General features: G+C 44.3%; 3 protein-coding genes, 1 long non-coding RNA gene and 2 other non-coding genes across 12 annotated transcripts in view; 2 read left to right on the plus strand and 4 right to left on the minus strand.

Moving 5' to 3' along the window:
* Positions 1-3,077, minus strand: part of HMGB1 (high mobility group box 1) — an 8,838-nt gene extending 5,761 nt beyond the window's left edge. Inside the window, exons 1-2 of the mRNA XM_074959145.1 lie at positions 2,889-3,077; positions 1-88 (exon numbers count right to left, since the gene is read on the minus strand). The exon at positions 1-88 is cut by the window's left edge and continues 75 nt beyond it. Coding sequence (XP_074815246.1) covers positions 1-75 — 75 coding nt within the window. The 5' untranslated portion in view covers positions 76-88; positions 2,889-3,077. The remainder of the gene's footprint in view (positions 89-2,888) is intronic.
* Positions 3,078-4,777: 1,700 nt separating this feature from the next.
* On the minus strand, positions 4,778-57,357 carry LOC141991115 (uncharacterized). 3 transcript variants are annotated; one of them, XR_012640336.1, is made up of 6 exons: positions 57,107-57,357; positions 25,780-25,916; positions 24,385-24,612; positions 22,708-23,617; positions 5,689-5,748; positions 4,778-4,860 (listed from the first exon to the last, which is right to left on the minus strand). It is a non-coding gene; the product is annotated as an uncharacterized LOC141991115 (long non-coding RNA). The 3 variants fall into 3 exon arrangements; XR_012640335.1 differs by lacking the exons at positions 4,778-4,860; positions 5,689-5,748 and having other exon boundaries at positions 22,362-23,617; XR_012640338.1 differs by lacking the exons at positions 4,778-4,860; positions 5,689-5,748; positions 25,780-25,916 and having other exon boundaries at positions 22,362-23,617.
* A 694-nt stretch (positions 57,358-58,051) lies between these two features.
* On the plus strand, positions 58,052-83,966 carry USPL1 (ubiquitin specific peptidase like 1). Of its 5 annotated transcripts, XM_074959174.1 has the most exons (9): positions 58,052-58,077; positions 58,307-58,397; positions 65,868-65,996; positions 67,053-67,707; positions 74,712-74,798; positions 77,068-77,197; positions 78,124-78,249; positions 78,941-79,101; positions 81,982-83,966. In XM_074959174.1, the coding sequence occupies exons 4-9, from the start codon at positions 67,284-67,286 to the stop codon at positions 83,949-83,951; spliced, it is 2,898 nt and encodes a 965-aa protein (XP_074815275.1). In that variant the 5' UTR covers positions 58,052-58,077; positions 58,307-58,397; positions 65,868-65,996; positions 67,053-67,283; the 3' UTR covers positions 83,952-83,966. The 5 variants fall into 5 exon arrangements, with proteins under 5 accessions (XP_074815275.1, XP_074815285.1, XP_074815293.1 ...); XM_074959184.1 differs by lacking the exons at positions 58,052-58,077; positions 58,307-58,397 and adding an exon at positions 58,430-58,524; XM_074959192.1 differs by lacking the exons at positions 58,052-58,077; positions 58,307-58,397 and adding an exon at positions 58,571-58,585.
* Positions 83,967-93,638: 9,672 nt separating this feature from the next.
* On the minus strand, positions 93,639-93,711 carry TRNAV-AAC (transfer RNA valine (anticodon AAC)). Its single transcript has one exon. It is a non-coding gene; the product is annotated as a tRNA-Val (tRNA).
* A 681-nt stretch (positions 93,712-94,392) lies between these two features.
* Positions 94,393-94,466, minus strand: TRNAN-GUU (transfer RNA asparagine (anticodon GUU)). The gene has a single exon. It is a non-coding gene; the product is annotated as a tRNA-Asn (tRNA).
* Positions 94,467-109,688: 15,222 nt separating this feature from the next.
* On the plus strand, positions 109,689-120,600 carry ALOX5AP (arachidonate 5-lipoxygenase activating protein). Its single transcript, XM_074943559.1, has 5 exons — positions 109,689-110,198; positions 114,986-115,085; positions 116,126-116,196; positions 117,457-117,538; positions 119,577-120,600. Exons 1-5 carry the CDS (start codon positions 110,129-110,131, stop codon positions 119,737-119,739), a joined length of 486 nt encoding a protein of 161 aa, XP_074799660.1. The 5' UTR covers positions 109,689-110,128; the 3' UTR covers positions 119,740-120,600.
* Positions 120,601-144,179: the final 23,579 nt, after the last annotated feature.

Consider the following 144,179-nt stretch of genomic DNA (forward strand, 5'->3'; position numbering starts at 1 on the left):
CTCCCGGCAAGTTTGCACAAAGAAGGCATATGAAGACATTTTACCTCTTGGCTTCTTAGGATCACCTTTGCCCATTTTTGCTGATTTTCTGTAACACAAAAGAAAAACAAACTTTTAAAACTACTTTTGGCCCCCACACAATAGCATAGGAATTTGGGAAGAATGAGTATGTTGACTAAGATCTGTAAAAGCAGCTTTCTGAACTTTTATGAGAGGACCTCTCAGACTATATACAAGCTACAGCTCTCTCCTAGAAAACTATATATTACTTGCAAAAAAGACTGCTATTACAGAGGGTTTTTTAGCTCACCTGGTCAATACAAATAACCTGGTCTTCAAGATATTTGGCTATTATCAAAAAAAACTTCCTGTTATATTTAAAGAGTCATCAGCAATCAAGAGTGTCTGTTGCTAGTCCATTTGCAGGCAAGTATTGGCATTAGTCTCAAGGGAAGTTGCTTCCCTCCTGGATTGGTAGAGCACAGCAGCCACATGTCATCTAATTAAGGGCTAGAAAGGCTTAAACAGGAATTATTGTGGGGCAGGGGGAAATATTACAATACTCTATCTGGATCAGCCTGTTGGGTTCTTAAGTATTTACTCTTAAGTTTTTTTTCACTTTCAAAATGCTTTACAAATATCAGTTTGCATGAAAAAAGTACAGAAATAAAGTAAGCCAAGTTACTTTCCACTTTAATTATACTGCAAAATCTATTCTCCCTACAATGCGCAGCTAGAAATAGTGGAATTAAATACAGCACTGAAACATGTTATGTTCCAACCAATGGCTTTAAAAGCATGACACTTATATATGACATATATAAAACTGTGTTCACTGAGCAGACATCCCTGTATCTTTTAAAGGGTTCAGGGGATGGAAAAATATCTTCTCAGCACATTCACACACAAGGTAAATAATTTCTCCATAAGTCTGGGGAAAAAAAACATCTCCAGTCCACTGCGGCATAAACTTTGCTCTTCCAGAGAGGAGTGAAACAAGTGGGTGGTGTGTGCATGTATTGCCACAGAAGCAGCGTTTCCGATCGGTTTGGCGTATGGACAAACAGATTTCTGCTCTGTGACTAAACACATCCGGTTTGAAGTTTCCATTGAGTAAACAAGACTGTAGAACCAGGAGCTATTCCTGCCAGCAATGGAGATGCTTCCAGAGCAACCCCTTCACTCAAGGATAGTTTAGTGACATGTGTGGGATGGGGGGTTCACTTGTTCCTTTTCACAGAAAGAAAGTGTGAGGAAAATAAAGAAAAAATGAAACGGGAATTCATATTCCACAGCACATTTTATTAATATTGTAAATGTCTTTTCACCTTAAACACCCCAATTAAAACCCTGCAACTATCATATTAACTTGCATTTAAAAGCAATCCTCCTGCCATCTTGAACATTAGGGGGTGGAGGAAAACTTAAGTTCCCTTAAAAAGTGATTTTCTTAAAATGCTGCAAAAGAAGGGGGCAAAAAAATCAGCGAAAGGACACAGTAGATGGTGTATGTGTTTGCATCAAAAATCTTCCAGATTTATGCATTCTGGAAAGACATGCAGCAATAACTTCAGAGGAGGAGATTCATTTATTTTCTTAAAACTGAAGGCACAGTTGTGGCTCACTTGTGTAACCAATCCCCACGCAGAAGAATTAAATGCACATAATTTTTTTTAATTGTGTTGTTGTGCGCCGCTCTCGCTGGTGGAGGGGGAAGAGGAAGGTGAAAAAAAAAAGCCTGCGTTTACTAATCATGTCTTCGCAGCTGTAAAGCGTACAGAGGTGACTGCAGGATCTAGACTAAACCCACGGCTGGCGCTGCCACGAGCTCTCAGGCTAAGCTAACCTCACTGCAAAGCCTGCGCGCCTCTGTCGTGCCTAACGGAGAGCGTGTGTCTGATCAGTCTCTAGGCAGAGCTGTGGCGGGTCCCGCTCCTAGGCGAGGGTTTGCAGTGGCGCAGGCTGCTCCTCGGGAAGGGCAGCAGCAGCAGCGCTATTCCTCCCATTTTCTGCGAACAGCCTGACAATGAGAGAAAGTCCCCTTGAAATGTGCGCTGGGGCAGCTCGGGTGCGGCGCGGCGGCCGCGCTTTAAGGAGGGCCCCCGGCTCCCAGTCTACCTACGGCAGCGGCGCGGGTCCCCACTGCTCTCGCCAGATCAGAGCGCGGCTGCCTCCCGGAATGGCCGCTGCTCGCCGCCGCGCAGAGAACATGGCTCCTTCCTGCCTCCCTTTGTGTGCGCGCCCGGCGCACGCTCAGCCATGACAGCGGTGGGGGGGGAGGGGGGCGGCCGCGCGCTCCCAAGCGCGGCCCGAGCCCCCGGCGAGCTGGCCGGGTCCGGCCGCAGCCCCAAAGGGGGCCCCGCATACGGCGGCCGGCCGCTGGCCCCGGTTGGGAAACCCCCTCCGCGGCTCTGGCGGAGGGAGAAAAAGCGGCTGGAAAAGTTCCGCCGAACTGCGCCCCCGCCCTCCCGCGCCTCGCGTCCTCCGCACGGCACTCGTCAGCCATGTTCCAGCGAGCGCAGCTCCGGCTCGCCCGCCGCCGACACGGCCCCGCGCCCCGGCCGCAGCCCCGCTGGGGAGCGCCCGGCCCCCGGCCTTGCGGCGACAGTTGCCGCAGGGCGCCGGGAGCACGCGGCGCCGCCCGCGTCCTCCCCCACCCCTCGCAAGACCGAGCCCGACGGGGAGATTTTCCCTTCTGTTTCCATCCCCTTCCCGCTTCACGAACTCGCCCGCTTCCCCCCGGCCGACTCCCGCCCCGCCCGCCGGCGCCCGCCAACAGCCTGCCTCAGATGCAGCCTAATTCGTCTTTGTGTGGCCGGGGCAGAGCGAGCGCTGCGCTGGCCCCGCAGCCGCCGGAGCGCGCAGCCCGCCCGGCCCGGGATACTCACCGCCTCGCTCGCTCGCAGACTCACTCGCTCGCTCACTCAGCAGCGAGCCACAGGCGCTGAGACACTTGCCCGGCTGCTCGCGCTGGCCCCCAGTGCTGCCTGGTCTCGCTGTAGCCCAATGCACCGCAATGGCTGAGAGCGGGATCGATACGCAGCCTCCTCACGCTCTCAGCGCTGGTAACATTACTCTCAACACAGCCTCGCTCCTATTGGCGGCCGCCAACCCAGCGGCCAACCTGATTGGTGGAGCCCCTTCCATTGTCCTGACCAGAGGGCGCCGCGGATTGGCCGCGGAGCGGGATACGTCACTGAGGTTTGAAAGGGCGCGCAAATATAAAAGTGAGTGGAGGGGTGGCTGGCTGAGGCGGGATGTACAGCTCGGAGAGACTTAGTGCAATGCTGCTGTGCATGAGGAGAGCAGCTCATAGGCAACCACGCACTCCCAGCCTAGCCGAAGGGCGCCTCGCTCCCCCGACCGCACAGCCACTTCTGTCTCCCTAAAGCGTACCTGGAGGCCTACTTTGAGAACCCTTTCCCCACACACCCTACCCCCAGGCTCCTACTGCTACAAGGCAAGGGGACAGCAGGCTATTGTGTTACAGCAGTGGCAAATACTGACCCTTAGTAAATGGTTCATGTTGCTGAGACAGATGCTCCCAGAGCATCCTAATACAGCCACTACATATTTCTATGGTGCCTTCTATCTAAGATATCAGCACACTCTACACACTATGAATTATTTTATGATAAATAACACCATTTTACAGATGAGGAAAGTGAGGCACAGATACATTAGATATCAAGCCATGGCAGGTCTCTAGGAATCAAATCCAGGTCTCCTACCTCCCCACACATCTTATTTAAACCTCTAGGTCACACTTCCCCATACAGTAATGTCTATAGAGTAGTCCAATCTGAAAACATTATATGCCATGTATGTTTTTACCTATATGGATTACTTTATCTGACATAGCTACGTTTCAGGCACAAAGCATGATCTATTCTACAACTTAAAAGTCAAGAGTAGGAGGCAGTAGATCTGGGTTCTATTTACAGCTTTGCAACAGACTTCCTGAAGGCTGGTCCACACTGGGAATTTACATCAGCATATCTACGTCTCTCAAGAGTGTGAAAAATCCAGCCCCCTGAGAGATGTAGCTATCCCGACCTAGCCCCCAGTGTGGACAATATTAGGTCGACAGAAGAATTCCATTGGAAGTCTCTTGCTATAATAAAGCTGTTTTTTGAACCAAGATCTACTGCTCTACCTAGCTACTGCCTCTCAGGGAGATGGCTTGCTATGCCAAAAGGAGAAACCTTGTCTTTGGCATGGGCAGCAACTACACTGAAGCACTACAACGGTGCATAGGCAGCAATGCAGGTGTCCTGCTATACCGTTTTAAGTGTAGACATACCCTTAGTGACTTTGGACCAAAATCCTTAGTCCAGTATTTTCAAAGAACTGTCCACTGATTTTGGATGCCTCGGATGACTTCAATTAGACCTGTGGATGCTCCATATTTCTAAAAATTAGGCCCTATACATCAATTTGGGTGCGCAGAAGCTGAGGCATCCAAAATTAATAAACACTTGAAAAATCTAGGCCTTAACTTTTCTAGGCTTGAATCACCTGGTTTCCCTGCAATTTGTGTAGTCATTTACACCAATGCAAAGTGGGTGTAAAAGGCTACCAAATCAAAATAATAACCTTTAGCATCTACTTTGCACGGGTGCAGGTGACTATACCAGGTTCAGGTTAATGATACGTAAGATAGAAAAAACAACTCCCTTCCTCATAGGGATGTTAGAAGTTTTTTTTATCTTTTGTAAAACACTGAGATCCAGGAATAGAAACCTACACAAGTGTACAAAGAAAAATTTGTTCTTACCTGATCATTTATTTTCTCTAATAACAGGGCTAGCAGTCCTTGGTATCTGGTGATCCATGCAGTCTTCAGAGTTTGGAAGCAGTCTAAAAGATGGAAGGAGGACAAATCTCTAAGTAGCTCCATTCCAAGAACATATGGCCCTAGGAACAGTTCCAAAGCTGTACACTTAGAAAAAGTGAACATCTAAGCATGACAACTAACTAGATATTCAAAGTCAACTATTTACATGTGATAACTCCTGCACAAGAATAATATGAAGTGAAGAAGATAGGCGAAATACCAGTGACCAACTAGGTAAAGTACTGTACTAGGCACTCTGCAGCATAAGTTGTAAACTTATAAAGATGAATTATTTTCCAAATAATAGAATTTTATTCAGTAACAAAACCAGTGAAAAGAAGAATCTGAGCAATTCAAAAGCAAATACATTAAAAACGTAATAAAATTAATGGAACAGAACTTAACAAGGGAAAAAACATTCATGTCAACTTTACCTACACATACAGCAACCATGGCTTTCCCAGGTCAGTGTATGTTAAGCTGTGGTTGTCCTTAGTGTCCTGAGAGGTGGAGTGGCAGGTGTAGGGATGCAGCCACTGATACAATGTGTAATGTGGAGGTGGGGTGCAAGGAGGTGCTAAAATGGAGTTTTCCGTGGACAGCAAAAGGAGATGACCCTGAACGTCCACAAGAGACTGCAGCATTGGTGTTTGCTGCCAGAAAAGGCCCATTATGTCCTGGTGCATTTACTTCTCCTTTTCCTACTGAGCTCCTGAACCTTCCACCTATCCACATTTTCCTCCCTCAGGCTGTCTACAATATTCATCCTCCAGGCCCTTTGCTCATAGTCTGAAACAGCAGAAGATCTCACTGAACAGGTCTTCCCAAGTCATCTTCTTTCTCCTCCTTACCTGGCTCAGGTGTTCCACACATGTAGAGGGGGAACTCCCTCAAGGCTGCAGTGGCAGCGGCTGCAAATAAAACACACAGATGTACCATTGTCAGTACAGTGAAAAGTGTAAATGTAAAGTGTAAAAGTGTAAAAGTGAATGTAAAGTGAAAATTAAGATTCAGAACTCCCTTCCCTTGCTCCCCTAAAGTTTTGAACAAGACAGGCTTATTGACTCTTCTGCTTCAGTGTGCTTATGCACAGCACCACTCTCAGCACCAGCCATAATGAGTATGGCCTGCCAAGGATGAGGGAAATAAGGAGGGAATTGCTCAATTGCATGAAACAATGAGTACAGGGCACTGGCACTGAATACTGGCACCATTTTCCACAGACAATGGTGATTTTAGCCAATATCTCACTCCTGAGGGTAACAAAGCTACCGAGAGCACAGCTGGTGCTGGTATGCCAAAGCCACTTGGGCTCATATGCTAGCCTGTGTACTGCAATGGTACCTGCCCAAGTTATCACCAATCAGCATGGGAAAATATCCTACCACTGAGGAAGAAATAGAGCCGCCATCCCTAGTAACTTTCTGGAGAGGACTACAGAGTACCTCCATAAAAGTTTCATTGAGATCTCTCGGGAGGATTCAAGGGATATCACTGTGTACATAAACAAACTGCTCCGCATGGCCCTCCCATTGCCTAACTCTGCAGGGGAATGAAAAGCAGATAACAACAGTTCCTCCTGCTACCTCTTCTAGGCCAAGTAAATTAATGAAAAGTTGATAGCTGTGTCCTGTTAAGTGGGGACACCATCAGTACATCACTATAATGGGAAATAAATTTACACACTTACCCGGGGTTCCTTTCCCTGCATTGGGCTTGCCTGTGCTCAACAACAGGGACTGAATGGACTGTGGTAGAGTCTCAAATAGGTCCTGGCTCACGGAATAGCTGGACCCCCAGTCACATGTCCCCCATCCCCTTCTTCTTCGTCCACCTCCTCTTTATCCTCACTGTTCATGCCAGGGGCCTGTGACTCAGGTTCCGCAGAGGTATCCATGGTGGTGTGTGGAGGGGTAAGGTGGGATCTCCGCCAAGTATGGTATACAGCTTGTTGTAAAAAAGCAGGGCTGCAGCTTGGCACCAGATCGACTGTTGATCTCTCTGGCCTTCTGACATGCCTGATGTAGTTCCTTCGCTTTTATGTGGCACTGCTGCTGGTCCCTGTTGTACCCATTCTCCTCCATCCCCCATGCAATCTGCTCACAGATTTCCACATTTCTACAGCCGGTCTGTAACTGTACCAGCACAGCCTGTTCTCCCCACAGGCCCAGGAGATACAGTATCTCCTGCCTACTCCAAGCCAGACCATGTAGCTGGCATGGTCAGCTGGGCAACTACGCACAACAATGGAGAGCTGCTAGGTGTGCTCACCAAGCTGGACAATCAGGAAAAAGGCATTTCAAAAATTTGTGGGGCTTTAAAGGGGTGGAGGGCCTTCCAGTCTCCATGTCCCCTGGGCAGTGGAGTTCACAACTGTGACCAGAGCTCAGTGTCAGGCATTGTGGGACAGCTGCTGGAGGCCTGCTAGGGTTGACATAAGTAACACAGTGTCTACACTCATGCTGCATCAATCTCAGTACATCAACCATGGTTCAGTGCCATTCAGGGAGATGGTGTTACTGCATCACTGTAATGGGCACTAAGATCAATGGGAGACAAATTGTAGACACATGAACAACTAGGTTGACACAAGGCAGCTTACATCAACCTAACTATGTAGTGTAGACCAGGACTTAGGCTGTGGTGTATCTAGCACTAGAGCCATCCAACAGCCTTCCGCTTAGCAGGAGAGGAAAATGTGCAGGTGGGCTCTCTGAAGAGCACAGCACCAGTGCATTTGGTCACTGAAACCAGCAATCTATTTTGCAGATGAGGACACACACATATAGACCTATTTGTATCCAAAATAATGCCAGGTGCCCACTGTATTGCACCAGAATGGGCAGGGCAGGAAAATTTCTCATAAATACATCCTTCTTAGAGTGGAATACATACCTCCTGTACGCATTTCCTTTAGGTTTCAGAGTAGCAGTCTGTATCCGCAAAAAGAATAGGAGTACTTGTGGCACCTTAGAGACTAACAAATTTATATTAATTCAAGCTCAGCAGTTTTCATTGGAGTCTGTTTTTGGAGCTTTTCAGTTGCAAAATTGCCACCCTTAAATCTTTTACTGAGTGGCCAGAGAGGTTGAAGTGTTCTCCTACCGGTTTTTGAATGTTATGATTCCTGATGTCAGATTTGGACACAAATCCATTAAATCCATTTGTGTCTATTAAATGGACACAAATCTGACATCAGGAATCATAACATTCAAAAACCGGTAGGAGAACACTTCAACCTCTCTGGCCACTCAGTAAAAGATTTAAGGGTGGCAATTTTGCAACCGAAAAGCTCCAAAAGCAGACTCCAACGAGAAACTGCTGAGCTTGAATTAATATGCAAACTAGATACCATTAACTTGGGTTTGAATAGAGACTGGGAGTGGCTGGGTCATTACACATATTGAATCTATATCCTTAAGTTAAGTATCCTCACACCTTCTTGTCAACTTTCTAAATGGGACATCTTGATTATCACTACAAAAGTTTTTTTTCTCCTGCTGATAATAGCTCATCTTAACTAATTAGCCTCTAACAGTTTGTAGGGTAACTTCCAACTTATCTGTATGTATATATTTATATATATTTTACTATATGTTCCATTCTATGCATCCGATGAAGTGGGCTGTAGCCCATGAAAACTTATGCTCTAATAAATTTGTTAGTCTCTAAGGTGCCACAAGTACTCCTGTTCTTTTTGCATTTCCTTTAATAATCCTCATCCCCAGAGCAAGAGGAAGGATCAAAAGGAACAAGGCAAATGTCAACTTAATAGCTACCATGTGGGAATGTCAACAGTGCATCTCAGAACTGATTAAATTCTATTTCAAACCCTGCTTGTAGTTAGAATATCATAATCATACTTCAAAAAGTTCTGAATAGAGCTGGCAGGAGAATGGAACTTCTGTTCACAAAGGATTCTGAGATTTCAAAAGCTGACTTCATTTCAAATTGAAATGAAACCCCAAAATTTCAAAATTCTTAAAGGAAAAATCCTGGGAAAAATATTTTTTTAATTTTATATTACAAAATTTTAAAAGATTCAAAACAAAGTCACTTCAAATCAAAAAATCAAAATGTTTCATTCCAAAAATGTCAAAACAAGACATTTTGACTTTTTTAGGAGTTTTCGTTTTGTTTTTTCTCCACAATTTTGGGAAAAATTGACACCATTTTACACAGCATTTCAATTGATGCAACTGCATTTCTTGATGGAAAATCGTTCCATCAAAGTTTTTCTGACCAGTTCTAGTTCTGAACCATATTTATAGTACAGCCTATTTTACTACACTACCTATGCAAACAGTACTTGTACAATAAGGATTGCACATGACCCAGAGAGAAGCATGAAAGGAGAAAGGAGTATAAGGTTTTCTAGAAAACTACCAGTGAGACATCTGATTCTCTGCACCATCCACATGACCAAGGTAAAGTATCAACAAAAACTTGGCCTATTCAATGACACAGCACGAGAACAAAAAAAAGGTGTAATCCAAATCCAATCCTAGAGTCTAGCAGCAAAAATAGAGACTAGCTTGCAATTCTTGATATTGCTATTCTGGCAACATTTTGGGTAGACAGCTCACAAACACAGTAAACATCGCATGACTGGGAAGGAAACTACAAAGGGAGCTGGGAGCAACTCTTATATTTAAGTTGCCTAATATTTCCCATTATAAGAGATATTTGCAATTATTCTTCTTATTATTTTTGGTGAAGCTCTAGCATCTAGCATTGTTTGCAAAAGGCCTCCATTCAGCAGGGAGAAAGCCAGATGCCAGAGAAGAGCCTTTTATTTGTCTCATGAACTTCTGTTCAGGTTTGGCTGAGAAATTTTTGAAAACTGTCATTTCCCTTCTGTTGCTTGCATTGGCATCAAATTTTGGCAACATGCCAAACTAACTGACCATGTACACTAATGTAAGGCTGGTCTATGGAGCAGCACACACTGCACTGGAAACCCCAGGAATAGATACCTCTTAGTGGGAGGGGGAGCGGTGAGCAAGAGAAGCCAGTCCGGGCTTCACCATGACTACTTCCCAGACCTAGAACATGCCCTGACAGCACTCAACACTCCTCCAGCAAGATACTGTCTCTGAGAGATAACCTTACTGCTAGCTACAACAATTAGCCCTATAACTTAAGCTGTGCTCAGGGTTCAGGGGCAAAACTCTACCAACAATGCATGAGGGGGAGAGTGTTGCAACTGCAAAATAGAAGTTGTTTTTACCTTTCCTTTAAAAAAAAAATCATAAAAATACATATAACACTTCCCTCCCAACAACATTAAAAACAATGTTATTTAGGTTGCAAAGTCAAGCACTCAGAAGTTGGGAATTGCCATAATTAAGTCTGGCTGTGCAACCCTAGTGTGGCCCCCTGTACATATGCATTATTATGCAGTCTTTTTCCACAGGACCCCTGCCTCATTTAGTACAAAGGATGGATGGTACTCAGGAAATGAATCATGGCTATGTAATGAATCAGGTTATTTGTAGGTTCCCTGACTCATTTACTCTAGAACTTGGAAGGTGCGTAGAGAATGAGGCAGAGCACTGCAAGAAGAGAAAGGATGGCCATGTGGTTAAGGTAGTTGAATTGCACACCGGAAAACTCAGTATTGTCCCTGCTTTTTCCAGAGAGTTCTTATGAGCAAGTCACTTAAACCAACATTTTGGCAGATGGTAATCAACTAGGTGTCCAAGCTGAGGCACTTGGGGCCCAATATGATGAAGTGCTGAGAACTCACAACTGCAATGGAAGTTAATGGGAACAGTAAGGCAATGTGATCTGGAGGAATAAACAGCATTCCAAGTCAGAAGGCCCCAGAATTTAATGCTGGTTCTACCACTGATTCACTGTGTAGCCTCAGACAAGTGTCTATGTCTTAATTTCTTCAGCTGTAAAATGGGACTAATAATGCTCTTATTTCTAGAGGAAATATGGAGTTACATTAACTAAATATATGTGAGGATCTCAGATACTAATGTGATAGGTATCCTAGGAAAGACTGTGAAGAAACCAAATAATTCTGCACTATCATTGCAGACTAGATAGGTTCAATCTAATCTTATTTTAAATTATTCTGATCATTTTGGAGATCATTTCACCTGTTCAATGTGATCTTTAGAAATGTATGAAATTTGAATATAGCTGGAATGAATGCAGTTTCCTTTCAAAATATATTTTTAATTTTGTGATGAAATTTTCCTCCCTTCCTATTGGCACCATAGCTATTTGATTTAGTACTCAAAAAAATTATAAAGGGCCTCAAACTCAGTAGTTCAGAGACCAGCACTTGTAAACAAAAAGCAAGATATTTTGTGGTTTAGTAAAACAAAAATATTTTCACTCTCAGCCAGGTAATGCAGCATGTATACATCTCCACAAAAAACAGAAAAGCAACAAGTATGCACTGAAAGCTAGCAAATCTCAGTGTCTTATTGTATTTATTTTATTTGGTGTACAACATAGTCTATCATCATACTGGAAGCTTTTAGTAATAATAGACCACAGAAAATAGTACACCATAAAAAGTCCAAAATATAAAAGATGAACTCCATGTACAAAGTATATAAAAACAAATCTACAAACACCCTTATATACGGCATGAGCTAAACAGCTGTACTGATATGGTTACTGTGACTTCAAATCGCAGCTATTAAAAACATAGTAGTCATCTGCCGTATCTCAGGTAAGAAGTAGTTAAGCATGACCACACTAACACAATAATCACAGTGTTCAAAAGTATCTGGCAACTTAGACAAATCAAATATTTTAACCACAAGTATCCAGAATAAATGACTGAAGATATCAGGGAGTATACAGTATAGTGATTATACTAAAGTAGAAGGAGTGGCTAAGATTCATCAGGGCAATGTTGTTTTACAAGATAACCTTGATGGTTTAGGCAAACAGACTTAGAGATGAAACATAACATTTAGTCCCAAATTCTGCACTCAGATCTGCCTAGTAGACTCGTGTGCTTATTTGGAGTCCTATTAATTTGGTTGGGCTCTACATGGGTACAAGGGTCCACTTGCACAGACTCAACGACAGGATTGGGACCTAAATATGTAAATGCAAAAGATGCAGTTGGATAGAAATAATGGTCAAGTATAGATTAAGTGACACCAAACTAATTTATAACAAAGGAAAAGAATGTGGGTTCATTGGCAGTTGCAATATTTGTATTCTTGGTCCAGTGTGCTGCAGCAATAAAGAAGAACATGTCTTATCAAGATACTGTAGTTATAGTATACTAACTGATAGTAGTATAACCCCCTTCAAACAAACATGACTACTAGTTTTAGCACCTGTAGTACATTTGCTCACTTTCTATGTGCTCTAGCTTTTTAACATTGAGATATATTTATGATTTAAAGTGTCAGAAAGTGATATAATAAAAACAATTAATTCTTGTGTCCATTTAAAAGTTATGGGTGTTCTATATTGCAGTGTGCAGGATGAATTCACTTTCTTTGTACTAATGTTTTGCCAGTAACTAATAATAGTAGCCCATGATCAAACACACCCGAGCCTAGTGGAACATGCAGCTGCCAATGAGAAAATATACTGTTTTAGACAGCAGCATGTAACATTGCAATCAAAACAATTTTTGTAATCACCTGCGCCATAAATATATTCATGAACATTTTCTTGGATAAAAGTCTGATAAATAGAATCAGTGACCTCAGATTATTGTTACTTTTCCATACTGGAGGCCTCCAACCCAACAGGACCTTTTCATGAAAGAAATTTGTTTTTTAAAATTGTTACTCCAATTCACACACAAGGGCACCTGAACATCTGAAATCCAATACAAACAGATGATGACTTTTTGTATATCTGATCAAAAGTCAAATTTGAAATCCAGAATTTTTTTCTGTGTGAAAGAAGCTTATGAGTGAATGTACTACACTTCATTTTCAGTTCAAGACAAACATAGACGTTAAGGCCCCCGTTCTGTTAACACTGAAACTGGTGTCAGTGGGACTACCTATATACGAGAGTATTGACTAAAATATCATGTAAGAAAGAAGAAGTGGTCTCTAAAATTTTTAAAAGAACTTTAACTCAGAATTTCTAGTATTTTTAGTGTTTGTGTTAGTTCAGAATGGGTATCAGCTGCCTTATCTCCATGTTAATGGAGTTTTTTTATACTGGAATATTAGCTATATCTCAGAACATTGTGCACTGAACCTGTTAGACCACGTTTGGTGTATAGTGTCCAGTTTTGGTCACCTTATTTGAAGATATATGTCAGCATAAATTCTGGCTGCCCCTGAATAGGAATGTTTGGTGGGAAAAGACGGCAGCTCAGGGGGCCTCTCTCCATCAAGTCCGAACATACGCAGAGGTTACAGGCATAATGCTGACCGAGCACTTGTAGGAAAGAAGCATGGCCAGGGCCTCATCCCCTGCATGGCTGTAAGTATCTGGCAGCGAGTATTTGGGCAGCATAGTGTAAGAGTGCTATACAATGTGCTTCCTAAGGAATTCTGCATGTGACTGCCCTCCTTGGCTATTGCAGTTCTGTCCCTGAACAACCTGAAATTATTGAACGGCAATAAATATGGAACCCCTTGGAGGTCATTTTCAAAGAGTCACATTCCAGAGAAGAAAACCACTTTCATATTGGTCATGGAATTTTAAACTTTGATCCCTTGTGCATCTGTATTATGAATCTGCAGGGCCGGCTCTAGGTTTTTTGCAGCCCCATGCAAAAAAATTTGCCCCTCCAAGCTCCGAGAGCACAACTGCCCAAGCAAAAAAAAAAAAAAAAAAAAGGATGGCCGGAACGCCGCCCTAGAAATTGTGCCACCCCAAGCACATGCTTGCTTTGCTGGTGCCTAGAACCGGTCCTGTGAATCTGTCTAATTACACAATCAAATTATTTCTCAGTGTAACATAATAGAATATATCCACAACCATAAATGCACATGTATTTCATAACTTTTTTTGGTTATTCTTGGACACTCAATTTCTCAGTCCTATGGTCCAGTATATCTTCTGAAAAACTTTTGATATAAGCTCTCTTCTCTATAATGGTACTAGGAATTTTACTATTTCAACCTTTGCATATGTACTATAAATTTAAACAGAATTTTTTCACTTTCTTATGATTATTTATTATGAACAAAATTTATATTTGCATACTAGTGATTTGAAAGTTATGAATATTTATTTTAACACTAGTTGTACAAAGCAAATAGAAAACTCTTCTTTTCAGGTTATGATTCCCTGATTTTCAAGTTGCCTCAGCCCCATATCATGTTAAAGAAGCCCAGAGACTGTTCTAACTTATACCAGCTGGCTATGGTCCCCCCAAGGAACCGTATGCCATGGGTGGATTGCAGGCACATTTCTCCTGGCTTGACAGATTTCCCCTCAACCCAGATATGGCCCCTATGCCAGAGTGGAGGAACTGTTCTCATAAGGACATGCTAGCCGAGAGCTCCCCCATGTTGGGGGAATTCCCAGCTGATCAGTTAGGACCAGAATGAGCAAGAGAATTGCATCAATGAAGTATTATGGAGTATGACTTAGTTATTAGAAGAGTTGACTTTGTAATTTAATTATAAACACACGTTGGTATGTAGCGCTCTTCACTACTGCTGTAAATTGACCAAAAACAGCAGCAAAATACAAGAGCCCCTTCTACAACTTAGCCTTTCTCACTGTGACACCACAAACTAAACAAACTAATCAATAAAAGAGTAAAACAAGTCCAGTCTCCAATGACTGGAGAGAAAAAAGAGCAACATATCTTTGAATATATTTTATAATTTTGGAAGGCACTCACATGCTAGGATGTGTAATAGATCAGATAATTACACTTCAGTATAGTTCTTTAAATATGGTTTTCTATGTACTTTTCATATAAATGACTAATAAACTGTGACATATACAAAGTTGTGCACAATACAAGATGCCATATACACATGGTTGTAAAACTATTCTATTATTTGAGAAACAGTATGTGATCTTGTAATTATATTATCATTATTCACCTGTACAAGGAGATGCAACTGTATCTGTGCATTCAGCCTTAACTCTGTCACCTCCCGACACACTTAACTGTGTAACCAAAAGTTACATTATAGACAGTTTTTTGTATTTATTTTCCTAGGTTTTTTTTTAAAGGAAGGCTTCTGCTGGCCTTTGTCTGTGCTTATTTGTATGCAGACTTTTTAGATTGTAATCTCGTTTTAGACTATTATTCTTACATGTCAGTCAAGCACCTAGTACAGTTTTGGGCACTGTATAAATTAGGAGGTTACACACTTTGTTGCTTTTTTAGGCTGACCTCACTCCCCACATTCCCCTTCCCCTGCATATCACGGTTACCCAGTCTCCACCCTGCCTGGGGTTCTCTACAATCCCCTCTTTTCCTCTTCCCCATACAAGGGTCCTCCATTCTCCCCACCATGTCATGGGGCTGTATGTGCCTCCTTTCTCCCACCTTCTTATTTCTCTTTGTTCTGCATGGGAGCCAGGTCTTTGATCTATAGACAACTGCAGAGGTGGTTGAAGCCCTGGTTCTGCTAAACAGGTGGCAAGGTATCACATTACATTCAGACATCCAGACAGACAGAAAGTAATCCCATCAAGTTGAATGCAGGGACTCAGAAGCTTAGCCAATAATTTTGCATACTTTTGGAGGTGGTTACCAACTGGCATATTTGTGGTAGCTTTGCTTTGCAGGGCACTACCCTAAGGAGAAGCTGTATTTAAAGATGAGAGATTTAAAAAAAAGTAATTTGTGACAATCCAATGTGACACAGAATTAAATTAAAGAAACTCATTGCTGATTTTTAACTTTTGATATTTTTAATCAAATAATGATACAATAAACCCTGATTAAATAATAACAGCTAGAAAATAATTTGTAGCAGAACATTCAATGGAGAATCAAAAATCAATATTGGAATTTTCCCAACCTATGTTAAGTCCCAATATTTTAATAAAAATCTCTAAGTGGAAGCAGTCTCCTGTGTGGCAGGAGTACTCCAACACTGCTTAAAACTCATTACACAGTTATTAGTCAATTTAGGCCAGCTACTTTGCAATAGACCTGGGCTTATAATTTGCCAGAAACTGGGAATGAGCGACAGGGAATGGATCACTTGATGATTACCTGTTCTGTTCATCCCTCTGGGGCACCTGGCATTGGCCACTGTCAGAAGATAGGATACTGGGCTAGATGGACCTTTGATCTGACCCAGTATGGCTGTTCTTGCATACTTACAGAGGTGGTAACCAGCTGGCATATGTTCTTATAACATGGCTTCTTGTGCCTTGCTCCCTAAACTAACAGGAGCTGGGAAAGTTGTGGAGGAGGCAAAACACCCATTTCACCCACATGCAGATGGCCATTCCAAGGCCTATCCACCACATCAGCCTTCTTGCTAGGCACCATTAAACACCATTTAAATGTTGCCTAGCAAGAGGGCTTAAGTGGGACTTCATTGGTGCATAACACCTTGTGCTGACCCGCTGCACAATGGTGAATTTCATCCTCTGTCCCTAGAAGGGAATGAGTTGCTTATGTCAACTCACAGGAACAGCCCTAATTGGCTCCAAAGAGAATTGCATCTAGCCCTTCTCACAAGGGAAGCTGGTATGAAAAGAGCCTTGTGCAATGCAGGGAAAAACACAGAGAATCTTCAGGGGCCCCCAACCAGCATGGAGAGGACCCTGGTGAGGAATAACTAACAAAATAACACGAGGGAAAGCGGACATATGCAGCGTTCTTCACATGCACACACACGCACACAGAGAGGAGAGAGACACAAATAACAGGGATTGCAAGAAATCCAAGTTGCTCGTCAATAGCTAAGAGGCCGTATGCCACCAAAGAAAAGCTGAACATGGCTTCAGTACTTTTCAATATCCCTAGAACAGCAAAGGTAGGGGTGGGGAGAACTCAGGCCATAATCTCAGAGAGATTTGAGATTTCTGCAAAAGTGACCAGCAGTTTAATAGTTCATGCTGACATTTTCATTGCTACTAAGCTTCAGTTAGTAACCCGTTAAAATTAACTGGGGAGGAGGGGGTCAGTTTCCACCTCTCTTAGGATTGTTCTTTCAATCTGTATCTGCAGACTCAAGAAAACAGCACTACATATATTCACATTTTGAAGCTTATCTTTTCATCAATAAGAGCTAGAATTTTTTTTTTTAAATGAAAGGTTAAAACCTCTGGGGCCACCACAGAAGTGCCAGTACAGCATGCCACTGAGTTCTGGCTCACTTCAAAATCTACTATATCCAGAAGGGAATTCCCTTCTTTGTAATAAACCCAGTAAGACAAGAGCATGGAGAGGAAGCTACTGTGTGGGTTTCCCAATTAAATAAAAGTCTATAAACTTATTTTCATTATATTTAATTAATTGGCCAAGCTTGCATGCCTTACATTCATCCTGATGGCATTTCTCTGTGTGGATGCAACACAGTAACTTCTGAACGCCACAATTTCAACATTTCAGAGAGCGTTCTAGGCATCAATGGGTAGAACCTTATTGATTATGGGGGGACAATGGTATGGGAGGAGGGTAACTTGGGGGACCCTGGCACCTGGCAAAGGGAGAAATGGGGGGCCCAGAGAGCCCTGGCATGGACGGAAAGGTGGGGAATGAGGAGACACAGAACTTCTGGCATAGGAGAAGGGCATGGGGGGGGGGCAAGGAATAAACAATTATTTACTGAGAATATTGGGGAGATTCCTACCTCGAGCCTGATCTTTCCTAATAAAGATGAGATACTCTCAGAAACTGAACTAGTAGTGCTGGAGCAACCTGCTAGCCCAGGATCCTGTCTTCAAACAGTGGCCAATGTCAGGTGCTTCAGAAGGAATGAACAGAACAGGGAATCACCAACTGATCCATTCCATTGCCCATTCCCAGCTTCTGGCAAACAGAGGCTGGGGACGCCATCCCTGCCCATCCTGTCTGTCATAAATATAAAGGGAAGGCTAACCACCTTTAAATCCTTCCTGGCCAGAGGAAAAACCCTTTCACCTGTAAAGGGTTAAGAAGCTAAGATAACCTTGCTGGCACCTGACCAAAATGACAAATGAGGAGGCAAGATACTTTCAAAGCTGGAGGGGAGGGGGGGGGGGAAACAAAGGGTCCTCTCTCTGTGTCTGATGCTTTTGCCAGGACCAGAACAGGAATGCAGGTCAGAACTCCTGTAAAGAGTTAGTAAGCAATCTAGTTAGATATGCATTAGATTCTGTTTTGTTTAAATGGCTGATACAATAAGTTGTGCTGAATGGAATGTATATTCCTGTTTTTGTGTCTTTTTGTAAGTAGAGGGATTCTCTATGTTTTGAATCTGATTACCCTGGAAGGTATTTACCATCCTGATTTTACAGAGGTGATTCTTTTACTTTTTCTTTAATTAAAATTCTTCTTTTAAGAACCTGATTGCTTTTTCGTTGTTCTTAAGATCCAAGGGTTTGGGTCTGTGTTCACCTATGCAAATTGGTGAGGATTTTTATCAAGCCTTTCCCAGAAAAGGCGGTGTAGTGCTTGGGGGGATATTTTTGGGGGGGAGACGTTTCCAGGTGGGCACTTCCCCTGTTATTTTTGTTCGACTCTTTGGTGGTGGCAGCACAAAGGTTCAAGGACAAAAGGTAAAAGTTTGTACCTTGGGGAAGTTTTAACCTAAGCTGGTAACAATAAGCTTAGGGGGTCTTTCATGCAGGTCCCCACATCTGTACCCTAGAGTTCAGTGTGGGGAAGGAACCTTGACACTGTCTAATAGCCATTAATGGACCTATCCTCCATGTCTAGTTCTTTTTTTCTTTTTCTTTTTTTTTTTAATTTTTGGGTCTTTCTTAGAGATCCAACCAAGATGAAGAGGGAAAGCTGGACAGGTGGGAGCTCATACTTCAACAAACCCTGGATATCAGCATCTCTGGACTGGGTAATAACTGTCCACTTGCTCAATATCTGGCAATCAACAGTTATTGCTTGTGCTGTCTGCTTCTTTTGTTTGATTGACTTATTGAGATTAGCAAATGATTTGACATGATACGTTTTTATGGGATCAAAGAGGTCTACCTCACCCCTTTGGAGCAGCCTGGTTACAGACTGCTTCATTTCTTGTGTGCCATTCTCTCTTATGCACAAACTTTCTGCAATTTCAGGTGGGGCCCCAGTAAATGTTGCAATGTACACAAGTGGCTGGCTGTTGTCTGGGCTTGATCCAGGTTCAATGCTAAAAGTATTTGCCATTCTTTCAGTCACGAATTTTTTAATAACTTCAACAGCAGTTTCATCTGCAACCCTGCGCTTTGTGGTAGCTTCTTTGTGGACATCTGTGCTCAAGGATGCACTCTACACATTTATTTTGTCATAGCTGTTACAGCTGCCTTAAAACGTGCAGTCAGGAAATGCTTGGTCAGAGCCTTATCTTTTGTGTAAAGATGCTGATGCTTCACACAGTCCTTGTTGAGAAATTGCTCAATGGCTGTCATGTCGTATGCCACTGAAGGGTCTGGCTGTATGGTATACTGCTCCCTGACTATCAATTAGGGCATGTTATATTACACGGTTTCTCCTCTAGAAGTCTGGTTTCTGCTACATGTACACAATCCCGTCTAGCATAATTCACATAACCACACTGGAACATGGTACAAACAAGCTCAGACTGTCACGTGACTACAGACTTTTGCTTTAACTGAAGGCAAAAAATGTACTGGAGAAAGCATAAAATATCGCCTGTGGCTAAGTATTTCCCAAACACGCCTATTCTGAGCATTATCAATTGTGTTGAGGAGCTTTCTGCCAATTTTGGTGAAAATTAGACTATGTATCTTTGAGTTATAGTCTTTTTTGTGATTTTATGATTTTTTTCAGATTGGCTGCCCTATAACGTTTAAACATTACGTGACATATAAAAATTGCACCACTTCCTGCATCTACATCCACCAGGTGATAACGACCACCAGCCTAACATGTTGTAGCAATACATTTTTTCTAGCTGATGGGTTGCCCTAACTCATTAATAAGACCCCTTTTTAAATCTGTCTGTTAGACTAATACTGCAGCCATCACAGGGGTGTCTGAAATTCATCCGGTAGCCTGGAACAGGAGTTCCCAGCATTTCATATTTGTAAATTCACTTTTAAAAACTGAAGAATGTCATTGCTTTCTGGTAATTATTGATATTACAGTAAGTGCCCCAAAAGTGCTAGGCCCTATATAGACATATAGGAATACACCATCTGTGCTGCGAAAAGCTTGCAGTCTAAACAGGTATATCTGATATAATGGTAGCTTGTGTAAGAAACATTTTAGAAATGTAAATTCTGGACCAGTAACTTGTTTTGAGCCTGTTTCTTGCAGTGCTGCAACATGGTTGTATGTACTGTATATTATACGAAAGCAACATTGTTTACATAAAGTATTCTAAATAGGTGAACTTGTTTTACACCTTTGAGATCAAGATTTTTATTTAGAAAAACTAGAAGAAATTAAATCAGCGAGCAAGAAAAGCAGAGCTTAATAAGAACTAAGGTAACTAGTAAGATATGGATGGTATCAAGTGTTTCCACATTAAAAGCATCTTTAGGTCTGGGCTGCCAACTTGCCAAATAAAGGTATTTACATCAGTCAGCATTATTATAAAGATACAGGTTACAAGAAATAAAAATTAATATTTAATTTTATAAATACACATGAATAGCCTTTAAAAGGAGTAGGGGAAGGAAACTGCTGCTGCTTTACCTTCAGGCCTTGCTACACTAACAAGTTTTGTTGCCAAAAACTGCCCTTTGGTGACAAAACAGCAAGAGCGTACACACTACAATGGGACTTTTGTTGCGAAAAACGCCCAGTTTTGGCGACAAAAAAATCTTCCACCCCATGAGAGACTTTTGTCTTTTCCCCTCCCTTTATTGTCGACAAAGAGCCAGTGTAGACACTGCTGATTGTTTTGTCGACAGAACTGGCTTCCGCCAGTATCCCACAACGCCTGCCCTGATTGCTCTGCTCAGTGTTTTGATCTCTGCTGCCCTGCAGGCATGCGCCCCTCCCCTTTCAAAGCTCCAGGAAGTATCTGTGTGCTGCTCCGTTTGGGGAACATACAAAGAGCAAATAATTGGAATCCTCCTGTTCTGCCCTGCACTAGGAACACAGCAGCAGGCAGACGGCTGCTGCAAGGGGAGAAGGACAGACTGCTGTGCTGCTTTGCCCTTCCTCAGCATGGAGAGCTCACAGAGCTAGTCATGATGCTGCTCTTGGCAGCTGAGGGGGCTGTGGGAGAACTCGGAGAGAATCCCAAGATACGCAGTGGTCAGCTCTTCCTTCCCACAACACTGCTCTGTGGGATACATAACAACAGTGCATTGCTCACCCTGTCGATGATGTGTCTCCAATGTGGACATGATCTGTCGACAGAGGGAGCAAGTGTGAACACCCTTTGGCGATTTTTGTTTTGTCGACTTTTGGGTGTCAACATAAGTTTTATCAACAAAAGTTGGTAGTGTAGACAAGCCCTCAGAAATGCTGGTACATTCTGTATGTCTACACTTAAAATGCTAAAGCTGCACAGCTGCAGTGACAACACTACCTATGCCAATGGAAGGGGTTTGCCCGTCAGGGTAGGTAATCCACCTCCCTGACAGGCGGTAGTTAGGTCAATGGGAGAATTCTCCCATCGATCTAGCGCTGTCTACACCAGGGGTTAAATTGGTTTAAGCTACATAGTTCAAGGGTGTGGATTTTTCACACCCCGAGCAACATAATTATACCAAACTAATTTCCTAGTGTACACCAGGCCCTAACACTGTCTACACCTGGGTTTACATCGGCATAGCTACGTCTCTCAGGATCGTCGATTTTTTACTCCTCTGAGAGACGCAGCTATGCAGATGTAAATTTTCAGTGTAGCCCAGGCCTCAGTTCCAAATTATGCACTCAAAAGAGCTGTAGAACTTAAACCGAACAATAAGGGGTATAGTACAATAAAGGGTGGAGAAAAGGAGGCCAATCCATTATTGTAAAACACTACATATTTCAGAAAAATCTTATAAAAACACAGCACATTTAAGTAACCTACGGCACGCACATTTCCAGTGGGCAAGTACTTCATCAAGTAATAGCACAAGTATGAACAACTGCCATGCTTTTATGTAATGGCATCAGGTTTCACTATAGGCTGCACTATTAGGCTGGCATATTCATTTAGCTTATGAGTCATGCATTGTGTAAACATCATAACAGAGATACCTACAAACTAACGAATTGTGAAAGAACTATAACATTTCCCACTTCAGGCTTCCACCAGAGTATCATAAAATAATGTAAATATCACAAAAGCTAGTTAGCCAAAGAGGGATTATGCACTAGCCAGTAGTCAAGCCTGTGTCTTTTACAAGTCAGCCAGTAGCATTTCATAACTTTTATTTGAAACAACACCATTCACCATAATCATGCTGCAGAACACTAACAAGAAAAGGTAACATCTGAGATAGAAATTATCACTTTTATTTCAGAGACGTGGCTTTTATGACCATCATCACTACAAACAATACTCATCCGTGCCATGGAAATAGCAAATTTGAGGTCTTTCATAGATTTTTGCTATTCTTCAGAATCTGAGCTTTCTTGCAGAGGAGGGAATGGGGGGTGGGGGTGGGGTGGAAATAACAGTGTATATAGCCCTTTGTTTTCTAAAGACGGCTTTAAAAAAAAAAAAAAAAACCAACAACAACAAAAACCCAGAGACATTGCCATCATGTCCAGTCTGCAGCCAAACAGAATGAAAGACTAGCACTGAGAAAAGAAGGGTGTTGTTCAGCTACAGACCTACAGCAACTTAAAAGACTAAGGCCACGTCTACACTACAAACTTTGGTTACCTCATATCATTGGTGTTGTCAGGAATCGTCTGCAGCAGAACCAGTCTCCGGGCAACGTAAGGAATGCAGCTGGCATGCAGTAGGCTGCCCAGTGGCCACACTGCCTGATTGGTGGGAAGAGTCACCAGATCAACCCTTAAGACCAGCAGCAGCAGTATTTTGGCAGCTGCTCAAAGCATTCTCCCATGGCTGCGGTAGCTCCTGCTCCTGCCTTGTGCCCAGCCTTGCCCCTCTCTTGCCTCACTCCAGGTAACTCAGTTCTGACCCTTGGCTCCAATTCCTAACTTCGGACTCCAGCTCTGGCATTTGGCCTCTGACTCCAGCTCTGACCCTGGGCTCCTATTCCCGGCTACCAACTCCTGCTCTAACCATTAGGCTTGATATTTCTGCCCATCTGAGTGCACAGATGTAGTCTGTTGTGGCTACAGGTACACCAGCTATGGTTCTCATGGGTCAGTGCATGTGTGAAGCTGTGGTTTTCCTTGCTGTGTCCCCCTGTGGAGTGGTAAGGGTAGGGATGCAGCCCGGGATGCCACGTGGTACGTTGCGGGGACGGAGGTACAGGGAGATACCATGGAGTTCTCCAAGGTCTGCAAAGGTGAGTCTGGGATATTTGGACCTGTTGGTAAACCAGAGTCTGCAGCATTTTAATTTGCTCCCTGAAGAGACCCATTAAGTCTTGGTGTATCTCCCCCTCTCCCTGCTGGCATTCCTGGGCTTTCTTCTGTCCACTTTTTCCCTCTCCATGCCATCAGTCCTCCAGGCCCTTTGTTCACAGTCCAATGCAGCACCAGCTTGCAGGACCTCACTCGGTATATCCTCCCTAGTCCTCTTCTTTCTCCTCATCAGGGTCAAGTGATCTGTGGGTGTGGAGGGGGGACCCCTCAAGGCCCCATAACAGCAACAGCTCCTGATTAAAAAACAGATCTATCATTGGGCTTACAGTCACAACAGAGAACAGGTTAGTTTCAAAACTCCCTTCCCTTACTCCCATAAAACTTTTAATACAAGACACGCTTATTGACACTTCAGCTTTGGAGCACCTCCACACATCACCACTCTCCAGCCCATCAGGGTGAGTATGGCCTGCTGGAAGGCAGGGAATTTAAGTTGTATGAAACAACAACATACTGGTCCCTATTCCATGGGTACACATACAGGGCACTGGCACTGAATATTGGCACTATTTTCCACAGGCAGTGGTGATTTTAGCTGCTCTCTTACTCCCGAGGGTAACAAAAGGCACAGAGATGACAGCTGCTACTGGTGTCCTGAAGCCGCATGGGCCCGTATGTTGCTAGCTTGTTTACTGCAACAAAGACAGCACAACTCATCACAGGATGGCATGGGAGAGAGTCTAACTGCAGGGGAAGAAATAAGGCACCCAATTCCTAGAAACCCTCAGGAGAGGACTGCAGAGTATTTCCATGAAAGTTGCATTGAGATCTCTCAGGAGGATGCAAGGGGCATCAATCGCCATGTACATAAACTGCTCTGCCCCCTCCAGCCTAGGCTAATAGGGGAATGAAAAGCAGATACCAACCCTACCTCTGTTTGTTATACTGCTACCTCTTCTAGTACAACAATGAAAAGTCGATACCTGTGTCTTGTTAACTTGGGGATGGGCCATTTTTACATTTAAAACACTGTAAGGGAAAAATACAGGCATATACTTACCTGAGGTCCCTTCCCCTTCAACAGGCTAGTCCATGCTCAGCTGGCAGGACTGGCTAGACAGTGCAGGTGTCTCAGGCAGGTCCTGGCTCCTTGTGTCATCTCTCTCCCGCTCCTCCTCCTTCCAGTTCATGGCAGGGGCCTGTGGCTTGGGCTCCTCGGAGACATCCACAGTAGTGTGCAGGGTAGCGGTGGGGTCTCCGCCAAGTAAAGCCTGCAGCTTGTCATGACCTATGAGAAAAGATTGAAAAAATTGGGTTTGTTTAGTCTGGAGAAGAGAAGACAGAGGGAACATGATAACAGTTTTCAAGTACGTAAAAGGTTGTCACAAGGACGAGGGAGAAAAGTTGTTTTTCTTAACCTCTGAGGATAGGACAAGAAGCAATGGGCTTAAATTGCAGCAAGGGAAACTTAGGTTGGACATTAGGAAAAACTTCCTGTCAGTGTGGTTAGGCACCGGAATAAATTGCCTAGGGAGGTTGTGGAATCTCCATCATTGGAGATTTTTAAGAGCAAGTTAGACAAACACCTGTCAGGGATGGTTTAGATAACACTTCGTCCTTCCATGAGTGCAGGGGACTGGACTAGATGGCCTCTCGAGGTCCCTTCCAGTTCTATGATTCTATAAAAGCAGCAGGTCTGCGGCTCAGCACCAGTTTGATTGTTGGCCTCTGTGGCCTCGTGGTATGCCTGCCGCAGTTCATTTGCTTTCATGCAACACTGCTGCTGAGCCGTCATACTCCTTTGCTTGCATCCCCGGACAATCTTTTCATAGATGTTGACGCTTCTATGGCTTGCCCATAGCTGTGCCTGCACAGCCTCTTCTCCCCACAGGCCCAGGAGATCCAATATCTCCTGTCTACTCCAGGCAGGAGTGTGTCTAGTATGTAGAGCTGTTATGGTTGGTTGGGCAGTTGCACACAAGGGAGAGCTGCTAGGTATGCATGCCAAGATGGGCAATCAGGAAAGGTATTTCAGAAATATGCAGTGGGCTTTAAAAGGGGGGATTGCTGCCAGTCTCCATGACCCCTGGACAGTGGTGTTTACAATTGTGACAGAAAGGTCAGTGTCCAGGGAATGGGGCATTTTGGGACAGCCGCTAGAGGACTGTTAGAGTCGACACAGGTTGTACAGTGTCTTCACTCCCCCTGCATCAAGCTCAGTAAGTTACCACAGCTCCACACTTTGGGGAAGGTGATTTTACTGTGTCACCATTTCAGGGTGCTTATATCAGCCAGACACAAACTGGAATGTAGACACATATGCACAGATAGGTTGACACAAGGAGACTTATTTTGGCCTAACTTTGTAATGTAGACCAGGCCTCACAGCGTTAACAGTTTCACAACATATCACATAAATTCAGCAAATGCATTTGTCCAGTGTAGCTAGATGTACCTGGTATGCTGGCTGACGTTTCACACCTTTGAATGAATGTTCCTTAGAAAGTTACTGACGGATCACCTTCATTTTTTATTTTTAAGCAGTGGAAGTACTTAAACAACTAGATGGGATCCAGGCTGTCTTGTTCTCCTCTGTAGGAAAAGGGGCAGAATGAAACTAAGGGCTTGTTTGCATGGCGGGGTAATGCACTGTGTGAGGGTGTGATTTCTAAAGCAGGGGTTCTCAACCTTTTTCTTTCTGAGGCCCCCCTCAACGTGCTATAAAAACTCCAGGGCCCAGTGGGAAAGTGCAGGGGACTTGGGGCTCCAGGACGGGCCCTCAGGCATAGGTATAGTTTGACTTCTATTTTGGGGGGAGGAGGGGCAGGGACCAGCAGGAATTGAGCCAGCTCCACACAGCAGGGTCCAGGAAGGCAGTGCCACCTCCACCCCCTGACTCACCTCAGCAGGCCACCCAGCCTGTCTGGGTTGTGTGTGGTGGGAGCTCAGCTCAAACAATTTGAAAACTGCTCAGGGTGCAGGCACGGGGTAGCTAGGGGCTATGTGCAGGCACAGGGGTAGCTCAGGCAGGGGGTATCTAGGGGCTGTGTGCAGGCAGGGGGGTAGCTCAGGATGCAAGGAGGGGATAGTGAGGGGCTGTGTGCATCCAAGGGATAGCTCAGGATGTAGAAAAGGGGGTAGCTAGGGGCTGTGTGCAGGCAGGGGAGTAGCTCTGGGTGCAAGGTGGGGGTAGCTAGAGGCTAGAGGGGGATGCGCCAGGCGGCAGCGCTCCCAACCCGGGTGCTCCGGGCAGCGTGGCCAGCCCCAGTGCTCCCAGCCACCCTGCCTCCCTGAGGGAGGCGGGGCCGCCAGTCCTGGTGCTCCTGGCAGCGCGGCACCAGCACCCGTTGCCCTGCCTCCCGCAACCAGCTTGAGCCGGCAAAGCACTGGAATGCAGGGGGGTGCCTGGCCTGGGGGCAGAGCATGGGCAGGGCCATGCTAGGTTGGTTAGGAAGGCACAGACTATGCCTGTCTATGATATCCGCCACCCATGCCTGCTGTAGAAGAGGGCGAGACTCACTGCCAAAACAGAAACCTCAATATCTGCATTAAAAAAAAACCAACTGTATCCTGTCACAGCAGAGTCTTTGAGAAATAAATCTTTCTCTGAGGATACTGATTCCTTCAATAAAAAAACTTCCACATCATTCTGTGAACTGCAGCAAACCAGTCTTGTCTTTCTGAGACCTTCTTGATGCATTATACAGAAATAATAAGGGTCAAGTACATTTTCTTTGCTTTTCAGCTCACTGAAGTCACTTTGATCTTTTTCCTAAGACAATGTAATGGCAGAAACTCACCTTCTCATCCTTTCAGAGGTGCAGTTTTGTTAATGAGGGGCCCCAATTTTGCCCCACATACTTGAGACTGTGTTAGGAGCAATGATGGTTCAGCTGGAGAATTCTGAGCAAGGACAACTATCTCAAAATACCTGCTCCAAGCAGGCTTTGACCACAATTTCTGAAGCGGTATTGAATATATAGTTTGTCCTTTTCTACAGTTTGACATAAAATTGTGTTTAATGCCAGTTCAGCTACACCCATAACTGGCACCCATTTTCAGCAACAAGTAATTTTGCTAGGTTTAGGAGTATTCTACTGCAGGCCTTTAAAATAATCTAAAGTCGATTATGTTATATCTGGTTCTACTGCATTTACAAACAAGCATTTTATACTGATTTTGGTAGGAAGCTGTCATTAAAATCACCAGAAAATCTACGTGTAAAACTGAAGTATTTCATTCCCCCCCACCCCGGACTGGAGTTCTATTCTGTGACCATTTATTAAAAACTATTTTAAATCTGATAAACCAGACTGGGGAGAGAAACTCATTTTCAAAGCGACTTGGCTGTATTCATGGCAGTTTACTTGCAATCTGAAAGCCTCTCTCCTTTAGACTACCATCTTTAAATTATAAGCTTTTTACATGTAAGAAAGGGGGTATTTGTGAAACCAAGTTGACAATTTCCTCTTAAAATAAGAGTCTAAAGTTAAGGGTATTTTAACCAACAAGTGGAAGTGAGTACTAGTCTCTCTAAGGTTCTGATTGTGCAAACACTTGCACACCTGCTTAACAGTATTCACATGAGTAATATCATTGAAGTCAATGGGACTATAGACACAAGTAAAGCTAAGTATCTGCATAAATGTTTGATGAATTGGAGCCCACATTTACAAAGAGACTGCAAAGAAATGCAAAGGATGTTAATGTATTAAAATTACAAATACTTCTTATTCTTCAGTAGAATTCTCAGAGAAACTTCTACTACTTTCAAGATTTTTCATGTTTAAGATACAGAAACATGTGTGTGTCCACAAATATATTTTTATATACGTAACTGACCCAATGTTCTAGTGACAAAGCAGACTGCTATTACACAGGGTTCCAAATCTGGGCGCCCCATTGAACAGGTTAACAGGCAACAGTAGCAACACTACGTCAACCCTTCTGAAAGGAGTTCATTCTCTTTACTCTTAAGTAAGCCCCTATTTGACTGATGGTCAGAGCACTCAACCTGGGTTGGCAAGACAGAAAATTCCCACAATGCAGGGGGCTGGGAGGGGGAGTTAAAGTGTGAATGGAAGCAAAGGAAAGTAAAATAGTTAAAGTACCTGATTAAACATTGTGTTTTAAATAAGAAGACTTAGTAATAGAAGAGTAAAATAACATTTATTTGTACAGATTTAAACTAGGTACAGAACCCACATAGTTTAATGGCAATATTTGCAGTGTAAAAGCAAAAGCAACGAGGAGTCCTTGTGGCACCTTAGAGACTAACACATTTATTTGGGCATAAGCTTTGGTGGGCTAAAACCCACTTCATCAGATGCATTACCAAGTGGGGGGTCAGTGCTAATGAGCCAATTCAATTAAGATGGAAGTGGCCTATTCTCAACAGTTTACAAGAAGGAGTGAATACCAAGGGCGGAAAAATCACTTTTGTAGTGCTAATGAGGCCAATGTAATCAAGGTGGCCCATTTCAACCAGTTGACAAGAAGGTGTGAGTATCAGCAGGGGGAAAGTTTTTGTAGTGACCCATCCACTCCCGGTCTTTATTTAGGCCTAATTTGATGGTGTCCAGTTTGCAAATTAATTCCAGTTCTGCAGTTTCTCATTGGAGTCTGTTTTTGAAGTTTTTTCAAAGTTTTTTTGTTGAAGAATTGAATTGGAACCTTAATTGAATTAGCTCGTTAGCACTGATCCCCTCTTCCCCATTCTGTTGCATATGATGTCTTGTTCTATGACTCATGATACTTTGACTGAAGTATTTCACAGGGTGCACTACTCTTTTCACCCAAATGCAGAGAGTCCAAGACAGGCCCTGTACACACCTAAGCACTTGCACAGCGAAAATAGCTGTAAAAATGAAACCTTTTTGATGCTACAGATCTGCGTCAGGAGTATAATCAGAATATTTTAGTGCCAAAAGTAAGTTTGTAATTTTTTTCTCCTTGCTGTTAACCTGCAGGGCAAGCACAGCTAAGCACAGCAATGGTCACATAAACACCACCCTATACCGGAAACCTACTGACCAGTATACTTACCTACATGCCTCCAGCTTTCACCAGACCACATCATATGACCCATTGTCTACAGCCAAGCTATTAGATACAACCGTATTTGCTCCAATCCCTCAGACAGAGACAAATACCTACAGGATCTCTATCAAGCATTCTTAAAACTACAATATCCACCTGGTTAAGTGAAGAAACAGATTGACAGACCCAGAAGGGTACCCAGAAGTCACCTACTACTAGATAGGCCCAACAAGGAAAGTAACAGAACACCACTAGCCATCACCTACAGCCCCCAACTAAAACCTCTCCAGCGCATCATCAAGGATCTACAACCTATCCTGAAGGACGATCCCTCACTCTCACAGACCTTGGGAGACAGACCAGTCCTTACTTACAGACAGCCACCCAGCCCGAAGCAAATACTCACCAGCAACTACGCACCACACAACAAAAACACTAACCCAGGAACCAATCCCTGCAACAAACTCTATCCACATATTGCCAACTCTATCCACATATCTATTCAAGGGACATCATCATAGGACCTAACCACATCAGCCACACCATCAGGGGCTCATTCACCTGCACATCTACCAATGTGATATATGCCATCATGTGCCATGTACATTGGCCAAACCGGACAGTCTCTACGCAAAAGAATAAATGGACACAAATCAGATGTCAAGAATTATAATTTTTTTCGCAGGAGTGGGTGGGTGAAATTCTGTGGCCTGCGCTGTGCAGGAGGTCAGACTAGATGATCATAATGGTCCCTTCTGACCTTAGTATCTATGAACATTCAAAAACCAGTAGGAGAACACTTCAAACTCCCTGGTCATTCAATAACAGACCTAAAAGTGGCAATTCTTCAACAAAAAAAACTGCAAAAACAGGCTCCAATGTGAAACTGCAGAACTATAATTAATTTGCAAACTGTACACCAGCAAATTAGGCCTAATAAAGACTGGGTCATTGCAAAACCTAAAACTAATTTCCCCCATACTAATTTTCCCCTGCTGTTACTCACACCTTCTTGTCAACTGTTTGAAATCAGCCACTCTCATTACCATTACAAAAGTGATTTTTCCTCCCTAGGTATCCTACCGCTAATTGAATTGTCTCGTTAGACTGACCTCCCACTTGGTAAGGCAACTCCCATCCTTTCATGTGCTGTGTATTTATACCTGTTCCTGTATTTTCACCTCCATGCATCTGATGAAGTAGGTTCTAGCCCATGAAAGCTTATGCCCAAATAAATGTGTTAGTCTCTAAGGTGCCAAAAGGACTCCTCGTTGTTTTCATCAAATCAAGATTACTATTATGGAAATATAGTTTCACTGGATGTACCGAAAATTCCACACATAACGCATAACCCTCGTTCAACTTTAAAAGAATAGACCCAATAGTATTATCTAAAAATTTAAGGATCCTGTTAAGCACAAACCCTGTCTGGCTTCCATGTCACAGAAAGATGCAGAAGCAGATTTTTTCTCAGGGCTTCTGCAGCTTTCCAAGTTATGGAAACTTTATGTTCATTTTTTAAAAAACAGAATTGAGTCCTAATGACTCAGAAAGACAGATGCATAAGAGCTGCTGCAGTAAAGCAAAAATATTAGCACCGAACAGAGAAATGAAATAAGCTGATAGGAAAACACTGAATAGACTTACCAAAAAGCAGAACTGTCTCCTTACAAAAAAATAATAAACTCCATCTCTTTCAAAAAGTGTGACGGCTTGAAGTGTCGCAGAACTAATTTTCTAATGCTACAGTTTCCTCCCCAAATGTTCAGCAACTATGCATTCTACTGACAAAATGTGAGTGGCACTTCATTTGAAGAATAGTTGGTGTTCGACTAACCAGCACAAAGCCCAAAAAGTCACACTAACTTATGTTAAACTTTAATATGCTAAAAAACATAATAAATCTAATCAGGATCTAGTATTTATCTGAACTGACCAAGGACCTCTGGGTTGTGTTCTGACTGTTTCACAAGTGAAGACTCTTCTTTGCCTGATAACTTCAGCTCATCATTCTGTGGCACAGGCTCCTCCGAATGGTAGAGTCAATGAATTGCAATTAGGGAAACAGGTTTCAGAGTAGCAGCCGTGTTAGTCTGTATCCGCAAAAAGAAAAGGAGTACTTGTGGCACCTTAGAGACTAACCAATTTATTAAACAGCTCATCATACAGCTCATCTAAAGAAAACAGAACCAAAAGTAAAAACGGCTGATCTGTTTTTAGCTATGTTTGTACTTTAAAAACCGCTAAGTATTTCAAAAAAAGAAAAGGAGTACTTGTGGCACCTTAGAGACTAACCAATTTATTTGAGCATAAGCGAAGTGAGCTGTAGCTCACGAAAGCTTGTGCTCAAATAAATTGGTTAGTCTCTAAGGTGCCACAAGTACTCCTTTTCTTTTTGCGAATACAGACTAACACGGCTGTTACTCTGAAACCTAAGTATTTCAAATAGGTCTTTATTACTTTATAAGAACATTTTAAATCTTATAAAAGGAAACTTTTTAATCTTGCTTGGTTCCAAATTATTTTGTCAGTTAAAACTGGTGGTTGCTTAATGCGATTTTGGCCAGAAAATAAAATTTAGCACACTTTCCCTTTTGCTGCCTTTCAGTACTACTAAGAAAAAACTTAGCATTGGAGAGAGAGAGGGGTTTAATCACTGCACATTGAGAGGAGGTTTTCAATGAGCTATCCACAATGACACTAGTATCTTTTTCCTGAGTGATTACAGTTAATTTAAAACTCAGAAATATATCTAAGTAGTTCAAAGTCATTTCTTGCAACTAACTTTACCTTCCATTTGTCAATACTGAATTACATCTGCCATCATGTTGCCCATTCACCTGATTTATTAGGTCCCTTTGGAGTTCCTCACAATCTTCACTAATCTTGAAAAACATAAATAATCTTTCTCACCTATAAATTTAGACTCCTTACTTTCATTTACAGATCATTTATTAATGCATTAAAACCAGCCCCAGAGCAGATTTTTAGGAACCCTAATATTAGCCGCTCACAATACTGAAAATTGACCATTTATTGATACTCTGTTTTCTTTCTCTTACCAGTTACTAATCTATGGCAAAACTTTACCTCCAAACCCATGACTTCTTAGTTTTCCTAATAGCATCTTGTTAGGAACTTTTTCAAAAGCTCATGGAAAGTCCAAATAAATTATGTCTTCTCCTTCTTCCACTACTTTGTTGACATTGTCAAAAAAAATCTAGTAGACTAGAGAGATTTTCTTTTACAGAGCCATGCTGGTATGTCCTTTTTGAAAATCTAATTATTTCTTCAACCAATTTCTCTGTAAGTGCCAGGATCACTCCTAGTGACTTTTGGAAATCGTATGGCATATAGAAGGGTGCAGGTAAGCTGGTATGGGCCAGTACGGTGTACCGGTAAAAAGTGGCCACCGGTATCAGCCCGTAGTCAGCGGTACTGTGGCCGCACTTTAAGGACCCTATTTAATGCGCTGCCATGGCAGCGCTTTAACATCGTTGCCCCTTTTGCCCCCCTACCTGGGCGGCCGACGGGGTGGGGGCAAAAGGAGCAGCTGCCCTGCGGCCGGCGATTTAAAAGGGCCCCAGAGCCCCAGGCCCTTTAAATTCCTGCTGGAGCCCTGGACGGCGCGGGCCAGGCAGCGCAGATGGGCTAGCTGGGGGATGCTGACCGGAGCCGGCCCCCGTATCGGTAAGTGTTGAATGTTACTTTCACCCCTGGGCATATACAATATTTACTAGCTTCCAATCTTTTGGTATAGTAGCTGATTTTAATGAGATTTCATATTTTTGTTAGCTGCTCAGCCAATTAATTCCTCAGAATTCTCAAATTAATACCATCAGGTCCTAGTGACTTGTTGATCTTTATTACTTTATTCTTGCACCTAATTTTTGACACCTCAGTCTGACAGTGCCTAATCTGCATTTCTTAAAAAGATTATTAATCTCCCCAACATCCTTTGCAGTGAAAACCCAATACAAAGAAATCATTTAGTTTCTTTTCAATATCCTTATTCTCACTGTGAAGGAGTGGACTCACTGCTGCAGTGCCTCCTGATGGCCAGAGGTGGTGTAGCAACTCTGTCCCCTTCCAACAGCACCCCATTCTGATGGCTGCTCTGGTCTTCCAGTGGTCTACCTTCCTATGAGTTGGCCCTCTGGCCAGGTCACAATTTAATCCGCTCTTCTCAGGGTAACAAGAATTCCAATGAAACAATGTCTAATACCTTCTATCAGATCTTTGGCCATGACTCTGGGCCTCATAGTCCTGACTCCCTTTTCTGAGGGCTGCCATCCTTGTGCCCTTCTCCAGCCTCACACCACCATACCACTGCTGGTAGGGAAACCCGGGCCCTCTCACTACAACCAGGTTTCAGTCCAGTGACCCTGTAACCAGCAGCAAAGGTATGCTCAGTCCAACTCGTTGCTGCTGCTTCCCTGGGTTTCTTCCTACTCAGCCTCTCAGTCCTTCCCCTCACAGCCTCTCTAAGCTCTCTCTTCTCTCAGGGTTGGGACTCTCAAGACCCTCCCCTGGAATCGGCTAACAAAATCCCAGCATAAAAGTATAAACAAAAGCCCACTTCTGACTTCCTTGGGCCTGCCTTTACATCCCTCTCACTTAAATGCCTCTCAGGCTCCCTCCCTGGGAATCCAGCTCCTGCCCTTTTGCCATGTGTTGGAATTATTAATAATATTTGAACTTACTAACACTAATTTAACCATAAATTCCTTTATTAAATCCCAGTGTACTTATATAGTTGCTCCTAACATGCCTAAGAAGCCTCAGTAATAAGCAATTTACTACATCCGAACAATAACAAAACATTTCTAAGCATTTGATCAAGATACTTACAAACAGGCTAATCCCAGGGATGCTTAGACCCATGTTGATTGACTCCAACGTGGTCAGGCAGGTATTAGCAATGAACTCTAACAGAGTTTACTTTTTATAACCATCAAGAAGCAAGTGATGTCATTGCCAAGTACTGATGTCAGCTACAAACCAATTTGAGACAGTTCACCCTTATTTCCAGTCTTCATCCAGATAAGATTTACAACCTCCTTTCTTCCCAAGGCCTTTCCTTCCCTCCTTCTCACTAGCCAAGTTTTTCCATTGCACCTGAATTCACACAGGAGATAACAGTGGTATGTGGGGTGGGAAGGTCCATGGCTCATTTTAAGACACATTCTCTTTGTCTTATTTAAAACCATCTTCAGACACCCCTATTGGCCAGAGGCCTTCTTTTTAGAAACTTTCCCTTATCTCATTAGTTATTCTTTGAGCCAGACAACCTCCCTACTTCATTCCTTCTGGCTTTAGAGCTTCTTATTTTCAAGGCCTTCCTTCTACCTGCTAGTCAAGGCCTTTCTTTATAACACATATTTCCTTAAGATAAATATGAAATTAAAGAATTAGAGTTATCCTACTTTCCCCACCTTAAAACCCTACATACTACATCAGGTTTACTACATTAAGCATTTTAACATTTTTTTTTTTGATTTTGCAACATTTTGTACAACTACTAAACTTGACAATACAAAATCAAAATTACAATGATCACAATTGTATTGACAACCACCAAAGCTTTGAATGACCATTTTAACCGCAGATATAATCCCATGCATATTCCCATCAGGAGGGCTAGTTAACTCCTGAATTCCCTCTTCCTGCCTCTTCAGCTTTTAAGATCCAGGGTCAAGGGGAAAATACTAGGCTCCAACTTCAGTACTGCTTTTGCAGCCTCCTCCTGTAATCTGAATTCAGCCTGTAATTCAGTTACATTACAGAAAAATGGGCATGGGATATAAAGTCTTTCCATTTATCACTACAGCGAATTTTAGTGTGAAATACAATCAGAATAAGAGTCTTTGGATCCATACCAAAAATGGTTACTTCTAGCCACCACACAATATTTACCATTCCCAGCATAAGCAGTTTTTACTTCACCAGTTCCCTAGCATCTCAACCAGACTGTGCAGTTTGGAGACTGCTCCCCCAAAGTGAACCTGCAGCCAGCAACTCGGTCTGTAAAACATTACACCTGCACATGTAGGTGTCCCTCAGGTGCGAGCAACAGGACAAATCCGGGGTTTTCCAGACCTTGTAATTATCTTGCCTCTGTATTTGAAGAGGAAAAACAAACTGTTTTCAAACCTTATGAGTTGCAGTGTCTTCCAGTACTCCTACTCGTAGTGCTTTAACAATGGTTTGAATGACCTGGTGTTCTGTAATTACTGGGATTGACAGCATGAGTGGGATAAGGAGTTCCATATCCTTTTCACAGTTTACCCCACGGTATTGGACCCTTGTGAGGTTTTTTTTTTTGTTTTACACCAATCAATATTCTCTTTGCCATACCAAGTTTTCAGTTTCTCTGTAGTGATAAAAGACGGCAATTTACCTTGCTCTGAATCAGAGAGAGTGGCTTTGATTTTTTCTGCTGCATACCTTCCATACACAGCACATCATGGCCCTGGCTATTGTCCCTCTTTGATGAGCCTCATTGGTCTGGTTGATTATTTCATTCACTTTAGGCTGTACTTTCTTAAACAAATTAACTATTTCATGAGTATTAGATACATTCAGAAGTTCTTGATTAATGGAGTTCATTGCTTTGCTCGTATATTGGGCTTAGTATGTCCATAGCCAGCTTGTGCTGAAAGACTCATTCATGTCCCACATGGTCTTAATCACTACCTGGTTTCAGAGTGATGCTCCGTCTCCAAACCACATTGCCACATCACTGGAGAACAGGCTCCGTTGGCTTCACCTTTGAATTGATCCGGATGCCTTTACTTTTGCATTTCTAACCAAGTCTTTCCGTAGTCCTTTATCATTTTGCCATACAATTGGCCAAGCTCTGGTAGACATAAAATCCATTTGGTAAATGCAATGAAATCAAATTAAGCAACAGATACATGTTTAAATCGATCATTGTACAGCACTTCTTTAAGGGGCCTTAATACCAGTCCATTACTGGGTCCTGCCTCCAGCTTGGGGCATTCTGTGTTTTTCTTTTCACTGTCTGGTATTTGTGCCATGCTCATTTCTACTTTTCCTGATTCCCAAAACGTTCATACTGCTAAGCCCTGTTTGATTAAATTTTACAGGGAATACAAAACCTGTGTACTGTCCCTCATGGCTAGCATACACATATGGAAAAGGTACCATTCCCCTAAACAGGGATTGATGCTATGATTATCAATCATTATACAATCACCATGCTTTTTGCCTGTCCTCCGGCCATTTGCAGAATTGTATGAGATATCCAATGGCATTATCTATTTTGCCCCATAACTGAATTGGGCTTCCAGCTATCACTTCAATAACGGAGGCTTCCTCTTATCCCCAAACTCAAATTATTTCTGCATTTATTGAGTCACATCCTCCATGCACAATCAGACCCGCCTTTCTGTACACTACCAACAGTCTGAAAAATAAAACAGTTTCTGGTGCTCCCTCAGTGGGAGCATCTGAACAGTTTTAACAGAATAGCAGGTAGCCATCAATCCTTGCTTTAAGATCCTGCTTCAGACCAAATAAACTGCACGGCTGGCCTTTTTGTAGTATATAATAGGGGCCTCCCCACCCTAGTGCTAGAAATGGGTTTTTTCCCCAGGGTTAACTGCACCATCACTCTACCCCACACTTGCCAATTTAAAGTATGTCCTCATTTTGGCATGATCATCATGCCCCTGCTGCTGTGCACTAGACACATACACATCTTGTAACTTTTCCCCCAACTATCTTACCCATTGTTCTGTGACCAACTTTCCTTCATTAGGTTTGGCGTGGGAACAGCAAACCAATGTTCTGGGAGTCATTTCCCTGCCTGTCATGGCAGTAAAGGAAGAGATCCCCTTTATTTTGGATTCCCCCCCCTTAAAGCCATAAGAATAAGCAATTTTTCATCCCAGTCTTTGCCTGAATCACACACACCACTTTTTTCACCATTGTTTTGATTTTTCTGTTTGTCTTTAATTCCCCCAAGACAGAAACCTGAGGGTAATATGCTTTGTAGTCAATCTGCAATCTCCCTCTCAAGGATCCCTGAAGTGTTGGGCCTGGATAAATCCATGTTTTGTTCTTCCTGGTGGATTGTTTTTAGCACAAACCAGGCAATTGTTAAGAATTTTTACTTAAACCACACACACACACACACACTTGGGCCACCAGGCTATCAATAATTGATAAACGGCATCAGCATTTTGGTGGGCCCCTGTGGCACGTGAAGCACCAGTCTTAACATTTCCCTTTTAAGGGGCTGTAGTGGAATCCAGATCAGGTAAGCTACACTGAGCAACCAATATTCTGATTTACCATTTAGCTGGTTTAAGTCCCCATGCATTACTTTTTGTTTAAGAGAAGATGCCTCTGGATCATATTCTTGTAATGTCAGTGTTTTCTGTTGGTGCTCAAGTGGTGACAGCAAGGACTGGATAAACAGAGGGAGGGACCCACACCAGATCCCCTGTCAGCCTCAGCTTCTTTTGCAGCTTCATCCACTCCACTGTTTTCCTTGCTTACTTCCCCATGTCTGGAGTGAATTTTTACCTTAACCACATATATATCACCGAGTCACCCATTTACTTGCTAGTTCCCATACACAGGGCAGAAGGGCTTGAGAGCATAAAGGCTTGTGATCTGCACTACAAAATAAATCCATACTCCACCAAGGGAGATATGGAGTCAAGGCATCACAGACCCACTGAGAGTCTGAACATTTTGAGCAGCTGGCGTTTGTCCTTTTACAGTGATGATGCCTCTGCTACAGCAGCCAATTCAGCATACAGGGCTGAGTGTGTACTACATCTGTACTGCACAGGTTCAGCCTGAACGGAGGGAGGCCAAATGGCAAATCCTATGATTGGGGTTCCTTTTTGGTGACAAGAGGACCCATTACAATATACTGTCAGACCCTCACATTGCAGCCCATCAGAATTTAAAATATGTATTGCACATGAGATAAAAGGGTTGGGGGGCCCCTCTTGAAAAGCAATTTCTTGAGAACATTCAGAATACCATCAATTAATAATCTTGCTGCAAAGGTGAGGGTTGTTTAAGAGGACAGATTGCAATTTGGTGTTCTTCCAGCAGCCAGACCTCCAAATCAATCTAAGACTAGTCACTGTGCCATCTTTAATTTTACCAGACAAAAGATTCTTTACAGGAGTATGAGCAGTGTACAGTTTTATGCATCCCAACTCCACCAGATATCTGAAATGTGTCATGGCCCATCACACAGCCAATAAAGGTTTTGCATAGTACATTTTAACTCCTTTCACTACGCTGGAAGCATAAGCACTAGGTTTTTCTCTGTCAGGATAGCCCTGAGTTAACCCATCTGAAATGGTTACAAACAATCCAAAAGGTTTTGTACTATCTGGTAGGCTAGATACTGAAGCTTGACCCAAACCTTGTTTAAATTATACACTGCCTATATTCCCGCTCTACCTTTTTCTGCAAGAGCTGGTAGAGGGGTGCAGCAGTGGCTGTGTAGTCACGGACAAAATTCTGACACGGTCCTTCGTGCCCAGCAGTGATCACAGTGCTGTTTCTGAAGTAGTGACGGACAGCACCAAAAGTCATGTTAACGTTTTCTTTGTCTGAAGCTCACTGGCCAGATTCACTAACTGGGTCTTCATTTGGGGTTTGGCTTCAGTCCAGCTTTCATCAAAACCTCACACTGGGCTTCCAACACTTTTAAATGGCTTTCCTTGTCCCCAGGATATCATCTACATATTGCACAATATTTAACAGGTTTAATGCTAAGTCATTAGTTGGATGTATTTCCAGGTTAGGGCTTTTCAATCTTTTTATACAATTACTTAAGTTTCAATTATTCTTTTTTATTTACAAAACACCATATAGAGTTTAACTCACTAATAACATTTACTTTACACCATAGTTAACCATAACTTTCGGATACGATTTTTAATGGTTAAGCACTTTTTCTTTTTTTAATGTATTCACTGATCTTTCTTCTGGGTTGTTTTCTGCTTCTCAAGTACACAGCTATCTGAAAAAAAATACAACCTATTGGGGCTCCTCTTTGGAGTCCTTACTGAATTTTAATTAAATAGTATGTTTTGTTTACATTTCATTTACCCCTTTTACAGTATACACTGCATAGTCCAAAACACACAGTGGTAATAGTAGCTACCCCCTTATCTGTTGTATTATTTGACTATGAGGATTCCACCCAGTGTCACTGTACCAAGTTGTACGGCCATAACTGGGTTTTATCATCGAACCAAGCATTCTCTTCTTTAACACTCACATTTCCACAACCCATGACGGCTTAATTCCTTCTCAACCCTGCAGTATTAATTTGTGTAAAAGTTCCTTTTAACTCCTCACTCTCTTTCCTTAAATCACTTATCTCCCAAAGTAACACATTCATCAGCCAATTGCTCTCAGTGGCACTGGCTTTATCTTTGTGGTTTTTTGCACTCATTTATCATTCTCTCCAGGGTCGCTCATGGGTCTTATTCTTTAAGCTGTAAGTGGCACTCAACGTTCCTCCGTCTGCCATGCACTCTTTTAAATAGGTATCTGAAGTACCTCCTTCTATTCCTCTTATGTTACTGAATTTCTCTTTAGGAGAGAAATTATAGTAGCCCCAGAGGATGTCACTACTTCTTTACGCTGGGGATTTACAGCAACTGAACTTAAGGTGGGATCCCTTTGTGGGTTGCCAAAATGTTGGAATTATTAATATTTGGAATTATTTAATATGGAAAACCAAACACTAATGAAAAATTCCTTTATTAAATCCAAATGATACTTATACAATTTCTCTAAACATGCCTAAAAAGCCTCAATAATAAGCACTGGCATGTGAGGTAGGTAGGGCCATGATGGCTCATTTCTCTTTGTCTTATTTAAAACCATCTGCAGTCACCCCAATTGGTCAGAAGCCTTCTTTTGAGAAACTTTCCCTTATCTCATTACTTATTCTTTGAACTAGACATCCTCCCTACTTAATTACTTCTGGCCTTATTATTTGCATGGCCTTCTTTCCATCTGCTAGTCAAGGCCTTTCTTTACAACACATATATTTCCTTAATCAAACTTAAACTAACTCTAATTCTTTAATGTCATATTTATCCTACACCAGGGCTTCCCACCTGAGCCTGCTACACCCCAGTGACTGTTCTCTGTCACTCCTGGCCACTTGCCAGACTCAAGGTAGGGTTCCCAGCTTTCTACTTGCACAAAACCAAACACCCTTGCCCCGCCCCTCCTCCAAGGCCCTGTTCGGCCCCTTCTCTGAGGCTCTGCCCCTGCTCACTCCACCTCCATCTGTCGCTCGCTCTCCCCACCTTCACTCACTCACTTTTAACCAGGTTGGCTTGGGGGTTGGGGTGCAGGAGGGGGTGAGGGCTCCGGCTGGAGATACGGGCTCCGGGGTGGAACCAGAAATGTGGAGTTCAAGGTGCCGGAGGGGGCTCCAGGCTTAGGCGGTGGGTTGGGATGTGGGAAGGGCTGATGGTTTTGGCTGGGGGTGCAGGCTCTGGGGTGGGGTCAGGGAAGAGGGGTTTTGGGTGCAGGAGGGGGCTCTGGGCTGGGGGGTGGAGCTGAGGAGTTTGGAGTATGTGAGGGGGCTCCAGGCTGAGGCAGGGGGTTGTTGGGGTGTGGGAGGGGGTATGGGCTCTGGGCTGGCGGTGCTGGTTCATAGAATCATATAATCATAGAATATCAGGGTTGGAAGGGACCTCAGGAGGTCATCTAGTCCAACCCCCTGCTCAAAGCAGGACCAATCCCCAATCAAATCATCCCAGCCAAGGCTTTGTCAAGCCTGACCTTAAAAACTTCCAAGGAAGGAGATTCCACCACCTCCCTAGGTAACACATTCCAGTGTTTCACCACCCTCCTAGTGAAAAAGTTTTTCCTAATATCCAACCTAAACCTCCCCCACTGCAACTTGAGACCATTACTCCTTGTCCTGTCATCTTCTACCACTGAGAATAGTCTAGAACGATCCTCTCTGGAACCACCTCTCAGGTAGTTGAAAGCAGCTATCAAATCCCCCCTCATTCTTCTCTTCTGCAGACTAAACAATCCCAGTTCCCTCAGCCTCTCCTCATAAGTCATGTGTTCCAGACCCCTAATCATTTTTGTTGCCCTTCGCTGGACTCTCTCCAATTTATCCACATCCTTCTTGTAGCGTGGGGCCCAAAACTGGACACAGTACTCCAGATGAGGCCTCACCAATGTCGAATAGAGGGGAACGATCACGTCCCTCGATCTGCTCGCTATGCCCCTACTTATACATCCCAAAATGCCATTGGCCTTCTTGGCAACAAGGGCACACTGCTGACTCATATCCAGCTTCTCGTCCACTGTAACCCCTAGGTCCTTTTCCGCAGAACTGCTGCCTAGCCATTCGGTCCCTAGTCTGTAGCTGTGCATTGGGTTCTTCCGTCCTAAGTGCAGGACCCTGTGCTTATCCTTATTGAACCTCATCAGGTTTCTTTTGGCCCAATCCTCCAATTTGTCTAGGGCCCTCTGTATCCTATCCCTGCCCTCCAGCGTATCTACCACTCCTCCCAGTTTAGTATCATCCGCAAATTTGCTGAGAGTGCAATCCACACCATCCTCCAGATCATTTATGAAGATATTGAACAAAACCGGCCCCAGGACCGACCCCTGGGGCACTCCACTTGACACCGGCTGCCAACTAGACATGGAGCCATTGATCACTACCCGTTGAGCCCGACAATCTAGCCAACTTTCTACCGACCTTATAGTGCATACATCCAGCCCATACTTCTTTAACTTGCTGACAAGAATACTGTGGGAGACCGTGTCAAAAGCTTTGCTAAAGTCAAGAAACAATACATCCACTGCTTTCCCTTCATCCACAGAATCAGTAATCTCATCATAGAAGGCGATTAGATTAGTCAGGCATGACCTTCCCTTGGTGAATCCATGCTGACTGTTCCTGATCACTTTCCTCTCATGTAAGTGCTTCAGGATTGATTCCTTGAGGACCTGCTCCATGATTTTTCCGGGGACTGAGGTGAGGCTGACTGGCCTGTAGTTCCCAGGATCCTCCTTCTTCCCTTTTTTAAAGATTGGCACTACATTAGCCTTTTTCCAGTCATCTGGGACTTCCCCCGTTCGCCACGAGTTTTCAAAGATAATGGCCAATGGCTCTGCAATTACATCCGCCAATTCCTTTAGCACTCTCGGATGCAACTCGTCCACCCCGGTTCTGGGGTGGGATCAGAAATGAGAGTGCAGGGTGCAGGACAGGGCTTCAGGGTGGGGCAGGGGTGCTGGGGGGGGCGGTTATTCATAAATGGAAAAAGAGAGTTGAGAGCTAGAATTGGTTAAATGGAATCAATTACATACAGTAATGGCAAAGTTCTTGGTTCAGGCTTGCAGCAGTGATGGAATAAACTGCAGGTTCAAATCAAGTCTCTGGAGTACATCCACAGCTGGGATGGGTCATTCCATCCTTTGTTCAGAGCTTCAGTTTGTAGCCAAGTTCCTCCAGAGGCAAGAAGCAGGACTGAAGACAAGATGGAGGAGCTGCAGCAGTCTTTTATAGTCTCTTGCCAGGTGGACTTAGCATGTCTTTGGGACAAAGAAAGCAATCCAGCACATGGCATAGAAAAACCTTAGAGTTCTGTTCAAAGGCAGGTCCCTGCGTACCTCGCTGAGTCACAACGTGTATCTGCCTTCTCCCAATGGGACAATTGTATAGCTAATAGTCCTTAATGGGCCATCAAGCAGGCTAGGCAGTGCGGATACCAAATTGTCTGGGGTGTCACCCAGAAGCATAGCATAAGTTTGAAATACAGACAGTATACAGCCAATATTCATAACTTCAACTAAAAAAAATGGTACACATATACAAATAGCATAATCATAACCAGCAAACCATAACCTTGTTTTAGACACCTTATTTGACCCCCTTTATACAAGATTTGGTGCCACTACAGGACCTTGGTTGCACCAATGATCTATACGGTCCCAGTTCATGTCAATAATGTCACAAGGGAGTCAATGGTGCAAGCTCTGGACAGTGCTTACCTGAAGCAGCTCCCAGAAGCAGCGGCACGTCCCCACTCCAGCTCCTACACGGAGGCGCAGCCAGACGGCTCTGTGTGCTGCCCCGTCCACAGGCACCACCCCGCAACTCCCACTGCCTGCAGTTCCCAGCCAATGGGAGCTGCGGAACTGGCACTTGGGACGGGGCAGCATGCGGAGCCCCCTGGCTGCCCCATGCATAGGAGCTGGAAGGGGGACATGTTGCTGCTTCCGGGAGCTGAGCGGAGCCACAGCAGGCAGGGAGCCTGCCTTAGCCCCATTGCCCCTGCCAACTGGACTTTTAACAGCCCTGCTGACCAGAGCCACCAGGGTTCCTTTTCGACCAGGTGTTCCGGTCGAAAACCGGACACCTGGCAACGCTACTCTACTCAGGTAAGAATCCCAGGGCCTTCTCTCGATAATCTCAGAGAGAGACAGCAGACTCTCTCCCTACCTCCTTCTGTGCTAAACTTCCTGCCTTTATAGTCACTACCCAGCTCCTCCACAACTGGGTTTCATCCCTAAGCTTGGCCTACTTCCAGATGCAGCCAGATAACATAACTGGCCTCTCAGGCCCTCATTAACCTTTTCAGGGCCGGGGGTGGTACACAACCCTTAATTGCCCCTTACCCTCCCTGGGAGTCCAGAATACCTACTTGTTTCTGATATACTTGTAGTTTAAAAATATATCAGAATGAACAGATGAACCAAAACCATAACTTTTGATTCACAATTTAAAAGTTAAATAGTCTTAATCATAATTTTTCACATTACAAAACATCCATTATTTTGAAGCCGCTCCCTAGACACCTCAAAAGATTGATTAAAATGTAAATTTACATAACTGAATGTTTGGAAGTTGTCAGAAATGCATTCACAGAGAGCCTTCAGAGGACTTATTTCAATGGCTGTTTACAAAGGTGAACCTTGCCACAGACAGCAGGTGGCCTTAAGAATAAGTTTTGCTACAGTAACAGATGGATTTCCACTTAAAATTCTTCACGTAACCATATTGCTAACTGAAAACTATCAAAAATTATAGCAAATTGGTATAGCTATTACATCAAAATCAATCAGTTTAAATACATTGTTTTAAAAATAGAGACAGCAGTTTTAAAAGTATGTAATTTGCAAATGCTGATAAAATATAGGAATTATAAACTAGTCTTATCAAACTATATTAACAGCAAAATCTTTGAGGAGCTATTCATTAAGAGTACAGCACAGTCAGTTTTCAGAGGTACGCGCAAACCAAAAGTACACAACATGAAGACTATGCCTATCAGCTACTATTTTGGTGAGTTTGTATACTTAGAAGGATGAAAAGTAAAGATTATTGTCTGTACTTATTTGAAAATGGCTGACATCTTACAGTCAATAATTTGTGGCTTTTTTCTCCTTTCAACGGTTACTTAAAAGGAAATAATTATCACTAGTAATATTAACAGAAAATAATTAAACATGTAGAGAAGGTATATATTCTCATCCAAATAGGGGAAGGAAATGCAGAGAAATCTCTTACAACCTCGACAAGTATAGCCATGCCATTGTTGCAGAAAATGTATCTTTAAAAGAATATTTTAAAATGTTTATTCATTTTCATATTCATTTGCTCATTAATCTGATCTGGTTGTGACAACACGTATGTGTACACAGCCCATATAGTGTAGTGGTTTAGAGATCTTATTTAACAGAAATTCTCTCTCCTCAACGCTGCGGTATTGTTTTGAGAAGTCTTTCTGGATGCATGTATAAGAAACATTTTCCATTTTTCAAGCTATTCAGGAGTCTAAAATTGGGTTTTCTGATAAACCCCCGTAATTATGGTGCTTAGTGTATTGTTGACATCATCCAGGATTATCTCATTTAATAACTGAAATGTTCATCAAGGCAGAAAAGAGTTCTGGGATGGAAGAATACCAAGGACCTTCTAAATAACAGTACCGTATGGTTAGTATTTCAAAGTATTCAACCCAATTAAAAACAGCTGATCTGTACAGGAAAAGTAAACATTTAAATTAGATTAAATTGAAGAAGGATTCTTTTGCATCTTCTTTATTTACTTTACCATACTGGGTATTTCTCCACTGAGAAATATGTGACAAGATCATAGCCTTGGATTTGGGGGGAGATTTTCCAATTTGATAACTGGTTCAGATATATCTAAATTTAGTGAAAAAAGAAGTTTAGTCACATGACAGGCGCATAGTTTTCTCTCATAACTAAAACGAGGCATTCATGTTTTTAAACAAAATTCTCTCACGAAGAAAAAGAGTCCTCTGTAACTGGACAGTGGGTTAACTGAACACAAAGGCCACAGAAGGCAGCTGAAATTCTCAGTTTTAGTGCCTAAACTTTCTTTCTCTCTAATAGCAGTCTATACACACACTGTGGCCTGCAGGGTTTGTAATGCAGACAAACCCTGTGCCCCAAACACAAACAGGGTCACACCACAATAGGGCTGCCAACTTTCTACTCACACAAAACCGAACACCCTTGCCCCGCCCCTGCCCCTCCTCTGAGAGCCTGCCCATGCCCCACCCCTTCTCTGAAGCCCCACCCCCCACTCACTCCATCCCCTCTTCCCTGTCGCTCACTCTCCCCACCCTCACTCACTCGCTCATTTTCACCGGGCTGGCTCAGGGGGCTGGGGTGCAGGAGGGGGTGCAGGCTCTGGCTGGGGGTGCAGGCTCTGGGGTGGGGCCAGAAATGAGGTGTTCAGAGTGCACAAGGGGGCTCTGGGCTGGGGCTGAGGGGTTAGGAGTGCAGGAGGGGGCTCTGGGCTGGGGAAGGGAGTTGGGGTGCGGGGGTGTGTGTGTGAGGGCTCTGGCTTGGGGTGCGGGCTCCATAGGCGCCAACTCCATGGGTGCTCCTCCAGGGCTGGAGCACCCACAGAGAAAAATTAGAGGGTGCTTAGCACCCACTGGCAGTCAAGCTCCCCTCTCTTCCCCGCAATGCGTCTCACCTGCTGGTGGCCCTGCTAACCAACTTCTCCTCCTCCCTCCCAGTGCCTCCCACCAACCACGAACAGCTGTTTGGCAGCATATAGGAAGCTCCGGGAGGGAGAGGAGGAGGAGCAGGAACAGGACATGCTTGGGGGAGGAGGCAGGGAGGAGGCAGGATGGGGGCGGATGAGGGGCGGGAAGAGGTAGGGTGGAGACTTGGGGGAAGGGATGGAGTGGGGGCAGGGCCTGGGGTGGAGGGGGTGGTTGAGCATCCCCCAGCTAGACGGGAAATCGGCACCTACCGCAGGCTCTGTTGTGGGTCCAGGGATGAGGGATTTGGGGCGCAGGAGGGGGCTCCAGACTGGGGTGAGGGGTTCGTAGTGCAGGATGGGGGTTTGGAGTGCAGGATGGGGGCTCTGGGCTGGGGCAGGAGGTTGGGGTGCTGGGGTGGCCTCCATCTGGGGGTGCAGGCTCTGGGGTGGGGCTAGGGATGAGGGGCTTGGGGTGTAGGAGGGTGCTCTGGGCTGGGCCTGAGGGGTTCAGAGGGCGGGAGGGGGATCAGAGCTGGGGTGGGGAGGAGTGAGGGCTCCAACTTTGGGTGCAGGCTCTGAGGTGGGGCTGAAGATGAGGGGTTTGCGGTGCAGGAGGGTGCTCTGGGCTGGGATCCAGCTTTGCCCGTTACTTTAGAGTATGCTCATTTATTAGGGTTACTCTTCTGGGTGGGAAGGGGTTTCTGTACTTCTATCAATGTACTGCTTGTGGCACTTGTGTTCTCATACGGAGCTCTACTTCTCCTTGCTGCAAGTTCCCTCCCAATGGAGCTATCTTGCAGGACCTAGGTGCCCCAGGGCTGGGTTCTTCCAGCCCCAGAATCAGATGAACACACTGTGACAGGTTCGGTCACAGAGACCCCCCCCCCCCCCTTGGGACTGTCACCTGATGTGCTGAAATTACCTCCAAGTCCATTTTTCTTGCCAGCTTGGGACTCCAGAACCCTGCCTTGTTGAGTCAGACATGCTAGCCTGCTGCAACACAGACCCAGATCTGATCCACACCCCCAAAGCTGCAGACTTTAACAAAAACTGCTCAGCAGGTCACCACTCTCTATTGCCCAGACACCAGCTCCCGATGGGATCCAAACCCCAAATAAATCCATTTTACTCTGTATAAAGCTTATACAGGGTAAACTAATAAATTGTTTGCCCTCTATATCACTGATAGAGAGATATGCACAGCTGTTTGCTTCCCCAGGTATTAATCACTTACTCTGAGTTCAATAATAAACAAAAAAGTGATTTTATTAAGAATAAAAGGTAGGATTTAAGTCGGGGTGGGCAAACTTTTTGGCCCGAGGTCCACATCTGGGTAGGGAAATTGCATGCAGGGCCATGAATGTAGGGCTGGGGCAGGGGGTTGGGGTGCGGGAGGGACTGCGGGGTGTGGGTGGGGGTACATTGTGCAGGAAGGGGCTCAGGGCAAGGGGTTACGGCACTGGAGGGGTTTGGTGTGTACGAGGAGGCTCAGGGCAGGGGGTTGGGGTGTTGAAGGTGTGTGGGGTGCAGCAGTGGGCTCAGGACAGGGGTTTGGGGTCCAGGAGAGGTGTGGGGTGTGGCAGGTGGCTCAGGGCAGGGTGTGTAGGGGCAGCCAGGGGGCTCTACATGCTGCTCCTGCCCCAAGCGCCACCCCCACAGCTCCCACTGGCCAGGAACTGCAGCCAATGGGAGCTGGGGGTGGGGGGAGCGCCTGCAGACAGGGCAGCACACAGAGCTATCTGGCCGTGCCTCCACATAAGAGCCAGGGGGAGGAGGGAACATGCCGGCTGCTTCTGCAAGCTGCTTGAGATAAGCGCCGCCTGGAGCGTGCACCCTGACTCCCTCCTGGGCCCCAATCCCCTGCCCCAGCCCCAGCTCTGATCCCCTTCCTGTGTTGCCTAGCAGCTCTGTGTTCTTGGGGAACCAGGGCACAGTACCCAGCCTGTCTGACTCATGAAAGACCTTCTCTTCCCCCCTCCCCCACCCCCCAGCCTCTGCTTGAACCAAAACCGATCAGAAGAAAGACTTACAAAAAGCAATGAAAAGGCAGTGGGAGACACACCTAGACCCCTGGGATAACGGTGACAGGATTAAAGAAACTCTGCTAGCCTCATTTGCATCAAAGATGGGACAAGGTGGCATCTCCATTAGCATACAGAATGGAGAAAAGAAATTCCAAGGCAAGTAATGTCAAATGTGAATATAATTGAAAGATTAAAGAAAAACATTTAGCGGGCTTAGTGCATTTGGCAGCAGCACTCTGTTTATAGCCTAAAACTGTTTTGCAGGGCTTGCCCAGGCTCTGCAAAAGGTTGTTTAACAATAACAGTAGCAACAAAACTGAAACAGCAACAAGCTAGAGCGTGCACAGAAAGAAAAGGGAGACCTGAGTATGTTTGATAGAGTTGCTCTTTTGAGCCTAACAGATTTTTTTAAGATTAGAAGACATTCTACTTTACAGGGTGTGTTCTCAGAAAATCGATTTAAAAGAAAGGTACATTGAACTTAATTATTTACAGTGCCTCTTCAACAGCAAAATTTCAATCTTAACCCTAGATTTCTTTCCTTTATAATTGCATCAGTTTTCTCTACCAGATTTCTGATGACCAAAACTCGATGGACTCTCCTACTAAATATTTTAGTTACTTTTTAATATCCAACTGGATTGTTCTATCATTTTAGAAACTGATAATCTATTAAATTGTACCTATGGGTGCTCCTGTTTACCGCACGTGACAGGCCCTATCCAGGATTACCCACAGGCTTCAAAATTTCTTACACACTGAAATGCATGCTAGTTGAAAATGAAGGCCAATAAATGAAACCAGAGCAAGAATCACAGAAATCAGTTACTGCCCTTTCACACAAAAAAGCAATAGTTTTGAGTAACAAAATATACAGCACTACAGAGGATAGGACAGTAGTGCACTTCAGTACATTTTCCTTAAAACACTGCAGGTTATATAGAACTATGGAAAAATTACTGACTTAAGAGGACAATTATAGCTATTCCCTTCTGTTATAAAGACAAAGGTAGAAACGTATACTTAATGTAGCACAATTACTAGAAATCATCACAGCTTCAGAATATATTGTTTGCAGTTTTAAATTACAGAGAAAGATCGAGACTGACAGCGAAGAGGACAGACAATTAAAGGCAGTGAACTGGCCAACATGTTGCAACAGCCAGGGAAAGAATAAGGGCTAGTCTACATTAAAAGTGCTACAGAGGCACAGCTGCGCCACCGTGACGCATTTGGTGAAGACGCTCTATGCTGACAGGAGACGTTGGCATAATAAAACCACCTCCGCGAGAGGTGGTTGCTATGTTGGCGGGAGTGCTTCAGCGCATAGGTCGGTGTAACTTACATCACTCAGGGGGGTGGCTTATTCACACCCCTTAGTGACATAAATTATACAGACATAACTGGTAGCGTGCACAAGCCCTTAGATGCGTGACCAGTTTATGTTGGCAGCTGGGATAGGGGATAAAGAAGGGAGTTGAAATGTTGCTGCAATTAAAAGCTGAACAATTGATACTATGGGCTCCAGTAAGATCTTGTATCTTAAAATGGTAAAGATATTTCTCTGTCTCCAAATGGAGGCCTAAAAATTTCCCCCCCAATTTTTCCTCTGAAAAAGTCCTTGGTTCTGTTCAATCTATATTGAGACCCCAGACATACCATTAGATTTTTTTTTTTTTTTTAAGTGTGGGAATTCTTGGTAAAATAAATAAATGGTTAAATAGTAAACCCAGAAGTAATCCTGAAAAAGTTATGCCATCTTTCACATTGAAGGAGAACTCAAACAGCCCAATAGCTAAAGGAAAGTTAATGTGCCAGACCATAAGTTGGTGGCCAACTATGAAATCTTATTATGGAAAAAATCTGGAGAAGCAGCTCAGTTTACCAGATGAATAAAAATAACGAAGGATATGTTAACATGAAAACCAAGCATTTGTTTTTGCTCAGTTCAAGCCTTTTCAGTTGAACAGTTGTAAATAAAAAGTTAGCAACTGTCCAGTCAATATATGAATGACCAGAATTAAACAAGATACTTCTGATTTGTACCATTAAACATAGTAACACAAGCTCTAGAATATAATTCCATAATATTTTGCTATTCTAAATTTATCATTTGTATGTAATATTACCATAAATGACCTTCATATAGCTCTTTATAAATAGAATATAACTTAGCACTTAATTATTTACCTTCTTTAAAATCTGTAAGATTTTCAGCAGTTGCACATGCATTCACAAGTCAAGTTCGCTGGCCAGAAAAAGCACTGTCTATTGAAATTAAAACATTTTATTTTACAATAATTAAACATTAAAATAAATTAAAGAGATGATCCTATGTGAATGTTGCACACAAGTTAAAGTACAGTTTTGCTTTAAAAAAAAAGGTTTCTCAGCAAATTCTGGATTAGCAAAAGGCTGGTAGTTTGGTTTTTGGTCTGCCAGCTCTGCAAGCATCCTGGAATTAAGAGTCAAATTGGGCTCTCTCCTGTTTGTGTGTATAGGCCCCCTGAGTTTGGATATCCTGACTTGTTTCTTAAATTTCCTTAAAGAAAAAAACTGATAGTTAGTTGGATATATGTTAGGGATACATTGTATTATATGTACACAAAGAAGTTTTCAAACGTTTTGAAGATACCTGTCACTATTTTAGTATCTTCATTATTCACTATCATTGCTGCCCTCTCTGTATGTCTGCCATTTTAATAATGCAGCATTTTATCTACTCACAGCAGTTCCCTTCTCTTTGAAAGTACTGAAAACTAGAACATCTGAAAACGTTATAAAGTTCTAGGTCTAGGATTTAAAAAGAAAGTGATTTGTCAGTTGGCTAGTAAATTGTTTAACATTCTGGGCACTGATAATATCCGAGTTTGGTTCTATCGACAAAATATGTAGAAACTCTTTGCAAGAGTCACAAAAGTTCTGCATTTATTTACATATTTGACAGGTGGTCTTCAAAATACCATAGAACAAGTAGTAGCTGTTTAAGAGTCACATATTATGTCAGACATTGCACTTGTCCAGACATATCATTTTAGGCTGATTTCATGTATTTAAAAACACATACAAACAGATGAAGCTCTAATCTCTTATAGGCCTGATTTTCCTAAGTGCTTAAAACAACTGACTTTAGCTAGTATAGTGAAGGCTCACTACCCCCCAAAAAACAAGCTTTGTGACCATCTTCATTTAAATTCTGCAGAAGGCTGGTATCTTTAATCACGTCTGAGGGAAGGCCTCAGGAAAGTCTTAGACATTTATAGAGAATGACAGATATTCAGTTGGAAGGTCACCTAAGGATGGGGGGGAATTAAATCAAAATATGGACTAGCTTGCAGTTTAAATAGCAACACTGGCAACTGTCTTTTCTTTTCTGCTAAGACTGCAGCATCCTGACATGAAACACTTGCAAAGTGAGGGACCACTTATAATCAGTTAAATTCTGACAGGATTTACTATAGCAGGTGTAAATTTTGAGGTGCTGATTGGGTGGCAGAGTTGCTAATTAAAGGGAAGTCTGTGAGCACAGAAGTATATTATTGAAGAGTCTAAAAAGTGTAGTGGGAAAGTTTGTGGGCAATTTAACCTGTAAATTAGATTTCTATGGGGAAATAACCTTCATAGAAGTGCTAGTTTATTCTAGATTCCCTATTGAACAAGCTACAGACATTAAAGTAGAATCAGGACTGGAAACTCCAGGCAATTAAAGAAATAATATTGGTTTGTTTAGGTGCTCATACAAAGCTTATTGAAACCAAAGGAAAGACTCCTATTGACTTTAATAAGCTTTGAAGCATGTCCTTAGCAGGCCACCCTCTTCCCTCTGAATCAGTATTGACTCAAGTGCACAGCATTGCATTATGCAGCAATGTGCTATTCACAGGGTATCTTGAGATCCTGCCCACTTGTAGACAGCAAATATTCCACATCAGGTCTCCCAAAAGTAAGAGTGTTAGACTTCGACCAGGATGTACGCCAACTGTGCAGTTATACTGTTAACCTAAAATTACCTCTGCGGTTCAATTTTTTTTTAGTACAAATAATTTATACGATGAACTTTGCATATATTTTATGCCAAGAAAAGCGTCAAACACACTTTTCAGTATTTCACCAGCTCTACAATGGTAAAATAAAATCTGAATGATATATTCAACCTTTCTTCCTTCCACTACTGAATAAATTATTATTGAATAATATATTTTTCATTATTCAGTTAGGTCCACATTTATTTTGATGTTTACAAACTATAATGAAAGAGCTTCCATCTAGGGCTCTGGGTGCCCTTGACAATCTTTTCAACATACACCAAATACATGGACATGATTATACCACATATGAGAGCAGATGTGTTAGACTGGGTTAATATAATGCAAGAGGACATGCATGGTGTGACCAAAATAAAGGTCAATGAAAGCAGAGTGTGCCCTCTTGACAAAAACATCTGCCTGTCACCTGCTGAAGCAGTAAAAAGATTTCCTTTCCATACTACAGGCGCAATGCAAGTGACAAGATTATAGAAACATTTAAAAATATGTAAGTTAGGAGAAAAGTAACAATTTATTTTTGAAAGTGAGGAAAATAGGTCTGCCAAGCTGCTCAGCAATACAATGTGGGAGATTTAAAGGTATCCTAAATAAAATTCGAAACGTCTCATTGAAAAGACAAAATCAATCCTCTATCCGCAGAAGAAAAAGTTTAGACACAGTATTTCACTGGGTAAGGAAAATAAATCTGACATGAACTGTTGTGTTATCACACTTTTTAGCTAGTGATTTTTGCTTCTGTTTGGTGTAACAATGTTTCAAATTTATGACATATTCTCCTTTTCTTTGGACGAAACATTGTGTGATACTTTATACAAAGGACATTGTATACACAAATTAAATGAAAAAAACCCTCAAGTGTTCATGCAACACTCAAAGTTGTACAGTTAAAATTACAGTCAAGAAATGCAATAAAGAATGCACCCCCAGCACTATAGACTGTCATATATTTTATGGGATATATTTAACAACATAAGTCATAGATACATCACTGACTTTATGCAGAACATAACTTACTAACTGGAATCCTGTTTGTGCATTTCCAGCTAGACTTTCTGTGATTTTAACTTTGGACCCCAGACACTGTCTGAATGTATTATTTTAAAAAATTAAGGTTTTTTAAGAGAAAAAAATAACAATGGTACAGAAAGTGTCCCCTGAGAGATGAAACATTAAGAGTTAGGCTTGTCAGATGGTGTCTGCTCTTCATATTCAACCTGTCAGAGTACACCATGCAATGGCCATTTAGCTCAGCATTTCTCAAATGCAGCCACCGTGGCCACCAGGAGCTTTTCTTGCAGCCACAGCCTCCTGGACTGTTATGGGCGGGAGGAGAGCAAAGCAGCGGCTCCTTCCCCTCCCTAGTGCTCCTGGATGCACCGCCTTGGTGTTGGTTGCTGGGGCTGCCAGCAGAGGTCCCCCTCCTCTCTCCCAAGACACTTGGGACACAACACTGGAGAAGCAGGCAGCCGGTGAGTTCCCCACCTTTCCGGGAGCGGTTTGGACTTCAGCCCTGAGGTTTCAGGGGGGCAGACTCTGGCTGCAGGGCTTCGGGCTCCAGCACTGGGCTCCTGGCTGCGCAGCTTCAGGTTCTGTCCTCCAGCCACAGGGCTTCAGTCTGCAGCCCCCTACTGCCTCTCTCGGCCCTCCTCTCCCCCCAGTCCAGGGCTTAATTTGTCCCCAGGCTTGCCGGGGCTGAGTAAGTCTGCTGTGAAAAGGGATACTTGCATGTTTGTTAAGATCACTTTTCACAACAGGCTTATTAGCTAGCAATAAATATTACAATGATTTGGACGTGTATATGTGCATATTTATTTTTTTTCCTAAAGACAGGTTTCAGAGTAGCAGCCATGTTAGTCTGTATTCCGATGAAGTGAGCTGTAGCTCAAGAAAGCTTATGCTCAAATAAATTTTTTAGTCTCTAAGGTGCCACAAGTCCTCCTTTTCTTTTTTCCTAAAGCTAATTAAGTATTTTAGGGAAAAGTGTGAGAGTGGCCACCAGCAAAAGTTGGTGGCCACCCTCTGAGGACACCAAAAATTCTATCCTGAGAACCCCCGAGGCTAGGTAGGAGGGACCAGCCAATGACTATTTAACTTCATTGAAGGGTGCATACTTGCGAAAGGCACAAATTAACAGCGCATACTCTCAGTTTGCATGAAATTTTTTTTAAACTGCATGCCCAGTATGCTATTTCCAAACATTTGTTACTATTTTCAAGCCAATTCTTTTCCAACTTGGTCGTGAACATGCTTCTCTCCAAGGACTATTTACAAACCAAGCTTCAAGGTCCAGTCATTTTAGAGTTCTCTGTGTGTTTATTTAAAAAAAAAAAAAAAGCGTGACAATGTTTTCCTCATACTTGCAAAGAAAAGAAAAGGATCAGAGGGAGTTTTCTCAAATATCTCACATGCACAAAACGTTCACCTTTGATTATACTTCAGGCATGGAAAGTTTCAGCCCAAAAGTGGAAACAGAGTTTTACTGAAACTGAACTATAGTTGTAATTATTGAGTGACTAGAACATACTTTAAAAGAAGGTGGAATAGAGGCCTGTGTCCTGAAATTAGATATGTAAAAATTAGCCTGAAATGAATACACTTCACAATCACATCAGACAACCTCCTCTTTCTCTTCCTGTGTGCATGCACATGTGTAAGGGGGAACAACGGAAAGTAACGTCTCAGGCTTTGTGCCTATTTAATAAAATTGTTTTTTAAAAGTTACTGATGCAAGCTAAACTAACATTGCCAGTTGTAGACCGGAGTGCATGTATGAGGGTTGCACTGTTTAACTAAACCAAACTGGTTAAATCAATTTTAGTTAAACTGGCACAACTTCTGTGTTTCGCCTCCAACCCAGTTGCAACGCCACTCACTCAGATTTGGCCTGGAGACAGGAGCCATCCTAACGGAAGAGTGGCTGGCTTACATTAAAGTGGTGCTACAACCTCATTCACTAGGCATGGAGGTCACAATGCCACACACTCAAATTTGACCCGGCAACCCCTCCATGATGCCAGTAGGGGCCTGTTTAAAAAAAGGGGGGAGGGCAATGGCCCCCCATCTCTGGCCTGTGCTCCCACCATGCATATAGAAGGGTCTACCTCTCACAATAACTTTCCCTCTGGAGGACGGGGCAAAAGTTCTCTCTCCATATATGTATGTGCAATGTGAAGTCTGCCTCCTTCTAACCCAAACTTTCGCTTATCTCCCACCTATGTGTTTGGGAGGAGGGGAGAGAATTTCTTCCCAAACATTCCCCTCTCTCCCAACTCTTGTTTTCCCTCCTCTTCTGACATACCTACCTGGAGAGGGAGTGTCTCTAGTCACTCGCTATTTACTTTAATGCACAAAAGCTAAGATTTTTTCAAGCCAAAACAAACAGAGGCATCTGCGTAAGAACATCTAAAAAATTATCCAGTGACATCTCCAATAAAAGAATGTGACAGATACCTGAGCAACACCACAAAGACAGATTGGATTCCTCCCTGAGAAACAAGTTGCTGATTACATCTTCAACAGATAGAAGACCATAAACCTACAAGTAAAAAACTGAGAGTAGAGGGATATGTACCTGCTTTATAGACTTTAAAATAGTACCCAGCCATGAGCTGTAAATGGTTACAAAATTGAAATGTTTGGAAAAGAAATGATAACCAAATCCATGTACCAATCTACAAAACGTAAATTAAAACAACAACAACCTGCAAACAGGCTTTCAGACAAGAAAGAAGGCTAAAAAAGGATGCAATCTTAATCCTACTTTTTGTCATTATAAATATCAATGACCTACGAAAGGCCTCTACTAAAGCATTTCTTAAACAAAGCCACAATAACGGAAAAAAATGCCTATGTCCTAGGAAGATGGCACATAATGTCTATTGTATGACTTCTCACTCAGAAAGTCCCTGAAAAAAAGAGTTTACACTTGCTAGAAACTTAAAGCAAAAACATGGGCTCCATTGGTCACTCTGGAAAAGATTAAAAGCTCAAACCATAATCATAACTAAATTTTTTATTATAGAGATAAAGAAACTGAATACACCTTAAATTGTACATATCTAAACCTCACAATAAAGTTACAAGGCAGCATCCCATATAGGCTAAAGAAGCATTAAAATAACATAATAGCACTACATAAATAACAGCGAAACTATTCAACAAAGTTATTCAAAATCATTCTACATATGGGGCTGAACTTCAACATCCAACTACACCAACTGAAACAAAACACAGATACAAACCCTGTATCTAAAACTCTGCAAACAAGTCCTCTATGCACACTGAAACACCAACATAAATAGCTTCAGAGCAGAACTGAGTCATTTCCCTCTCTTAATCTATTTACAGGAACATGCACTGAGCTCTGGTGCCAACATATTGTCCATCCCTCCACCAAAAAGCACTAAAGCTCAAAAATCAAATCCAAATAAAAAGCTAATGCTATATAACATTACTACCAAGTCTCAGCACTACCCTTCTGACAAACGAAGCATACAACCTCCTTTGAAACAGAACACAGACTAGGACACCAGACCAAACTTTAAAAAACACTAATATGCGAGTTACTGAGAAGAACAAATACAAACTTTAAAAAAAAAAAAAACCCACAACCTATAAATCCACACCCAGAATAATCACAGTAGTAAATTATCTCACCACAAACTGAGAGAAAAAATTCTGTGCACAGTGACACTGGGACAGCTCTCCAAACACCAGTGCCAGAGGCCAGATTGAGACTGAGCAGCATTTCCTCCTGCAGTCTCCAAAATGTGAAGTGGAGAGAGAGAGAGATTTCCTTAAAATATCTGCTAGGATGCACACTTTCAGTTAAACCGAGATGAAGAAAAACTGCAGAAGCCTGGGAGACGGAGGACTGGCAGAAGCAGCCTGTCACCGGCCACTAAATCCGTACTGGGAAGGAACGACAAAGAATACAAAGTATTAAAACCAAGAGGGAAGCTGTCCCTGTCCCGGGGGCTGTCCCACGCAGGTGTTCAGTCGGTCGGGGGTTAAACCCGAAACCCACGGTCCCCGGGGCAAATGCTGATGTATTCCCCCCTGCCCCCCGCAGAGACCAGAGCTTCCCAGCCTCTGTCCATCCGTAGTTTGCCAGGCCAGTAACGCGCTACTGACCTGACCTGGGCTGGCCGGGGGGGGGGGAGGGAGAGCTGCATCCCGGGGTGTGGGGGGGGGGGGGAGTCTCCTCGTGCCGGGACCGGCCCGGGGGCAGGATCTGTCCCCCGTGGGGGGGTGTCGGTCCGTGTCTCGGTCGCTCCCCGGGAAGGGAGGGGGGGGCTCTCCCAGAGGAGGAGGAGGAGGAGGACCAGGGAACCTCCGCTCCCTTCCCTGCAGCTGCAGGGGAGGAGAAGGCCGCCACTGCCCGTGGAGGGGCGGGGTTTGCGACGTCACGCCCTTGGAGCCGCACGTGACCGTGCCCCACGCAATCCCCCGGCTAAACTGCGCCTGACCTTGACTGCTCGCTCCAGTGGCCGCCGCTTGCCACGTGCCGGCGGCGGGCGGAACTGACGCGCCGGAAACTGGGCAGGCGCATGGGCCGGCCAGGGCCGGGGACGCGACTGGGACGTTGCAGGGGGCGTGGGCGCCGGGGCCTCGCGCTGCAGCGGCCGGTACGTAAGGGGCCGCTTGGGTCCCGCGAGCCTGCAGTGCCCGGGCCCACGTGTGCCTGGTGCTGGTGCGCGAGGAGCGGGACGTGGCTGAGGGGCCGGGCCCGCGCCAGCTGCGGCCGGGCTCTGCACGGCCTGCGTGAGCCGCGTCTGCCCGGCCCCGCGCTCCCCGTGCCGGGGCGCGGCCCGGCGGCCTGTCTCGGCTCAGGGCAGCGTTTGTCTTTGGTTGCAGACACCATGGGCGCCCGCGGCGACGCGGAGTGCGGGGCGGGGCGCGCCCGCTGAAGGGGAGAAGCCGGGACCCGCTGTGCAGGCGTGAGCAGGTGAGGTGGAGCCGCTGCCGGGCCTCCCCGCCTTGCACAGCCCCCTGTGGTGGGGAGGCCGCGGGGAGATCAGCTGCTCGGTTGGGACCTGCCCCAAATACCGACCGTGTCTAGTGCGCCTCATCCGGTAAAGCTGCCCCGGCCGGAACGCGTGGGACCTCTGCCTTGGGTTGCAGCCTGGTGCGAGGGTAAACTCCTTTCGGCTCCTTAGCACGCCTAGCTCCGGGAGACTAGTGCTGTATAGGGTGGTGCTGAAATGTGACTACTTACTTCTGTGTAATTTCAAATGCCGACTGCATATTTCCTGTCAATCGCCATGTCCCATTCAGGGTCTTGCTTTTACTGTTCAAATTGTGTCAGCTGAACTGTGTCAGTGTTTTAATCCTGGTGCTACTACAGTTCCCATCATTAATGTGTAAAGGCTCCGTTATGTTCCTATCAGTGTACAGCATTATGCTTCTCTCCTAGAATCCTTCCCTGGCCTCTGGACAAGTCTATACTGGGCTAGAAGTCAAGTCAGGGAATTTGTTCAACATAATCCCATCTAAATCCATTTCTAAGGACTGGTCTGCACTTAGAATCTAGGCCAACCTAGCTATGTTGCTCAAGGATGTGAAAAATTCTTATCCCCTGAGAGACAGTTAAGCTGACCTCAGCCACAGCATAGACACCACTGTGTTAATAAAAAAATTCTTCCATCAATCTAACTACTGTCTCTCAAGGGGGTGGGTTTACAACAGCAACAGAATAACCCCTTCTGTTGCTGTAGCAAGTATCTGTGCTATAGTGGTGGTGCTGTAGTGCTTGCAGTGCAGACACAGCCTAACACACTCTCACTGGCTGTTGCAGATGGGGTAGAGTCTAGAATACCTTGACCGTGACAGTTTTGCCATAAAACGTATTAGATACCTCACTAGCTAGAATTATGTCCAGATGCTCTTTCTTAACCTCATGGATTGGGGTAATAAAATGTGGGCATGCCTGCACTAAACCTTTTTCCAAAATCACCCACCTTTGTTCGCTCCAGCTGCAGTTGAGTACACTAGTATAAACTGGGCTGTTTTTACCACTGTGAACTAATCCTGCTTGGACCAGGTCTAGATGACATGGCAATAAAATGCTTAATCCCTTCCTGTCCTAGCAGTCCCATAATTTCCCATGCTTACAAGCAATTTAGCAGTGTAGATGGAGCTTCTGGGCACACTTAAAGCTTATCTACACTACCAAATTTTGTTGACAAAATTTATATCATCACCCAAAGTCGACAAAACAAAAATCGCCACAGGGTGAGCAATGCACTGTGGGTATGTATCCCACAGAGGAGTGTTGTGGGAAGGAAGAGCTGACCGCTGCGTATCTTGGGATTCTCTCCGAGTTTTCCCACAGCCCCCTCAGCTGCCGAGAGGAGCATCCGTGCTGAGGAAGGGCAAAGCTGCACAGCAGTCTGTCCCGCTCCCCCTGCAGCAGCCGTCTGCCTGCTGCTGTGTTCCTAGCGCAGGGCAGAACAGGAGTGTGCGGATGATTTGCTCTTTGTATGCTGCGCCATTTGGGGAACAAACAGATACTTCCTGGAGCTTTGAAAGGGGAGGGGTGTATCCCTGCAGGCAGCAGAGATGAAAACACTGAGCAGAGTGATCAGGGCAGGTATTGTGGGATAGTGACGTGGAAGCCAGTTCTGTCCACAAAACAATCAGCAGTGTCTACACTGGCTTTTTGTTGACAAGGGAGGGGAAAATACAAAAGTCTCTCGTAGGGGTGGAAGTTTTTTGTTGCCAAAACTGTGCGTTTTTTGCGACAGAAGTGTGTACACTCTTGCTGTTTTATCACCAAAAGGCAGTTTTTGGTGACAAAACTTGCTAGTGTAGACAAGCCCTTAGACTATTGCATGGTGTTGTGAACCAGTTTATACTGCAGTTCATTACAGTTCCCCAACCCCCAAATCTGTGTGAATCTACAATATATCTTGCAGGATCAAGACCTGAGTTTGTCTTTTCCAAGAAGGAATCTTGATTCTGGCAGGCTGTTTGAACTGTAGTGTAGACAGGATAGGACAGGTCTTGTGTTATACCTTATGCAATAGCAACAATAACAGTGTCATTCATTTTGCGCTTAAAGTAGATTGTGGTTATGTTCCTGAAGTTGCCATGTTTTAAAATATATTGTGATTAGAATAAACAATGTTAGTTGATGTCTGACTTCTTGTGTTCCAAGCAAAGAGAAAAAAAATTGAATTATCCGGTTTCCTTTTGCAAAAAAAATGAATATATAACTACTTATACGGTCAGCGTAAGTGTTGCAGTTTTTCCATTGGGGCTTTAATTGTAGTTTTACTTTCTGTACCCTCTCCTTTCACCAATACCTTCTGATAGAGATTACTTTAAAAATAAAGTGGGGGTGGGGGCAGGAAGAATAACGATCATTTGCAGGAAATTTATTCTTGGTATTCTTTTAACCTTGAGACGGTAGAGAGGAGAATGTCACAGATATTCGATGAACTGGTCATTGGGATCTTTGATGGAGATTCTTAGCCTAGGATTTGTACTTTGCCTGCAAGGGTCTCTTAATTTGTAGATCTGGGGCTGAAACCTTCCAACTTAAGGACTTGTCTACACTACAAAATTAAGTCAACTTGAGTCGACATACAGCCACTGCGGTAATTAAAGCGATGGTTTATGTCCACACTTGTTCCTTCTGTTGGTGGTGCATGTCCTCACCAGGAGTGCTTCCTCTGATTGAAGTGGGGCATTGTGGGACACAGACAGCTGGAGCCAGGCAGCCCTGGGGCTGACAACCTCAGCTGTAGGCATGGGGCTCACAGCTGTGAGCTGCCCCCATGCCCACAGCTGAAACTGAGCCAGCCCTAGGCTCAGTTTCACAGCAGGGAGCCTACCAGCGGTGAAATTGACATTTTTGTCAGTTTCATGGCTGCTGTTGTTACACACTTGGGCTCTGGCTCCAGCTGTGAGCCTGTGGGGGGCTCGCAAAAGGAGCCCCCCTTCACTGTAGGGCTGACATCCCGAGCTGTTAGATCCATGTGGGGTTGACAGCTGGAGCGCGCTCCTCCCTTTCCAGGACTGACAGCCAGAACCAAAATGTGAAATAATAGCAGCCATGAAACTGAGAAGAATGTCCCTTTCACAGCTGGTAGGCTCCCTGCTGTGAAATTGAGCTCCAGCCAGGAGCCCTGCTGCTGCCTCCCAGTGAGGGATTGGGTCAGGGGAGGGAGAGAAGAGCCCAGATGGTGGCCATGAGTGGGCTCGCCTCCTGCCCAGCCTGTCAGTGGGAGGAGGCAGTGGGGCTTCAGGCTGTCATTGCTGGGGGGAGAACTCCCGCTGCTGGGGTTGACACCAGGAGCCCTGCTGCCACCTCCCAGTCAAGAGATTGCCTGTGGGGGGGAAATCCCAAGACTGACACCTCCTGGTGTCAGACTGACCCCCACACTGGTGAGGGATTGATGTGGAGGAGAGCTTGGGTGGTGGTAGGGCTCAGGCTGTTCTCCTTCCCCTGCTCCCATCAGTCAGCTGTGGGGGAGGGAGGGCTCCAGCTGTCAGCCCCTTGGGACTGACCGCCAACAGCTGATGCAATGTCTGTGTAGACAATGCATTACTTACATCACCCTAACAACATCGACTTAAGCACTACGCCTCTCATGGAGGTGGAGTTATTTTGGCGTAATGGGTCACTTCTGTGGAAGCAGCATTGTAGTGTAGACACTGACCTTATTAGGTTGACATAAGCTGCCGTAGGTCAGCCTAACTCTGTAGTATAGACTAAGCTTCAGTATCCTACATTGCATTTTAAAACTATTACCTCAGTTTCTTTGTTTTAGAAGCAAGAGGAGTTTATTCTGCAAACAGTATATTTGTTAATTTTTTCAGCTTACAATGGTTGTTACTGTTTGCAGATATATTTGATATATATTGAGACACAAACTATGACTTAAGAATTTCTGTTTTTTAAAAAAACAGTCTTTAAAGTGTGTTAGTCTTCTTGTGGTGTGTGTGTGTGTTTTTTGTTTTTTTTGTTTTTTTAAATGCAGGGTCTGCTTATATCAGTGTAGAAAGAGCTAGGTTTAGCTCAAGTACCATGTTTGGCAAGTGGTGTGTGCCAGTGCTGAGCAGGAAAGAAAAGAGAACAGGGGATTAAAAATGAGGCCTCATGAGTCTGAAAATACATCATGTAGGTGCCCTCTAGTTCTGTCTTTGTGATATTGAGGTGATCGTGAGACTGGGACAACACAGTTTACAACGTTAAAGTATAACTGTTTCTAAGTAGTCTTTTCCACTGTGCATCATGTCAGCAGCCGCCAATTTTTATCCAGTACACCAGCCTCTCACATGGAATTGCCAGTGTCTTATGAGGAGGCCACTCCAACATCACTGCACAGATTTAAATGCATGGGCAGCTCAGCTGATGTTACTCTGTTTTATTTGGTTTTGCACGCTTTGAAGGGGGGGAAAAAATTGCAGAGCCCACTCTGTTAGTTCTGCCTGCCCCATCCTAAAAAGATATTTATAGTTAAAATATATTGTACTCACTCTTAAATGTGTAATAAATAGCATGGGCACACACATTTTAGTGCATCATTGCTGTAGATGGGTTGTTGTGATTTCCCTGAGTGATATACATTACAAAATAGCATTTCAGTATTTTGGGTTTTTTTTTTTAAAAAGGAGGTGGTGGTACTGGATGAGGATGAGGAGGTACACAAGAAGCTTTTGAACCTGAAGTTTCTTTTTGAGAAAAGTGGAACACTGATTAGATAAGGACTTCCACTGAGGTAGACATCAACATTTTTTAGGCTAAGAAGTAAATATTGATGAAAACAAAATAGGTAATATTATGTATTTTTTTGAATTATTAATCAGAAATATCTAGATGTCTGCAAGTCTGGTCAAGAATTTCTTAAGAATTACAGAGTTTAGAGGGTTTTTTAAGATGAAGTTCTAGAAAGATAATGCTATCAGTCGGGGAGCGTGACTAAATTATAGATCTCTGAGCCAGTCAGGAAGCTTTTATTGGTATATATGCTCTGGTTAACATTTTTCCAGGCTTTAATATTGATCTTGGGAGGTAAACAGTTGAAAATTACTGACGTGACTTTTTTTCCCTGTATGTAACAATGATAAATCCATGAAAGCATGTACCTTGGTAATATTATGCCACTGGATGGAGAGTTGGAGAGCTGGGCTTGCTATGTAGTCCAGCAGAGCTGCTCTCTTCTTAATTCATTAAGATATTACCTTGAGTGAGTCCAGCAATGTGTTGTTTCTTATACTTTTCTGATCATAGTTCATTTTTGAGCCCAACGTTCTCCACAACATGTATATGCTTCAATTTCATATAACCGATGCTTGTGTTCTTCAGAACTGCTGTTATGGAGTTGAAATAGAGAATAAATGCTTTTATAGCCTGTAGTTGTACTTTCTAAGTGATGGTCCTGACAGCTCTCACCTCACAAGCTAAATGATTTTTGGTCTGGATTGGTATTTGGATGAAACTCCAGAGAACCCTTAGGTGCTGCAGGAAGTGGAGTTGGTGATTTAGTAGATAGCAGCTTTTCCTCTGAGTCAGAAATAACGAGTGCCCCAGCGTGGTAGCTGTGGGGGGCACTGTGCTGTTTCAGATGTGACATTGAAGAATAAAAATAGCTCTGGAATGAGAGAGGGTGTTAACCTCCTTGACCTGGACAAAATCCAATGTAGGTAGTTGTTTCACCTACCTGAAGTTTTAGGGAAAGTTTAAAGGGATATGATATTTTGTTTACATTTGGTCTAGTCCTGCACCTACTGAACTCAGGGAATTTTCAGTTAACTTTTGTGGGCACAGTACTGGGCCCTTGTTGTCTAAATTGCTGTGTTCTGCTACCTTTCATCATAGACATGGCTGAATTTCACTGTTGGATGAAGTGATTTCCACATAAATATGTCAGCGTAAGGGCTAAATTATGCTTTCTGATGTGTGTATGTGGCTTATACTGAACTCTGCCCACAGAAAGTTCTTCTGTGGGAGATTGCATACATGTATGAAAAAGGCAAAATTTGGCCCTACGCTTGTAAAGTTATTTGAGATGAAAGGTGCTGTATCAATAGTAATTCAACAACACTGCTACAATAATACTATCTCACATCTTACAACAGGGAGTAAGATTTTACTGTGTCAGAAAAATCCAGATTTTGGCAACATTCAGAGTTGCTTTCTGCAGTTAGGAGGCAAACAGTCACATTTGGAGAACAACTTCTTATAGTTTATTATGAACCCAAATTAAATTTAGCATTTGGAAAGCCCATAGCAGATCTTTGATGCTCCTCGCTTGGTGAGCGACAACAATGTGAATTCTTTACATCTGCTAATTCTGATGTCAGTCTGCACATTTAGCATAGTCTTTTCCCACTTAGGACCTGATCCTGCAAATTGCTCTCCCCAGGCAGACCCTTGTGTTTGGGCAGAGCACTGCACTTTTGAAGTAAGTAGGGCACTGCATGGGTCCCAGGGTTAGCCACATGGAGAAGTGTGCAGGAGCAGGGCCTAAAATTATTCATCTGTTTTGCAATTAATATGCACATCACATTTAGGTGCTGTTTTATTTTCCAGTTTCAGTTATAAACCCATAACTGTTCATCTTAAAAAGGAAAAGCACCATGATTTCTCAAAGAAAATATAAAATATGCTTTAATCTTAATTCAGATTTTAAATCAAAATTAATACAATTTTCATTTAACTGTTTGTATTCGCTTCTTATTTTTCAGAGTTCTTTGAAAAATCCTTAGTGGTCTTGACAATGTTACAAGTGACATAAATTAGCCTGTGGCACAGAATGATGGATTCCCAGAAGACTGGAAATGGTTTGCAAGTGATTGGACAAGGGACTGGTATAGGGATATCTGCACTCCACATGGTGGGGTATTTGGGAAAAGTCAGTTGAAACTTATTTTTCATGTGTGCAAAGTTCATTTTTTCTCTAATTTTGAGAGATTTTAAATTGGTCTTAATTTTACAAAAATAACTTTTTATAAATTATTTTTCCACGGAAATCTTATAGCAATGGCGAAAGATTGTTCTATTTTAAATACATTTCTCTTTGAATTTGTTTACTGGCATTCTTTTCAAAAGCATTTGATCTAGTCCTTTGAAAATCTGTGATTTGTCTTTGAGAGTTCAGAGTTTATATTCACTGGCCGTGAATAACTTTGTTCAGTGCAAATAAAATGAATACCATTTCAATACATAAGGTATTTTGTGTAAAAAGCTTATGAAAATTCTTATTTAAAATAGCTGGGGACAAATTAATTTAGAACTCTCCATTTCCTATGTATATTTTATTTGCTATGATCAAATCCTAAAGTGTCAAGTTTAACTTTTGAATTACATAGCTCCTGCATTATGAAAAAATACAATTGTTTTTCAGTGCTGTCATTTATACCTTACTGTTTAGGAACAGCATATCATTGTATGCACTTTATTTTTTAGAACTGTAATTCTGCTGTAGTAACGTCAGATGAGTGCTGCCCAGCCTGCAAAGAGAAGGGCCAGATACAAGCTTTACGGACTTACCGCATTAGTTTTCAAGAGTCTATTTTCCTTTGTGAAAATCCACAGGTATTATATCCTTTTTCTATGTTGTTGGATTGCATATAGACCTTTATCTTTTAGCAACCCCATCCTCTAAATCTGAGGATTTGATATCTTTCAATGGTGCCCACAGCCCAACACATCTCAGAATCAGGCCCCTATGAGTTCATATGCTAGACAGTTATCCACATGTGATTAGACAGAGCTAGCATGTCTTTATGTACTAACTGTCTAGGCACAATTCTTGAAACTACAGGAATTACATGAAAAGAGCAAAGGGTAGTTTGTGAGACAAGGCATCCTATTTAGTACTAAATACATACGTATGAAACAAATTACAAAAGCTATTTTGTGTTCCACATTTCTAGTATTCCAACACAAAGGAGGGAAGATGGGAGGCTTATATCTGCAGGGGGTGAATTGCAAATAATTTGGTAACAACTGTAGATATCCACACTTCCAAATATTTTTGTTTCTTTTTAAGTTTAGCTGAATTTCCTTTTTTTTTTTTTTTTTTTAATAGTCAGGTATGGTTGGAGTTGTTGGTGCCGGGGTTGTTCTTGTTTCTTTACAAGCTACAGTGGTCTTGTGAGGATTGTTACCCATAAGTTAATTGAATGTACCCTCAAATATAATTTCTCGTTAAAGTTGTAAATTCAGGCTTTCTTTTTAAATAGTCATAAGATGGGACTGGAAGAGCAAAGAGCTCGAGTCATTTTCCAGCTTCTGAAGGTCTGCAGGAATAGAGTTCTTCTCCTTACAATATAGGAGATGGGATCCTTTCCTGGGAATATTATGAGGTCTGTGGGGAAGAAGGTGAAATGAAGAGAACTAGGAATATAGAGAGAGTATTATATTGGTTATTGACATTAATCAAGGTACCTTCTGTTAGTACGCAATCACTTTATAAGAGAACTATCAGAATGCACTTCCAGTCCTCATGCATATGTTGATTTCTATGATAACATGTCAATGTACAAATGTTTTGTGTTCATTTGAACTGCATTGTTTGTATTAATTACTAAATTTTTTCACCCAAAAATGCTTTATAGATATCACTGTAATCTTCTTTCCTCCCTTCAGTGCATCTACCCTCTGGGCTATAAACCATTAAACAGCATAATAATTCCTGCTGATTCAGAAAATCATCAAACTCAGTGTACTCAGAGAAAAAGGAAGATTTTTGAAATCAGTCCTACAGCTTCCCCCATTGAATCATGTTCAAAACAAGCTAGGACTAACAACAATTTGATAGATGCTGAGCACACTTTAAATACTGATCTTGTTCTCAAGTATAATGAATATAATTTATGTATGACCCAGCCATGCCTACCTGATTTATCACAGGATGATCAGCAGAAACCTAATAGGACGGCTGAGTCTCTGGAGCATAATGTGGACGTGGCAACTGTTATCACTGTTTGTGGTACACAAGAAAGGCCTGACTCTAATTCCAAAACACAACTTTTGCCAGATTCTGAACTTTGTTCAATAAAATCTGAAATCTTGCATGCAGACAGCAAACCTTCATTGTTCATGGGGCATTTGTGTCTTCAGTGGAGGAACGTCTATGCTCTGTGTTGGTTAGATTGTATTCTGTCAGCATTGGTACACTTAAAAACTTTAAGGATTGCTGTGACTGAAGCGTGCACTGAAGAATCTGTAATCCAGAGGCTGTTTACAAAATATAACCAAGCGACTGCACTCTTGAATGCCTGCCAAACAAATAAGCTAAAAGGTGAGTAAACTTGTCTTTTTATTTCAAAATAGTTTGAATGTAAAGGAATATTGATACAAGTCTACAGAGGAATTTGTGTGTATGCAGAAGTTTTCATTCCCTTCTATTTCAAGGTTGCCAAGGGGTAGCTGCAATTTGTTATGGAATTCAAGATAAAGATGTAATTTTCCCAGCAGGTCCTCGGTAACTAGCGAAACTATGCAAAGGCATCTCTGCACATCATGTAAGGGTGAATATGCACCCTCTCTAAAAGCAGATATTTGAGGGCAGGTCTGCACTTCAAAGCTAGGTCATCTTAGGGTATGTCTTCGCTACCAACATTAAAGCGCTGCCACAGTCTCCCAGCTCTGTGGGGGGGGGGGAACCACCCCATGAGGGGAGTAGCTACCAGCGCTGGTGCACTGTCTACACTGCCACTAAAAATTGCAACCCTCAGGGGGGTGTGTTTCACAACCCTGAGCGAGAAAGTTTCAGCACTGTAAAGTGGCAGTGTAGACAAGGCCTTAGCTACATCGCTCAGGGCTGTGAATAATTTCATGGCCTGTGTGATTTAGTTAAGTTGATCTGTCTCCTCACTCACTCAGTCAATGCAGCTAGGTAGATGGAGGAATTCTTCCATAAACCTAGCTGTGATGCTGTATGGAATCTGGGGGACACTTTAGGATATTATGAATACAAATATTATAAAATTGCCATGAGTTGTGCCAGATATGCCATGTAAGATATCTGCAAAAATGTTATAATTTGCCAGATACGATGATCTTGTTAAAGTTTGTATCACCTTTGTATTATAAGCTATAGATATATATGTATGTATTTTAAACTTGTGCTGTGCTTCTGGGTGACGCCCCCAGACAGTTTGGCATCAGCACTGCCTATCCTGCTTGATTGTCCATTAAGGACCATCAGCTACACAATTGACCCATTTGAGAGAAGGCAAGGGAAAGACCTCCATGACTTAGCAAGGCATGCATGGGCATGCCTATAGACAGAAAAGGCTTCCAAGCCATGTGCTGGGCAACTTGTGTTTGAAACGAAGCTCAAGCCCCATGGCAGAAGACTATAAAAGGCAGCTACATCTTCTCCAATCTAATGTCTTCAATCCTACTTCTTACCTATGGAGAAACTTTGCTACAAATTGAAGCACTGAACAAAGGACTGAATGACCCATCCAAGCTGTCCAGAGGGACTTCCAAGCTAGCAAACTCACCAATACTGCTAGGAACCTGATATATGGACTTTGAAGTCTATGTATGTATGAGACTGCCTTAGCATTTAACATCTTTCTTTTTATTTCTTTTTTCTTTATAATAAACGTTTTACTTTTAGACACTAAAGGATTGGCTGGCAGCATGGTATTTTGGGCAAGATCCAAACCTATACTGACCTAGCAATGTGGCTGACCCTTTGGGGTCAGAAGAACATTTTTGTGTATGTGAGCAGAGTTTAAAATAACTTCTCACTATACTGGACCAAGGTGCTGATTTGGGAGCCAGAGAACTGGAATGCAATAAGTGTGCTGTATGATTTCTTTTCCTGCTTCTTGGTAACCGGTGCGGGTGATCAGAAGCGCAGTTTGTGACTAGTGGGGGAGTTTAACTTCAGTGTTACCCATTAGTCTTGAGTGTCCACTCTCCCTTTTGCAGCCTGCGCTGACCTTTGGCATTTCCAATGCGGGCTGCCCCCGGGCACCATCAGGTCACATTGGCATGGTCTGGCCAGGATCCACAGAACCAGATCATTTGGGTTTTGGATCAGAACCCCACACTATTCCAAATTTGAAATTTTAACACTCTGAGTTTTAAGGTTAAAGTTAGTCACAATGAGTGATCCACAATCAAAACTGTGAGCCCTGAGAGCCAGCATCTCCAGCATGAGAGAGAAATGGTGGAACTTTGGGCGCAAGAGAAGCAAGCCTTGGCTCAGCTGGAAGAAGCTGAGGAGAGAGCCAGGCAAGCTGAAGAGAGAGAATCTCACGGGAGGTGAATGGAGCTGCTGCAAGCGGAGACTGAATTTGCCAGACTTAAACTCCAAATTGAAGTGAAAAAGAACAGCAGAAACTATCATTCTGAAAGTCCAGTTTCTAATGATGTTGGTATATTTAATAATGATGTGGTAACTGTTTAATCAGGGTAATGTCCTATCCCAATTTAGGAAAAGTATGAAGGTAAATCCACTGATCATCTGTAACTAACGGTGATTTGTGAGGGGTCGGGTATAAGATGCTAAGCAGTTGTATTAACTAGGTATGCTATAACAAGGAAGAGTGTATCTAGCCTTGAGATTGAAAAATAGCGGTTTGTCCAGTCAGAAAAGCAGTTGACATGGTGAAGAAATTTCTGAATGTGTCTATCTCAGAAGTGAGTTTTGGGATTAAATGAAGAGCAGAAAGAAGCTCAGGAAAACATATCTTTAGAGCAGATTAATGTTGATGATCAGTTTGAAGTCCTGACTGAGGAAGGTAAGGGTAGATTTTTGGTGGTTGATGGATTGCTGGCAACTGAACCAAGTAGAAGTGTTTCACTCAAAGTAGCTAAGTATGCTGAGCCACTGCTTGTGGAAAACAGCAGTTTATCTGTTAAGGGAGAAACAGTCTCCAATTTTCTGTTCGTTCGGAGTGGCAACCAGCCTGTTAGGAAGCCGCCCCACTCTCCCAGTAGTTATCTGGAAACAGCCGTGGGTGCTGAGATAAGGGAGAGGAAGGCAAAGTTTAGATGAGCATAGGGCAGCCTTTTAAGCTGCTGGCTTTGTCTAATCAGCAGTTTGGGAAGGCAAGGTTAGTGGAACATGAGTATCCCTATACCTTACCTGTTATCAGTGTGGAGAATAGTGATATTGCAAATAGTGTACCTAATGAAGGCGAATGTACCTCCAGTCCTTCATTTCAGGAGCAGACAGAAGGAGCCTCTCAGCCTATGATGGAGGATATTTCAGTTCTCCCAGAGCTGGTTCTGGACTTAACTGAAACCAGAAAAGGAAGTGTGCCTAAGCTTGTGTGTGGTAACCTGCATATTTCTAGTGAGGAAAGCTGCAGAGGGAAAGAGTGCCTCCAACCCTTTAACCATGAAGTTTAGCAGCTTGCCTGAAAGGGGGTTATGTGACAATCCTCTAATGTGCCAGAGTTGATTCTGGGTGTAAGCAAAACTCAGAAGGATTTTGTTGTGGCTCCACAGAGCAATCCTTTTGTAAAGCAGAAAAAAGATAGATTATTGCTTAGAAAGATTCCTGAAGAGAAAAATCTTTGCAAGCAGTTTTTTGTAACTGATGGATGTGGAAGTGATTTGATTGAGTTAACTCAGGGTGAATCACTGTATAGGGAAAGCAACAGTTTGGGAGACTTGTTTCAGTTCCTTACTGCCAGAGTTTTTCTGAGGTATATAAATCCACTGACCTTGCTTTAGAAAGATCCAGTGTGGATAGCCTAGAGAAGGTTTCAGATGGGAAAAATTGTTAGAGAAATTTAACAGCCCTGTGGCCAAGTGGCTGGGCTTGGCCAGCATGTTCTCCATGCTGATTCTTTGAGTTAAGCAGTCTGTAACTCGGGGTCTGAGGAAAGATTGGGTTACTGGTTTTTTTCAGAACAGAACAGCCTTATAACTGAACCCATAAGGATGCAGGGGACCGCAGGCAAACTCTCACCCTTAGACACTTTGGACTGTTTTAACGAGATACCAAACAAATCCCCTCTCTAAGCTGGTGGTGGATCCACAAGCAAGCATGCAGGAGAATCTGTGTAGATGTTCATAGCACAGAGGGGCTGCAGTTGGTGAACACACCTAGCCAGCAAAGGATTTCTGTAAGCAGGGAGGTTGTTTTCAACCCTCTAGGAGAAAGGCAGGACCCAATCCTGCTGAGGGGAAGAATGAATGTCCAGCCTTAGGAAATTGGTGGTAGATGATACAATCTACCTGGCTAACCAGGGAGGGGGAAGATTTGCCCCGTAGCTGTTAAAACAGAGAACACACCTGGCCAGCCAAGGGATTCAGTGGAAAAAAGAGGCATGGTATGACCAAGATACTTATAAACATTCACTTGTAACGAATTTGGTGTTTGATTTTGATGTCAATCCTGGTAAAAAGGTACAATGTGCATGTGAAAAACCTGTAAACATATTGGAAATGATACCTGAAAACACTGTACGCTAAAATGCCTTAATTGTAAAATGGTATGACTGGTGATACGTGTAAGCATTTTTGAAACTTGGCACAGCAGAGACCTTAACAAATCTCCCCCTCCCTCCCTCCCGATGCTTCCTGCCTGCCGCGATCAGCTATTTCTTGGCATGCAGGAGGCTCGGGGGAGAGGAGAGGACATGGAGCACTCGGGGGAGAAGGCAGAATCGGGTGGGAAGTGGTGGGGTGGGGCCTGGGCCTTAGGGCAGGTCAACTCCTGGCACGTTGGAAAGTTGGCACCTGTGGTCACTGTAGTAAGTGTCTACCGTGGCAAAGCTGCTGCTGTAGCACTTGTAGTGTAGACATACCCTCGAAGCAGGTCTACACTACGGGGCTGAGTCGACCTAAGTTATGCAACTCCAGCTCCCTTAAGTCGACTGTTGCGGTGTCTACACCATGCTGGGTCAACGGGAGAAACCCTCCTGTCGACTTACCTTATGCTTCTCATTCTGGTGGAGTACTGGAGTTGATGGGAGAGCGGCGGTTGATTTAGCGGGTCTTCACTAGACCCGCTAAATCAACCCCTGGTGGATTGATCACCATGTGTTAATCCCCTAGTAAGTGAAGACAAACCCTTAGTGTTAAGATTTCACTTGTGGATTTCTTCATCATCACAGTAAGAGCAGAAAGCAAGCTGTGCAAAGCTGGGTTACAAAGATTGATGTAAATCTGAGTCTTGTTTTTTCCTGGTTAGCATATTGAGCTCAGGTACTAGCTCTTCACCTCTGAACAGTTGGATTCTAACATGGCTTATGTCGCAGTATAAATGAACAATTGGCCCATCATGCCAATACTAGAAATATGGCCTTAAACTGAATCAAGAATTCACAAAATGCTTAAGAAGTTGTAAATTAGCAGGGACTTTCTTTCCTACCCCTGGTGAGCAACTAATGGAAAAAGTCATGAGCTAGTGGGGGGAACGATCAAAGGCAGTCTGCACCAAAGAAAGAGATGTTCCTGCAGGGAACTGATGCAGATTTGTAACTGGCCAAAATCTGCTTTTTGATAGGTGGTCCTGAGAAAGATTGTAATTTCGGATTATTTCTAATCAGGCCAGAAACAACTTAAAGAGCCTGTCAACCCTTTCACAGACCCTGTGTTTAAAATGGACAACAGTTTTTGATACTTCGTCAAAAAGACGACCCAGGAAAAATGTAGTTTTGAGAGAAATTGCTTAAAAGAATGAAACAAAATTAATGATTTTATATTAACACCTGTTTAACTGAGATGAAAAATCATACACTAATTGCACTGAAATAATCAGGATTACGTTGATTGCTTATTTGTTTCTGGGTGGACATCTTAAGTGTTGGTGGTGTTAACCTATAAAGTCTGATAACATGGGGCCTGCCTACTTGAGATACTGCTGCATTTGCAGGGAAGTATTAGAGTAGGAGCCCCCTTGGTTTAAAAGGGAAGGAATGTCCAGCCAACATCTTTTCCTCTCCCCCTCCCCTCCCTTCTCTCCCCCCCCTTGCCCCCCGGAAGGGTTCCTGGGCTCTGAATTTAGTGTCTGCCCCCTGCTCCCATGTCTGTAATAATTTGAACCCGTTGGTTTCCGGGGAACACTGCAAAACCCATCAATTTACTTTGAGCTTCCCTTTTCCACCAAAGCCCATCTATTACTTTTTATTGATAGTGTTTTTAAAAGTCTGTCAGAAGTGCCTGGAGCATGGGGGAGGATTTTAGCTATATTTCAGTTTAGCTATATATTTATATAAAGATTTTAATGAAGAAATAGTTTCAAGACTGTTTGAAGTCCTTACTTTAATTATGGAGGCTCTGGTCTTGACTCCAAAGTTAAGTTCTGTTTTGCACTTAAAGCAACACTTGTTCTGTATGACAAATATAGCATGCCCTTCTTGTATTTTATAGCACTTGGAGTACAGAATTAATTTTGAGACCCTACAAGAAAATCTGTTTTGAGTTTAGAAAAAATAATTTGAAAACTATCACTTAATCTGAGGCCACGAGCATTAAAATGTCGTCTTTGTTTTATGGTATTGCATGGCATCGCTACAGCACAGAGCTAAGCTTGTTTGGGTACTCTAACTGTATGTTTTTCACTTTAATGTCTGGATTTTTAAGTGTGGCCTTAACTCTGAATTTTCCGGGATTATAATGCTTGGTTTGGGAATATTTACAACATCCCTATAATATTTTTTTACCCTTAAATTACGGATACATACTCTCAACCTTCACTTAGGCCATGTCTATGCTAGCAAGCTTCCAGTGGCACAAATGTACTGATGCAGCTGCACCATTGTACGTTCGCTCATGGAGCCACTGTATGCTCTCATCAACATAATTAAGACACCTGCACCAAGCAGTGATAGCTGTATCGGCAGGAGAGCATCTCCTGTCGACGTAGCGCTGTCCACACCGCCGCTTCTGCTGGTGTAACTTATGTTGCTCAGAGGGGTGTTTTTTTTCACACCCTGAGCAATGTAAATTATACCGACAAAAGTACTAGTGTAGACATAGCCTTAATCTAACAGTGTTTTTTGCTTGACTATTTATTTAGATTACACATGAATTAAACATATTTACACATGCTATAGACAAGATTCATTTAAAATATTCCATTGAGTAGATCATAGTAGAAATTTGATTCCTTTAAGTAGTTAGATAGCTTTTACATCTTCTAATGTAATCTTTTGCAAATCACCTAAGTAAAAGAACTTTAACTATTAAGTGTCATCCAAATGTTGTGGGTAAACAAATGTTAATAGAAAATGCATTGGTTTGCAGTGAATTGATTTGTGTATGTGGTGTATATAATATGAATTAGATTTGATTTTTTTTTTTTCTGGCTGAATCTTTTTTCTTTAGATGTTCTTCCAAAAGCTGAGTTGCATCTAAATGAAATCAGAAATGTGATATTTGCTGAACTTCAACCTCAGCTTAAATGTGAATTGGGTAAGTAATTTTCCAGTTCTGTGAATGCAGAGATTGCTGTTGTCAGTACTTAAAATGCATTCCATAAGAAAGTGAATACAAACAACTTGTCTCCTGGGGGGGACGTCGGGGGGGGCAAGAAGCATGGGAGGCGGGGGCCAGGCCGCTCTTGGCTGTTTGGGGAGGCTTATGCCCAAATAAATTGGTTAGTCTCTCAGGTGCCACAAGTACTCCTTTTCTTTTTGCTGATGTAGTTAATTGTTAGTATCTTTCACGCTCCATCACTCAGTGAGCAGCTGTTTGATATCTTGTCTCTGTTCCCTTCTTTCCTATAGTGCCTATACCTACAGGCCCACAAGAATCTTTCTGCTAAGTGCATGCAGAGATGAAAAACACTTGTGGTTGTGCAAAGGGCAGCAGAAATTTAATTTGCAAAAGGCAAAACCTGTTTCTTCTATGACTAGAACACTTACGCAACTTTGGGGAGTGGGGAAGATCTTTGTGTAAACACTTAAGTTCCTACAATTGTAATTTTTAGGCAGTGGGAAAAATTGAGAATAGTATATAACATAGATACTTGTATATATGTAGAAGAAGAGTATAGCTTCAAGATCTTAAGAATCCTTTTACATTTGTCCTCCAGGGACTTGCTGTAGGGTTAATAACACTTAATGACAATGACTGCCGCTAATTGGGAATGGTAATTCCATTAGTGCTTGAGACAAAGTGCAGCAGACTATCAAAAAAGCATTGAAACTGACTATACATAGTACTGTCAAATGCACGAAGTAACCACACTGAGAAGCAGAGAAATCTTTTTCCTCTAATATTTTAGTCAGTCATTCTAGAGCTTTTGACTGGAAAAACCCACCACTGAAAAGAAATGGGGTGGGGAAGAAGTGTAGTGAGGATGACTAATACAGGTGACGTGATACAAAATGGGCACATAAACTTAAACAAGCAGATTAAAATATAACAGATATTTGATTAACCTAGGGTCCCTGGGAGATCTGGTGGTAGAGCATGGAACTCTTTATAAGACATGGAAACATAGTACAAGTAATTTACTGTCCCAAAAAAAGCTGCAGTGGTTTTATGAAAGCTTATGTTTTATGAGATCCAGAGCTACAGCAGAACAGCATGTGCCTAGAGCAGAGGTGGGCAAACTACAGCCTGCAGGCCCCTCCTGCCCGGCCCCTGAGCTCCTGGCCTGGGAGGCTAGACCCCGGCCCGTTCCCTGCTGTTCCCCACTGCCGCTGGCGCAATGCTCTGGGCAGCGGGGCTGTGAGCTCCTGGGGCAGCGCAGCTGCAGAGCCTGGCCTGACCCGGTTCTCTGCGCTGCGTGGTAGCGTGGCTGGCTCCAGCCGGGTGGCGCAGCTGTGGTGCCGCCAGCCACCGGTGCTCCAGGCAGCACAGTAAGGGAGCAGGGGGGGTTGGATAGAGGGCACGGGAGTTCAGGGGGATGGTCGGGGGTGGGGGTGTGGATAGGGGTTGGGGTGGTCAGAGCAGGGAACGGGGGGTTGAATGGGGGCAGGGTTCCCGGGGGGCAATCAGGAAGGGGGGGGGTTGGATGGGTTGGCAGGGGGTAGTCAGGGGCAGGGGGTTGGATGGGACAGGAGTCCCTGGGAGGGGACATCATGGGGGCAAGAAGCATGGGACGCGGGGGCCAGGCCACGCCACTCTTGGCTGTTCGGGGAGGCACAGCCTCCCCTAACCGGCCCTCCATACAATTTCCGAAACTGGATGCGGCCCTCAGGCCAAAAAGTTTGCCCGCCCCGGCACAGAGGCTGCTAGAGCCTCTTCCCTGACTCCCCAGTTATACAGAACTCTGGATGAATGCTCTTAAGGATGGTCTGCAGCAGAAAGCTGGCAGAGCATCAAAGTTCTCCCCATTCTATAGGCTTTGTGTGGCTTGATATCCTCCTATCCTCTGGAAAGTGCTCGCAGCAACTTGCCTTAAATTAGCAAATTGTTAACAATTGCACATGTTCATTTATCTTTCATAATATTAGAAATAAAATTCAGAGTTAAGGCTGCATGTCGCATGTGAAGAGCATAATTCAGACTTGTGCAGATGCTAATTTTTTTCCATTCAGCTGATCTCCATTTTCTTCAGACCTTAAAGTTTAAGGGGGTTTATTATTCTTTTGGTAACCATAGCTGTACCCATGAAGTTATTCCAGTCATATCTCATTTACAGTGGGGATCAGATTATAGCCTTGCAAATTGACATAGCATTCTAAGGTATAATCCTGCCTTCCCTCTTTCTTTTTTTTTTCTTCCTTTGAAGGTAAGAAGGAAAGTCCAGTATTTGCATTCCCTCTGCTTTTACAAAAGGATCCCCAAGTTGAGACACTTTTCCTGCATTCTTTTTCATGGATGTTTGAATGTTTACATTGTGGCTACAGCCACCAAGACAGGTTAGGTTTTTACCTAAGCCACATTTATTTACATGTATTATTGTACTTTTAGTCTTCACTTAATAAATATTTTTCTTCAAACCAACCTTGTGCACAAAGTGTATACATTTGGTAGGAAAGGAAGAATTGTGATAGTGAAGTTATCTAGTCACCATTTTCAAAGGTCAGCATTTGCAAACTGTTTCCAGGTGGTGTATGGTATAATAGCTACTGACACAATCATATCCTATGTAAAAAAAAAAAAAAAAAAAAAAAAAAAAAACTGGTGATTCTGTTCTCAAATGCTGACTTTTTGGTGTTGACTGCTGTAAATCTCTCACATTGCTGCTGCTCTAACGAATAGCATGCCAGACATGACCAATAAATAGGTATGTCTTTTACGGTTAAATAGAATTAATTCATCTAAATTGCATAAAGTCAGAAATGTAAATCTGATCCTTAGTCACATAATTGAACATTTGAAAGTGTCCTCTACTCCTTTTGGTGTTTTAAAATGTTAGATGTGATGAGGTTCTTCAAGGTCATCTAAGTGGCAGTTGTATTTAGTGTAACACATCAGAGTGTCCTGAATGGTTATGCACTCTGTAAAAACATATTCAGGAATTTCTTTAAAGCCATGTTTCATTAGAGTATAAAAAATTGACATTCAAAGTGGCGAAAAAATGAGTCGCAGAAAATACATTGTTCCATTTTATTATAGTCTGTATAAAGGATTACTGATTGATATTGATGGGCAGACTGAGGCAAATTGAGTTTATATTTATCCCACTGGCAGTGCCAAGGATGTCAGTGGGATTGTGCCAGGTGTGAGTCGACACTGCATGTAGCCTGTTAATTTGTGACCTCTCTTTCTGGTAAATGCTAGTATTTTTTTTTGAGTATCTCAGGTAGACAACTGATCGAAATTTTATTTTTCTTCTGTCCAGGTGTAGGAAGACACTAACAACATTTACAAATATAATCCCTGACTGGCACCCACTTAATGCTATTCATATTGCTCCATGTAATAATTGTAATGATAAATCTCAAAGAAGAAAAATGATTTTGGAAAAGTAAGTTTGAATCACTTGAGATCTTGAATATAAAATCTTAATGTTTAAATCTACACATGATGAACTTAATGTCATAAAGGTGACAGAACACTGACATGTTGAGAGACACTGAAGAGCAAGTTTCCACTAAATGTTCAGTTACCCAGGTTTGAGATCATTCTGAAAATTCTCACAGATGTTGTTGTTAGAAATCTTTAATATATGTGGAGTATTTTTGTTCAGTTTAACACACTAAGCAGACCTTTCATTTGAGCCAAGTTGTAAAGCCCAACACTGAATATCAGTCTTTCCAGAGCATCTGGTATTGAGGGATGATAAAACTACCACCTTATAACGTTCAATGTTTTCATCTGACTTGTGGTTGTCAGCCTTCCAGGTTTGGCAGAACTCTTATTATTTTGTCTTTGTCCCAAAACATTTTCTTTATAGGTTTTTTCCCCCCAAAGCAAATTAAGCTGTAAGATGACACCTCTATTTCACTAAAAGCTTATTATGTATTAAAATTGGAGTGCCCTGTTCCTATGAGCTCCCAGCCATTTGTGTGTAATTTGTAAAGCAATCTTAATTTAATAAACAGCAGTAGAACAGTAATGCACTGAGCGAACTACCATTCTCAAAATGCATTGCTTGTGATTTCATTAATAGCTTGAGCCACTGTTTTATTCCAATAAAATGCTTTGTATCTTTTCAGAGTACCCTCAATATTTATGATACATTTCGTAGAAGGTTTGCCACATAACGAGCTGAAGAACTATTCGTTTCAATTTGAAGGAGATTTCTACCAAATAACAGCTGTTATTCAGTATCAACAAGATCCAAAACACTTCAAAACCTGGGTTTTGAATCCTGATGGTAACTATTACAACTTTATTATCATCATAGATAAAGCTGCCTCTGTTACTAATTTTGGGGTTATCATAATCACTGTACTATCTTAATAGATAATTTAAAGGTTTTCTTTTGTGTATAATCTAAATTAGGTATTAAATATTTGCAAATATGTTTACATTCTTTGGGGGTTTTTTAACTCTGATTTAACTGACTCAGTAATTTGCTGCTATACTTACTGTTAACTTCATTGGAAAAAGTCAATTGGATGTGATCATTTTCTCATCAAACTTTGGTAAAATTACAAGAAACATAATCTGGGCACACTGTTAGTTCTTTCGGGTGTTCAGATTACATGGCTATTACATAGTAGTGTAGTAGGGTCAGCTGCCTCCTGAACGCCCCCTTGTGACAAGAGCTTGCTGTGCAGGTGCCCGGACTTAATTTCTCTCATTGTTTCCTCAAACTCAAAACACAACCCAAACACTTCCCTTCTGGGGGTAAAATGTATTCAGTCCTCTGAGTGCACACCGGTCCTCCAGGCCCATCCCAGTTGAGTGTCTGTCTCTCTCCCCCTCCTCCTAGGTAGGGAGTCCACAGCTCTCCTTCCCAGAGGCAGATCCTCAGTCAGCAGTCACTCCCAGGCTTTACCTGGCTAGAGTTCAGCTTTCTGGCTGTGACTTCTCAACTTCCCTAGTGTTAGGGTCTTCAATGCCAAAGCCTTTTTCACTTGCTATAGTTTGATACAGCTTCCTGAGCTTCCCCTTCTGCTTTTTATAGGGCAGTCACATGATCTCGCCCAGGCGTGGCTCTTTCAGTAATGAAGGTTGGCTGACCCTAGGCCTCCAGCCCTTAAGGGGCAAGCTACCCTGTTACAGATACCAGATGTGTCTCTTCGTGGGAAAAGCAAGTTCCCATGGGACTCGCAATGCTGTCAATGCTCAGTTTCTTCCTCCTGAATTTTGCATTTCTTTTAAGAGTAACTAGTAAGTTGCTGTTTTGATTTGTTGAACTATAGAGTACAACCCAGAAGGAACTCCCAAAATTCAAAGAGAAAAAATAGTTGAGATTATTTTGGTCCTCATGGAAACCTGCTTCTACAGAGGGAGAAGAGATCATTTTAATCAAAACATAGAATCATAGAATCATAGAATATCAGGGTTGGAAGGGACCCCAGAAGGTCATCTAGTCCAACCCCCTGCTCGAAGCAGGACCAATTCCCAGTTAAATCATCCCAGCCAGGGCTTTGTCAAGCCTGACCTTAAAAACCTCTAAGGAAGGAGATTCTACCACCTCCCTAGGTAACGCATTCCAGTGTTTCACCACCCTCTTAGTGAAAAAGTTTTTCCTAATATCCAATCTAAACCTCCCCCATTGCAACTTGAGACCATTACTCCTCGTTCTGTCATCTGCTACCATTGAGAACAGTCTAGAGCCATCCTCTTTGGAACCCCCTTTCAGGTAGTTGAAAGCAGCTATCAAATCCCCCCTCATTCTTCTCTTCTGCAGACTAAACAATCCCAGCTCCCTCAGCCTCTCCTCATAAGTCATGTGCTCTAGACCCCTAATCATTTTTGTTGCCCTTCGCTGGACTCTCTCCAATTTATCCACATCCTTCTTGTAGTGTGGGGCCCAAAACTGGACACAGTACTCCAGATGAGGCCTCACCAGTGTCGAATAGAGGGGAACGATCACATCCCTCGATCTGCTGGCTATGCCCCTACTTATACATCCCAAAATGCCATTGGCCTTCTTGGCAACAAGGGCACACTGTTGACTCATATCCAGCTTCTCGTCCACTGTCACCCCTAGGTCCTTTTCCGCAGAACTGCTGCCTAGCCATTCGGTCCCTAGTCTGTAGCGGTGCATTGGATTCTTCCATCCTAAGTGCAGGACCCTGCACTTATCCTTATTGAACCTCATCAGATTTCTTTTGGCCCAATCCTCCAATTTGTCTAGGTCCTTCTGTATCCTATCCCTCCCCTCCAGCGTATCTACCACTCCTCCCAGTTTAGTATCATCCTTGTCAGCTGAAAAGTTGTCCATTTAAATTGAACTCTTTTTTTTTTTTTTTTTTCTTCATGTAACTCTGGCAGAGGATGAGAAACATCCCACTAACCGTCAGTAAATTTAGGATATGTCTGCACAACAAAAGCTGTCCACAGGCTAGCCTACCTAATGAGATCCAAGCTAGTATGGGTAACCGTAACAATGAAGGCAGCTCAGTGTGCACTTCAGTGTAGGTTGTACAAGCCTGGCATAGCCCCTGGGTACGTACTCTGCTCGCTAGCCCACTCTGAAGCTCATGGTGTGCTGTCTCCAGTGCTGCCATTATCCACACTAGCTGGACTCAAACTAGCTAGCCTGTACACAGTTTTTGCTGTTCACACTACGCAATGCGTACACACTTAAGGTATCTCGCTTTAGAATCCTTACAAAAATTTATATAATGTTTTTAGTAACTGTTGGGAGGGAATTATCTATATGATCAGTTTCTCCCTTAAGCCCCTTCCCCACATCTTTATGAAAAATAATTCCCCAAATTAACGTTTAATGAGAGAGGTCTGTATGTCAGGTCTGTCCATATATTCTCAAACAGTATGTCAGTATCACTATCTTGGCCAGGAGCATCAGTGTGGCTAAGGAAAAAGTTACTTTCCATCTTGGTCATGTTACTAGGAATTCTGTTGCTTCAAGTGGCCTAGTTAGAGTGGAAGACCCCCAACTTTTCTTTGGGGAAAGTGAGGGAACAAAGAAATCCACTTCATTCACCAGGGGATATGTAGCATTGTCAGGGAAAGAGTTAAAAATGGGTGTTTTGAGACCCAAAAAGAATAATGATCTGAGTTTCAATGGCCATTGTGTATCTTTGAGCCTCTAAACTATTCATTTTTTATTTTTCAGAAACTTGGCTTGAATGCGATGACATAAAAGGTCCATATTGTGAAAGACGTGAGAGATTTGAAGTTCCTCTTTCAGAGATTCACATTGTCATCTGGGAAAGGAAAGCATCCCAAGTGCCAGATAAAATGAGCTATCAGGTCCAAAGTGTAAAATCTGAAAATCTTCCTCTTGATGATGCACAGTCAAGTTCTTCTCTAGTGTTGCATCGTGATGGTGATAATGCCGTCGACGAAATAACTACAGTATTTCACAAAAAGGAGATTGTGAGCATTCCTGTTAATGAACAACAAAAAGTGGCCAGAGGAGATGATGAAAATAGCTTGCTTTCTGGCTTAGAAAATTTGGCAGCTGATGATGTTATAACGCTGACACTTGTAGAAATTCAAGTTGATTCTGAAGGTAAACCACTGGACAATGGACAGACGGTGGGAAATCACCTAATTGCTGAAACAGGCTTGCTGAAAGAGCAGGAGTCAGCTTGTTCCGATCACACTCCATGTACAGAAGATGTTTGTAGTCCAACTACCTCCACCAACATGTGCACACCACCTGAAAATGCCTGTATTTCCTTACATCTTGAACAGTTGAACCTAGCAAATATTGCATCTGCTGTTCCCACCACAAACCATTGTAGTGACTTGTCCACGCCATCACAATCTCAAGAGGCAGAGGCCAAGGCTAAGCCAGTTAACACTGAGAATATCGTGTTAAATCCAGAACTCTTGCAGAATAAGAAATTAGCATTAATGGAAAAAGTTATGCAGAAATCATCTAACACCAGAAACACAAGCAAAATTGTAGCAGACTCTCAAGCTGCAGCTTTGTCTGCTACAAATAATTCCACCCAGTCTTTGCATAAAGATCAAAAGAGAGGATTTGTAGGAAGTTGGGTAAAGGGGTTCTTAAGCAAGCATAATACCTTTATGCCTTCAAGTGCCTCAATTCATCATCATAATAAGAAAAGTTACAAAAATCCTTCTTTACTAAGAGCTGCTGACTTGCACCTCCCTACTAAGGGGGCAGCTAATTTTGGTGGCTTTCAAGCCAAAGGTACAAGCAAAACAACTGAGGAGGTGCCTAAATCATCTGTTTGTCAAGGTGCAAATATTCCTCCTTTGTTAACAAACATCACTGGTCGTTCTGTACATGCTCGTCTCCCTGCAGTAAACCCTGTAGTTGATGGTCCACCTTTGAATAAGTCTGGAATTTCATTGGGCACCTGGAGTGAAGTAATTCAACCCAACACCCCCATCTTTAGTTCCAAACCTCGCCATGGTGAAAATGGAAATCACAAATCTGATGTGAAGGATAAAGAATCGGATGCCAAAACTCACAAGCTTCGTTTAAAACTGCTTAAAAAACTGAAGGCTAAAAAGAACAAGTTGGCTTCACTTGATAGGCTGGCAAAGACTCAGATGTGTAATGGAAGCTCTCCAAATAGAGATGTAGAACATCTGTTACAATTTGGATCTCATCATGAAAGTGAATCAGTACAGAACTTATTGAATGAACTGCAGTATCAGATTGATGTTGCAGACAGTGAATCTGTATATAGTACAAACTCCAACATGTCACTATGCAGTAGCCAGAGTAATGCAGCGTTTTTAGCAGACTTATTATCTCCTCCTTCTATTGTTGCTTCTTCAGAGCTTCCAAAAGATGAAGATGAGTGTAGATATTTGGAAATGGTGGATAGCAATCCTGCAGTACCAGTGCATAGTGCGAGAACCAACCTCACATGCATCACTGTGACAAGCGAAGACCATAATTATTACAGTCCTGTAAAAGAAAGCAAGTATGAAGGTCATACAGACTCACTAATGAACAAATCCTGCTTGAAAAGACTTTCCTTTGAAAGTCCCACAAAGGAAGATTTCCTTGAAGACCTGTTCTCCTCCCCAGTGTTGAACTCAATAGCAGGAGACATAGATTTACCTCATTTTGATGAAACTCTATTTGAAACTTGTTGAATTGTTGTAATATTTGTTTTTAACATTTGAGAATTTTGTATATCAGCTTTCATGCAAAGTACTATTAAATTATTTTCAAACTAGTTTATTTGCACACTGGCTGTACTTGAACATTTAATCTGAAGTATTTGCCTCTTACGTTTCTTTGTGGCTGTTGAATAAGATTTTTAGTCTTTAACTTTCTCAGTTATTTAATTGGAAGAGTTAAGGATCTTTTACAGAATCTTTTAATGAACGTTAATCTTAATTTTTTTCCCCTGCTTCAATGTGCATTTGTGTTAATTTAGAAAGGTGAAAATAACACACATTCAGTTTTCTGGACCACAGGAGTAATACCTATAAATTACTGGATTTATAACTATAATTTCAAACTGTCCAGATTCCTGATGTCTGTTTTACATTATTTTGCCTATTATTTAACATTTCAAGGGTGTTCTACAGAGTTCCTTTACCATTGTCACAGCTGCTGTTTTACAAGATCTACCTGTGTAAATGCTACTCAAATTCAGCTTGAAAGAGGGATTTGAAAGCAGAGACTTCCTCTTATAAAGTGATGGCGCATCTTAGGGCTTACCTTCTGGGTAAACAAGAGCATAACAGTGCACACCTTACTTAGGGTTTGGCCATGAATTTGCAGCACCAAATAACATTTAACATATGGCATCAAATTTTAATGGTTGTATATAACACTTAAAATATCCTTGTAAGTTAATATTAAAAAAAAAAAATTCACTTCTGCAAATCTACTTACCAGATAATTATGCTGTCTAAGGAATTACCTTTTAAATGAGGAATCATTTCTCTCATCACTGACTTTTCACAGTTGGATCTCGTGAGTGAGTTTGTTGCCACTGATGGGAGTCATACATTCTCTCTCACTGAACTGAGGCTATTCCATTCCCTAATTTGGTCAACTGTATGTTTTTCAGACATGAAAAACAAAAAATAATACTGCTTTTTTAGTAGTTTGACGAAGTGAGGCTGTTAATGTTTCCTCTGAATATTGTAGGGGTGCCTCAGTTTCCCCATGCATTTCTTAAGTCTCTCGGTGGGATAAGGGGGTGTAATTGTTGCAGAGCAAAGGGCCAGTGTACATAAATGGCTGACACACTGTCTCCTGGCAACTGATGGCTTGGGACCTTCCCCCCTGCAAGGTAATAGCTAAAGGGTTGGAGAACAAAGGAATCAGGTGACCTCCTGGCCCGGGAAAGGGACAAAATCGAGAGGAGGAGGGGCTGGAGGATGAGTTGGGTTGGGGCTGGCTGGGGATGTGGAGTGAAGTGCAGACGTGGTTGTCTGGCTCACTGCCCCCCAAAATGGACCCAGCTGAGGGGATTTGTTCTCTGTACCTACAAGCTCTGTTTTAGATCATGTTCCTGTCCTCTGATAAACCTTCTGTTTTACTGGCTGGCTAAGAGTCACGTCTGACTGTGAAGTTGGGGTGCAGGACCCTTTGGCTTCCCCAGGACCCCGCCTGGGCAGACTTGCTGCTATGGGAAGCGCACGGAGGGGCAGAGGATGCTGAAGGCTCCAAGGTCAAACACAGGAAGGTGGAGGCTGTGTGAGCTTTTTGCCCTGAAGACAGTCTGCTCACAGAGAGGAGACTTCACCAGAGTCCTGACTGGCTTCGTAGGGAGCAGTTCCAGAGCATCGCCCGGGGACTCCGTGACAAGTAGTACCCTAAATACGACATTCATTGTATTCCTGAACCAGGTTCATAGCATTTAAGGCAAGAAGGGACCATTTGGTATACAGGAGCTCAGACTAGAGTATCTCAGGCCCTTAAATTTTACCAAGTTACCCCTGTATTGAGCCCAGTAATTTTTGTTTGACTAAAGAATAACCTGTTTGGCTAAAGTATGTTTTCCAGAAAGGCATCCAGTTTCTATCAAGAGAGATAATCTATCCTACTTCCCATGGCATGTTGTTCCAATGTTCATCACCCTCACTGTTATGTTGTGTCTAATGTGAATTTGCTGACTTCAGCTTTCAGCCATTGGTTCTTGTTTTGCCTTTCTCCACTAGATTAAGGAGCCCTTTAGTACCTGGTATTTTTCCCCCATCAGGGTACTTATAAAGGAAAAAGATTGAGAGGTGATTTGAATGCCAAGCTAAACATTGAGCTCTTTTAAGTCTCCTTAGTGTAAAGCATTTTCTCCAGTCCTCAAATCTTTTTTGTGGCTCTTTAATGCACCCCCCAACTTTTCAGTGTACTTGTTGAAATGCTGACACCAGAACTGTTTGCATTCTTCCAGTATCATCTGTAAATATCTTGCCAGTGCTGTATACAGAGGTAGAATCACCTCATGCTCCTACACCTCACTACTCCTATTTATACATCTTAGCATTGTGTTAGCACTTTTTGCATTACAGTGGCAGCTTACATTGAGTTCCTTGTCTGCTATGACCCCTAAATCCTTTTCATGTTTCTCAGTGAGCAGATATGGCCTGCTTTCCTTGTTCCTAAATGTATAACTTTTCATTTGGCTGTACTAAAACACAAAAAGGTTTTGTTTCAATGGTTTCAGACTATTCTGTTTCACTGCCTTTTCTATTAGATCTAGAGATATTACTCATTCTACTCTAAAGAAGGAAGATGAATGAACACAGTACACTAAAATTACAAACGTTAATGGTCTGCACAGGTTTTATAGTGGTAGAGCTTTTCTTTTAAAAAAAAAAAAAAAAAAAAAAAAACAACCCATCCCTCACCAAAATAATTACATTGTGGACAGTTATTAGTATAAGGCAACTTTATACCAGTATGTGACGTATTAGGGTACAATCCAGACCAGTGAGTAGCGGGGTCACCCCTGCCATGTAACCTGGGGTGCCCTTTACAATGCCTTGCTGCTGTAGCCTCCAAACTGGACTGCTCACAAACAGCCTCCAGCATGTAAGTCACTTGTGTGTGTGCTGCAGCCAGCCCCACCTTTGCTCTTACCAACCTTAAAGACTACCACAGCTTACACCAATCCACTCCCAGATTTCCCCCCATAAATGTATGTCCTGCATTGCTAATACAACACCCTATTTACTAACCACTCCAGCGGTGGTTAGTACCATTTTTCTCAACAGTGCAAGTCACAGACAGATGAACACTGCACATGAATAAGGCCATTATTCATTTCAGGGAATAATATGCACATGATTTGTTACTCCAAATGGAGTTACCCAGACACCTTAACTTGAACACACTGGATTAGATATAGTTAATAAACTTGTTTTATTGTTTTGAGAGATTTTAAGTGAATAGAAGTAATGTGGCATAAAAATTAGAAATGGTCATAAGAAAAATTAAAGATGAAATATTAGATTCAAAGTAAAGTTTTCTCACCACATGCTTTCAGCAGTCTTATGACCAAACTCTTCAGGCCAGGACCCATTTCTCCCCCCCCCCCCCCCCCCCCCCAGGGTCCAGCAGCTGCTTCCTTTGTCTCTTCAGGTGCAGAGACTGAGAAGGGCAGGGGTAGAGAGAGGAGTACCTTGGGGTGTTTGTCCCTCTTTTTTATAGTTCTAGTTTTATAGCCCCCTCTTGAAAACACATTTCCAGCTGAGATCCAGGAGACAAAGAGTCTATGTGGAAAAATATTCCCTGCTGGATTCTTGTTTTTTTTTCTCACCTGTTTGAACTTCCTTTGTTTTCTCTCCCTGCTTAATAATTTTGCTTACATACAAATTAAGGCAAGCACATGTTGCTTCCATGGTTTAGGACAGACCGGACTTCTGCCTGGGCTGGGCTGCGAGGCTTGGAATGTGTGTTAACATCATGTGAGGGAATCTTAAACTCCAAATATAATATTGCCACACGCATTTTACCAGTACAGTACTGACCAGCAAACTGAGTTTTCAAATGATAACTTACAAGGCATACCTTGTACAAAGATTATTACAACAGTGTGTAAGATGTGAACATGGGTGTATTTGGCACAAGTATAACTTATTTCCTTTCCCTTCCTTTTTAGAATAGGCTATGCTGCTCTAAGCAGTATTACAGTTGTATAACTGCATCTATAATAGGGGGTTGTACCACTTTAACCGAGTACAGTTAAAGCAGTAAAACTGTGTGTGTAGTCAAGCCCTTAAAGCAGAAGCGAAAGAAATGAGGATTATTTGATTTCATTATTGTTGTTCTTATGAATTTAGTCATTTTTAATGAGAAAAACTTGACTTTTTTCCGGAATTATCCCTTGGTACTCCATTTCTATCTATCCACCCAGCTTCTCATGGCCTCTCCCCCAAGTAAAAGACCATAATGATATTTCTCTTTCCACGCTCTTAAAAGGCTGATGTGGTTGGTTTTGGACATATAAGAATGACCATGAGGGTACTGTTGTGCAAAAGCCTGTGTGACGGTGAGTTGTGCTGTGACATTAACGGCCATTCATATTTCAACTGCCAGAGTTGCATACTCTGAATCTGTCTCCTGTTATTTCAAGCCTCCCTGTATTCCCTGTAGTTACAGTGGAATGTAACTCTCGTTACAAGACATGGCTACCAAAAGAGAGATGGTCTTGGATAGCTTGGGCCAGTTCTATGCAGCCTTTGAAAAATCAGTCCAGCAACCTTGAACAGACTCTGTGTCAAACTGGTTCTGTAACAAATATGGCTATGTACATCAAAGTAGCACTTCATGCAGGGGCTGTTTCTTTTAACCAAAAGTCAGTTCTTGCCAAGGACCTGAGCTTCTCCTTGGTTTTACGTATCTTTACTAATGTGTTGGGATAAGGAAAAAACAAGCACCAATGACTTTAAATGTAAAGTAGCATGAATATACCTGGTGCAGTGTTAATCTGTCTGAGATTTGCACTGTTGAGAAAAATGGTACTAACCACCACTGGAGTGGTTAGTAAAGAGGGTGTTGTATTAGTAAATAAGGTGTAGTTTCTCTAAAAGACAATGCAGAGGTATAACTGTCTATGTGCAAGGGTGTAAACAATACAGGAAAGGAATTATGAAGGGTATAAAAGAATAATTAAAAGTAGCAGGATTAAACACAGAAACATATAAAACTAAATTATAGCCAAGGGGCAAAGTCAAGTTCATAGAGCCATTTTAACCTCATCTTCCCAAAAGTGCTGGCCAACATTATAGTAGACAATTTTTCCTAAACCGAAGCATGGGTAAGCTGCCTTAACAAACCTGTTCTATGTATTTATTTTACTCCCTGCAGCCAGATTTTCCACTAGAGGATGAGAACTTATTCTCTTCCCTACCTTCCCCTCTACCCCCGAACTCCATCCCCTTAGTGTCCAGTCGTTGCTGCATTCCTTTTTGTTTCAGATTAGTTTTAAAATACAGACAAAACAAAGAGTTCTAGTTTTCTGCAGTTGAGGGCCATTTGATTGTTAGCGCAGGCACCACGTTCTTCCAAAGCAGCTTCAACTGTATTAGGTGGGCATAAAACAATCCCTGTGAAGCTGAGATGACTAGCCATCTTTTGTACAGAAGCACTTAATGCTCTATGTGGAACAATGAATAATGTTCATGGTTGGAGAATTTGGAGCAAATGTGGTTCTCCCCATATGACACCCTTCAGGACCAACATTTTCTGTCTGGGATTTGTCAGGCCCAGATCCACAAAGGGATCTCGGCCGTGCTAGGGTGAGCATTGCATTGCTTAAAAGTTAGGCTCCTAGAAACTCACAGGAGCAACAGTGCAGTCCCCACAGCCTGAAGGGGGGGAGAGAGGTGCTTTAGAATGCACTGCACAAAAGCCAACGGGCTAGGTGGGGAGCTACCTAACCTACTCACGGGAGATGGTGCTGAGAGTGAGAGGGGGTGTACTTTAAGACCTGCCTCTCTCATGGAGTTAAGTGCCTAAGCCAGGGGTGGGCCATAATTTTTGCAGAGGGGTCACTCTATGAATTTTGGTAAGTCATCATGGGCTACACATTTCTACTCTATTAATGGGGGTTGGGTGCAGGAGGGAGCTCCAGGCTGGTGCAAAGTGTTGGGGTACAGGAGAGGGTGAGGGGTGTGGGCTCTGGGAGGGAGTTTGGTGCAGGGGGGGGCTCCGGGCTGAGGCAGAGGATTAGGGTGCAGGGTCTGGGAGGGAGTTTGGGTGCAGGAGGGGGTTCTGACCTGGGGCGGGGGTTTGGGTGGAGGAGGAGGTGCAGGCTCTGGCTGGGAGGCACTGACCACAGGCGGCTCACGGCAGGGCTCAGGCAGGCTGCCTGCATGACATGGCCCCATGCCCCTCCTGCAAGTGGCTGTGGATGGTTGCTGCTGGCACAGAAACCGGCCAGTGGGAGCTGTGAGGATGGTGCTGGGGGTGGGGGCAGCGCAAGGAGCCGCCTCCCCTGCCAGGGGCGCACAGAGACGTGCCAGCAGCAGCTGGCTGCTTCCGAGAGCGGTATGTGGCCACAGCAGGCACGCAGCCTGCCTGAGCGGCGGCCCTGAGATCGCGAGGGGCAGCCAAAAAGCCTGCTGGGCTGGACAGAAATGATTGATAGATGGGCCGGATCTGGCCCACGGGCTGTATTTTGCTTACTCCTAGCCTAAGCCCAGACTACTTGTCATCCACAGCTGGCAATCCCTCTCAAAGAGGTGGTTTAGGCACCCATAAGTTGTTTCTTGTGAGAACGAGGAAAGCATCTGCCTCATTCCACACTAAACCACTCATAGCACTTCCAGCCTTATGTTTTTAGCCCAATGGTTAGAGCACTCGCCTGGGATGTGGGAGACGCAAGTTCAATTTCACCCTCTGCCCGGGGGGAAAAAGATTTGAACAGCTATCTCCCCACTCTCAAGAGAGTGCTCTAACCACTGGGATATTGTGATGTGGGACTATCTCAATCTCTTCTGGGGAAGCTAATCAACTGGGTATAAATAATTAAATAAGGGAGCAGGGGGACCGGATCTGGGATCCCCCACTTCCCAGCTATGTACCCTAACTCACAGACTATAAAGTCATTTTCTCTCTGGCCCTATTCTCTTAGCCACTATTCCTAATGTAAATCAGTTTGCCAGAAGGGCACAGCGGGTTACCTTCCAAGCAGATTATTACATATACAGTTCCATAAATTCTACAGTGCTTAATTTTTGCCAGGGCTGAGCCCTGGTACCTCTGGGCTTGCTGCATCCGTTATGAATGTAAAAAAATTGCTTGAGACCCAGCACCTCTTTCATTACAAATTAAGCACTGCAAAAGCATACAAGGGGTTTTAAAGTAAACTAAGACTCAGTCCCTGCTCCGAAGAGTTTACAAGTTATGTTTGAACATGAGATACAACACGCTAAGAGAGGATGTTTAACAAGATCACAAGGTTGCTTAAGTCTGCAGTGTGTGTAACAAGCTCATTCCATGGTTTTCATACACATTTAACTTTTTCAAACTATCCAGTGTGGGGTACGGAGACTGGTCAATACATGTGCGTATAGCAGGTTCCAAGGGGTGGACATGAGGAGGAGGGGTGATAGGGAGGGAACATAAAAGAGCAGGATTTTACTCACTGGCTTTGATGGAGGCAGGTGACCCCCAATTTACCCCCTTGCCTTGATGGCTTGAGACAGGCTGGATGTTATTCTAGGTGCACTGGGTTATACCCAGAAGGCTAGTGCTAGTAGTGCAAGTGGGGCTGCTTTGAATAACTGCCCCAGTGTAATTCCCTTCCTGCTCTAGTGAGAGGCCCACGATAAATTTACTAATCCCACTTCTCCTTAGGGAATGGCTTAATGGTTGTGAAAATTCTGAGGCAATAGGCCTTGCACGGTGCCCCAGGGTAGGGTGAGGAGAGGGATAGAATCCTGCCCCCATCTTAGCAGTGTAAGAAGAATGGGAGAGGGGAGCAAAACATAAATTTAACACTATATAGGAACATACAACATGTTGCCATCTCTTGCAGTTTTATTGTGAGAGTGGGTGTTTTTCTTAAAGCACTGGTTTGTGGAATCATGGGGTTTGGGGAGACTCTCAGTTTTCATCTTTTAAGAAAGTGCCTTTCCAGTGCTCATGCTTTCAGAGAAAGCTGGAAAACGTGACCCAAATGTAACCTAAAGGCTCAAATGTCAGAAGACTAAAAGAACCCAACATTGAAAATATCTACTTAAGCCAATCTCATGATGTTGGGGGACCCACCTGACTCATAATTGTAGAATCTGTGTGGTTGTCAATACTGTATGTATCAATTCTTCCTACTACTCTACTTTTCTTCTCCCCTAGCCAGTACAGCATCCTTTTGTGTGTGTTTTTGTATTAAATTCAACTTATTTTTTATCTCCAAATTTTCAATTCTCTGTTCAGGTAGCCAGTGCTGTGGGTTTGGGGGAGGGGAAGAAGAGAACAATTGGGGTTCTCAGTACGCAAAATAAATGGAAGTAAACTGTGGATTTTGGCACCCTGGAAATAGCTAATGTTTTTGGTTCTCTGTCTCTTCCTCCTGCAGCGATGACTTTAAATTTAAGAAAAAGTTTTAGTTTTTCATATCCCACCCCAGTACACTGTAATACAGTAGCAACAATCTTTCCCTTTGTCCTCAGTTCCAGTATCTTTCACTACACCCAGCCAGAATTAAGTTAATTAGCTGGGAATCTGGTGAAATAATCACCATAAAATGGTCGATACTGACATTAGGCTTTGAAGTAAAAACACAATTGCTGCTAGGGAGACAATTTCTCTCTCTGAAGGCTCTTATCCCAAAATGTCTGCTGAGTCAGGCGGACATCACTACTTAAGTTTACACGAATTTCTTCTTGTGAGTGTTATCTTCCTAATGATAAGAGCAGAGATTTAATTTTTTTAAGTGAAAGTTCACAGCCTGGAGGCAGGCAAATTCAAAATATGCAAGAGCAATTATCTGGTTAGGTAATTCCATTATATTGGGCTCCTGGGATGTAGCTGAGCAGCATTGCCTCCACCGCAGAGATTAATCAACTGGAGAAAATTATGCCAAGCACCGTGGTCGGACTGTAGAGCTGGTATTTGCTTTGTCTTTTTAAAAAGGATACCCATATTAGTACCATTTCAACCTCAGCTGTTTTTAAAACGACTTTTAACAAAGTAATTAAAAAGAACATTTTTCTCCCCTATTTTAATCATGGTCATCTACGGGGAAAGTTACATGTTTTGGATTCCAGCAAAGCTGGTTGTGCAACCGATACACTATGCTGCATTTCAACATTTTGCTTAAACAAAATCAGTGATTGTCCAAGTAACGACAAAGAAACCCAATGCCTATAAACGCTGAGCGGCCTATGCCACTGTTACGGGCTGATCGACAACACTGGGCCACGGGCACTGGGAAAACTTGATGCACGACCGGGTCACTTTTGTGCTAAAGTCTCTTTGCTGCTTGATGCCATTTGGAAAAACCCTACAATTCATACTAAATAACTCGACTTCATTCCTTTTAAAATCGGGTTCACACTGCCTGGTTTTTGTGTGACAGCTTGTGGAATGACAAATCCGGAACAAAGGATTGCACTCTATGGGCCACGTTCAGATTATTTTAGAGTAGTAGATAACCTTTAGCCCCTATAAAAGGCTTCATGAACACTTTCCCCACGCCTAACAAAAATGTTAATTTATAAGAGCAGCTGACAGGGTAAGGAACTGGGGGCTGTAACTTAGACAGAGCTTCCGTATTATTTAACTCATCATTGACAGAATTCAAAGCAGAATTTCAGGGTGTGGTCTGTTCTAAGACTAAAAATGCAGGAAGGGAATTAGAAAAATGGACGGCGGCCTGTTTCCGCCCGGTTTCGAACCGGGGACCTTTCGCGTGTTAGGCGAACGTGATAACCACTACACTACGGAAACCCGACTTGTTTTTAACGGTCGGGTGGTCTCTATTATAGGTTACACATGCCTGAGTGTCTGTTATTCACCGTCCGGCGCGTAGGTTCGTTCGGTGCCGGACGTAGAAGCTACGTGGTGTCCCAGGGCTTCTTTTCCTTTGCCACAGAGTTTGCCGGGGTGCCCAGGAACAGCTTCTCCAGCTTCACACCTAATGCAATGGCCGCATCTATGGGCTTCCTGCTCCCCGAGCGGCCCCCGCGCCGCGCCCCGTGCGGGTGGCGCGTGACCCAGCGAGCGGGCTCGCGCCGCGTGGCGCGCCGGACCGGCAGCTTTGGCTGTTAGGCGAACTCTGCCCCGCGGCTGCTCAGGGGGCGCGCGAGGGCCGAGGCGCGAGGCGCGGGGGGGGCTCCGGGGCTCGGGTTTGCACCGGCTGCCTGCCCCACCTGCGCACTGATCGCGCGGCCCCCGCGCCCCGGAGCCAGCGCGGTGCGTGCGGGGAGCGCAGGAGAGAGGCCGCCGGCAGCGGGGCAATGCCTGGCCTGTGCTCTGCGGGCCCCCAGAGCACTTGGCTGCGATCCCAGCCTCTGCAGTAAAAAGTGTCCCGGCGGGAGCACAAGCGCCCGGCCCGTGCAACCCGCTGCGCAGGGTCCGACCCCTGATTCCGTCGTCTCACCAGCCCCCCCGCGGGAGTAAAACACGCGCCGTCCCTGGGTGGGCTCGAACCACCAACCTTTCGGTTAACAGCCGAACGCGCTAACCGATTGCGCCACAGAGACTTGGGTGGAGAAAGGTTCTGCGCGAGGGGTAATAAGAGGCGCCCCAGCTGGGAGAGCCGCGCGAGCGCTGAGTGATGCTGGGAGCTGGCGCCGGCTGGGCGGGGGGAAGCGCTGGAAGTGCTCCTGCGGGGAGCCCGGGGGAGGGAGAAGCAGGGGGCGCCAGGGCAACAGAGGGGGCCCATGGGGGGAGAACGGGGCCCGGCAAGACAATGGGGCGCAGGGCCAGGAGGGCGCAATGGTCTGGGGGAGCGGAGCAGCCGGAGGGGGGCGACTCCAAGCGACACTCCGCTGCCGGTGGGGACAGCCCCGGGTACTGCGGGGAAACTCCCCTGCCCCGAGAGCTGCTCGCGCAGTGCGGGCCCCGCTGCCGCGTCTTTACCGGCAGGCGGGGAAATACCGAGCCCTGCGGGGTACGCGTGTCTCAGCCAGCCACCCCCGGGCGATTAGCGGCGTCCGTGCAGCTTTCCGGCAGCGCCAGTCACTTGCAGGGAAAGTCAGGAAATTCCCTCCTCTCTCCACGGTATCACACCGCCCCAGGGCCCTTGGCGATCGGCATTGTTGTTTGCTCACTCTATGGCAATTACACTCTTCGTCTGGGTCTTTGAAACCCTGCTGAGGCTTTGTGTCTCACACACACCCAGTCAGGAATTTAAGAAATAAATTACTACTTCCTTAGGCAAGGAATTTGTCCTTTATAGATATGAAGCACTTAACACGCCTTCTCTCCAATCTGATTTATCCATACTGCAGTGTGGATACACATTTCAAAATCGTGGAGACATGCTGAATAAGGAGAGACAGGCTGTACGGAAACTGAGGCCTGTCCAATCCTACAGGAAGTGTTTAGCAAACGATGGCAATGCAGAAATATTGCTTTGCAGTTATGTAGCATTTTTCATCCAGAGGTGCAAGCATGCTTTTAAAAATGTTTATGAATCAGTATCCTTATTTCACAGATGGGTAAACTGAGGCAGAGAGTAAATCAGTGACATAATCCCAAACAGAGAACAACTGTCATGTCCTGTCTCCTAATCCTGTGCTCTAATTCCTCATGTTGACAGTTTTCATTCTGAGTTTTTTCTTTCCAAAGATGGCCATGAGATTTGTGTATTCAGTACAGATCTGCTTTGCTGTTTGGAAGAGAAAATTGATGTCCTTGTTTTTTTCTTTTGTGCATGCCGGAAGCATAGTAACAATACACTGTCCATGTCCCTGTCCTTTCCCTCACATCTGAGGCACACAGCATTTACAGCAACTGTGACTTGGGATAAGCGAATGGATGGTTTTAGAGATAGCAGAATGCTTTACAACTCTTTAGAAATGTAAAAATTGAGATGTTTTTAAAAGTACATACATACTGGTCCAGAAAATAGTGAGGTGGGTGTTCATTCAGATGAAATGATTAGTGAGTGAGTCACAATACTCCAGAAGGACAGAGAGGGAGGACAGGCCGCAGGTAATTGGATTCTGGCACAGCTGTGGTTACAAGTGTGGCTCTGAAGGGGCAAACAGTACACAAGGTTTTAGCATTACATGTGGCTACACTGGAACTCAGCTTGTGCGGAAGCTTTCTTATAAAAAAGAAAAGCACCTTTCTAGGCCCCTAGGGCTGCAGGGTGACTCTACCAAGCATGGAGAACATGCACACTAATGTCATGGTGTCTGCTGGAGTCCAGACCACCTGAAGCAGTGATTCAGACGGGTAAACCACCCTTACCCTCTTGATCTCAGTCTTGAGGCAACTCTAAAGGACAGTGAAGACACTTCATTATTACCAGTATCATTTCTGATCATTTTGGGGAATGGAACAGGCACAGGGGTGGGAATTGGAAGTTGCTGCAGGGAAGCAAATATAAAGGGAAGGACTGAAGAGATTCACAAAGACAGAAAAAGGGAGAGAAAGGAAGATGGGGAAGGAAGAGAAACAAAAGGCAGAAATAGTAGAGGCCTATGTTTACACAGAGTATTAAGCATGACAATAAGAGACTGAATAAATAATAAATAAAAGAGTAGTCACTACATAATGGCTGTATTCACCCATTAATCCCTGTGCAAACCTCCCAGTGACATGACTGAGAAATCTGGTAAGGATTGAGACGAGTATGAAGTCCTGAATTTATATCCCAGCCCACAGAGCATTCTTGCAGCAGCGCTTTAACGTTGCCAGTGTAGACTAGCCCTTATTGATGGTCTTCAACCCTCTCCTCTGAATGAGTTAAGGCTAGTCTACACTGTGGCAGTGCTTTAACGTGGCTTGTATGGTCTCCCAGCGCTCTAAAAAACCCACCTCCAAGAGGGGCGTAGCTCCCAGTGCTGGGACCACGGCTCCCAGCGCTGGTGCACTGTCTATGCTGGCGCTTTACAGCGCTGAAACTTGCTGCGCTCGGGGGGGGGGGGGGTGTTTTCACACCCCAGAGTGAGAAAGTTGCAGCGCTGCAAAGTGCCAGTGCAGACCAAGCCCCATGATGTAAAATGCATCACAAAAACCCTGGAAAGAAAAGTAACAACTGAAAGGAGGGAAATTCCTTAAAGTCTTTTTAGAATGATTAATTTAAATACTTGATGCTTGTTTCATTAGTTAGGCCAAGAAAACATTCTGTGAACAATCTGCTTGGTAAAAGTAAATGCAGGGGAAGTCTTTATAGCACTGTGATTAGTGGAAAGAGACACAATCAACTTGAAATCTAGTCCATAAAAAAACAATTAGTTTAAAGTAATTTCAGTTACCTGACTAGGCGCAACCCTACCAATTGTTGTGGTTTTGAAACCACATTTTTCTAATTTTTTAACCTGTTTTTCTCTCCCTGTTGCGGTTTAAAAAGCCACACAAACAGCAGGAGAAACGAAGACCTCAATCTTGCAAATATTTTACAGTTTGGTGCATTGGAACAAATCCAGCAAGTAAATAGTTGAAGTCAATAGGACTACTCTGGCGATGAGTAAAGCTACATATTGCTTAAGTATTTTCTGGAGCAGGGCCTAACAAAATATATAGAGAAAACAATGAAACTGACTATACACAAAGCTCTGTCAAATACACAACTGAAATAAAGAGAGGGACTATTTTTTCTCTAATGTCCTTCCTTTAGTTGTAGGAATCTTAGGTGTCACTTGTAACAATAGTACGCTAGCCTAAAAAATTACACGGCTCTCTGATCGGATTTTTTTTTTTGACAGTGTCTCAGGCTTGGTCTACACTGGGAGGTGAAGCGATCGATCTAAGTTACACAACTTCAGCTATGTGAATAACATAGCTGAAGTCAACATACCTAGATCTACTTACCGTGGCGTCTTCACTGCGGTAAATCGATGCCTGACGCTCTCCTGTCAACTCCGCCTGTGTCTCTCACCCAGGTGGAGTACCCGAGTGGACGGGAGAGCGCTCGGCGGTCAATTTATCACATCTAGACTAGATGCAATAAATCGACCCCCACTGGATCGATCACTGCCCGTGGATCCAGCAGGTAATGTAGACAAGCCCTCAGAAAACACCAGCCACATATTCCCTTGTTGCTGCTTTGTGGATGGTTTCAATTACATCCAGGGCTTAGGAACCCCACTGCGAAAAGCTGCTATGGGGATGGGCTGAACCAGTGCATCTTGGCTGGCCTACATATGATCCCTCCCTGCCCAGCGCCACTCATGTTTAGCAGGAGAGGGGAAGTGGAGCAGCTTTGTCAAAAAACTGCCCCTTAGAGGATTCTTTGCTGCTGGGGCCCCTGGATTAATTTAGCCCTGTAGTTTCACCTCTTCTCCTACATCTCTTTTTGTACCCAGATATTAATTCTTTCCTTCTTTTTCCTGGGGTGACCCTCCCATGGCTGGCTGCATGACAGGAGCATGGAATGTGGCCCCAGATCTACTCAGTAAAAAGGTGCCATTTTTACATAGTATACATTCTGACTATAACCACAGATTCCAAGCATCTATTTTTGGCATTGCTACATTTTAACCACAGCTTTGGGTACTTTTTGGAAGGGAGGTAGGGCCATCCCTCACAGCTATTCCCCAGTATAACAGATCGATCTCATGTGAGACTCAGATTTCCTGCTACGCCACACAAGACCTCGTTTTCAATACTGTGCAACATATTGACACAGAGACTCCTGAGCCTGGATATTGCAGCCACTAAAGACTTTATGTGTAAAGAAATAGCCCCACCTATTATTTCATGTTACACTACAGCTGTTTTTCTCATGTTCCTCATTCTGGGTGTGCGTCATACATTGTAAAGGCCTAAGTTATTATTGATGATTTGGGTAGTGTCAAGCTAGGCTATCAGGGGAGAGTGTGTTTATGTACTTGGCCCTTCCATGTTGATTTATGTTTTCAAAGCACTATGCAAACATAAACAAATTAGTCAGGGGTCCATTGCATTATATTTGCGATATAACATGATGCCTGCAAACCATTTGAAATTATAATAAATTCAACTGAGCATATTTTAATGTCATACACAAGCATCTTATCTGAGTCCTTGAAGCTAATTATCAAGTAGTAGCACATGAAAGCAGAGAGGGGATGAATACCTCCAGTAGGCATTTTAGGTCTGTGTGTCCATATTCTGTGTTACTATTAGATATGACAGGTTTCAGAGTAACAGCCGTGTTAGTCTGTATTCGTAAAAAGAAAAAAGAAAAGGAGTACTTGTGGCACCTTAGAGACTAACCAGTTTATTTGAGCATGAGCTTTCGTGAGCTACAGCTCACTTCATCGGATGCATAGCATATTGTGGAAACTAGTTTCCACAATATGCTATGCATCCGATGAAGTGAGCTGTAGCTCACGAAAGCTCATGCTCAAATAAACTGGTTAGTCTCTAAGGTGCCACAAGTACTCCTTTTCTTTTTTCTTATTAGATATGAAAGTACTTACATTAAAGGATTATTTTGAATTGCTCTTAAAGATGTCCAAAGAGGGGGATTAATGTGTTGGAAATCCTACAGCACAACTGGAAAAGCTTTCCAGCATTATACATTTCCATGGGCTCCACTCCCTACACTGCCAAATTTATCTCCCTCAAACAGGAAAAAGTGGATTTCAAATAGCAGCTGAGGCATCCATAGGAGTTGGGTTCTAGCTATAATGAACAAAGCGTCAAACTACCTTAGAGTGATTCTGCAACAGCAGGAGCAAGGGCTATTGATTGGCATGAGTAGCACAGATGCAGTCAGACGCAGAGTAGGGGTTTGTGGGGCCCTGGGCCAGAGTAAGTGGGGGCCCCTCCCCACCCCTTCTGCTTGCAGTCCCCCTCTAGACCTCCACCCCCATGGCGCTCCTGCCTGCGAGCTGGGTTGGGGAATGGGGGCTTGCCCTGCCCCGCTTGCCCAGCGCTCCTCCTGGGGAGCAGGGTCGGGGGCTTTAAGGAAGGTCCTTGGGCTGTGCAGGGGCCGGTACCGGTTGCCACTTCTTACGGGTATGCTGTACCGGCCTGTACCGACCCACTTTCACCTCTGATTACACCACTTTTAGGCGAGCATAACTCCATTGAGGTAATGGTGTGGAGAATTAGAACCGTTCTCTGGCCCTGTTGCTCCTCACCATCTTGTGAGGATCAGTGTAAGCAGAGCCTCCACCAACAGAGGGTGCTGTATCATTACCTTAGTGTTAAACTGGCTTCTTTGTTAGTATGTCCTTGTACCAGATCTGGGCCGCAGGGTGGTGGTAGGAGGTTTGAGTCCTGCCTGTGTGTGCTGGAGTTGTTGTTTGCAGCATCCCAATAAATCTTTAGGTTCTCTATGTCAGTATTACAGTCTTTCACACCATCTTGTTTTCTTCTATTGTGTGAGTGTCTTTGGAAATTGTCAGTTTATTGTTAAGCTCCTTTGGAAATAATGCAGAATTAGGGCGAAACTCTGCTCTCAAATCTCCCTGGCTGATCCTGACTTAAATGTTTTGAGTTTCAGCATTTTTAGTATTTTCTCTGGACCTAACCCTGCTGTCATCGAATAGAGTCAGAGGATATTTGCCATTGACTTAAATGGAAACAGGATCCAAGGCCTGCTGTGTGGAAAGGGTGCTGCAAGATCTTCCACATCCATGGAGCAGCATGTGCTTCTGAGTCTGAAAGAATGGATGTGGGGTTCTCTCTAGAACCACTCAGCTCTGCTCCTGGAATGGCTAACTAGAGAGCAACGCTAGGCGCTGCAACCTCTCAAGACTTGCTAGCAAATCTAGATCCACTTGATTCTGGTTGCATAGCCCCACATTTTTCTTCGTTATAGAAGTCACTTCTGAAAGCACAACACACCCACTTCTGAATCAAACCCAGCGAGTGTCATTGCTGAGAATCCATTTGCAGCAGAGCCTTCATTAGGTACCAGGCTTCTCTAGAGAAGCAGCAATTCCTAGCCCAGCAAGGCTCAATGCCTGGTTCTAAAATGGAAAATCATATAGCTGCAAGGGGGAAAGAATGAGTATTCTCATGGCTCCTCGCTGGTTTAGCTTCCTTGGTGAGTATTTCTGGCATTAACGGCACAGTCTCTTTCTGTCACACCAATGAGTGTCAGCCACGGAATGTATGTAGCCCTGCTTCCTGTCCTAGTGCTGAACAGGCAGTTTGGAAAGCCCCGTTTCCTTTGTGTGTACGTGACTAATGATTTCAAGTGAAACCTCAATAAGAGGAAGTGAGTGGTCTGGTTTCCAAGCTGGCAGAAAAAGGAAGAGCAACTGTATCACAGCGGCTGCTCCTTGTTAAGGGCCCAATCCTGCAAGGTGCTGACAGCTTCCTCCTGTCACACTGAGCTTGCAGGGAGAGCTGGGGTGTTCACTAGTTTGCAGGAAGTGCTGAGCACCTTGAAAGATCAGACCCTTAAAGTAAACCAAGGGAATAAGAGGAGGAAGGAAGGAAACAGGGAAAGAGTGAAAGGGTAAAAAAAGAAAGTAGTGAGAGGAAACCTAGGGGTAGGAGAAAGTGATGGGGAAAGGGTGTGAAATGAGCAAACAGGGAGCAGTGAGAGAAAGGAGAAAATACACAAAGAGATCTGGACATATGGATGTTGGCTCCGTCCTTGGCCATGCATAAAACCTAGTTCAGCCCCTTTGGTAAATTAGAGCAGCCTCGAGCCCAAATCCCTGACATCTTAACAGGCCGACTCCCCTTTCATGGGAACATCCTGCCAAAAATTAAGCCCTGTGCAACTCTTTGAAAGCAGCAGGGGGTGTGAGTTTCTGGTGCATGAGGTTTACAGTCCCTAAATCAGTCTGATCCTACTTTCGTTTACACCCATATAAATCAGGAGTAACTGCACTGAAATCAGTGGAGCTAGACTGTCAAACTGGCAGAAGTGAGAGGAGAGTCAGGCCCTCTGGCTGTAGGAAGGGCTGCCTCAAGGTCATACTAGGGTCACACCCTCCTCCAGACTGTGAAAGCTATACCTGCCTCAAGCCCTGCTCTCAGGTCCTGAAGATAAAGCTGCTACAGGTGAGCAGATTGGCAGGTTGTAACTTGGGATATGTCTATACTTTGAGCTGGCAGTGTAACGTCCAGATCAAGTAGACACACCCATGCTACCTCTGATCAAGCTAGCATGCTAAAAATAGAAGTGCAGTCAGGGCTGGGGGAGGGGCTCGCTGCCCCAGCACTTAGCTAGAATCTCGGACAGGATCGTACCCGGGTGGCTAGCCCCTGCTGCAGGTTGTGATGCTGGAGCTGCACTTCTCTTGTTAGTGTGCTAGCTCAATTCAAGGTATGTTTATTCCTGCTGGAAATTACACCTCCAGCTCAACGTGTGGAATTCCTCTGGTTAGTGAAATCCCCAGTGAAGTGAAATCATAGGGAGCACAGAAAGGGGGCTGAGGGCTGCTGGGGATGGTGAAACAGCACTGCCAATGCTGAGCTCTGTGATCTGAAGTAAAGACAGGCTGAGCTGCAGTCTGTTACAAAGACAACATTTGACTTGATTCTGCTGAACGGGCCCCTCCCTTTGCCAGACACTGTCCATGCCTCTGAGAATCATCCATAATATTTGTAAAGAAGCTCATGCCCTTCAGTGAAAATATTAGGGACTAAGAATCTACTTGATGCCCATCCCACAAACCAAACACTTCTTGAATTTCAGAAAGGGTTTGTTAAGTCCCCTTCTCAGCACCACATTTACCATAGTCCAAAATCTTCGCAGGGAGCAGCTAACTGGCCCACTCCCTCATCTCCTGGAAAATGCACTAGGCTTCTCCATTTTGGGACTCCATGGTGTGGGAACCCTCACCTGAAGGAGCTTCTTGGCTGTGGAGGCAGCTGCTTCTATCTCCTCCCATCATGCCCTCACACATGCAGGTGGTCAGATGGTTCACTCCCCGGCCCCATCCCAATATTCTATACTGTTCTATGTAGCTTTTTATGCCAAGTTCATCACTGTAGTATCTGAGCGCCTTCCTGTAGGGCATTAAGAAACATGACTACACACCTGCCACATGTTGGTTGTTCTCTCAGCCTCTTGTTTGGTAGGGGTTTAGGATTTTTTTTTTAATATGCATGTTGCTATGTGCAAGTTCAAAGGAATGTGCCCAGTACTTAGAGCAGAAGGTGGTAAGGTTTGTGATGGTCTTTAGTTCCCGGAGGAGTTTATTCCCTAGTCTCAGACCAGCCACTGAGAAACTTCTGTCTCCAACACATGAGCTTTACCCTTATTATTGAGAGTTCTCTTGTGCCAGAGGAGGGACGTTGTTGAACACGGTCTTTATCTCAGAGCTTCAGTCCATCTTTTAGATACCTTGGGCCCTGACCATGGAGCACCTTGAAGATAAGAACCACGACCTGAAACTTGATTTGAAATTCTATGGGAAGCCAGTGGCAGAACGTGGAGCAGTGAGACACAGTAACCCTCTCCCAGGTCCCATAGCTGTGACTCCATTAAGTCTTTCCTGCACTCTGGGGCTTCTCTTGTCTTTGCATCCCAAGGTACATCCTTCTCACATCAGATGATCTTAACAAAGGCCACATATGATAAAAACATAGGTGAGTTTCTTGTTATGCTGTTCTGTTCACTGAATAACTAAATGCACTCTAATGCATGTTTGCTGTATGCCATGGAATGTGTTCTGTAGCTATTGTAACTCTATTTGCTTCCTCCCCTGATAAGGATCTGTAGCTACTTCCTAGGGTGTTTGTTTAACAATTCTGAGGAATCTCTATATACACTTCTTGCCTCCTGTTCGTTGCACTGGTTTCCTCTTAGGCAATATATTGGTTACAAAACTATCCTTTTGACTTAATCTCATACCCATTTTAAGCAATGGGTTTGTTTGTTCACTCTAAGATAAAAGGATGCTTAACAAACTTGTTCCATCCCTAAATACCATCTGCAGTCTGGGAGTCTATAGGCTACAAATGATAACCACTGAGGCCTAATGTAGCTGATAATATTTCCTGGGAAAAATAAAGAATTTTAGCCTGAAAAAAACCCCTCTCAAATTGCTATTGTTATTTCACCTGATTTTTTTAAAACCCAAATTTACCAAGAGATAAAACCTGAAAAAAACCAGATGGCCAGTTAGATATGAAATACTTTTATGCACCAGCTGCTTACACTAGCACACGTATCTAGACTTAGCTCCCTGTCTGCATTGAAGGCCATCCGAAAATGTCACCGTCCCATGGTAAATTTGTTCTGGGCCACAACTTTATGCACAGACCAACATCAAGGCTGATTCTAGGGTCCCATTATTAGGGGGGAAGTGGGTATTTTGGGGGCCCTGGATGTTCCTATTTAAAAAACAAACAACCTTCCAGAAGTCCAGGGGCTAGTTAAACCCTTAAAAAATCTTGGATTTTTAGGCATTTTAAAAAGTAAAATTTGGCTATTGTCTATTTTCCTGTGATTTATCATTTATAATAAGGATGAAGACTCTCCAATCTGCTGCTGTTTAATTTTCCTTGTCAGGCTTGCCAACAAAAAAAATCCCAAATGAAAATAGATTTCAATGAAATATTGACAGTGTTGTAACACTGCTTTCTATTATGGCTGTCACAGTAAACGGCAAGGGAGATACAGTTTATACATTGCACCTAATCTTATTAATTATTTCTGCTGATAACCCCAAATGCAAATGCACGGTTTAAAGCAAGTTAACAAAATGATGCTAAATTGTAGTGTTCTTATGTGAAGATCCTCCAAGTGGAATCTGCTTATATAGCAAACAAAACACCCGTATTTTAATTTCAGCCAGTGCTATACAACATTTGAAGCAGTAAAACGTATACTAAGAACTACTCAGCAATTAGGAAGACACATTCATAAAATAAGTCACTCACTAAAATAACATACGGTAATTCAAAAACAACGGTGGATTGACAGGGCACAAAGCACCATACAGTTTTCTCTTTTCTGTTGGCATCACCACAGATTGACATGATGGTTCTAATAAGTACAAGGAAAGGAAGCTGTATTTAAAGCTAAATCCCTCCCAATACAGTACAATAACTTCACCTCCAAGCCTATGAATCAGAACCAGTTCACCTGTCCTGAAAAATAAGATGATCTGATGGATACTTCAGGTGATAAGGGATGTAACTTGAAATCTAAAAGTCAAATTTACTTTGACATCTTTTCAACATATTTGGCCCCTTTTTATGATTCCCTGGTAGAATAGATGTGATCAATCCATGTTATTTCAGTAATGTTTACCTCTTTTCTTATTCCAAAGGTTGATTAGCCTGGGTCTGTTTCCTGGCTGTAGTGCACATGCACCTCAGACTGCTATATTACCAGCTGTGAGTGCTTAGAGAGTGTCATTCTACTTCCCTCTCCCTGATCTGCCAGTGTTTGCAGCTGAGCCAGTTCCTGCTCTTCCCTGAAGCAACTTTATATTGGGGGGGAAGGGGACTTAAGGGGAAGGCAAGGGGAACACCTTCCCACCTCCATACTTCTCCCTGCTCCCCAACTCTCCACACAGAAGGCGAATACTTCCCATTCTGCACCATCAGTGAAATGGGGAGTGGGAGAGAATCCATTCGGGAGGGGACAAAACTAAAGTTTTAAAGCAGGCAGAGATAAAACTCCACACCTGCTAATAACTATCTTGGTCTCTAATCCCAATCGTAGCCCCACAGTGGTTTTTGAACTCTTCCCTACAAGTAGAATTTAAAGGCGTCTCTGCTCCATTTTACTAGGACAAAGGTCTGTCAACATGGTGGGCCAGGAGCACGAGTGGTAGGAGCAAGAATCTAGCATGGAGAACCACAGCATAGTATCATGGCCTCCCCATGATCTTAGTCCCTGCTGTTATTTTGTATCAGCAATTCCATTCTGACTCTGCTGGGGCCCCTGCCTCCCCCCACCATCACTAGCCCAACTCTCCCAGAGCATGTACCTCCCTCCAACCCCCAACTCCTTACCTTACTGTCACCTTAAGAGCATCCCAGTGCCAGAGGGCAAGGGGGTAACTGGTATCAGGTAATGCAATTCAGCTGTCCTGACCAGCTCAGGGTACCCCAATTCACTGCTGTCATAATCTGTATCGAATCCGTGCCATGTAATGTATCATTGGAAAACTAATAATTCACCAATCATTAATATTCTTGTGTGATGTATGTACAGGGTGTGTACTAAGAGTTATGGATATATGCTGGAATTAAGACTAAAATGTGTTTAAGCAAGGCCTGTCGGGGGAGTTGATATATTTATCCCAGTTAAGTTAATAAGCTGTGATGGGCTTTTGTCTCTTTAAAGTAGCAAACAAACCTTATTATTTCTTTGAGTGATCCAGAAGAGAGCTGGACACTTCAGGGCACACGGTTCTGGGAAAATTCAGGAGTGGGAGTGTGTTGGAGTAGTAACAAAGCCTGTGGCGCCGTTGTGCGATTGGCAGGCTGCTGGAGCCAGAGTTGCTGATCTCAGGGTGTACAGCACACAGACACTCAGGGTGTGACCGGCATGCCTGTCTGCTGGTGTCCGGTCTGTGAGCTACAGCAGCAGAGCATTTCAGGCTCCCGGAGTTACAGGGCAGGCAGTGACAACCCCTCACTGCTCTGCTTGCGCCCCAGAATGTGACACTTCACCTTCCTGCTGGTGAGATCTTGGCCCTCAGTTGAGGGATCCATCTTGCTTCCCAGGCCCAGCTGTCCCCGACACCACGAGGAGCCACTGCCTTGGTTCCAGCCGCCGGTGGCAGATGAGGGCCCAGCAGCGTGCTGCACACAGAACAGGAGCCAGCTGGCACGGTGCTCATGGCACGGAGCACAGTACAGCGGAGCCCGGCTGGCATGCTGCCCACTGAACAAGGAGCAGCGGAGAGAGACATGGTCGATATGCTGCATGCACAGCACAACACAGAGCAGGACACGAGTGCCAGCCAGGCTGCAGCGTGCTCCCTGCCCAGCCGTGTTCAGGAGTTGGGACCTGGTTTTAAAAAGTTTCAAAACTTTCTTCAAAAAAGTCTTTCCACCATATCAAAAAATATACTCACAACACTGATACTGCCCCCACCAACACACACACACCCCTGTAACAAACAGATAAATCAAAGAAGGGAATCAAACTCCACACCCAAGTCCTTTGTAATGCACTTTCCACAGGGCAGTGTTCACTGGCCAGAAAAAATGGTCACAGACAAAAAACTCAGATGAAATGAGGGTAACAAACCCCAGAGGCTTTCACTGCCGAAAGTAGGGGAAGAGGATACACCCTCATCTATAACCCCTTTTAACTCAGCTTCCTCTTTCTTATATACCCTTCTCCGCTGAGCCATGTGACAGGCAGCAACATAGTAACCCTTCACAGGCTGCAGTGCGTTTACCATGGCATGTACATATTCCCCACCCACTGGAAGATGGCCCTGACAGTCTTCAATCAGCAAGCCTCCCTCATCCTGGGAAACGTAGTCTGTACTCCTGTGGGTTATGCCTGTTGTATGGTACACTGAGAAAGCATAGGGCTGCAGAGCCATATACCACCACGTCAGCTGGGGTTGGTCTCCATCATTTACAGCCAGAGGCCCATGGTTGGTGATCAAGGTAAATGGTGCTCCAGGAAGTACCTCAAGGCCTTGACCACCTATGTTACTGCGTAACCTATACCAACTCAGCGTGGCACCCTGTCCCCTTCTGAGCCATGTAAAGAGGTCACTGAATCTACAGAGCTCTTGGCTAATTTACAGAGAGGTCTTTTTGCTCAGCCAATAGAGGCCTGTGGCTTTAGATCCAGAGATCCCAGGTTCAATGCCTGCTGGCGATGATCCACTCGGACATGGTGTTACAGGATCTAGCACTCCTTCTGTCTGCGGGAAAGAGTTTCCTGCTTAGGTATATTGCAGGATGCTCCCCATCAACCAGGTCCTGGGAGAGTGGCCCATCTGTTGGCAGGATCCATTCCTTCTGCACAGCACCAGTTCACTGCAGAGAATGCGTCTGATTTCCAAAGGTACCCACACAAGCCAGGGATCAGTGGACATTCTGGGGTGCTTTACTGTGCAGGACAGTTAATGGGGCTGTTGTCGTGGAAAACTGGGATGCAAACATCAGTCATCCTCATGCTGCACCTCTATAAAGAAGTGCAAAAGCACTGTTCACAGAAGTGGTGTGACTGCCTCAGGGTGGGTAGTGTACAACTCTTCCCTCTCTACCACAGCTCTGGTTGCAAGAACCACAGCAGAGCTGATCATTTGCATACCTGACCATTCTGGGGCTTTCTGTGGTGCTTTGTATGAGGGATGCTATTCAAGCGCCCGTTCATACTTTGCATTTGAGTAACTAGTCTGGATAAAAACACCTAGCTAGACTTTGGATCCTATAATTCTACTGTCAGAGTAGAGCAAAAGTATTTGAGGGCATGTCTACACTACAAACCTAAGTCGACCTATATTAGGTTGACTTACAGACACAGCAGTAATTACTGCGGTGGTGCATGTCCACACTACCCTCCCTGGGTTGGTGGTGTGAGTCCTCATAAGCGGCAGTGTGAGAAGCTGAGAGCCCGGTCTCTCAGCTCCACCAGCAGCTCCTGCCAGGAGCCTGGCTGCCCTTGGGCTTCTCGCCCTCCCCCCCGCCCCCCCGCCACTTTCCCGCCAGGAGCTTGGGGAAGCTGTGGGCTGGATCCGGCCCGTCAGGGCTCTGGATCTGGCCCGCGGGACTGCCACCCCCGTGGCACTGTGGGTCCTGCACCGCTGCTGGAAGTGGCACCCCGTCTCTGCGGCTCCTGGGGGAGGGGGGTCAGAGGGCTCTGTGCACTGCCCTCACCTCCAGGCACCGGCCCCCACAGCTCCCATTGGCTGGAAACGGGGAACCGCGGCTAATGGGAGCTTCGGGGGAGGTACCTGCAGGGAAGGGCAGCACGGAGCCCTCTGCTCCCCCTCCCCCAGAGGCCGCAGGGGTGTAGTGCCAGCTGCTTCCGGGAGTGGTGCGGTGCGGGGCCAGGGCAGGCAGGGAACCTGTCTTAGCCCTGCCTCGCGCCGCTGCCACCCTGGAGCCGCTCCAGGTAAGTGGCACCGGGCCAGAGCCTGCACTCCGAACCCCTTCTGCACCCACACCCCAACCCCCTGCTGCACCCCTCCTGCACCCCAGCCCCATGCCCTGAGTCCCCTGCTGCACCCTGAACCCCCCAGCACTCCAACGTCTTGCCCTGAGTCCCCTGCCACACCCCTCCTGCACCCCAAACCCCTGCCCTAAGCCTCCTGTTGCACTCCACACCCCCTCCTGCAACCCAACCCCCCCGAGCCACCTCGTACACCCTGCACTCCTCCTGTGCTCCACCCCCTTCCTGCACACCGCACCCCCTCCCACACCCCGCACCCCACCCTCCTGTTCCAGCCCTACATTTATGGCCCTGCATGCAATTTCCCCACCCAGATGTGGCCCTCAGGCCAGAAAGTTTGCCCACCCCTGCTTTATACAGTGACACAGAATATCTGACTCTATTGCATAATTGCTTAAGTGTCCATTGTTCAGATTGTTTCTTCTGATGCTTTAGTTGCCAAGAATCTCTCTCTTTCTGAGAACAACTGTAGTTCATTTCTCACACCTGTGCTTGCCACACCTTTCTCCTTTCTGGTTGGGCATGTGGATGGAAAAAATCCAACTTGCTCTTGGTTTATGACTCTGAGGTCTATATGTTATTCCCATGAAGGTCCCTGCAGTAGTGAGAGATTCATAACACCACTGCTGGATTTGTATTCAAGGCTGGTGAGGTGGGTATATGGGAAAATGAAGTAATGACTGGGTCTGACTGTTGAATAATACACTTTTTCTCCTAATATCTCTTATAGTACTGGGACACCTGAAGACACTGACATGGCAACCGCGGCTGCTTTCTTGCAGCCTAGAGCTCAATTTGCTTTCGACTAGATTTCCTAGAATTGTCACAGCTAATCAAACAGATGACCTTAGGTATCCTGGCTACCCTGCTTTTCGAAGGAGGAGATGTTTCTCTACAGTATTTATCCTCATGGATCAGTGGACAAATTGCCTTAGGTTGCTATGGGCAATATCTGTAGATAAATTTAATCCACACATGGAGGAAAAGGCAGCCAAAGAGCTAGTGAAATATGGTCAGCAGCCATGCTGCCCTGATATACTTCTAAATAAGAGGGGCTGTGGTGTCGAGCTGTGAAGCCATCAGAAAGATTTCATGATGCAAGATAAGATAGACCGTCACTTCCTCTTCTTGTGCTTTCTGGGGCTGTGCTGCTGAAGAGGCTACGGAGTCCACTCTGACAAGCCTGCTGCCAAAATGGACCATGAAGTGCTGGGGAGCATTGTCCTCCTAGCAATAGTCAGCCTTATCAGTGTTCTCCAAAATGGTAAGAAAAGATAACCATTTATTTTAGGGGAAAGAGGAAGCTGAGAAAAAGGGTAGAGAATTCCTAGTATCTATTATGCATTGAATATGAAATGTAAATTGACCTATTTTTAATACATTTTTTCTCCTGTTGTATATGGCTCTGTGGGTACATATGTGTGTGTGTATATATGAGCAAGCTTGGTTTCAGAGCTTCCCTTTTTAGCAGACTGTTTTTTGTACTAGTGGCTGGCTATATTAGCAGTGACATGATACCGATCTTTGGTTTACTATAGTAAGTTTATTAAATATATATCAGTATTAGCAGCCACTATCTGCACCTCTGTAAATATGTCCAAGAGCAGAGACCTGGTTTTGGATGTGGAAGAAGTTGTGCAATTGAGCGACTGACATGAAACATGGATCAGATCCTCAGCGGGTGTAAATGAGTATGATCAATGGTACTGAAGTGAATTATACCAGCAAAAGTTCTAGCCTGGTTACTTTTTCAGGTTAACTAGTTATCCTACTTTCCTGAAACTCATTCTTCAGTCTTTCAGTTTGCTAGTTTTAACCCTTTCATGGCTGAGAATGTTCTAAATGTCCTTCATCAGAGGAATCTGATATTTCAGAGCTTATCTTATTCTATCTCTTCAGCTCAGTTTTTTTTTAAGGTTCCTTAGGCAAACTAAATGTTTTTCTCTGCAAACTTTTTACTTGGCACTCATGTCTTATACCTATTCGATCCCCTAAAACTTGACCCAGGATACACACAGATGCGTGACTTTTTACAAAAACGATTTCATTTATGTTGCCCCACGTTCAAGGAGAATTGTGAGGTGGCAACCTGAGATGTGGATACCTGGACTCCTCATTATGGGCCTGATCCAAAGCCCTCTGACGTCAGTAGGAAGACAACCCTGATGCTCAATAGACTTTGGATCAGGCACCGCGTGCAGCTTTAGGAACTGGCTTCATGTCGGGGTAGCTCATTCTTGGGCTGTGGGGGCGGGTGCAGCAAAAGCAGGGGGTGGAACAGTCGGAGTGAAAATGCAGCTGAGCAGCCCTACAGGGAGCTCTTATCTCTCACAAAAGCAAAGCGTTTGTGGGTTAGACCCAAATACTGCCTTCAGAGGAAGGCACTAAGCGTTTGCAGGAACAGGCTCTCAGATGATGATCTTGGAGCAGGGACGGGGCCTTGCTCTGTTTTGTACAGCACTGGCAAGTAAATTACTATCATTAAGTGTGGTTGTGCATTCACATTTCGTGGCCGAATTTGGCACATCCATTAATAGATGTGCCCAGCTATGTTTCCAGTTATTTTACCAGAGGAGTTTGGGGAGCCATAGTCCAATGACCTATATTTCCAATACAATTCCTTTACTTAATCCATCCAGGAAACTTGTCCGTTCTTGTTCCACTCCATGCACATTTTATATAGCATTGAAATCTGACCATCAGATTATTGATCCCAATCCTTGGGTCTGGCAAGAACTATGCTTGGCACAGGATCTAGGGTAAGACAAGTTGCGGGGCAGGAAGGGGAAATGTGGTTTGAAAGCCATCTTTCCCCTCCCCTGCTCCTGGGGGCAGCAGGGTTTAATTTGGCTCCTGGTGCAAATTAGAACTGTGTGAAGGGTGCTATGGTCACACCTTGGCACACCCTGGCACAGCCATATGACAAGTGGTGAGGGGATGTGCAGTAGATCTCTACCGGTGAGTCTTCCCCTGTATCCTCTTTGCTTCACAAAGTGTCACAAAGGAGACGGAGCAGGAACGAAGGTGTGTAACCCCTGTGTGTGCGTAAAAATAAATGCATAATCATAAAAGTGATAAAGTGAGCTGAATTTGCATTTCATACCCAGAACCACCACTACCCCATCGTTACCTACGAGGTCACACAAAGGAAAATGGGATTCCTTGGAACGTGTTCAGATATTATTAGCACACGCTCGGGGCACGCAGCACACTCTGCTTGACCCCTGTGTGTAACTCCCAATGGTTCCGTCTCTGTGTTCTGTTGCAGCTCTCTGCCACCAATCAAGGGCTGTGTAAGGGCAGACTTGCACACCTTCCTCCTCCCCCAAAGTCTTTTATCTATGGGGTTTTTTGAACCTGGACTGATAGCCCTATAATGAAAGTGATGATAAATGTAGTAAAAATAGATAATAGGAATATGAGATAAAAAAAACAAGCAACACCCATGGGAGAAGTTACGTTAATGTTCCAGTCCAGCAAAGTTCTTAGGCATGTTTGCGTGGTTCCATTTGGATGATAAATCAGTTTCACACAGAAATATACATAGAAGAGTCCTGTTTCCCTGAACAGCAGTAGAAACATACATTACACAAGCTGTTCCAGAAATCCCAAGCCAGCTACTCCAGCCAGCACTATGCCCAAGCAGAGGCAGTCTCTCTGCCTCTGCTTCTTAACAAGGTCATATGGCAACTGTGTCTATCTATCTTAGAGTTTTCTATTGCCACTCATCACCACAGCACCTGAACACCTTCCATGTAAAATAGATAGCAATAATGAAGTCCCAAGTGGACTTCAATGGAGACTCTATGGCATTTCTGCCTTTACGGGGTCAGAATTTTAATTGGGGTAGGCTGGGCTGGGACTTTTTGGGAAGGAGAGGGAGGGGGTTCAATGGGTTGTTAAGGGTGTTTGTATTGTGAATGTCACTTGTGGTGGACAGGCTGTCTCAAAGAGAGAGGTTTTGCAGTATTTCCTAAAGATGATCAGACTCTGGATTCATCCGATCTCCTCTGTAAGTATTTCATAGATGAATCCCCTCAACAGAGAGAGCTTTGTCCCCAGCTCTCCCATGCTTCATCCTGGGCTTTGAGATCTGCCGTGTCCCAGAAGGATGCATCAGTCACAGAGGTTCAAGACTGAAATTAATTCTTTGATGTGTCTGGGGCTTGATCCATTAATTGCTTGGAAAATTGGGACCACAGCCTTAAACTGTCAGTGGAAGCTAACTGGGCACCAGTGGACAAATGTGGGCACAGGCCTGAAGTTCTCACAGTGGCCTGTGCCATGTAGGCGGGCAGCCACATTCGGCACCAGCTGGAGCCTATAAATTGTCTTCATATTCAACTTCATGTACAGTGAGTTACAGAAATCCAGCCTGGAGATGACAAATGCACAGATCATTGTGGCCTGGTTCATGAGGAAGGGGTGAAGTTTCCCAGCAAGCTGGAGATGAAAGAAAGTATTCTTGGCAACTGATGCTACCTGGTCGTCCACGCTTAGCGAGGAGTTGGCCAGGACCCAGAGGCTTCACACCACTTTCATGAATAGGAGCTGCATGCCTTCAGTGGAGACAATGTCTGGGCCAAGTGTTTCACCTTTCCAGCGAGCATCACTTCATTCTGACCTGGGAACCCCCATTAGCACCATACCCTCCCCTTGGCCACATGGACCTAGCTCCCTCCTTTGTGTCCAGATGTTGTGCACTGCTCCAGGGTTTCAGATGTACCTAATGTTGGGAACAAAGGAAAGTGCTTTAGCGCACCCATTTATTTTAAGAAGTCTGTGATTCCATACAAGGCTCCTGATGGCAGGCCAGCCAGCACCTTTTTGGCATAACACTACATCCATCTGTCATTGCTGAATTTCTCTTATGACTCATGTCAAAGTGTGGTAGTGGATGCCCTCCCAGGATGTACAAGCGTCAGCATTTAAAAACCAGTTGGATCTTTGATCCTCATGGAAAGCAGGCTTTTCAGGCAGGTAGATACCTGATATTGCAAAAAGCTAGATGTGACTCTAGTGTCTAGTAGTAAATTTAAATCTGTGTCCATTTATAAATTAGCAAAATTTTTAGGGTGGGACAAGTGAGGACGTGTAAAAGAAAAATCTGTTCCACTTTTTTGGAAGGGTTCATGGTAGAGGTCCTTTGAGATCCAACAAAAGCCCAAAACCATTCAGGGATGTGTGTTTGAGATCTCTGTACCATAGATGTAGAACACAGATTACTGATACCTAAGAGCCAAATCCTCAGGTTCCTTCTCAGCTTTTCTTCACCCCTTACTGAGAGGAACTTTCACTTATTTACGTGGAAATTTCCCAGATTAAGGGCTAAGTAAAAGCTGAGTATAGCTGCTACCCAGACCCCTGTTTCCATCCAAATGAATGGAAATGAGAATCTACCACACATTGGTCACTGTGATATAGCTAAGCTTTGATCTTCACTCCATCAGTTATGGCCATTTCCTCTGCAGGTGCCTGCCTTAGCAAAACCAGCTCAAATCAGCTGTGTTGTTAATCCAGCCTTGAGACAGTGCAGTGACTAGTAATCCCATATGGAAGCCAATGAGATAAAGGGCAAAAAACCCTCCATATTGCCGGGGAGGGGACAGATTCTCAGATCTCAGTAAAATCTGATGTCTCTTCCAATGAGAGGTGAGAGTTGGGCTTTACAGAACATGTCAGGAATGTGAAAGGTAACTCAGGGAAGGGTTTGATGCATGTTCCTCCAGTTTGGATATGAAGCTGTGTGATGTGGACACAAAATAGCAAATAAACTTTTTCCTGTGTGAGCACCGGGCTCAGAAGTGAAGCCCCCCAGAAAAACGTGTAGGCACTTCAGAAGGGACTCCATGTCACATTTATGAACTAAAGCACTTGGTTAAACCTAGATGAGAATGTGTTGGCCCGAATTCTGCTCCCGTTTACACCAGCACAACCTTGTGGTGCCAAGAGGGATACAGGGGTGTCGAGTGAAGAACGCAGCCCGTTATACTGAGCATGCACAACGTGTCCAGTTTAACCCTCAAACCAAACCCTGCCTTTCTTTAACAGCCTTTTTTGCAACCAAAGTGGAGCATGAAAGCAAGAACTATAACGGCAAGAGTTTCCAGCGGGTTGGATCTTCTGCCTTTGACCGTGTCTTCACTGCCAAGTGAGTATGCAAACCACATAGGAGGGGCAGGGAAGAGAGCAAGACCTTTGCTGTGGAGTTTAATCTTTGCCTTCGCTTATGGCCTGATTCAAAGTCCACTGAAAGTCAATGGAAAGGCCTCACTGATGTCGGATCAGGCCCTTGTACTTTATTATCATTATTATTTATTTTATAATTGTGCTTCAGGGCGCCAACCAAGATCAGGAATCTATTGTAGTAGGTATTGCACAAGCACATAGTGAGAAAGAGTCCCTGCCACAAAGAGTCTACAGGCTAAACAGGCAAGATAGAGGTACAGAGAGGTGAACTGACCAACAGGAGGTCAGTAGCAGAGTGGGGAATAGAATTCTGGTCTCTCGAGTCCCTGACCCGTGCTCTAGACACTAGGCGAGCCTGCTTTGTTCTTGCAGTCACTTGTGATCGTTTTTGAAAAGGGGAATTTCACTACCACCCAAGAAAGAAAAGAAAATTAAATAATTATTTATTATTTGTTAAGCACTGGCAATGTGCTCTGTACTTTACAATGCATAAATATACACCCCACGTGGGTGTGTATCCCAGAACCTATAAAGGAATATTTCCCTCTACAGCGACATTCCCTTATGAACAAAGTGGCATAAATAATTCCTTTTTACTAAGCTATAGAAAAAACCACAGGCAGATTTCACAAGAGCCTCATCTTTGCTGTGATTCCCGTTCTCTCTTTTGCCTTATTATTGAGTTTTGAGTGTCAGTAATTTGATTAATATGGACCGGGACTACAAGAGTTGCCCAAGCTGATACAGTGCATCAGGCATTGAATATATGAGACATGATTAACCATGGCAGTTCAGGAGATGGATTTCACACACGCCATCCATTTTGCACTGCTGTCTATTTCTGACGTGGTAGATGGATGCCACCCCTCGTTGTCCCGATGTAACAGGGAGGTAAATCTCCAGATGCTTCATATGTAAGCTGGTAGCTGTGTTTCTGAGGCAGAAGGATATTTTTCCTGTTCTCAGTATGTTTTTAACTCCCCCTTTTTAATTCCTTTCTAGCCAAAACTGCAGAGATGCATACCCAACGTTTCTTGTTGTGCTTTGGTGTGCTGGGCTGCTTTGTAGCCAAGGTAACATGTACTTCAGCTCTCTCTCTCTATATATATATAAACATATATAATTTGTGTGTCTTCTGAGGCTCAGTTTAATATTGTCACTTAAAAAGGCTCGTGACCTGACCCCTCCTCCCCACACTTCAGCAAGGGACAGACTAAGGTTTTGCAGAGATTGCAGAGAGGAAAGGCCTGCAGCCTCGAGTTGTTAACGTATTAGCTGTTCACTCTCCTGTGAGTTACATTACAGACAGGGATGTCTCACGGTGAAACATGGCCCAGATTGGTCAGGAACCTGGGGTCCCAGTTCCTAGCTGTGGGGTGGACGAGGCAGTGAGGGTTCCTAATGAAAGCGTGGTTATTTTGGGAGACCCCTTTCAGAGCACAGGGCCCAGAGTAGCCAATCCATTCAATCTTCTATAATCCACCACTGGGGGCAGATTGGAAGGACGCTGCCAGAGGAGATTAGTGATGTCAGACTGCTGCAGGGAAATGGTGCCCAGCATGTAGGGGTGTTTGCGAAAGCTGCATTGCTCATTGCTGCCTTCTAGACTAGCCTTCATTTCTGAGCGCCCAGTTCAGCAAGGGGCTTACTCATGTGCCTAACTTTAAGCATGTGAGTAGCAGTCCCATTGAATTCCGTAGGAGTATTCATATGCTTAAAGTCAAGCACGCACTTGAGTGCCTTGCTGAACCCGGGGGTAAGTCATTGTTTCTGGGTGACAGAAGTCTCTTGGCTGGGGTCAGGTAGGGGCTTGGCCTGCTGGCCTGGGAAAAGCCAGTGTTAAACACAAAGAAAACCCTTTTTGTGCTGAAAACTCAATTTCAGACCATATGGTGCCTGGCCTGCTGCTGGGGTAGTGCAGTGACCTGCTGCCCCATACTCAGGGCTTCTGGGGAAACCAGAACATTTGCCAGATTGTGCTCTTGGGCACGTGCAGTGCAGCGCTCATTGACGAGCAGAGCATGGCCTTGCGTGTGGGCCCAGCACTGGTCCTCACGAGGGAGCACTCCTATTGACTTTAATGGGCATAACTGAGGGCAGAATTTGGCCCACAATATTTTCTGCAAAGATGGCGGGAAATATCATGCAATTCTCCACAGAATTTATTTTCTTCAATTTCTGGGTCCCACTGCTCGTCCAGCTTCTCAGAATACAGGCTTTCCCCAGTTTTCCTATCCAGCATGAACAGCAATATGGACCTCTATGGATAATGAGGCCTACATGGGAGACTTGGATGGTAGTTTGTAATATGTGTTGCTTTATCTTCCTTTCAGCTGCTGCTGCCTTTGCTGGAATGATGTACTTGTTTGTGAGACAAAAGTACTTTGTTGGCTATCTGGGAGAGAGGACACAAAGGTAAGAATTCACTGGAGCTTTTTACAAGTGTTTTGGGTGATAAACATTTTCATGGGTAGGGCATCTTGACACCGTTCTTGTTCAATATGTATGTGGGTACATTTTCACTCCAGAGTTAACTTGAGTTATCTACAGTTGAGTTATTCCTCTCAAGTTAGTCTAGCTCAAGTGATAGCGGCCACACTGTGAAGTAACACTGGAGTTGCTGTGTCCACACTAGCACTACATTCACTCATTTATGACACTAAGACTTCTGGGGGCCCATCCCATGGTTCTTAGCGCTGTAGTAAGATGAAACACTCTATGAATTCTTGTCTGAACTTGTCTTCCTTTCTGGGCACACAGGGGTAATTGTGGGAAGAACTTGTCTGTCCTTTCTGGGCACACAGGGGTACTTGTGAGAAGGCATTGGAGGACGAGCAGCACTCAAGCGGCCTGCATCCACACTGCAGAGTGGTTGTGTTAGCAGCAGATGAGTTGTGCTAACTCCAGCTTTATACTGTACTCCCTGGCAGGCCAGCCAACTCAAGTTAAAAACACCGCTGTGCTCAAATTAAGGGTTTGTGCGTGTGGATGGAAGTAGTTAGAGGCAACGCTCGAGCTATCACTTGAGTTAGCTTTGCAGTGAAGACAAGCCCTATTTCTGCCTACCCTACCTGGTGTGTTTGAATGTCTTACCCAGTGTCTGGTTGAGACTGAGCTTGGATGAGGGCAAAATGGCTGAAGCTCAACCCAGACAAGATCAGGGATAAGCCTATTTTGAATGACTTAAGATGGAGCAGAATATGTTTGCCTGCTTCTTAAGCAGTGTTTCATGTTAGGAGCACCCTAGAGCTCTGTAGTCAGGCCTGGAGATTAAGGTGGTGTTTTGATCGATGAAATCCTAAATGGCCTGGAACCTGCCTAACTGAGATGCCGCCTCTCTCTCCCTGTGTTGCACTTGGTAGAGGTGCTAGAGCTAATGGGCCCCTGGTTTGAGAGGGCTGTTTCAAAACATTTTCCATGTGGGGTTCTTGACTCTGCAACACATACCCCTGCCCTGGTGCTAAAATAGCCTGGATTTGTTAACCTTCAGGTCATGTCCATCTATTCTGGAGCCAGTCTGGATCGGTAGCAGTAGGTTATTGCATTTTTGATCAATTGTGTATAAGTGCCCAGAGTTTACAACTAAAGGAATAAATAAAACGAAGTACAGGGTCCACTTTTCCATCGCTATCTCCCATTAGTTTTACACACCTGCATTGACAGTCTGATCCCACTGGTAGTTTAAAGAAAGAAGAGGTTTGTTTACTGGATTATCTCACATACTTAAAGTAAATAAAACCAAAAAAACAGATGCTCAAATACGTATTGGAATAGAAGAATTACACAGAGCAGAACTTGGGCTGGGCAGAGCCCCACGATGCTGGAGTGGAGTAAGGGAGCTGATTTTTCTATCATCTTACTATTCTTTTCTTTGTTAATAAAGCAAAACTCTGGGAACAGGGGAGTTTAGAGTTGACACACAGTGTGGACTGTGTTTGCAGAGCAGGTGGGAGGAAGACTTGTGCTCACAGTGCTATTTCAATATATGCCTGTGTGATTATCTCTCTCCATTTGCAAAATGAAAGAATAGGGGTCTATTCTCCGGTTGATGTCTACACAGCTCCTATTAGGGTTAATGTGAGTAATATCCAGGTGTACAAAATTGACCCCCGTAAATTTTACATCCCATTAAAATACAAGGTTATTGAATTAGGTTTTAAATATGATCAGAAATGACCATCTTTAATGGCTAAAACGTGTCTCTTAAATGGAGCACTCATTAGTATGAAGAAGCATGAATTCAGCACTGGGGGCCTGACTTGATTTATACCTGTGCATCTCTGCTGAAATTAAAGGGGTTGAAAGGGTGCAAGTCAATGTGGAATTTGTCCCGTGGATTTGAGCTTCTGAGGTCTATTTAAAGTGGTTTGAACGACAGTTATAGAGGTTGAGCACTTTTCAAGGAAGGTGATAAATCTTGGTATATTACTTTTCTCTCTCTTTTTCTCCCCAGCACTCCTGGTTACATATTTGGAAAACGCATCATATCATTCCTGTTCTTTATGTCTGTTGCTGGGATCCTCAACTATTATCTTGTCCTCATTTTTGGAAGTGACTTTGAAGTGTATATAAAAACTGTAACCAACACCATCTCCCCACTGCTACTCATTCCTTAATTCTTTGCAGCATTAGCTGTTCAGTGTGTTTTACAGACTAATATCCAAAAGCAGATATAATTCAGCTGTTTACGAAATGAACCTACAAACCCTTTTAGACTGCTGTAAATCTCAGGCTCTATGGGCTTTGTGGTTTGATTTTAACCTTTTTCCTACAACTAAAATGATTTATTGTGAACAGTCAGTGTGCCCCAGGAAGAGTAATAACTTCCAATTAAATCTTCAGATTAAAAAGGTTTTAAAAAATGAAACAACGAAAAACCATTTCAGGTTGAACAAAACATTCCATTCTGATTTTAAGCACATTTTAAATGTTTTAAAATTAAAATTGAAGGCAATCTCTAAATGAAAAGTCATTTTGAATAGAAAAATCAACCTGTTTCATTTCAGAACCGTTGAGACAAAACTCATCAACTTTTTTGGAATTTTTTCTTTTCTTTTTTTTTTACACAAAAAAATTGGGGAAATTGACATCAATTTGCAAAATGTTTTGGTGTCACTGAATCGTCATTTTCCAGCCAAAAAATGTTTTGGCCGAATTTCATTCACCTTCAGTTGCCATGAAAACCCAGAGCTCAATCCTGTAATCCTCACTTATATACAATGTTTCACTGCACTCAGTGGGACCCAAACCCCTCGTAGTGCATGACTGCAGATTGGACCGGAATCTGATTTACCTGAAAGCCTCTGTACAGTGCCAGAGCAGGGCAAAATGCCAGAGGAATGCAAAGGGGCGTTAGTGTAAATGAGACTCCATTATCTCTGAGATTGTTTTGTTTTTGTTTTTAATAAAGCAATCTAAAAAGATGAAAGTGGTTTGTCATGTCCTCTTCATTTAGTGCTTGATCCATCAATGGCAAAACTCCCAGTGAAGTGAAGGGCGGGAGCAGGACTGAGCCCACACTGCAAGCTAATAGCTATGAACACAATCTAAAGAAGGCATATTGAACAACTCCTGCCCTATTAGTGGGTTTAATTCCCTGCTTACAACACTAATAACATGCCCCTACAAGTCAATATCAAGGGATGGTTTGATAAGATGCCAATGTAGGAAACAGATAAAACTCTCACTTTTTAAAGACTGCTACCATATGAATGCTTAAGCTTTTAAAGCTGTCTGATGACGGCATGCAGGGTGAGTAGAGCTCTATTTATAACTCCACTGGGAAAGGCAGAGACTACTTGCTGTGGAGAGAGAGAGAGAGAGGGAGAATGAGTTGAGCTGTTTTACAAATGAAATCCCCAGAAAGCAGCTCTCTCTAATGCATATTAGCTTAGGGCTTTTATTCTCATCAAATTGCTTGGCTTAGTAGCTTCCAAAGGACTGTTCTACAAATGTAATATTTTCCTTGTTTATGGGGGAAAGATCTTTCATGTTAAACATTTAACACGATTTTACTTATAAAATATGTTATGATCTCTTTAAAGTCAATCAGAGGCATCTGTGTAGCTAACCATTTGCGGCATTATGACACTACATAATTTTTTTCTCCCACTCAGTGCAGGAATTTTAAATGTTAAGCGACTGATTTATTGTCTCTCTCTCCCCCCTCTCTCCTCACACACACACACACACACACACACACACGCACACACACATTGACAAAACAGAACAGCGTGTATAATATTGATCATACATAACCGAAACACTTTGAGCTTACAGCTCTAGAAAATTTACCTCCTGGTATAGTGCAAATGTTTCTTTCCCTTCCTTAGTTTCAAAACTTCATGACACTCTTCAGATAATTGCTTCACAGTCAGCTTTTCTGCTGCCCCATACCACATTACCTCAGCTGCAGTCACATCATTAGGGTATTCCTGGGGGCATTCTGCTCCAAAAAATAAAAATTCTGCACATAATATTTTAAAATTCTTCAAATATAATTTTCAAAATAACACTACACAATCACATCCATTTCAATTATTTTGGTAATTTATTTCAAAATACCTGTCAGTAAGTATGACTGTAACAATACAGACACACACAAAAATTCCCCCGGCAGTAGAGAGTTAAAGAAACCTCTATGACAACCCAGTTCCTCTTTCTCTGCCACCTTCTTCCCTCCAGAGCCCAGCTCCAGGGGGGCCACACACCCACAACCCCTCCCCCCAGAGCCCACTTGCACCCCCCCACCCCAGCCAATAAACCCAAACCCTCTCCTCCCGAGAGCCCAACAGCGCCCCTCCCCCAGCCCAGGTACCCGCATCCTCCCCCCGGCCCCCCAGAGCCCAGCTGTTGGCCTACCCCCTTGCCCAGACACCTATCCCACTCCCAGAGCCCAGGGATCCAGAGGGAGAAACAGACTGATGCTTGGTCCCAGGCTTGCACAGAGTTTCCTGCACACCGCCATCTCCATCCCTCAGGGCATGCGGGGACCTGCAGCTTCCAGGAACCCTCTAGCTCCCTCCCTCTCCCACCAGTAGCGTCTTCTGTGTGCAAGCTGAGCTCAGCCGAGTCCAGCAGCCCCTAGTGGTGGCTAGCAGCACTGCAGCCCTTTTCTGTGGCGGAAAGGAAATTCTGCATGCACATTAATTTCTGCAAAATTCTGCATTGTGCAGTGGTGCAGAATTCCCCTAGGAGTACACAGTGTTGGGTAGTTAACTGGGACTGGGATTTAACCAACAAAGGCAAGGATAAGGCAAGGATAAGATGGAGCATGCCAGTTCAGAAATATTTATTTAACTATTTCTAGAGGTGGACTTAGAAACCTTGGGCTTCCCATATAACCACTCCACCACTGCTGGCAATACTGATATAGAACATGAACATGCTCTCACTAAAATCAGAGGCAGAACAGATTGTCTTCACTGAGACTGAAGTGAGGTACATCAGGCCTGGTTTACACTACAAACTTAGATTGACATAAGCCGTGTTAAGTCAATGTAGTAATGTATGTGTCTACACTACCAAGTCCCTTCCACTGACCTAAGTGGCCTGTAAAGTCAACTTCTGTACTCCACCTCCACAAGAGGCATAGCGCTTGATTCGACATCCATGAGTCAACATAGGAATAGTGTAGACACTGCCTTGTGTAATTTGTATGAATTAGCCTCCAGGCGGTGTCCCACAGTGCTCCGCTGTAACCGCTCTGGAGAGCACTTTCAGCTCCACTGCACCTCAGCCAGGTACACAGGAAACAGCTGCTCCCCTGTTAAAGCCCAGGGAACTTTTGAATATTCATTTCCTGTTTGATCAACATAGAGAGCTTGCCAGCACAGCTGATCATGGAGACTCAAGGCCGCAAACGCGCTCCAGCATGGAGTACACAGGAGGTGGTGGATCTTATTGCTGTGTGGGGAGAGGAGTCTGTGCAGGGAGAGCTCCAATCCAGCAGAAGAAATGCTGACATCTATGCCAAGATCACACAGGGCATGGGGGAGAAGGGCTACACCAGGGACACGCAGCAGTGCCATGTGAAAATAAAGGAACTTCGCCAAGCATACCAGAAGACAAGGGAGGTGAACAGTTGCTCTGGATACTTTGTGGATACCTCCCAGGAGCCACAGGCGACCGCGAGCAACAACAAGGGAGACATTGTTGACCAGGAGGAGTAGGAGAATGTGAGGAGGCAAGTAGAGGATCCATTCTCCCCGATAGCCAAGAACTATTTTTAACTCTGGAGCCCATCCCTTCACAGAACCAGTTGGCGGTGGAGCGTGATGCCGGGGAAGGCACCTCTGGTGAGTGCACATTTCCAGTCAAACCCTAGGGACTACATGTTATTATTTTTTATGTTTAATCTGAACAAAAAAGTAGGTGCAGTGGGTATCGGAGGCCACTCCAGCTACGCAGAGGGTGTTCTCTGGAAAAGACTGTTTATGTGCAGGGGGATGGCCCAGGAATCCCCCATGGAGATCTCTAGGAAGCTTTCATGGAGGTACTCTGCAATCCTTTGTGGAAGGTTTCTGGGAAAGGCTGCCTTATTTTGTCCACCACGGTAGGACACTTCCCCGCACCACTCCAGTATTAACTCTGCTGGCCTCACTGCAGCACACATCTTTGCAGCATAAGGACCAAGTCTGTACCCAGTGTGACGGGGCAAGGCCGGATGGCTATAGAAAAGTAGTGGGAGATAGATATATTAGCTCCAGGCTAAACAAATCCCTGGTACCAGGTTCAGTGAAATGGCAGCTGCTCCAGGTCAGTTAAGACACCTGGGGCCAATTAGGAACTTTCCAGAAGGCAGGGAGAATGCTAGATTGATTGGGACACCTGAAGCCAATCAGGGGCTGGCTGAAACTAGTTAAAAGCCTCCCAGTCAGTCAGGTGGGTGTGCATGTCAGGAGCTGTGGGAGGAAGTTGTGCTGTTGGAGAGACTGAGTAGTAAACACCATATCAGACACAAGAAAGGAGGCCCTGTGATAAGGGTGAAGTGGAGCCTGAGGAAATGGGGGCTGCTGTGGGGGAAGTAGCCCAGGGAATTGTACACGTCATGTTTGTAAAAGGTCAGCTACCATAGTTGATACTATTAGGGTCCCTGGGCTGCAGCCCGGAGTAGAGGGTGGGCCCGGGCTCCCCACCACCACCTTTGCCCCCTGATTAATCACTGAGACTGGGAGACAACAGAGACTCTGCAAGGAAGGATAACTTCTCCTCACCTCCCTTGCTGGTTTATGATGAAAATGGCTCAGTAGACTGTGACCCTTGTCTCTAGAGAGAGAAGGGTTATGTGGAAGGTCACAGTGAGCCTCTGAGGCTAGCGAAATCCGCCAAGAAACGCGGGACCCACGGAGGCAAGGACAGAGCTTTGTCACACCAGGCAGCATCTGCTCCTTTGCCACCTCTGTTACCCTCAGGAGAGTGATTTCGCATAGGATCCCCTAGAGGAAATGGGGGAAGTTTTCAATGCTAGCCCTTAAACTGCAAACAGTTCAACAAGTAATCCCTCCACTGTTTGGTGAAATCTGGGTCACACAACCACGCTTTCCCAAACGTGCCATGGCTGTGGTTGGAAGGGAATCACTGAGCATTGCCAGCAGCATTGAAAAAAAAAAGGGGTGAGAGGGAGGCGGTTTCCTGTTTGTCTCCCTCCCCCCCCCCCCCCACCGCAACCACTTTTGTAAAATAAACAAACTATTTGGGGGGCTTTACACTGGTGCCTGTCCTCAAGCACCATCCAGGTTTCTAGGGGAAAGGGGCTTTTCTCAAATTCCAAGCTGTGCTCCCAAGGATGTCTTCACAAAAGCAGCAGCACAAGACCTCTTGCCCATGCCTCGTGGCCTTACTCACCATGGCTGGAGCAGCAAACCGACTCTGCCAATAGCCAGCGGCTGTGATTATGTTGTGGCTTGCAGTGAAGTGTACTGAGAGGTGTTTTTTTGTTAAAAAAATTAACCTTGCACCAGAAACAATGCATGCACTGTCAGTGCTACCCTTGTGCTTTGCATTCCTTGCAGCTGAAACCTTGGATGCTACAGTCCCTCTGCAGCCTATGCTGAACCTGCTGCCATCATCGCCCAGTGCTACATCCTCCTCCCCACAATGTCCTATGAGGCCGGGGAGAGGGGGAGGGGGAGGTGTTCGGTATCCCTTGCACTCAGTACCAGGGGAGGGTACAAGGACCAGAAGGCGCCCATTTCCACACCTTTGATTGTTATTGCAGTGCATCTCTAAGCAAGCGTTCCTCGTTTCTCCCCCCACAGTGTTATCAGCCCTATTGCCCCAGGTTATCTTACTTTTCTTTGCTGTCTCTGGGAGTTTGTGTGCATAATAAAACTAAACAAACTGAGGAGAAAGGGCTCTTTATTCATTCAACACACGGTGGTTGGTGGGGGGGGAGTTTACAGGGGAGAAGATGCAATGGAGGGGACAGTTTGGTAAGGAACAACACAGATAAGTGTCCCATTACTCTGGCTCATTGCTGAAACTAGTTTTCAAAGTCTCACCGAGACGCAGAGCTCCTTGATGTGCTCTTCTTATTGCCCTGGTGTCTGGCTGCTCAAAATTGGCTGCCAGGTGATCTGCCTCAACCCCCCACCACAGTGGAAAGTTTTCGCCCTTCGTTTCACAGATATTATGGAGCACACAGCAGGCAGGGGATATTGCTTTCACTGAAGTCTAACCTAGTAAGCAAACAATGCCAGCGACCTTTTAAATGTTCAAAGGCACATTCCATCACCATTCTGCACTTGCTACCAGTCCTTACTGCTGTCCAGGCTGCCTGTATATGGCTTCATGAGCAGGGTGACCAGACGTCCCGATAAAATCGGGACTGTCCCGATATTGAGCATTTTGTCCCGCGTCCCAACCGAAGTACGGTCGGGATGCCATTTGTCCCAATATTTTGTTTCGGGCGCATCTTTTTTTTTTTTTTTTTTTTTGCTTATGCGGCGGTGACAGGCAGGAGGAGCACCTTTTCAATTGTTACACTCACCCAGCACGTCCGGGTCTTCGGTGGCACTTCAGCGGCAGGTACTTCAGTGGCGGACAGGCTTCAGCGGTATTTCGGCGGCGGGTATTTCTTTCTTCATCAGCAACTTTTATTTCCCGCCACCGAACGTGCCGGCTGAGTGTAACAATTGAAAAGGCACTCCCCCTGCAGCGGTCCTGATATTTTGGATTTAGCATCTGGTCACCCTATTCATGAGCCATGCAAGCAAGGGGTAGGCTGGGTCTACCAGGATCACAATTGGCGTTTCAACATCACCAATGGTTATTTTGAAGTCTGGAAAGAGAGTCCTGGCTTGCAGCTTTCTGAACAGACCTGTGTTCCTAAAGATGTGTGTGTCATGCACCTTTCCCAGCCATGATGTCAGTGAAACTTCCCCTGTGATTCACCAGCACTTTCAATACCATTGAGAAGTCCCCTTTTGGTTTATGTACTCTTTGGCAAGGTGGTCTGGTGCCAAGATAGGGATATGCATTCCGTCTATTGCCCCACTGCAGTTAGGGAACCCTGCTGAGGCAAAACCATCCACTATGTCCTGCACGTTGTTCAGAGTCACTACCCTTCTTAGCAGAGGTTTGTTGATGGCCCTGCAAACTTCCATCACAACAGATCTCACAGTAGATTTACCCACTCCAAATTGATGCCCCACTGACAGGTAGCAGTCTGGCATTGCAAGCTTCCACACAGCGATCACCACTCGCTTCTCCACTGTCAGAGCAGCTCTCATTTTAGTATTGCTGCACTTCAGGACTGGGGAAAGCTCTTCACACTGATCCTGGAAAGTGGCCTTATGCATTCAAAAACTCTGCAGCCACTGCTGGTCAGTGCTTGTTTCCCAGGCCCAGAAACGGTGCTCAACCGTGTCAAGGTGATGCGTGATGGTCGCCAGCAACTGCGAACTGCTCCGCTCTGTGTCTTCCAGCAGGGCTTCTTACGTGGCATCACATTGTTCCGCGTGGCGGCTCCTGTATCAGCTGTGTAAATACCGCAGGATACGGCGCGTGGTGTTTGTAATGCTCACAACAACAGTGTACAGCTGAGCGGTGTCCATGCTTTTAGTGCTATGGCGTCCATGCAGGTAACCCAGGCTTATGAAGAAAGGCTTGGTTTGTTTGCTGTTCATTTCAGGGAGTGGGGGAGATAAGTGCATCATGGGAGGCTAACACCATGTTCCCATAACCACCCATGCCAATGTTTTGGTCCCATAAGGCATTGCAAGCCCAACCCAAAATTCTGCTCGTCTGTGTCTACGTGCACTGTGGGACAGCTACCCACAGTGCAGTGCTCCATGCGTCAATGCAAGCCCTGTTCGTCAGGATGCACTCTGCCGACACAATGAGCATAATGTGGACACGCAAGATCAACTTGCTTAAATCAGAGGCTCGATGTTGACTTACATGAAGTTGACTTAACTTTGTAGTGTAGACATGGCCAGACAATTATTTCTCTTATACTAGTGAATATTTAGTAAATCAGCACCTTTTTGAGAGCAAAAGAACTTAACTGTGGGAGAGACCTAGCACCCATAAAGAAGGATTCTGACAATGGTCACAAACACAAAAGAGGCTCCTGAGCTCATTATGTAAATTCTGCTCTGAGTGGTGCATTGTGTTTTACATTTCCAGGCGTGCCTTTGATTGGTTTTGCCTTTTTCCTCTTTCTGTGAAAAAAAATCAAATACCATTGTTACTCAGACTCGCCTTGCCTAACTAGAGAGATCTGCAGGTTTTTTCCCCCACAGCCAAACAAACCATCCTTTTGCAGAGTGTGCACTGTAGCATCTACTGTACCAGGTTCTTAGCAAGCCTGAAGCACCAGGCCACATACAGAAATGCAAATAGAACTATCTGTTTGCACATACACTTATCAAACTGGTCTGTGTACATCCTTTTTTATTGTAGTAAATATCAAACCACCTTGGGGCTCTCTCTGAATCCTTCACTGTACTAGGAAGAAGCCAAAGAGTTCACTGTCAAGTCACAAAGAAAACCATTTACAATGGTAGAAATTGGGGCTATAGGAAGCTGGTTTTGTTCTGATGAGAAGCTGAAGCACAAAACAGTGAAGAGATTATAGTAGGAAACTCTGGCCCTGTAGAACAAAACTCCTTTGAGAACTCCTAAGGGAGTAAAGACCTGTCTACCCTGGTGCTAAGCCAACCTGAAGTTCAGAATGTTTTTCACTAACAGTGTAGCCAAGTTCAGTGTATTTGCTTCCAAGGGCAGTTTCAGACGTCCACATGAGCCTTCCAGGAGCTACTGAAGCAACTCACTGAGATTCCTATACATTCTTCCATTTGTGGGGCATAGTTAGTCCCCTGTCCCAGTTGTCAAAGAAACCAAGGGTCTCAGCTTCTTATCCCATAGATCTCAAGCCATCCATGCCCCTCTTCTCTCCTCGGAGCTCTGATGCACCTGAAGATGTTGAACCTCTGGTCTGTTACAAAGATCTAAATCCTGGGTAACTCAATTGATTTCAGTGGAGTTACCTGGGATCAGGGCTGCATTTACACCTTATGCACCTGTTGGCACAGCATCTTCAGCACCCCCCTGCCTCCCCATGTGGCCCTGCCTGGAGCTCCCCGCCCCGTGTGGCCCTGCCTGGAACCCCCCTCCTGTGTCCCCACGTGGCCCTGTGACCCCCCACAGCCCTGTGTGGCCCACTCTGCCTCCTAACTTGGCTCCAAGAAGGCTGCTGTGACTTTTCACTTGAGGAAAAAATGCACCTGCCACCCGCCTGCTAGCTGTTTGCTGCCACCACCAGACCAGTCAGCCTCAACCCACTCTGGTTCTGGTGCCACAGGGGCCTCCGATGGGTGAAAGGCACATTTTCTGGAGAAAAAAAATTCTGCCTCTCTTAGACAAGAGTTCTGCGCATGCTGCAAATGTCACCTAAGGGGAGGGGGCACGACATGAGACAAGCGGTGTGTGGGGCATGTCAGCAGGGGATGGGGCAGATCAGGAGGCTCCCTCCTTCCTGAGAACTCCCCAGTGTGGCCAGCGGCAACAGGGCAGCAAAATAGCCCAAAATACCACAATTTGCAACTGCTAAAAACTCGGGCAACTGACAGCTAAAAATAGCCCAGAATGGGCTTCAGTAATTACCCAGGATTCCAGGCAGCCGTGTATGGCTCATGCTGATAAGCAGGCACTGCCACGATTTTATTAGTACGGGTACCCGAGCTAGCGAGATTAAAGGTTGCTCAGGTATGTCTCCACGAGCTGCAATCCCACCCTGTGGTTGCGGTGTACACATACCCTAAATGTCAAAGGACTTTCAAGAAAGTGAGGAAAGAAGGTGGCTCAGAAGGAGACTGGCAATAGCTGGTGTACCACATGGCACTTGTGATTGTCCAGCAAAGGCCTGGCCCCACACACAGTTTTTGAACCGCTTTAGCGATATCCTTTTAGAAAGAGCAGTACAATCCCCACTGTGGATGCATTTATACTGGTATCTAGGTGCTTCTATCAGTATAGTATAAATATTCTCCTAACTTTAAGCACCTTCATATCAGCATTGTGGCAACCGTCCATCTCAAGAAACAATGGTGTAAGCACCAAAGCAGCTCAGTTACGATGTGTCTTGGTGCAGCATTGCAAGCAGCTAAAAAGTCCAATTCTCGAGTGACTATCCTTGCCACAGATAATGCAAGTGCAAAGCTCAGGGCCAGAGGAAGCCAGCCAGTATAACTGTGGTCACAGTTTAACTATGTCATACTGTTTTTCTAAACAGACTATCATTGTTTGTATTGTGGTGGTGCCCCAGCGCTCTAGGCCTGGACCAGGACCTCATTGTGCTAGGTGCTGTATAAACACAGAACAAAACGACAATCCCTGCCCCAACGTTTAGCTTACAGTCTACATAAACAGTTATAGTTACAGTGGTACAAAAAACAGCATGTTGACCAGCCACTATGATTTCCTACCTTGTTTGCCAGATTCCTAGCTTCCCAATCCTCTGCAAATCAACCTTTGCACTATCCAGTGAGTTGACTTCATGTCTCAACTAAGTTTCTCAAGTCTCTGAAGCCTGGTGAAGCAGTATAGCACACAAATTGGAACTTGGACATTTGGTTTGTTATTTTTTACCTGTTCAGACTTGTTTTTCACCATGGAGCCAGAAAAAATTTAACAAAACAGTGGCCTTAAAAAAATCACCCTCTTCAGGGTGGGATTTGCAAAAGTGCTCAGTGTTGGCCTCGCTCTGTTCCTGTTGAAGTTAATAGTAAAACTCCCATTGACTTCAGTGGGATCAAGGTTAGACCAATGCTGAGGGCTTTGAAAGTAGATGAAAGGATGATACAGAATGTGAATAAAAGTAAAATGATTCCCTGGATGATTGTAAAGCTTCTGACTTAGTCCCATGTTCCAGCCAAAGTACTGGCTGGACAGCAGTACTAAAATTCCCCTGGAAAACTATCAGTACTGCGTGTTTACACTAGCAGGGGCCAGAGTGTGCAAAATGCACATGGCGCTCAGTAAGGACCCAGTGGGAGCTCCTCAGAGGGCACAATCCCTCGCCCAGCTTCCCAGTAAAAAGGAAGAAGCGTGCGTGCTGCACCATTGCTTCTCCCATTGCCGTCAGATGGTTCCATAGGCCAGTGAGGGCAGGAAATAGACATGGCACTGGCTCCTTTCTGTCTCTTTTAAGGGTGATGTGGGTCCCCATGAGGTGCTAGGAGGAAGCAGTCCCTGCACTGCTCCAAGCGCTGGCACTATTAATGGCTATGGCCATTGCACAGGGATAGAGCGGAGGAAAGATATCTTGGGCTCACCTTTCTTTAGTACATGGGGCTAGGGCCAGGCACAGTGTGCAATTAACTGCGGACTGTGCCCAGCCTCTTGCCCGTACGCTAGCCCCTTGTAACAGGAGTGGATGCTGAGGAGAGCTGGGGTGTCTTGTATCATGTGAGAACATGGCAGTGCTGGTATCTATTTGAATACATTTTTCTATAAGTTTGTTATATCAAATTGGGGTTGGATGGGGGTAACTGAGGTCACAAATTGGCTTCTTCCATTGATCGTATTATTTGCATTACTGTAGCTGAGACCCCAGTCAGAGATCAAGGCCCCATGAAGCTAGCCACATATATTGAAAAGATGGTCTCTGTCCCAATGGCCTTACAACCTTATTCTTGTTTTTAATGTGTAGAGGAGAAATAAATAACCCACTTTCAATTATAAAGGTCTTCCCATCTTGAGGGTACCTTTAGAACTGCCTCTTTGTGCAGTTAAGAAGAATTTCAACATACACGCTCCTTGCTTCTTATTGGCTACCAGAAGTGTGCAGGTGCCATCTAGTGGGTGTCTGTGATATGCCTCGTAGACACCAGCGAAGGAGACATGATCACCAGAGAGCTCAACGCGAGCAGTTGTGGTCGGTGGTGTGTAGAGGGTAGATTATTTTTCATACGTTTCATTACAAAGAGTGCTTTCAGAGTAACAGCTGTGTTAGTCTGTATTCGCAAAAAGAAAAGGAGTACTTGTGGCACCTTAGAGACTAACCAATTTTTTTGAGCATAAGCCGATGAAGTGAGCTGTAGCTCACGAAAGCTTATGCTCAAATAAATTGGTTAGTCCCTAAGGTGCCACAAGTACTCCTTTTCTTATTACAAAGAGTGAAAGTTTTGTTTTAGCTAATTTCAATAAGAACCTTGTAGCTTTACACTGAACTGTTTCTGCAATTTGCGAATAGTAAAAATTGTTTGTATGAACGTCTTTCATGGGCCTACAGACTCCGTGGGTTGCATTCCACCACACCTATTCTGTTATTTATTTGTATTGCAGTCACATCTAGAGGCCCCATTGGCCTAGGCATTGTACCAAGATATTATAAAGAGACAGTCCCTGTGGCATCTTGATTTCTTTCTGGTTGCCTTGACACTCTGTCACTCCTTGGCAGGCTACTAGTAGTGTGAGAATCAGGTTACGCTGGCTTGTGGCCCACGTACATCTGCTCCTCACCCACGTGCACTACAAATCTTATCGGTGTCTAGGCCTACAGAAATGTTCTGGGTTCAGTAAAGTTATTGTTTGACTTACAGTATGTGTGGGCTAACTAACAGCCAGCCAGCTGTCTAGCCTCAATAGCCTCATTTACACTGGTGCAAGTCTGTAAGGATTACACTTCTCGTGATTCATACTATGTAGGGCTCAGGGTGCTTTGCATTTGCTTACTCTTCATGAAATTCAGGAAAAATTAAGCTAGATAATTGCATGCAGCCCTAATCCACTACAGATTTGCCAGGTGCTGCATAATGAATAGGGCTTGTTTCTCATTTACACTGAGACCTCTTGGCACTGCTTTGAAAATTCAAAGCAGCCTTAAAGTGATGTAAATGGGGCCCTGATCCTGATCAGGGTTTCTGAGTACTATTATATGACAAATAAAAAATTGCAAGAAATGCTAGGAAATGTCCAACTTACGGTTGCATGGGTCACACGCTAACGTTTTGTTCAGCTTTGGCGTTCCAGTCAAAATTAATTAGCAAAACATGGACTGGCTATCCAGCAGGATGGTAAAAGCAGACTCTCAGGAGAACTAGAACTGAAGCTGTTGTGCAGCACATGCTACAACATCACACCTGCTATGGCAGTGCCACAACATTATACGAGTAGGCCAGAATTAACGCCGGGCTACACTGTGGCTGGTAGGAGAGTGAAGAGAACATCCACCCCAGCTGGAGTGCCAGAGTCATTCTTGCGGTCTCAGCCAGAATTCCTTCAGGGTAACTGGGGGGGAGCTCATCTGAACAATGTCAGTGACATCCTTTACCCGAGTGCAGTCCGTTCTGCACCACAGTATGCACTGCAGTCTGGGAAAGGGTGTCACCCCCCTGCACTGGCTCAGCTCCATAGGGGAAGGAGGTGTGACCCGGGCTTTTGGAAAGTTTAATGATGTCATCAGACCTGTATTCTTCTGCTCCTTATGTTCAAGGACAGGAATGGAGAGTGTGGCTGGCCCATACACTTTGTGCTCTATCCGCCTCCTCTCACTCACTCTTGCACTTTACCTTTGACACGTATCGCGCTTCAGAGACATTTATATATGATCATATAGGGACTGTAAGGGGCCATTCCGATGCTAAGAAAACATTCATTTCAAGGGCATTTCTTACTGCAGAGACAGAGTTTGCAAAAAATGGAAAATCACTGCAGTTTCGGTCATAACACACTGGTGGAAGGGTATAACTCAATCGGCCTCTCTAGAAATAACTTCTCATGCAATGACAGTTAAGGAATTTCCCAAGGCACCTAATCAGCTGTTTTGGAGATGTATGATCAATAACTGCATATCCGAATGAATAATTAGCTACTGAGGTTTTGGTCTGAGCGTTTATACTTGCCATTTCATTATAAATAAGGTCTTTGTTCTCAAGGAACTGTTGTCAGAAAGGTAATATGTTTCAGATTTGTGATTTGCTTTCTTTCTGCCTGTACATATTAATTTTATCTCGTGTGTATTATTTTATCTATGTAATTATCAGACCTGTTCTTTAGCAGAAAAAATATAAATTCACACAGGGAATTAGGTGTCAGGGTGAGGCAGACGCTCCTGAGAAAATGATGAATCTATTCTGAATTGCTCCTGATTGTCCTGAATAAATGACGGCCTCATAATGAAACAAGTCAGCGAGCAAGACCCCTTGAAAGAGCACTTCTTCTGATTAATTATGACCCCCTCATAACAAATACTTATTCGGCAGAGGAGCAATTACTTAATTTCTATTCAATTATTTGGAAATCCAATCACTGTAAGAATGGGAAGATCAAGATGGACACACACAGACATTGCACCACTATTGCAAATGAACTCTGCCAGGTATTAAAGTCGTCAGGCATTCATCTTAGCCAAAAGAAAAGGAAAAGAAAGAAAAGAGAAAAAGAGTCGTAAGCATATGTTGTCCTCCCAGATGTGCACATAACTCTGATTGACCCAAATAGGAATGGGACAAACACACATGGCGAGCTCTCTAGCATTCCTTTCTTCTCCCGCATCCCACAGTGTGAATTATAAATCAGATGGAGGTGGGGCGGGGTGTGTGGAGAAAAACACTGAAGGCTTGTCTACAGTGCAAAGTGAAGGCGACATAAGGAAGCTTACGTTGACCCAAATATGGAGGTGTGCACACTGCAATGCTTCTCCCTCCGCTTTAACTCTCCTGCTACCTGTGCTTAATTTGTAATGAAAGAGGTGCCAGAGCTCAAGCAATTAGGTGCCAGGGCAGCAGGGCTCAAGCAATTATTTTATTTTCATAACTGATGCAGCAAACCGAGAGGTGTCGGAGCTCTGAGCTGCCAAGCCTAGAGGTGCCAGGGGTCAACCCTGGCAAGCCCTGGCACAAATTAAGCACTGCCTGCTACACTGGTATAATAAAACCACCTCGACAAGAGATATTGCATTGCTTTTAATTCACCCTAAGTGGCTTCCAGGTGGTGTCCCACAACGTCCACCATGATTGCTTTGGTCACTGGTTTGAACTCCAGTGCCCTGCAGCCAGGTACACAGGTATGCACTCCTCCCCTTTCAACGCCGCAGGAACTTTTGGAATTGCTCTTCCTGTTTGCGATGTGGAGAGCTCACATAGCAACTGCCCAACCGAGCATCCTTGCAGCAACCACGCTCCTGCCTGGAGTACATGGGAGGTGGTGGATTTCCTGGGTCTGTGGGGAGAGGAGGCTCTGCAGCAAGGGAGGTGGGTACCATAGGCTTGGGGAGGCTCTGCCTCCCCAAACAGCCAGGTGTGGTCCCGCCCACGCTCCACCCCCAGCCCTCCCTTCCTGCTTCCACTTGGCACAGTCGCTTCAGTCTAGCCTGGGGTGGGGGCCGGCAGCAATGTGGGGAGGGCTCTGGGCTGGGGTGGAGGGCGCAGAAGGGGCAGGGTCTCGGGCTGAAGGGGCAGGGGGCTAGGGCCTAGCCTCCCACTGCCCGCGGTTGACGCGCCGCCCATGCTCTGCAGGCACAGCTCCACTCCAATTGCAGGAACTGGCTCGGGGTACGGAGGAGAAGGGCTATGATAGGGATACGCAGCAGCGCTGTGGAAAAAATCAAAGAGCTGCACAGTGGCGGATTTAGAGTTAGTGGAGCCCTGTGCACGGCTTCATTTTCGGGTCCCCATCGGGACCCAGATAAGAAAAATAACATTCTTATCTCCGCCACATTTTTCATTCTTTTTTTCTTCCTCCTCCTCCTATATTATAAGTAATAGGAAGTAAATGCAAATAAAGTGAGGTACCTTGATTGTTTTTGTAGTCAAACTTTTTTTTCACAGATCACTTGTAAATTGCTGAGGGTCTCTGCCCACTTCTCTGGGCCGGCCAGCGGCAGGGCGGCAGCCGGGACCCCGGGCACCCTGGAGGCAGTGCATGAACAGAGCCACCATGGGGCTGGAGAAGGAGACAGGAGACACCAAGATCTTCATGGCCAAAGACAGCTTTGGATGCCCCGACGGCCCCGCGCTGGCCGGCCTGGAGAAGCAGGCAGAGACCCACGTGGGCTGAAGACCCACCTGAAGGTGAAGGGGGGGTGTGGGTCCATCGATGGCCACCTGAGTGCCCCGCTGCCTCCGTGTACTGATCTCTGCTCGCCTCCCCTGGCTGCTGGGTCCTTGCAAAGCAGGCGGCTGCGATCCCCCTTAGCCGCCGTGGCCGTGCTGCAGCCCCAGGGGCTGGGCTCGGGCACCTCCCTGTCTCCCCAGGAGCCCCGGCAGTTCTGTGCTCCTAACAATATGTTGTAACAGAAGTGGCGTGGGGCAGGAGCTGGGACCCGGGCGTGGGGCAGCAGTGGAGCCCCGCATAAAATGTGGGGGGTGCTGCAGCACCCCCCCACACCCCTAATTCCCGCACCTACGTTTTGGGGCCCCCTGTCGTTGAGGGGTCAAGGCATGGTATGTTTTGGGGTAAATCCACTCCTGGGGCTGCAGCAGATGTAATAGAAGGCAAGGGAGGCAAATAGTCACCCTGGTGCAGAGCCGCAGACCTGCCACTTGGACAAGGGTCAGGGTGGTGATATATGGGTATGTAGCTATCCTGGGGGTATACAGGTGTGACGTACACTCCATATTCTTTATGGAAATATGTTTATGATATGGATATGACATAACTGAGACGTATTTTATGCAAGATGGCTCATGAAGGATCTCATTGGAAAGGTCATGATTTACTAAATGTGAGGTTTCAGAGTAACAGCCGTGTTAGTCTGTATTCGCAAAAAGAAAAGGAGTACTTGTGGCACGGATGCATCCGATGAAGTGAGCTGTAGCTCACGAAAGCTTATGCTCAAATAAATTGGTTAGTCTCTAAGGTGCCTTTTCCGTCAGATTTGATGGGCCATTAGGAAGAAACAACAAGACTGTGAAGATACTAATCTCCTGGGAGACATCCTGGGACGTAACTGTGACACTACTAGGCCAGGTGTTCTGGTCACCTGAAACTAAACATTATCTGGGACTTCTTGTGACTTTCCACTAAAATGGAAGGGGGGGGGGGGGTCAAGTTTGGGAAACAAAGGATTCCCGCCTTATGTAAACCTTATTTAAGGGTGGGGAGGAAGGCAAATGGGACTCCTCTCCATGGCCTGTCTGCCCAAGAAGAAAGACTACTAAAGACACCTGAAAGGAAGGCAAGGGGGGAGACCAGACTGAGACAGGGGTCCAGTCTGAAAAGTAATATAACTGGAACGCTAAGCTACAGAAACTTTGCAACCTGCCTAAAATAATATTTAGGGTAAGAAATTTTGTAACCTGTTTCTTAAGTATATTGAGCTTAGCGTGAATATTTTGTTATATTTGCTCAGTAATCTGCTTTGTTCTGTCTGTTATCTCTTATATTCACTTAAAATTCACTTTTTGCAGTTAATAAACTTATTTCTTGTTTATAATATAACCCAGTTTGTACAATTCATAATGTGGGGGAGGGAAAGGGGGTAGAGGCTGTGTGTATCTTCTTCCACATTGAGGGAGAAGATGGATTTCATAATATACCTTTGGGTCTGCATCCCAAGGGAAGTGGACACCTGAGTGCTAGGGCAAGTCCCTTAAGCTGTCTTCCCAGAACTGATCTCAGTGTCTGTGTTGTTCTGCAGTTGGATGTGGCCCTGCCTGTGTGTGTGTTGGAGGAGACTTAATAGCCTGGCTCACCAAGACAGGTAAAAAGGGTGCCCAGGCTGGCATAACAGGCGGGCTCAGTGGTATCTCAGCACATCAGGTGGCATCCTAAGGGGGGCAACCTGTCACAATGGGTATATATACTACACTGGCAAAACTGCACTTTCCCCCTCATAGCTTATTCCAGCCCCACTGAGCTAAATAAGCTATACTGGCAACGGTGTTTGAGTTTTGCTGGTGTAACTATGTCTACATTAGGTACTTTTACCAGCATGGCTCCATCAGTCAGGGACCACACTTCTTCCCATCCCTGACCAACATTGTTATGCCAGCAAATAGTGAAGACCTGGCCTAAAGCATTGTCTATACAGAAAGTTGTACCACTTTATACCGGAATAGTTAACATGGTACTCTAGTGTGGACACAATTATTTTGGTATAAAGGTGTTTTATACCAAGATAACATACTCCCATATGGGAAAGGGAGTATACCAGCAAAAGTCATCTTTACATTAGAACACTATAGAATACCACAGTAGGGCTCTTACCAGTGTAACTATTTAGGTACAAAAATCACACATACACACACCCCAACTGAAATATAAGAGTATAAGAGTGGCAGGGTCTGGTGCTTCATTTGAAATAGCCTCCAGATCTTATATCCCGTCATCCCCATTCCTATGTAAGAGATGCCTGCGCTCATCAGATATGGAGAAATCTTGCTTTTCTCTGCTGAGTGATCCTGCCAAGGAAGGGGAAAATGCAACTTTGCTTTTTCCTGAAAAAGTTCCTGAAAGCTTGCTCCTATTCAACTGTGGTTAGTTATCAAGATATGAAAGGGACACTGAAGTCAAATTTGGCCCAGAATTTAGGTATTGTAAAACAAAGGTATTTATAAAAGGTATTTATAAATTTAGGTATTTATATATATGTAAATGACATTTCTTGTAAAAACTATTGCAAAATAGAGGTGTAAGGTGCATTCCTTCTTGCAACTAAGTCAAAATGGAGGGAGGGGGGTTGCTATTAACATCGTTGGGATCAATATTTGCTTTATACTAATGAGTAGTCCTATAAATAAAGAAAAAAAATTAAAAACAAGTTTTTAAAACTCCTTTTCATCAGGTCTAATCAAGCTTAAAAATGTGTATGCCTTTGAGGTGGCAATGGTGGAAGGTAGAGCAACAGATAGAATGGTAATTAATGAGAGCCTATAATTAAATTCAGAGATAGTATAGATCAAAGTGGACAGCTAACCAAATCAAAATGGGGTTAGAGTTCCTCTCCTTCATAGCTCCCTCTGGATTACAGTGACAAAGGGCTCTGTAGAGCCTTTGGTTTTTTATAATATTTTTGATTGACAGTTGACAGAGCCTCTGGTCATTTGTAATCCAGACAGAGCATTTGAGAAGAGGAATTCCAATCCATGCCTTGTACCTTTCTCCCCTCCCATCCTTTCCTTTGATCTTTGAATTTAATTATGAATTAAATCCCTGCATTATACATAATGTCACCCTACACAACTCTTCTGCGAAGGCCTGATGAAGAGCATGGTTCCTGAAAGCTTGCTCCTATTCAACTGTGGTTAGTTATCAAGATATGAAAGGGACACTGAAGTCAAATTTGGCCCAGAATTTAGGTATTGTAAAACAAAGGTATTTATAAATTTAGGTATATATATATATATATATATATATATATATATATATATATATATATATATATGGTATTTATAAAACTTTAGACCAATGGAACCACTTAAATATTTTTTAAAAAATCATTAAAAACAATTTACAAAATATTCCCCTGCGGCGTTTGCAAATGTTACAGTGTTGTATCAGTGCATGCAAATCTACATGGAAATGGGGCTACTCATGGCAACAAAGGTCTGCAGAGCCAGGTGTGAGGGATTATGGGACTGTGGGTCCCCAAGCAGTCCTCAGACTGCAGCCCCACCCGGCAGCTCACTGGTACCAGAAGAGAGTGTGGACTGGTGACCTCTAGCTCACCAAAGGCACCATCCACAAAGTTTTTGATTGGAAGAGATGTCCGGCCTCTACAATTGGCTCAGACTTGCTATTTAAGCCAGAAGTAGGCACAAACATTGTCTGAGCAACTAGGTGAATTTCTGTATGATTGCTGCAATGGACACTGCCTTTTTGCCCAACTCCTGAGCCCTGCCTTCCTGCCTTGCTCCAGATCCATTGGCTTGTCTCCTGACTCTTTCTCTGGTTCTGAGTCCCAGCTCTGGATCATGGCTCCCAACTCCTGCTCTGACCAGTAGGCCTAATCCCCACTGCTCTGACCAGGTCTGACTGCCTTTGTCCTGGTCCCTGACACCAGGCTTCTTCTCGGCTTCTTCACAAAGAGCAGAAGGAAGGGAGAGTGGGAGGAGCAGAAGAGAGAGGGTTGAGGAGGCTGTGCAGAAGGGAGAGCTAGAAGGAAAGGGAGAGTAAAGAAGAGAGGGATGGGAGGGGTTTTCCCGTCAGCACAGGTAATCCACCTCCCTGAGAGGTGGCAGCTAAGTCGACTGAAGAATTCTTCCATTGACCTAGTGTTGTTTACCCTGGGGGTTAGGTTGGTATTGCTACATCTCTCAGCGGTAGGTATACTAATGGAAGTCCCTTATGTAGACCAGCCCTTTGTCTACAATACAGAGCCTAAATCAGGAGCACTGGAACCTGGGTAGAAGGGGGGGGCACAAAGGGCACACCCCTGCTCCTCCTCTTCCCCCTGAGGCCCCGGCCCCGGCCAGGCCGGAAGCCAGAGCTGAGCAGTGGTAAGAGCCGCCCAGGAAGCCCAGGCCGCTGTGGAGAGCTCCGGATGCTCCACCTGCCCTGGGAAGCGGGGGGTGGGGGAGTGTCGGGTGCCCAAGAGCAGCCCCCAGCCCGTGTCCCCACCCCCCAAGGTGTAGAATTTGGCCTCCATGCCCTTCCCAGTCTCCTTAGAAATGTTACTGTGATAGTATGATATGATGTGTCTTTTGATGTGTAAGGAGCTTCTTAGAAATAGGTTCATGTCTTCTGCCAGCTGGGCTAGGCGTTGCCTGTACTGCTTGACAGTGTTTTGTACTCCCTGCCGTGTTTATCCTTCATAAATGAACAGCTTAAACAGACCCCTGAAGTACTTGCACAATATTGGTTTATCTTTTTGTTTTATTTCTGGCTCGCAGAAGGTTTGTTTGGCTTTGGCACTCACCTGGCTGCATTACTGAATAATCCGTTGCCTGAAGACCAGTCAAAGAAAGCACTGTGAAACTGAATACACTAGATGGTGATAGTTGCTGGCATGAGTCCAGTCCAGTTTCAGTAAGAACATTAGTCATGCTTTTTACCAGAAATGCCTTCAGTAACCACCAAGCATTTGAGAGGGTGTTTTTTTTTTCATTTCCTCTGCATGTTGTTTTTGACTTTAACCATTATTTATTCTCAGGTGAACATCAGCTTTTAGTAACTGAACCTGTCCTTTGCTTCACAGATACATGCTCAACAAATGTAATGCAAGACATTTAGCTCTAACAAAAATGTTCACAGAGCTGGGTCCCAAGGTCTCTGTTCATCCATCAACAATGATATAGATTCTCCTGTTACTTTCTCATCAGTCATCCTTCTTAAAGGGATAATGTCATGATTAAAAAAAAATAAATACAAAAAATTCTTTGTGCTACTAGCGAAATTTCAGATGATTAAAATTTAATACCTTTTTAAAATCTCATTTCACTCAGTCTGGATAATGGAACTAGACTGGTCAGTTTAACCTATGTTCAGTCAGGTTCACTTCCTGGTTCTCCTACACTTACAGGGGTCCTCAAACTATGGTCCAGTGTGGCCTACAGAGTCCTTACATGCAGTAAAACGTATTTTGAGACTCAAGCAATGGGGGAAGAGAGTGATTGGAGCTTTGGGAGGGGTGAAACTGTCTTTTAAGAAGTGGTCAGTAGAATGAAAATCTGGAGAAACCACAAGGCCGTGCTTAGAATGGATGACATATATTGTATAATCCATACAAAAACGTGCTCATACCAACATTACCTCATTTTCCCTCCCTCCCATCCTGACTCTTTTGTTTCCCACACCTCTTGCATGTTGTCATCAGCCAAGACGGTAAGCTTTTGAGGGTAGGAACTGTCTTTTTGCTACATGTTTGTACAGCACCTAGCACAACGAAGCCCTATTTCTTGCTTGGATCTCCACGCACTAGTACTACTGTAATGCAAATAACTAATAACAACTGGAGAGGAATATTTAAATTAAAAAAATATTTTAAAATAACGCATTTGAAAACATTTATAATCATATCAGATTTTGTTTTTAAAAACTCCCCCCTTTAACTAAACCTACATTTTAGGCCTAAACTAGTTGGCAGTGTTCCTTTAAACCTTCCTTTTAATGTAATTTCCTGTTCCCCATGTGATTTTAACCAACAGATGGCAGCAATCCTTCTGCTAATAACACTATAACCACGACATCCCTCCCTCCCCCATTCAAAGCATATGGTTTCCAGCTTTTGTTTGAATGATTCAGAACTCACTAGTGAGTCAATAGTCAAAAAGGCTGGAGATTGTTATGTCAGAAACCTCCCAATAACAAAGACTAGACAACTGTAAAATGTCTCCATTTGAACATAATATTTTAGGAGTTCCTTTTATTCATTGTCAAGATGTGACAGTTTAGGTAAGCGAGGTTGTAAATGTCTCATTGAAACATACTGCAGATCTTTCATCACAAGAAGAAAATACTGTTGCCCTTGGGCTGAGTGGTTACTGAAATTCAGGGCCTTGCAGGGTGGCTAGCATTTGCATGAAAACACAGTGACAGACTCAGGGTAGTTTCTTTGCATAATTTGTTTATTTACAAAATATACATAAATGTTGTTTCCCTGAACAGCAGTAAGAACACACTGCATGCTGTAAAAATCCCTGGTCAGGCACCCCAGCCCTGTCCCAAAAAGCAGCTGTCCTGTCTTTTTTCCCTCTGCTTCTCTCATGGCCTCACCAGACTCACTGGCAAATGTAAACTACTGCTTCTTTCCAGGAGGGCTTGTCTATACTGTGTCGACACAGCCTTGTCGCTAAAAGTCAGCGTGTGTAAACGCTCTTTGTCAGTACTTTGTCGGCCCCAGCAAGTCTAAGCCAGCCCTGGCAACCCCATTAAAACGGGGTCGCGACCCACTTTGGGGTCCCAACCCACATTTTGAGAACCACTGTCCTAGATTGTGGGTGGTCTGGGACATGGCCTGTCGTTGTTTTACTTGTTTGTACAGCACCTAGCACAATGAGGCCCTGATCCCCCACAGGGGCCTCTGGATATTCACACAATATAAATAGCAGACCAATTGCAGTCTCCATCTGGCTGACATGATACCATGGGGACTATTTTAAAGTGACTGGGCTAGACTGTTCTTGCTTCTTGAATGGGTGCTTTAGGGGGCAGCGTGCAAGGAAACTTACTCCCTCAACTCCCTACACAAGGACCAAGCACAGCCGCCATTCGTATGTTCAGGGGAGGGGAAGCGACTGCTTCCTCCTAGTGCCTCAGGTTCAAACCACTTCAAAAAGGGCAGGGAAGAGGCAGGGTCATGGCCCTGGTCCCTGTGCAGAAAAGGAAGCACACAGCACAATCACATCATCTGTGCTTCCTCTGCTGAGCAAATAGAGCAAACGATCATTTACAATAAATATTGCCATTTCTACAGGCATCTTTCAGGTTCTTTTTTTAAAAAATGAAGACAACAAAATATCATGAATAATAATGAGCATTACAGAGGATCGGAGAATCTGGTAACTACCATACACTTCATTTTAACCTTTTGTACACTAACCAGATGAGGGCACAGCAACCACAGATGCAAGAAAATTCCTCCTCTGTTTCTTGCCATTGGTTTGGAGCACTTAGGCATGGTGAGAGTTGGTTTCAAAATCAGTCACTTGTCATTTTGTGAATACATGGTGAGCAACTAGCTTGCAGCCCTCCAGGTATTTGTAGCCAACTCTGGATTCTTCCTGCTTTTTATAAAGCAGACTGATCATTTCAGGTCAGATTTCTGATGTTAGGGGGCTTATTCTTTCCCCCACTTATTTCCCTGGTCCTTCTCGCATGAACAGAGAGCAACAATACCTGAAGTCCAAAGGTGCAAACAATTCAATGTTTATTGGGGTGAACTTCCAGCAAGCAAGATTCCAGTTTCCTTCCTTAGTGTCCCCCTTCCCAGCTCTGACACCACAGAGCCTTACAGCTGTGTCCCTGTTCCCATTCCTGCCCTTAGCCAAACATGATTCCAATTTCCCCACCCACCCACTTCCCGATTGACTGCAGACTATATAGTGAAACTTGAGTTCTGCTTAGCTATACCTTAACCAATCATTTTACTGAAATTTAACTAACCAATCCTAACATATTGTAACATGATAATTTAACCAATTATATCCCACCACCTTAATTAGTTTACACCCAGCAAAATTAATTATACAGCCGATAGAAACAATCACAGAACCAGACAGAGATTATACAGACAAACAATGGGGAAATGGGGACTACAGTGATAGAACAAACACAGAAATGAGGATTTCACATCCCAGTTATTGATAAGCGAGTGCTTGCCAGATAGGATGCTATCAAACTAAGTTTCCTTTTACATTTTCTAGGCACTTCCCTTTCTCTGGAGGCGATAGGCATTATCAGGACAGGATTGTATTCCTAACAGCCCAATAGCACCTTATTTCAATGTGACTAGGTTGGAATGTGAAGATGTGACCGTTTGCTTCCTAGCTTATGGCTGCCTCTGCTGCTTAGCCAAAGATCTTAGCCTAAGCACAGGGCCTCAGACTGTCACAGTAAGAGAAGGCCCTTACACCGGCAGACAGTGATTTTGTTTCTTTCTTTTATACCTCTATAACTAGCTAAGTGATAAGAATACACCTAAATTCTTAGAGTATAGGCCTTTACAGAC

The sequence above is a fragment of the Natator depressus genome, chromosome 1 (genome assembly GCF_965152275.1).
Source record: "Natator depressus isolate rNatDep1 chromosome 1, rNatDep2.hap1, whole genome shotgun sequence".
NCBI lineage: Eukaryota > Metazoa > Chordata > Testudines > Cheloniidae > Natator > Natator depressus.

Coding starts and splice junctions, on each gene's coding strand:
- USPL1 (XM_074959158.1), top strand. CDS start 65,215: ATGATGGATTCCCAGAAGACTGGAAATGGTTTGCAAGTGATTGGACAA. Junction 65,314..65,867: donor TGGTGGGGTATTTGGGAAAA/GTCAGTTGAAAC, acceptor TTTATTTTTTAG/AACTGTAATTCTGCTGTAGT. Junction 77,198..78,123: donor GGCTACAGCCACCAAGACAG/GTTAGGTTTTTA, acceptor TCTTCTGTCCAG/GTGTAGGAAGACACTAACAA.
- ALOX5AP (XM_074943559.1), top strand. CDS start 110,129: ATGGACCATGAAGTGCTGGGGAGCATTGTCCTCCTAGCAATAGTCAGC. Junction 110,199..114,985: donor TATCAGTGTTCTCCAAAATG/GTAAGAAAAGAT, acceptor TTTCTTTAACAG/CCTTTTTTGCAACCAAAGTG. Junction 116,197..117,456: donor TGGGCTGCTTTGTAGCCAAG/GTAACATGTACT, acceptor TCTTCCTTTCAG/CTGCTGCTGCCTTTGCTGGA.